This window comes from Diorhabda sublineata, chromosome 3, assembly GCF_026230105.1.
Source record: "Diorhabda sublineata isolate icDioSubl1.1 chromosome 3, icDioSubl1.1, whole genome shotgun sequence".
Taxonomy (NCBI): Eukaryota; Metazoa; Arthropoda; class Insecta; order Coleoptera; family Chrysomelidae; genus Diorhabda; species Diorhabda sublineata.
Window position 1 is genome coordinate 2,858,733 of NC_079476.1, and position 114,110 is coordinate 2,972,842.

At 32.9% G+C, this 114,110-nt stretch overlaps 1 protein-coding gene across 3 annotated transcripts; it reads right to left on the reverse strand.

Moving 5' to 3' along the window:
- Window positions 1-773: 773 nt before the first annotated feature.
- LOC130441231 (guanine nucleotide-binding protein G(o) subunit alpha) lies at window positions 774-113,767 on the reverse strand. Of its 3 annotated transcripts, none has more exons than XM_056774812.1 (9): window positions 98,863-99,175; window positions 73,543-73,750; window positions 22,929-22,971; window positions 12,054-12,195; window positions 6,545-6,705; window positions 6,227-6,355; window positions 5,169-5,298; window positions 3,065-3,218; window positions 774-2,301 (listed from the first exon to the last, which is right to left on the reverse strand). In XM_056774812.1, exons 2-9 carry the CDS (start codon window positions 73,658-73,660, stop codon window positions 2,114-2,116), a joined length of 1,065 nt encoding a protein of 354 aa, XP_056630790.1. In that variant the 5' UTR covers window positions 73,661-73,750; window positions 98,863-99,175; the 3' UTR covers window positions 774-2,113. The 3 variants fall into 3 exon arrangements, with proteins under 3 accessions (XP_056630790.1, XP_056630791.1, XP_056630792.1); XM_056774813.1 differs by having other exon boundaries at window positions 98,622-99,175; XM_056774814.1 differs by lacking the exons at window positions 73,543-73,750; window positions 98,863-99,175 and adding an exon at window positions 113,327-113,767.
- Between the last annotated feature and the right edge of the window lie 343 nt (window positions 113,768-114,110).

The window sequence follows — 114,110 nt, forward strand, 5'->3', positions numbered from 1 at the left end:
TTAATTTTGACTGCATAAACCAAACTTTTACTTTCGTATATTAAAATTAATATATATTTAATTTTGGGTAAAATGCAAAATCATCATTAACTTAACCCCCAGAACTCGTAATATATATTATTTGTATGTTTCAAAAAAATAATTGTTAATATTACAACTGGAAATACATTGTTTGATAAATATTTGGTAACAGTCAAACTTTTCCAATTGTGAATTTTCCTAAAAATTTTGTAATTTGGAGAAGAAAATATTTTTAATGGAAAGAGGTTTTATGTAGTCCAAAGTTGTCGCGAAATTATAAAACATCGCCAACACGCCTTTGGCTTTTACAGACTACAAATCCTAGAAGTTTGAAAGTGATATTGTTTATAGTCTGTATAATATCCAGGCACCTGTAATAATATTGTTCCAATGTTTCTAAAATACTTTGTACAACAATAATTTGGTTATAATCATACTAAATGAATAAAAATGATTTCCTACTTCAGTCATGTAATAAACCTAATTCCAATAAGTAAATAAAATTATTCTTTCGCTTCTGTATATTGAACATTTTCACTTACAATCTAATAATTCTTCAACTGATGTCACATAACAAAAAGAACACATTTTCAACATCTCACTCAACTTTTAGTACAATTCTACGGCTACCCCACTATATCCACCCTTCAATAAAATTATACTAGATTTATCAAAAGCTGGAGATTATGAGGTGATCGAGAAAAGGGGGACATTGTGTATCAGATCGGATAGATCCTTCAAACTAACTTCAAAATAATTTCTTCACTTATAAATACTTACTTTTGTTGATTGAAAAAAAAATATTTCAGTTTGTCATACTAAAAAAATGATTAAAAAATTCAAACTTCATGAGTAAGCAAATAACTGAAAAAGCAATACTATACATCTATGTTTTATAGATTTTGAAAAAGCATTCAACAGAGTGGGGGGGACATGAAGGTATAGAAGAAAAACGAATAAAAGAAGTAGAGGCTTTATTTGAACAGACGAAAAACTATGTCAGAGTTAGGCAAGAGGTATCAAATAGGTTCAAAACACCAAATGGACTAATCTCATTATTATTTACCATAGTGTTAGATAAAAGAACGAAAAGACATTAAAATATAGGATATTCATAAAGAAACAGATAATGAATATGAAAATAACCGAACAAAATAAAGTCGATGATTATAATGCGGTTAAGTTTTTAGCCAATTAGGAAATATCAAATCAAATAAAAACAAATACGAAATGTGAAAAGTAGCTACACTCATATTGACATACGGTTCAGATACATGGACATTTACAAAGAAACAAAAAAGGCAGAAATAAGATTTCTAAGAAAAATAAATCAAGATAAGACAAAATAAGGAATAACTATAAGAGAAAATTCCAATCTACAATCAAATCGAAGGAAGATAATTAAAATGATTTTTCATGTTATGAAAATGGAAAAAGAACAATTAATTCAGTAGATATATGAAGAACGAACAAAAAAAAGACTGAGGAGAAACTAGTCAGAAGAAATTAAGATGGAAGGGAAAAACGAAGAATAATATTGCAGGAAATAAAAGAAAGAACACAGGATAGGAAACTGCTGATGACAAGGGAGATTCACACCTGAAAAGGTAGAAAAGCCTCAGGATTAAATAAGTATATGGGTAATAGACCGAGGATAATTTACAATAAATAAACCAGTACAATTTTTTTCTTTCAAAAGGAAGGAATTAAAAATTGACTATATATCAAATAAGTGCATGCAGTATCTTATTCTCAGTTATATAATTTATCCTCTGAAATGTTTTCAAATCTTAAACATAGTGGTCAAAAAACATATTATAAAGCTTATCAATAACATTAGTTTTTGCAATATAAAGGATAATAATCAACAGTTACTATTAATTTCGTTTGTATTTTCTACTCTAACTATATCCAGTATAAATAAAATGTTTCTTTGTTAACTGACTTGTTACTTTCAAGGAGTGATATTTTTTTTAGTTTATATATATATATCTGATACACAATGTCCCAGAAATAAAAATATATGTGTGTATATATATTGGGTGTATCACCTTGTCAATGTGAGAGGAGGAATAATATTACAAAATGTGGTTTAGTAGAGGCCGCAGTTGCGCAGGTTATTCGCGATGATAACGTCGGTAACTGCGTCAAAGACGAATTGAATGTTATGCGTATCGGTGGCGCATGTCATATGGCAGTAGATTTCTTTGGTAGTCGATTTGTTTTTCGCTTCGAATTGTGCTTGAATGTATGCGGCAGCTTCACCGTATTCTTGCGCACCTAAAAAAAAAACAATTACACTGATCACAAGTCCAATTCAAAATTCTTATCAAACGATATGCCCACTAGATATAACAAAATTTTATTCAAATATTCTATCACATACTAGTTGAATGATCCTAAAAGGATTTTTGGCGTCTCGCAAGGAATGGGGATGCAAAAAATGTTTTCTAACCTAACCTACCCTAACCATTTTAAGATACTCACAAAACTGAGTGTTTCAGTTTACTTGAATATAAATGGAAAGCAAATAATGATCAATTTTATTTGAAATTTAGTTTCGCAATGGATATAATTTATTTACGTTAGGAGCGAGACTTCACAAAACTTTTAATTACAATCATCCAGTGTGTGATAGAGTATATGGTAAAAATTTGAATCCCGTTGTCGAAGTTCCAACCAAAGCTTTTTTTATACCTAAACCTAGTTTATTGAACATATACCTAGAAATAAGCATACTAATTTGGGGGTGTTCCATTATTAAGTAGAAATATTGTATCTGTTGAATTCTGAATACAAAATATTTAGATTTGACCTGAATTATTTTGATTAAATGTAACTCGTTACAGAGACACCGAGTGGTTTATAATAGTTAAGTGAAAGAAAAATAATTCAATTAACTGGATAATCTATCTAACTTCTTTTCAATATATTTAGCTCAAGATTGTACAGTTAAAACCTTCCTAATAATAAATGTAGCACCCTGTAAACGTGTGAGGTAGTTTTTTTGTTAATATTATTATAGAATTGACTCAAGTTTTACCTGCATATTCAGGAAAGCATATTGTTAAAGGCGATTTCCTAATTTTTTCTTCAAAAAGATCTTTTTTGTTGAGGAAGAGGATAATGGAGGTATCTGTGAACCATTTATTGTTACAGATAGAGTCAAATAGTTTTAAGCTTTCTTGCATACGGTTCTGAAAGAGAAAAGAAATTAATAAATTATTACATATTTTCAATCACAAGTAAAAAAACTACAGAAAACAAATTGTTGCATTGGCGGAGAACAACAAGTAAAAGAAACATGAGAAAAAAATAGAATATAGAAGAAAATATACTAGCAGGAAGAAAAATATAGTAATAAACGCTCAAACGCAGCAATGTCAATGTTTTTGTGGATGTGTTTTCTCGATTTAACTTTCACAATAGTAATAAAACGTGTAGTGCAAAATGAACAGAAGATATAACCTCAAACTTAGCTCAAATATTCTAATCTAACCAAAGGATAACCCAAGCTCTTTCCCCCGATATACAGTCAGCATTTTGGAAAAGATGATTATAATCAAATACAAATTTTCAAACCAAAGACGTCCAACGCTCGATCTGCTCGACAAAACTCGTTATATGACTTCGTCGATGAGAGCGCTGGTGTCGTCGTTCAAATCATTCACCCCAATAAACTTGGCTTACACCCAGCAACAGATCATCATCATCAATACCGATCTTGAAAACATTCTGGAGTAGGGTGAGAACAATCTAATTGAGTTTAATAAAGCACAGATCTAAGCTGCTGTTTTCACATACTGCAGCTCAGAATTTGGTCCTGTTTAGACATATCACCATCATCCATTACCGCAAATTAACTTGCTGGGTGTTCAGATTGGTAGCAATACGCCCTGGTATAATTACTGAGTGACCGAATTAGCTAAGGCAGCTTAACAGAAGTTTTGAGCCCTCTTTAAGACCAAAATGTACTCCGCAACAGCTTCTAATACTCTATAAGATTCGTCAATCTTGGGAGTATTGAGAGTACATAGAAGTTCAAGATCAGCATCGACACGGTAGGCGCCACTCGAACTACATAAAAAAATTCAGATCTGTTATGAAATTGGCAACAATGTTACACTATAGCCTTGATTTGATATCTTTGTCTTTGATTTAAATTAATCAGTTGTCAGTTGCGTTTCATAAAACTTGAGAATTCTCGTCTTGAACTCGAATGTCTTCACTTGGCAAAGACTCTTTCAATAATTAATGAATCTAGCGTATATGTTCTTTACTTGGAACACGCAACGTTGCATGAGTTAAGCTACGCGCTCACTGAGTCGGTACGGACGTCACGACTGGGTCGATAGTTCCGTCATTCAGGCGTTCCACACAGTCCTTCATCCGCCTTCTGTCAGAACAAAAGTCAGTTTGCGACAGGATTTGTTCAAAGGTGGATGTGGAAGAGGAAATCGCGTTAGTGCGTAGCGCGTTAGCGCGTGAGTGCGTTATTAATAGAAGAAGAGGAGAATGTTAAAAAAAGAAGGTTTTGGATTCATCATATTAACAGAAAAATATTGATTTGTGGTATTCCTGGACCTTGTGGAAGATGACCTAAAGTATTTTGAGTACCTCAAGATGACTCGCGACAAGTTTGAAACTCTATGAATTCTTCTAGTCCTTAGTTCCATTTAAATGTTCAATGTTACTGTTTGATATCCTTCCAATAACATACCAACAACTCGAAGATAAATATCGAGGATTGAGCATCTTTTAAAGGGTCGAATTATTAGCCAAACCAAGCAGGTTTTTGCTTAAGGGACGTTTGAATAGGAACATCGCATATAGTTTGAATAAAACCTGTCAACATTGTAGAAGACGCTCTCGCGAAACTAGAAGAACAGAGCATGAGGATGAATCTAATTAAAAAACTCTAGGCTATAGCCTGCTGATGAATTTTACCAATGTCAAAACGATTGAAATACAAAAGTGTCATGTCATGTATCACAAATTAAGCAAATTGGAACGAGATAATGAACTTGATGTGGAAATAAACTTGATAATATTCTAGATGTTTGTTAGAAAGAAACAAAAAGGTCACTCAATATTTTAAATAGTCATTAGTCGTGTATTACTTCGGGAATCAAAATGGAAGTACTTACTGTCGTTTCATCTTCATGTAACACTTGGTCATATTCACTCATAGCTACACAGAAAATAATCGCGGTTACATCTTCAAAACAATGTATCCACTTTTTCCTTTCCGACCTCTGACCACCCACATCAAATAATCTGAAAATTGAATGATATAATTTATCTCTCAATGCAAACATTCAATTAATAAAATATCGAAATTTTATCATAGAGAAATTGTTGCAACTATCATAATTCACACATAATTTGTTTTCAGTGCTATACTTTATCAGATTATTTCAAGCAAAGCAACAAGTGCCTTTGAAGTCTTACTGGGTCTTCTAACCTTGGATCTAGTACCACCTGGTACTCCAGAATGAATGGCTTGGCTGCGGAGGAAAGCCAAAAGCCGAGGTATTCGCTGTGAATAAATGTAGATACGCGATATTCTATAGGAATCTCAATCTGCTCAACTAGCAGAGCTGCCATACAAGGCATAATAGCCGAATAGGTGTCCTCTAGGTAGTGCAAGGAAGTCCTACAATGCATCTATCATAATTCTCTTTTGAGTGCTCGGCCACTCGGACAACAAAGGCAACGATAACTCGGACTCAAACGTCAGACTGCGAATCCATTCTTGGTGTAGCCAAAAGCTATCACGTCTCTCAACACTTTTATGACCTTCTGCTTCTTTTACTAAACAACTGATCTACTTAATAGGCGCGAAATTCGACTGGTGACTGGATTTTTAACCGAACACGGTCATCCAAGACGACATCTCCACGCCATTACCATCACGGACGATCTGAGATGCTGCTGGTGCATGAAGGTGGAAGAACTTGTAGATCACTTCATTTATAAGTGCTGGGCACCCACATGAGCGCGGTTCATCATCAAAAAGTCCAAGGCAAAGCGCTTGATCGGCTTCTCAAAGGACGTCGACCTTTGATAATAATTTGATGCACCTCGTTGGTTTATAAAATTATTAATGAAGGGAGAATGACATAATTAAAATGATTATTACTGAGTTAATAAAACGCAGATGATTATAATGTAAAGTTGAGGTACTAAAATAAAAATTACTTACTTGAAATTAAGGTTTTTAAATGAAAAGTGTACTTCAACTATACCCGTAGTTTTCACTCTTGTTCTTAATATGTCTTGTTCTGTAGGTTGGTAGTCCTTAGCTCCTAGTCGATCTAAATCATCTAAGAAACTGAAAAAAATAACATCAGTTGTTTATCTATACCTCGAATTTACTTATGATATATCACTGGACATTGATTTTTTTTTCAACAAAAAAATAAAGAGGTTTTTTTATTTTTGTAAAAAATTATGATATTTCTTAAACGCATGAAAATTCAGACGATAAAACACAAAGAAAAATAATTCAAAAGACACCTACTATTTGGCGGAATCGTTGAGCTGATACTCGTTGGAACGACCAAAACATTCTTGAACTCCTGAATCAGTCCATAATCGTTTCATTGCAGCTAAAAGTTCTTCTGAGAATGGTTCTGTGTCTTCCATCCTTTGGATAACATCGAACACCATTTTGCCGTCTATCTGGATATCAAATTTAATTTTTAGTATGTTTCGAAATAAGGCTGTGAAGCGTAGACTTTAAAATAATATGAAATGAATGAATGAACGTACGAGAAACGGATGAAGAACATCATACTATGAAGACATGATGGTTGCAACGAACACCAACTCATATAAAAGAAGTTTATTGTAAAACTGTTTGTTGCATATCAAAATAGATTGCTTGGGAATTTATTTCTTAAAAATAACATCGTTCAAATTTAAACCGTTGCAATCACGGCTTTAATCGAGCACTAAAATTGCCTATGACGGCTCAGCAGGTATTCTCCGTGATGGCTACCATTTCATGACGTATATTTTTCGGTTTGTTAGTGTAAACTTCAGATTTTACATAATCTCTACTTGAAAAAGTGTTTAATCTAGACTGTGTGGGCCAATTTATGTCCCTTCTCTTGAAGATCAATTTACCAGGAAAAAATTCACGAACTCGTGGCAGAGATCTATTGGACATGAATGAAGTTGCTCCGTCCTGCTGAAATGATTGGTTATAACCCTTGAAGTTTTGCAGCTCAGGTATGAAGAAGTCATCTTACATCTGCACATAACGCTCTGAATTGTGGATCCCCTTTCATCTTGAAAAAAATAAGGGCTCATAATTCCTCGTGTTGACATCGCCCCCGTAAGGTAACTTTAGACAAATGTAGGGAGTTCCGATGTTTGTGTTTTGGATAGGTTGCACTCCAGTAGAGGCAAGTTAACAAACAAGATGTTAGTAAATGTTGGAAAGCGTTCAATTATCTGGTTTTCGAAGTCAAACCTCTGACTAATACCTTGAGGATTCAATTTTTGCTCCAAACAGCACTAATTTTTGAGTGAATTGCTAAATAATGATGATCTATGCACGACTAAAGCCTTCCAAATAGACAAGTCGGGCTCGTCACGAACATGTCTACGTGTTCGACCATTCTAGAAGAACATCGACGCCCGTATTTTAAATTATTCACTGTTGATCCAGACTTTTTAATCTTCATGATTCGTTTTCCAATTAGTCGAGCGTCTGGCGCATCATTTAAGTGACGAAAATTATGAATACTTCAGGATTTTCTACAGTCGCCGAATTACCGTTTTTGTAAAACTCACGCACGCACAACGCACGGTTCGCTCCCGAGGAACGCTCCATAGCGACTAAATACCTAAAAGCTAAGCTACCGATTCACATAACTCCCGCGCACCTGCGAATAACTGCTTATAAGGAATGAGCAATAAAAAGATGAATTTCCTTTTGAGACACCTCGTATATGTCAATGATCTAGTGCAAACAACAGAACAAATTGTATTGGCGAGTGGCTTTTTTTAATATAAATGATATTGAAATCGAAGTATAGTTTCTTTTTTATATATGTAAAGAATATTCAAACAATAATCAAACACATTGTCAGAATCCCAAAAATCAAAACTTCTTTTGTATTATGATAGTGGAAACTCGTTTGAACAACTGTATACAGAGAATAAGATAAAGAAAACTTAGCCACGTATAGAATTATTCAAAATAACGAAGAAATTCGGTCTCAGTGTATTGTTGGGAAAAGAATATTAGAAACAGGGTAGTATCTTGGACTTAAAAAATTCTCGACATGGATCAAACAGGTATGGAATTATAATATTCCAGTAATCGTACCAATGATCAAAGAGAGAGATCCAGAATGTGCAAGCAAACTCCATATTCATAGTTTTTCTGGCAGTAATGGATGGCCAGCAAGTTTTAAGAAAAGAAACTATATAGATTTGAAAATATTTGTAGCGAGAGAAATTCTGTGGTAAACAAGGAATGTAATGAGTTGTAGTGTATGGTTACGTTGAGGGATAACGCTGACGTCTTATGCCGTCTCACCCCAATCGGAATACAAGTTGAAAAATGAATAACATCTTCTGGATCACTTGGGTTTATGAATACAATTTTTATCTACATTACTTCTATGTATAATTAAACACAATTATATACACCACTGTATATCTATATACAACTATTTTATATGATTAATAACTATATGTATATATTTTCTTTTATAGCCCCTGCTTATGATTCTAATTCAATACACGCTTTGTTTAATTACACACATTGTATGTTTACATCAATTCCTGAACTAATTTTAAAAGTTTTAACAATATGATGAACGTAATTTTGGTTTCTATCAACCTTGTCCACGCATCGGTTCAACTTAGTTCATAATGGCTTTTTATGATCTTCGGGGTTAATAACCACCACTAAGTGGATCAGGATATTATCAGCAGTTTTAAAGTTCACCACAGAAAGGAAATTTTAAATTTATAGAAGACTATAAAAGCCCTGAAATCACCATCAGACCGTGAGCAAAGTTAGGAAAATCACAATTAGTAATTGCTACGAAAAAACTGGACTTCAAGTGACGAATATATCTGAGAGCTGATAAGAGGATGTAGAGATATGTGCAGTGTTATTATATTATTAATTACCAATAGCGGATTTTTCACGATTTAAAAAGAACTCAATGATAATAATGTTGTTTTAATCTATTCTTTTTTCGAAATAGAATCGAGAAACAGGTATCTAGCAATTAAATATAATCAAGCATAACGGATTAGTCATAAATTTTATTGAATTGTGTGTAAGTTATATTTTCGATGTCCGAAAATTTATTTTTAAAAAATTTATTAATCAAAATTACAATATTGTTCTGGATTTATCTTCACATAACTCCTCCATCCCTAAGAATGAAAAATAACGGAGGTATTATTCATATTATCTTATGTGGTTCCTCTTCTTGTTTCAAGTTCATAATCTTCTTCTTCTTTCTTCTCCTCGATTTTTATTTCCTTTGAATTACTTCTTTTAAATTTTCGAATTATCCAGAACATTAAAAAGTATTCTAAAGTCCTGTCCCTCGATGAACGTAGATTTCGTGCTGTGGTATTAAAATATTTAGTCGGTTTTTCTTTTCGCACTATGCAGAAAAAATCGCAACCGCAGAAATCCGAATGACTGCGCCAGTTATATTTTCCAAATTACAATATTTTTACAAAGTTGAATAAACAGAATTAATTTCACAAGCGAATTAACTACAATTCTTTATCTTGATGTTTACAATATTCATATTTATACTAATAAAATGCTGACAGTTGTTTACGTAATTTAATCTTTATGCGTTTTACTTTTTTAGAATGTTCTGGATTTTTCTTCACATAACTCCTCCATCCCTAAGAATGAAAAATAACGGAGGTATTATTCATATTATCTTATGTGGTTCCTCTTCTTCTTTCAAGTTCATAATCTTCTTCTTCTTTATTCTCTTCGATTTTTATTTCCTTTGAATTTCTTCTTTTAAATTTTCGAATTATCCAGAACATTAAAAAGTGTTCTAAAGTCCTGTCCCTCGATGAACGTAGATTTCGTGCTGTGGTATTAAAATATTTAGTCGGTTTTTCTTTTTGCACTATGCAGAAAAAATCGCAACCGCAGAAATCCGAATGACTGCGCCAGTTATATTTTCCAAATTACAATATTTTTACAAAGTTGAATAAACAGAATTAATTTCACAAGCGAATTAACTACAATTCTTTATCTTGATGTTTACAATATTCATATTTATACTAATAAAATGCTGACAGTTGTTTACGTAATTTAATCTTTATGCGTTTTACTTTTTTATAATGTTCTGGATTTTTCTTCACATAACTCCTCCATCCCTAAGAATGAAAAATAACGGATGTATTATTCATATTATCTTATGTGGTTCCTCTTCTTGTTCCAAGTTCATAATCTTCTTCTTTCTTCTCCTCGATTTTTATTTCCTTTGAATTACTTCTTTTAAATTTTCGAATTATCCAGAACATTAAAAAGTGTTCTAAAGTCCTGTCCCTCGATGAACGTAGATTTCGTGCTGTGGTATTAAAATATTTAGTCGGTTTTTCTTTTCGCACTATGCAGAAAAAATCGCAACCGCAGAAATCCGAATGACTGCGCCAGTTATATTTTCCAAATTACAATATTTTTACAAAGTTGAATAAACAGAATTAATTTCACAAGCGAATTAACTACAATTCTTTATCTTGATGTTTACAATATTCATATTTATACTAATAAAATGCTGACAGTTGTTTACGTAATTTAATCTTTATGCGTTTTACTTTTTTAGAATGTTCTGGATTTTTCTTCACATAACTCCTCCATCCCTAAGAATGAAAAATAACGGAGGTATTATTCATATTATCTTATGTGGTTCCTCTTCTTCTTTCAAGTTCATAATCTTCTTCTTCTTTATTCTCTTCGATTTTTATTTCCTTTGAATTTCTTCTTTTAAATTTTCGAATTATCCAGAACATTAAAAAGTGTTCTAAAGTCCTGTCCCTCGATGAACGTAGATTTCGTGCTGTGGTATTAAAATATTTAGTCGGTTTTTCTTTTCGCACTATGCAGAAAAAATCGCAACCGCAGAAATCCGAATGACTGCGCCAGTTATATTTTCCAAATTACAATATTTTTACAAAGTTGAATAAACAGAATTAATTTCACAAGCGAATTAACTACAATTCTTTATCTTGATGTTTACAATATTCATATTTATACTAATAAAATGCTGACAGTTGTTTACGTAATTTAATCTTTATGCGTTTTACTTTTTTAGAATGTTCTGGATTTTTCTTCACATAACTCCTCCATCCCTAAGAATGAAAAATAACGGAGGTATTATTCATATTATCTTATGTGGTTCCTCTTCTTCTTTCAAGTTCATAATCTTCTTCTTCTTTATTCTCTTCGATTTTTATTTCCTTTGAATTTCTTCTTTTAAATTTTCGAATTATCCAGAACATTAAAAAGTGTTCTAAAGTCCTGTCCCTCGATGAACGTAGATTTCGTGCTGTGGTATTAAAATATTTAGTCGGTTTTTCTTTTCGCACTATGCAGAAAAAATCGCAACCGCAGAAATCCGAATGACTGCGCCAGTTATATTTTCCAAATTACAATATTTTTACAAAGTTGAATAAACACAATTAATTTCACAAGCGAATCAACTACAATTCTTTATCTTGATGTTTACTTTATTCATATTTATACCAATAAAATGCTGACAGTTGTTTACGTAATTTAATCTTTATGCGTTTTACTTTTCTTGAATGTTCTGGATTTTTCTTCACATAACTTGTATTAGTTTTTTATGCATCTAAATAAACCTGAATTTCGAACTGTACAACGTGGGCCTTTGTAAATGAAACAAATACAATTTTAAATAAAAACTTGTTTGTATGGTAGAGAATCCTTGGACCCTTAAGATCCCAAGTAACCAGGTTTTACTGATAATAGTGTAAGAATCTGTAAAAAATTTGATACCAACCTCCCTCTCATTGTTTCCATAACTTATTCCGAGATTCGGCATTGATCGTAAAATAGCTACCAAGGACTGTATTGTATTGCTGTAGACCACCGGTCTATACTGTTTATGGTCCTCTGGAGTGAATCCACTTTCGTGTATTATTCTGAAAATAGAAAAGAAAACCACATAAATCAATATCGATTCTAATATGTCCAATAAACTTTGAAATCCAGGTTGAGATTGAAAATTGAAACTCAATTCAACCTTTAATTGGTATCGTCGGGTTATATTTGACCCAGCGCCTCAAATATTCATCATACAATTCGTATTTTTACGTTTACCGAGAGGTGGTTTCGTCAACATCCTAGTGAGTATCTCTAGACATGCCACGTGTAAATTCAAAAGAATCACTGCACGATACCAGTTAAGTAAGTGCGCTTCTTGTAATTTTTTAGTGCGAAATGGATTATGTTGTTATCTATGGTAAACAGTTTACATCTAAAATAGTACAAAACTTGTTTCTGAATGATGATTATGGTGATATCAGCTATGCGTCTACCATGAAAAGGAAACTCGATACGGACCATGAAATTAGCGATGATAATGAAGATTATGAAAATGAAAGTATTGTAACCGGTGAGTCATCAAGTGAGTAGAAGGATAGTCACTTATGCTTGTCTAGTCTAACAATATATATATATATATATATAAGTATATAAATATGTTAACACAATCGCCAGCAACAGGTCATACTAGAAGTTATTCTGTACTTCCCAGACCGAAAGGTCCAGCAAGAAGTGTGGTTGAAAATAAACCAATATGCTATTGGTCACTTCTAATAACCAATGACATTATTGGTCATATTGTGGAGTGCAAAACTGTACTAGAGCAATAGCTAAGAACACTAGTTGAGGTAAACGAGACACAGTCCAAACAACTTCAAAACAAAAAGAGAAACCTAGTAGAATTGTCTGAATGGGCCTTTGAAGATGACCTCATATGTGCATCTACTGAAAGGGATTGAAAAATAACTCCAAGATATGAGAAAGCGAAATCTGGATATTATTGTTGGGAGTAAAAAGTAATTTTTTTAGTAAGAAAATAAACAGAATTAAATATTTAGGCGTGCCAATAAAATGAGATGGAACAGACGACGTCGAAGGAATTTCTAGTAAAACAAAACTGTATCGGTCACTTTCAAGATCATTCATAAGCGAAAAAACTGGAAAATCAAAATAATGGTATATATAACAGTATACAAGCCAATATGTGGACTAGAAATCTGGATAGTGTAAATTAATAATTGAGTTTGAATCAATAGTTGAAGTGATAAAAGACTAAACTAAATAAAGCTAAAATCGTTTTGACATATAGCTAGATTGGCAAATTAGAAACCTATTAAAACTATAAGAAATACTTTTAAAAAAAGAGGGACCGCATATACAGAATGTTTCTAAATTTATACAAAAAAATTCAGAAGGTGATTGCTTGTATGAAATTAAGATTGGACTTTCCTTCGCCCACCTCCTTAAAAGAAAAGAAAAAACCCATCCCTTAAAAGATAGTGACTAAAATTTTATTTAATGCTAGAAACTTTAAATTCTATAGGGAATTACTAGCTACGGGTATTTTTGGATTTTACTCCTTAAGAATCGATTTGCTTATATAAGGGGCCCGGTATGAGAAAAATGTGAGGAGTAAAATCTATCGATGAATGACCTCGTTACGATTTTGGTGCACACCCTATGATGCGCAACTTTTTAATTTGTCAGTGTCGACATACTTATATTGCTGTTTTTATTATAAATATCAATAATTAATACTGTTATTGTGATGTTTTAATTTTTATCATTGTGTTCCGCTAAAGTGAACTGAAAGTATTTTCAAATAACTATGACAGAAAGAGGTGTAGATGATATTGCCGGAACATCTAACAAACACGTGGTTGCAAGGTACGTTATAATTCATGTATTAAATGTATGAGCATGTGCAATTTGTATTTATTAAATATTTTAATGATTATCGATGTAGTTCATATGAATATATATTTGAAAACAACACATAAAATTAGGTAATCAACCCAATATGAATTATCGAGCGCATCCACATAAAATAGAAAATTTCTAATCTAACCAAAAATTAATTTTTTTGTCGATGTCTATAAATTCTTCCACGTTATTATGATTTATCTTATAAATAATTTTTAAATATTGACAACTGTAGTCAATAATTCGATAAAATTATCAGAAAAATCGACAATATTTTTTCATTATAATAATGTTTTTATATAATTTTCTTTCGAAAAGTTATTTTTTAGCTTATTTAAATAATTTTCATGTACTATTTACTATTGTATGTAAAATATTTAGACATAATCATCTTTTTATAACCACTTTTGTTAATTATTAAAATAATATTATATTTTAAATAAAAAATTAATTATAATAATTTAAAAAAATGTTTATAAAAATCTTTTTTTATCAATTTTCTTAAAGTCGGTTAAAATTTTTATAATTTTCTAATTTTTTTCTATATTTTTTGACTAGGAAAAAATCTAAACCTCCAAAAACTCCCGCCGAGAGACAGCGAGCTTACAGATTGAAAAAAAAATTAATAAAGGAAGCCCAAAATATTCTGGCAATCAACCAATCTTTTTTAAGTTAAATAAACTCTTTTTGCGTCTGGTTAGACTATCGAACTTAAGGAGTAAACTCCAGTCGTGCGTCGGAGCTGACAATCACAATTTTTTTTTAAATATTTCTGTGACATTTTCAGTTTTTATTATTAATCGTATCACATTTTACATATTTAATGTTTTCCAATCTATTTAATAAAAAAATCATAAATTATGGTGTTTATTTTTTTTCTCCGTGGCTGGTTTTGAGAAAAAATTCGACAATAAAAAAAAAATTTCAAATTAAACAAGGATTATAAGTTTTCATTTCCCTTCCTAAAATTTCATATCTCAAAAAATGTTTTGATGTGAAATAAAGTGAGGATTGCTAATTTCACTCTCGTATAATGTAACAGGAATATTGGAAAAACACTAAAATTTTAGAAAAAAAAATTTTAGTCACCACGGCTGACGAAATTTTGTTTTAGGGAAAATCCATCCTCCTGAATTTGTCGCAGGAGTTTAGAAAAACCCTGTATTTAAATTTCTACACGTTCTTGCTTCTTAGACCTTTTTTATTTGATTTACTGATAAATTATATTGAAACTATAGTTAAAAATAGATTAAACCTTGAATGTTTTTATAAAAAAATTAATTTTTATAATAAAAAATAGTGAAAAGCAAATCAAAAAGTGTATTTAAATAAATTAGAGTATTATGAATTAGATAAGTGTTTAGTAATAAGTGTTGATGAATACCTAAGTGTATTTAGTGTTATAGTACAAATAAATTACATAAGTGAGATTCACCGTGTATATAAATTGACTTCGTCGTTTAAGAATCGTTTTAATAAATAAGAATATTACTCCAATGTGTCATCAAAACCTGTCGATCTGCTGTACTTCAAACTATACTTTTTATCACACTTGACTTAGTGAGTTTAAAACAAAATTCAAGATTTGCTGTCGTTTTATATTTATTAGGTTATAATAAAATCTTGTATAATAAGAAAATTACTCTCTAATTTTAATCATACTGTAGATACAATCGACCAATTGCAAAAGCATTTTTCCCATTCTGATTGAGGAACGCATCAACCACTTCTTCAGGTGTAGAAACACGTTGACCTCGCAATTTATTTTTTATCTGCGGAATAAAAATTCGATGTTTTGACTGTTCAAAAACGTTTTTTTTTTAACTAATTTGAGGTGGAGAATGAGTCGTTTTCTGTGATTGGTTTCCGTTCAGAATTGACTGTTCCACGTTGCTCGTACGAGAGCAAATTTGGTTTGATTTTGCTCGTCTTGAAACACCCATACAGTCGATTTTTATGTAGTTCCGGGTTCATATCCTACAGACGTCTTTTGATTTTTTTCATCACTTCTTTGCACCAATCGATAACAGCTTTTTTTGAGCGATTTCAAATTATTTTGACAACCAAATGAGGATCTTGCAATATCAGCATCGATCTTTCTGGCGCAACAACCGATTTTGGAGGTCATTCACAAAAAGTTTTTCCATTATTGAAATTTGTTTTATTATCATCTTAAATTTTCTATATGTAAGTTTTTCCGCTATTTTCGATTAGTTGGTAAGCAATTTTCTGAATAGACGAACGGCTTTTATCATGAGCGATTCGAGCAAATAACCTAATTTTTCTAAAGAAAGAATGGCTCTTAGTAAGAACCACAGCAAATAAGCACTTCATATCCTCTTTGCCCGTTCCGAGGTAAAATTGAATTTTACAAGCATCCGGTGAATGAGCGAAGAGAGAATTTCGAAGAGATTTAAGTATTGATTAAAAAGCAGCAAGCTCCTGTTCTATTTAATATCTTGTTGACGTCACCGATTATTAAGGATCAGAAAACGATGTCGTTCTTTGTCAAGCGTCTCGTAACGAAATCTTATAACGATAGTGAAGTTTTCATATGAATTTTCTCAGTTTCTCACTTCGAAGATCTTTTCCATATTCACTTAAAGTTTACTTAAATTGAAAATACGTTTTTGATACATACATATCAATTAATAGATCATTTACGGTATGAATATAAAAGTATTTATAACATTCCAACTATGAATTTAATTTTTAGTACAAAAAACTGAAAACAAACTTGATATGTATGTGTATAATCCAAATTGTACACCCACTCAAGCTTAAAATCGACCGAAACCTCGCAATTTTTAAGACGATCTTCTTGAAAATTTGGAATTAAGTTCATCTTACCCTCCTCTTGAAACCTGACTTGGGCGCAAAGTATTCTTTTTACTTTAAAGGGGTGCAAATCATCCCTTACTTCAATAAATTGAAAACTAATGAATTAAAGCGGTAATGGACTATAGTTATGTTCAAATATAATAAATGTTGATTGTTTTGTATCATGACTTTAATATTTTGATATTTTACAGCTCACCTACCCTTAAAAACAACCCCTTATACAAAGATTATTTAAGAAATGTGGTAAAAAAAATGAAATGTTTTTATTTTGGATTGTAATAGGAGAATTTTTTTCTTCAAGTATTTTTAATAATGCAACCACCAAATACCACCCTTCGGAATGGAAAAAATTTGCAAATTACTAAATGGGAGCTGTTTTTTTGTGCTTACAATGTAAGTAATATTTCTATTTTTTATATGTAACCACCCTTAAAAACTAAACTGATACAGTTATTTAAAAAAAGGGCCGAAAGTATGAAATCATTTTATTTTCGATTTTGAGTAGAAAAAATATATATAATTTAAATATAATAAGCCCTACACTGGGCCAAAAGTATGTGTGAAGACAAAATATGATAAAGACTTAAAGAAAAGTCAAAATTTATCTTTCTTTTAAAAACCATCAAAAAAAAACTAATTTTTAAACAGAAGAGACCTAAAATCAAGAACATTTAGTTGCATGATGCATGAATAAAAGAATAAATACTCCAAAAAGATCAAAACTTAGACGTTTCATGATTTTCCAGCATTGTCTCTTGAAAAATGTATTCGGTTTTTTAATAATAACTCGGCTTCCCTTTAAGCTTTTTGCATTCATCCATACATCATTTTGTAGGTAATTTCATGAGCTACAAACCCATGAGAGTTGCAACCCTTCTAGGGCCTTTTCTTCAGAGAATTTTGATATTAAAGTGTAAAAAAAACTTTCCCTTAGCATTGAAATCAATACTTTAAACGCTTATATCTCGTTTAATTTTCAAGCTATGTGAGTTTAAAAGAAAGCAAAATGTTCAATAAAATAAAAGCTAAATTTTAGTTATAGAAAAATTCTTTCATTGATCCAATAGTTTTTGAGGTATTTTGAAAAAATAACGTTTTTTTTAAATATTTTTTAAAAATATACGTGTTCCAAACCATTCAAAGTTTCGTAATGTGTTGTTAGGGCTTAAACATAGATAATTTTACATGGGCTACGATTAATTTCAATTTTGCCTCACACGGTGTCAAATTTATCGACATTTTTTAGTTCAAATTCGAGTTATTTAACTTATTTTCGTCATAATTCCCTTAATTTTCATGCTAGACGGATTTATAAAAGCTCATTTTAAAGGTCTGAAAAAGTACTTTAAAAATGTTTATAACAATTTTTTATGAAAAATTTATCGTTTTTCCCTTATTTGAGCTCAAACCTCTGCATAAATGTACGAAAAAGAAAAAATTGGCTGTCAGGGACTCATAAGTTGCTGAATAATATTTAAAAAAATTAATTTAACTAATTTCTTTGTTTTTTTATAAGCTTCAATTTTTATAAGAATAATTTTTTCCAGAAAAATGCGTAATTTTCGAGTTTTTCGTGGAAAAATGTTGATTGAAAAACGTGTTTTATTTTTAATTTTCAATCGCGAATAACTCAGAAATTATTGAGTTAAATAAAACACTTAATTCTACATTTTCTTCATAAAATTTAATTCTCTATCGATTCCCGGTTTTATTTTGAAATTTTAAATTTCCACCCCCGAATAAGGGTGGCATTCACCGCTGGATAGAAGCATACATTGGCACCATATCAGGTTTGTTATTTGCATCAATTTTGAGCTTCTGTCAAAATTTCAAACTAATCTATGAAGGTCTTTAAAATTGCGAGGTGATTTGCTTGGTTCACTGTACTAAAAATTAGACTTGAAATTTTAGGTTAGGAAGTTGGAATATTCCAAATTGGGAAGGAAATTTCCGCTGCTATTGTCACCGTTAAAAAGAAGAAAATGAGCTAAACAGTTCAACGTTCACAGGTCAACACTTTTTCGATTTTTAAAAGACTCTCAGAATGAATCAATAACAAATAAAGTTATTAATTGAAAGCCAATTTTTGGTTAAGATATTAAAAATTTGCTGATGGAGTATGTATTAACTAAGTTTTATGAGTTGATCAGAATGGATCTGCACTGTACCAAAGTATCATTATCTTAGCACTAGGGATTTTATGTTTCCAGCTGCTCTAACAATTCTAGTCCATTCAGAAATTTCAGGATATGGGATAGTTGTAGCTGCCAAAGATCTCACACATTGAGAAAATGTGGATAAACCTTTCGTTCTATAGATAACAGAATATACACATTGCATTCCTCCTCGTGGATAGTTCTTACTTAAGCTTATGCATCGAATAGAGTATAGTTTACCAGAAATATCTGTTTTTCCATATCGAGAAACAATCAGAATCAGAAAGGTCCAAGAAAAGAAGCCAAGAACATCGAAATATATATGACTTAGAGTGTTCAAAAAACAACTACGAGATGTTGTTGTGTAGAAAACAACATTATATAAAGACACAACCACTAACAAAGACAACAACATTTGAAAAAACAACTTTAAGAAAAGTAAGAAGTTAAATTAAATACATTGGATGGGAATTTATCTCTTAGTCGTTTAAGATTTGTACACAACGCTCTGAATTTTGCTTGTTGACTTGTCCATTAAGATGGAAATGAGCTTCATTCGAAAATAAGATGGTGAACTTTAAAAACCAACCAATCAACTAGTTTATAAAGACAAGTATCTAACCAGCATCCTGAGACTTTAATTTTTGCACCAACTGAATTTTGTGAGAGTGCAGTCTGAAATCTTTGAGTAAAACAATGATATCTTTGTATTGGAAAAGAGACTGTAGATTTAATTTTGGAGTGAACAATTGATAACTATCTAAATTTAAAGTATTTAGTTTTGACGATACACCAAGACGGTACATATGCGAGATATAAAAAGAGACCAAAATTAGCACGGAAAAATAAGGAAAAATAAATTAAGGATTTCTATAAAGCAACACTTTGACGAATGAGAACAAAAAACCTTTCAGCATCATCAATTTATATAGGGCAGAAGTTTGAACAATAAAACAATAAGAAACAAAATAAGCACAGCAACAGAGACCAGCGAGTAGGAAACTGGATTGAAAGGGAACTATGGGGGAGAAGAACGGCGAATTCGTAAACGAAAAATGTCAAAGAAGAAGGTTGGATAATGGTGCATTTGAAATATAGATTAGTTGTGTAGTAGCCTTCTATAGAACCAAACAAAATTTCAATGTCAAAATATTTTAGCACTCAATATTCTCCTCTCCCCCAGCGAACCTGGAACGTCTCTAGACCTTTCGAAAAAAATGTTTCTTCTTCGTCTGCAAACTAGACCTCCACAGCTTTTATTACCTCCTCGTTGGAAGAAAATTTACTTTTAAAAGATATTATAGTCGGACGGAGCCACATCTGGTGAATAAGGGGTGTAATACAAACCCTAAATCACGAATTTTTTGCATGGCAACATGAGATTTGTGTGCAGGGGAGTTGTCCTGCAAAAACAAAACACCTTTGGATAGGTTTCCGCGTCTCTTCTCTTTAATTTTTTCCCGTAGAGAGGTCAATAATGTCGAATAGTAATCTCAAGGTCTTGGAAGTCTTGGAGAACCAGAATGTCGCCATTCCATCGATTGTTGCTTTGTTTCTGGATCGTAGAAATGTACCCAAGTCTCATCCATAGCAACAATTCGGTTTAAGAAGTCTAAATCGTTTCTCATGTCCAAATTGACGTGACTAATATGATGAACGCCTTCGTATGAAATCCATTTTAGCCAATTCGACGGTCCGATAAAATCATGTCATGAACTGCATCGATATTTTCGGAAACTGACACAGAAACTGGCCTTCCCGATCGGTCATCAACTTCAATGGAAAATTTACCTCTTTTGAAGCTTGCAGTCCAATTTTTCACGGTCGCATACGAAGGACATTGATCACCAAGGGTATCAAGCATATCTTCTTGAATCTGCTTACCTCTTAACCCTTTTAAATACAGGTACTTGATGATGACTAATTCTGGTTTACTTTTTTGACGTCAAACTTTACACTTACACTTCACTAAGTTATTGTTCTTTGCTATGGTAACGCAATATTTTGTTTATGCCTGGAACTGGTCTGGGTTAACTAGATATCAATACATCCTCGTGTACCCAAATAAACTAGGGACAATAAAATATACCGTGCACGATAAAATCTAAATGAATCAAAGGGAATTATAATACTGATGGATCTTAACAAAGAAATATATTGATTTTACGTTTCGTGACTTATAAAACACTAAACTTTTTCATTGTTTGGGCACGATGCAATGAGCTTTACAATGTATCGTTTCGTAGGTTGCTCCAATGTGTAAAGCAGGTCTGTCACTATTGAAAAAAAAATCTCATTTTAATTTTCAAATGTTACTATTCCATACATTAATGATTTCAAGTTGACAGAAAAATGTTATAACCTTGAGTGCGAAGAGGCACATGATAAAAGTTGGAACAAAGGTAAAAAACGTGTATTTATATTCACCTGTAATATTAATGTAGTCGTTAATAATTACGAAATAATTATTGAGTAGTTTAAAAGACTTTATGTGTTAAAAATGTTCAATTAAATGTACTTATTATTATTTATTATCATCTAACGACTAACATTTTTTATACAATAATGTACGACTAAACTTTTATGAAATATGAATAATAATTTAAAGTCATAAAAGCTCAAATTTATAATAAATTATATATAATAATGAATTGTATAACAATAATTTAATTTAACGGATCGTAATTAAATAGCTTTCCACCAATTAATGAAAAAACTAATAAACACGACAACTTTCAACATTGTGAAAAGGTAGAACCCGAAATACGAAAATACTCGGAATATAACTTAAATAAAATATTTAATTGTCTACTAAAACAAAATTTTTTTACTCTCTCATATAATTTCGAATTGTGTTGTGGGTTAAGGACCCAAAATAAAACTATCCAAGAGCTTTTTGAAATTTCACGGTTTCGATCTTTCATTTGATCTTTATCAAAGCTAAAAATCCGAAAATCTTCATCAAAAATTAAGTTATTATATATTTTTTATATTAATAAAGATCAAATAAAAAATCGAAACGTTGGTTTTTTAAAAAATTATTGGACAGTTTTATTTTGAGTTTTATACGTTTCAGAAGCTGAAACCATCCCTTGAATTATTTTATAGTAGACGGGCTATTAGTATGGAACATAACTTTTCCAAGGTTAGTGTTAGTATAACTTTTCCAAGGTTAGTGTTAGTATAACTTTTCCAAGGTTAGTGTTAGTATAACTTTTCCAAGGTTAGTGTTAGTATAACTTTTCCAAGGTTAGTATTAGTATAACTTTTTAAAGGTTGGAATCATTGAGGATTTCTTTCATTCATTTATTCAATTTAGCACGGATGAAACAATTTGGTTAGTTAGGTTAGGTTAGGTTGCTGATGAAACAGTTTGGTACATGATCAACACTTTTTGCCTGAACTGTTTTTATCACAAAACCTTTTCTCTTAGAAATGCTAAGACTTATTTTTGCAAACCCTGATCTTTAACTATTTTTTTACACACATGAGATCCATGGGGATTTTTCACAATTTCATTATAATATTATCCATAGAATCCATGCTAAATTCATCTTCTTTGGAAATAAATCAAGGGTGAATGTCTGTTTTGACTCCTCAATAACATTACGCAAAATTGGAAGCAAATATATGCTTGAACTTATTTTGTATGACTCAGGATTTAAAGGGGGCTTCAAAATCCATCAACCAACAACCATAGGTGCATTAAATTAGAATTTAATTTTTCAAAAATAATCTTTTGTTAAGAGGTTACTAAACAAGAAATTTTAGAAATTATTATGCATGAAACATCATCCAGTGTATTAAAATATTGAGTAAATATAAGTAAATTGAGAACTATATTGAATTTAAGTATATTGCTTATTATATAGGACCTACAATAGTTAATTTTCAATTCAAAAAATGCTTACTTCATTTGTTTTACTATTGTACTCTTCCCCGATTCTCCAGCACCTGTAACAAAAAATTGGATTAAAGCATAATTTGCAAATTAACGTATGGGAAATTCTTATGAAATCTTGAAACTCCTGTCCTAGCAGATTTTATAATGAACCTAACCGACTTGAGACGTTTATTTTTTCCGAAAGAGCTAAAGGCTAAATATGTTGGTAATAACTTTGAGATTGTACGGGCATTTTTGAGGAATAAAAAATACATAGTACTCTGAAAGTCCCAGTATCCAGATTAGAACATTGTTTACAGTTTTTATTAACAAGTTTTCAAAAAATCTGTTCGGAACTATGATTGTCTATTGTTAAAACAAGAAACATTCAAAATTTCTCTGAATTTAGGATCATACGTCACTAAATAGTTCTCTAATGTAACCTCAATATTTGTCTCATGGAAAAAAAATCATTTCCTCACAGTATTGCCAACAGTCGTTAAGTCGGTTTATATTTGAACATTAGTTTTTGACAGTTGGTAGTACGGTTTCTTGTTCGGAATGGCGAGTTGAGTTCAGGTTTGTTAGAGTAATTGTTTTAAGAAAATATCATTGTAATTTTTCAAAAATTAAAATTTATTCAACCATATTATCACAGTGATGTAATTAAGTATGTTTTTAGAGGTAGGAAGCTTAGCGTAAAGCTAGCTAATAACGAAAGGTTATGTTACGAGATATTTTCAGGTTATGATTTGTTTTGTCATTCCCTCACCCTCATTTCTTCATTTTGAATAAAAGTGAGAGGATGATCAGTTGTGAGGTATTGACTTTCAGACTAGATCGACTACGTTTTCGTACACTTTTGCTTATTGAAAATGAAAAAGACAAAAGCTTGTAGAAACTAAAAATCAAACATGTAAATAAATAAATAAATATGCAAATAAAATAAAATTTCAATATACAGAATAAAACCACAATTAGTAACCAAATTATGGGTAATAATTAGTATATACAGAGAGTAGAAGGCACTTTCCAGTAAATATGCCTTCAAATTATTGTGCAATGCGGGTAAAGATGATGTCGCTTTGATTTCAATTGGCAAGTGATTGTGCATTTTTTGCATTGTAAAATATTGAGCCCGCAACTATTTCTAAACACGGAGTAGGTATGTAAAGGTCGTGGATAGCCATGCTATCAAAGTATAAGCATGTTTATGTTCTTAATTTACATAAATGTTAATATGTCATTCTCAAGTTATGTAATCAAAACTGATAATATTCCAGAATGATAATATGCGTTATAAAGGATGAGTCATTTGACCAAGATAAATGTTTCAGCACTCGTATAAGGATAGGTTCTAAGTAAAAATGTCAAACTTTATACTGGCAATGTCAAATTTGATATTCACATCAGTGTTGCCATATCTCAAAGCTTAAGTAGCAACCTATGAAGCATTTTCTGGCTGTTCGTCATGTTCTCATTTCAGACACTCTCAAACATATTTAAAATACTGATTTCTGTACTCTGTACTCTCTATTAGACCTTGTATCTACGTCAAATTGTCACAAAATCTAAAATTACATAGAAAAATAGCAAGAGTCAGAATTTTTAATCTTTTAAAGAAGTCCCTGCAGTGAGCCCTGCTGCTTAGTCCGACTAGATATCTCTTTAGTAGACTGTTGAGGATGTGGTTAAGTTCAGATTTTTGGAAACTGGAAATTTTTCAGTCAGCAATATGTAACTTCCCTTTCAATGAATTATTCAAAACAAGCCCTTAGAATTTTACAGATTCAACGACGTCAATGATGATGTTATTTAAGGCCGCTTGACATCATGCATGATGAAGTTCATCTGATTGTTCCATGCAAGATCTTGACATTATCGGTTTTGTGCCGTTTCTATTGCATGCAAGTTGCAATCTAGTTACTTTTGACATAACAGATCAGCTATGTAGAAAATGTTAGTAAAAATTTGAGGTTAGGAATTTATTTACTTTTAATGTTTTCAGAGACTTGCAAGCAATTTCTTGTACGTTATTATTGCATTGTGTCAAGCGGTCGTTAATAAAAAAGGCTGCTATGTATTTTTTAATGATAAAACTTTGCTTTTAGAATAATATATCCTAATCGAATTTCAAGACAATTCTCATAATAGTTGGTTTATGAAATGAAAAACGATCCCAAATGACAAGAATTGATGTCAATTGAAGCCAATTGACATCTATTGTCATTTAATATCGATCACCTTGTATATATACCAAAAAATAAATGAAAAGCGATCTCAAATGACAAGAATTAATGGCCATTGAAGCCAATTGACGTCTATTGTCATTTAATGTTGATCACCTTGTATATATACCAAAAAATAAATGAAAAGCGATCTCAAATGACGAGAATTGATGTCGATTGAAGCCAATTGACGTCTATTGTCATTTAATGTTGATCACCTTGTATATATACCAAAAAATAAATGAAAAACGATCTCAAATGACGAGAATTGATGTTGATTGAAGCCAATTGACGTCTATTGTCATTTAATGTTGATCACCTTGTATATATACCAAAAAACGGATGAAAAGCGATCTCAAATGACAAGAATTGATGTCTATTGAAGCTAATTGACGTCTATTGTCATTTAATGTTGATCACCTTGTATATATAACAAAAAATGGATGAAAAGCGATCTCAAATGACGAGAATTGATGTCGATTGAAGCCAATTGACGTCTATTGTCATTTAATGTTGATCACCTTGTATATATAACAAAAAATGAATGAAAAGCGATCTCAAATGACGAGAATTGATGTCGATTGAAGCCAATTGACGTCTATTGTCATTTAATGTTGATCACCTTGTATATATACCAAAAAACGGATGAAAAGCGATCTCAAATGACAAGAATTGATGTCGATTGAAGCCAATTGACATCTATTGTCATTTAATGTTGATCACCTTGTATATATACCAAAAAATAAATGAAAAGCGATCTCAAATGACAAGAATTGATGTCGATTGAAGCTAATTGACGTCTATTGTCATTGAATGTTGATCACCTTGTATATATACCAAAAAATAAATGAAAAGCGATCTCAAATGACAAGAATTGATGTCGATTGAAGCTAATTGACGTCTATTGTCATTTAATGTTGATCACCTTGTATATATAACAAAAAATGGATGAAAAGCGATCTCAAATGACGAGAATTGATGTCGATTGAAGCCAATTAACGTCTATTGTCATTTAATGTTGATCACCTTGTATATATACCAAAAAATAAATGAAAAGCGATCTCAAATGACAAGAATTGATGTCGATTGAGGCCAATTGACGTCTATTGTCATTGAATGTTGATCACCTTGTATATATACCAAAAAATAAATGAAAAGCGATCTCAAATGACAAGAATTGATGTCGATTGAAGCTAATTGACGTCTATTGTCATTTAATGTTGATCACCTTGTAGATATATACCAAAAAATAAATGAAAAGCGATCTCAAATGACAAGAATTGATGTCGATTGAGGCCAATTGACGTCTATTGTCATTGAATGTTGATCACCTTGTATATATACCAAAAAATAAATGAAAAGCGATCTCAAATGACAAGAATTGATGTCGATTGAAGCCAATTGACGTCTATTGTCATTTAATGTTGATCACCTTGTATATATGACAAAAAATGGATGAAAAGCGATCTCAAATGACTAGAATTGATGTCGATTGAAGCCAATTGACGTCTATTGTCATTGAATGTTGATCACCTTGTATATATGACAAAAAATGGATGAAAAGCGATCTCAAATGACGAGAATTGATGTCGATTGAAGCCAATTGACGTCTATTGTCATTTAATGTTGATCACCTTGTATATATACCAAAAAATAAATGAAAAGCGATCTCAAATGACGAGAATTGATGTCGATTGAAGCCAATTGACGTCTATTGTCATTTAATGTTGATCACCTTGTATATATGACAAAAAATGGATGAAAAGCGATCTCAAATGACGAGAATTGATGTCGATTGAAGCCAATTGACGTCTATTGTCATTTAATGTTGATCACCTTGTATATATACCAAAAAATAAATGAAAAGCGATCTCAAATGACGAGAATTGATGTCGATTGAAGCCAATTGACGTCTATTGTCATTGAATGTTGATCACCTTGTATATATGACAAAAAATGGATGAAAAGCGATCTCAAATGACGAGAATTGATGTCGATTGAAGCCAATTGACGTCTATTGTCATTTAATGTTGATCACCTTGTATATATACCAAAAAATAAATGAAAAGCGATCTCAAATGACGAGAATTGATGTCGATTGAAGCCAATTGACGTCTATTGTCATTTAATGTTGATCACCTTGTATATATGACAAAAAATGGATGAAAAGCGATCTCAAATGACGAGAATTGATGTCGATTGAAGCCAATTGACGTCTATTGTCATTTAATGTTGATCACCTTGTATATATGACAAAAAATGGATGAAAAGCGATCTCAAATGACGAGAATTGATGTCGATTGAAGCCAATTGACGTCTATTGTCATTTAATGTTGATCACCTTGTATATATACCAAAAAACGGATGAAAAGCGATCTCAAATGACAAGAATTGATGTCGATTGAAGCCAATTAACGTCTATTGTCATTTAATGTTGATCACCTTGTATATATACCAAAAAATAAATGAAAAGCGATCTCAAATGACAAGAATTGATTTCGATTGAAGCCAATTGACGTCTATTGTCATTGAATGTTGATCACCTTGTATATATACCAAAAAATAAATGAAAAGCGATCTCAAATGACAAGAATTGATGTCGATTGAAGCTAATTGACGTCTATTGTCATTTAATGTTGATCACCTTGTATATATAACAAAAAATGGATGAAAAGCGTTCTCAAATGACGAGAATTGATGTCGATTGAAGCCAATTGACGTCTATTGTCATTTAATGTTGATCACCTTGTATATATACCAAAAAACGGATGAAAAGCGATCTCAAATGACAAGAATTGATGTCGATTGAAGCCAATTAACGTCTATTGTCATTTAATGTTGATCACCTTGTATATATACCAAAAAATAAATGAAAAGCGATCTCAAATGACAAGAATTGATTTCGATTGAAGACAATTGACGTCTATTGTCATTTAATGTTGATCACCTTGTAGATATATACCAAAAAATAAATGAAAAGCGATCTCAAATGACAAGAATTGATGTCGATTGAGGCCAATTGACGTCTATTGTCATTTAATGTTGATCACCTTGTATATATACCAAAAAATAAATGAAAAGCGATCTCAAATGACAAGAATTGATGTCGATTGAGGCCAATTGACGTCTATTGTCATTGAATGTTGATCACCTTGTATATATACCAAAAAATAAATGAAAAGCGATCTCAAATGACAAGAATTGATTTCGATTGAAGCCAATTGACGTCTATTGTCATTTAATGTTGATCACCTTGTATATATACCAAAAAACGGATGAAAAGCGATCTCAAATGACAAGAATTGATGTCGATTGAAGCCAATTAACGTCTATTGTCATTTAATGTTGATCACCTTGTATATATACCAAAAAATAAATGAAAAGCGATCTCAAATGACAAGAATTGATGTCGATTGAGGCCAATTGACGTCTATTGTCATTTAATGTTGATCACCTTGTATATATAACAAAAAATAAATGAAAAGCGATCTCAAATGACAAGAATTGATTTCGATTGAAGCCAATTGACGTCTATTGTCATTGAATGTTGATCACCTTGTATATATACCAAAAAATAAATGAAAAGCGATCTCAAATGACAAGAATTGATTTCGATTGAAGCCAATTGACGTCTATTGTCATTTAATGTTGATCACCTTGTATATATACCAAAAAACGGATGAAAAGCGATCTCAAATGACAAGAATTGATGTCGATTGAAGCCAATTGACGTCTATTGTCATTTAATGTTGATCACCTTGTATATATAACAAAAAATGAATGAAAAGCGATCTCAAATGACGAGAATTGATGTCGATTGAAGCCAATTGACGTCTATTGTCATTTAATGTTGATCACCTTGTATATATAACAAAAAATGAATGAAAAGCGATCTCAAATGACGAGAATTGATGTCGATTGAAGCCAATTGACGTCTATTGTCATTTAATGTTGATCACCTTGTATATATACCAAAAAACGGATGAAAAGCGATCTCAAATGACAAGAATTGATGTCGATTGAAGCCAATTGACGTCTATTGTCATTTAATGTTGATCACCTTTTATATATAACAAAAAATGAATGAAAAGCGATCTCAAATGACAAGAATTGATGTCGATTGAGGCCAATTGACGTCTATTGTCATTTAATGTTGATCACCTTGTATATATACCAAAAAAACGGATGAAAAGCGATCTCAAATGACAAGAATTGATGTCGATTGAAGCCAATTGACGTCTATTGTCATTTAATGTTGATCACCTTGTATATATACCAAAAAATAAATGAAAAGCGATCTCAAATGACAAGAATTAATGGCCATTGAAGCCAATTGACGTCTATTGTCATTTAATGTTGATCACCTTGTATATATATCAAAAAATAAATGAAAAGCGATCTCAAATGACGAGAATTGATGTCGATTGAAGCCAATTGACGTCTATTGTCATTTAATGTTGATCACCTTGTATATATACCAAAAAATAAATGAAAAACGATCTCAAATGACGAGAATTGATGTCGATTGAAGCCAATTGACGTCTATTGTCATTTAATGTTGATCACCTTGTATATATACCAAAAAACGGATGAAAAGCGATCTCAAATGACGAGAATTGATGTCGATTGAAGCTAATTGACGTCTATTGTCATTTAATGTTGATCACCTTGTATATATAACAAAAAATGGATGAAAAGCGATCTCAAATGACGAGAATTGATGTCGATTGAAGCCAATTAACGTCTATTGTCATTTAATGTTGATCACCTTGTATATATACCAAAAAATAAATGAAAAGCGATCTCAAATGACAAGAATTGATGTCGATTGAGGCCAATTGACGTCTATTGTCATTTAATGTTGATCACCTTGTATATATAACAAAAAATAAATGAAAAACTATCTCAAATGACAAGAATTAATGGCCATTGAAGCCAATTAACGTCTATTGTCATTTAATGTTGATCACCTTGTATATATACCAAAAAATAAATGAAAAGCGATCTCAAATGACAAGAATTGATTTCGATTGAAGCCAATTGACGTCTATTGTCATTGAATGTTGATCACCTTGTATATATACCAAAAAATAAATGAAAAGCGATCTCAAATGACAAGAATTGATGTCGATTGAAGCTAATTGACGTCTATTGTCATTTAATGTTGATCACCTTGTATATATAACAAAAAATGGATGAAAAGCGTTCTCAAATGACGAGAATTGATGTCGATTGAAGCCAATTGACGTCTATTGTCATTTAATGTTGATCACCTTGTATATATACCAAAAAACGGATGAAAAGCGATCTCAAATGACAAGAATTGATGTCGATTGAAGCCAATTAACGTCTATTGTCATTTAATGTTGATCACCTTGTATATATACCAAAAAATAAATGAAAAGCGATCTCAAATGACAAGAATTGATTTCGATTGAAGCCAATTGACGTCTATTGTCATTTAATGTTGATCACCTTGTAGATATACCAAAAAACGGATGAAAAGCGATCTCAAATGACAAGAATTGATGTCGATTGAAGCTAATTGACGTCTATTGTCATTTAATGTTGATCACCTTGTATATATACCAAAAAAACGGATGAAAAGCGATCTCAAATGACAAGAATTGATGTCGATTGAAGCCAATTAACGTCTATTGTCATTTAATGTTGATCACCTTGTATATATACCAAAAAATAAATGAAAAGCGATCTCAAATGACAAGAATTGATTTCGATTGAAGCCAATTGACGTCTATTGTCATTGAATGTTGATCACCTTGTATATATACCAAAAAATAAATGAAAAGCGATCTCAAATGACAAGAATTGATGTCGATTGAAGCTAATTGACGTCTATTGTCATTTAATGTTGATCACCTTGTATATATAACAAAAAATGGATGAAAAGCGTTCTCAAATGACGAGAATTGATGTCGATTGAAGCCAATTGACGTCTATTGTCATTTAATGTTGATCACCTTGTATATATACCAAAAAACGGATGAAAAGCGATCTCAAATGACAAGAATTGATGTCGATTGAAGCCAATTAACGTCTATTGTCATTTAATGTTGATCACCTTGTATATATACCAAAAAATAAATGAAAAGCGATCTCAAATGACAAGAATTGATTTCGATTGAAGCCAATTGACGTCTATTGTCATTTAATGTTGATCACCTTGTAGATATACCAAAAAACGGATGAAAAGCGATCTCAAATGACAAGAATTGATGTCGATTGAAGCCAATTAACGTCTATTGTCATTTAATGTTGATCACCTTGTATATATACCAAAAAACGGATGAAAAGCGATCTCAAATGACAAGAATTGATGTCGATTGAAGCCAATTAACGTCTATTGTCATTTAATGTTGATCACCTTGTATATATACCAAAAAACGGATGAAAAGCGATCTCAAATGACAAGAATTGATGTCGATTGAAGCCAATTAACGTCTATTGTCATTTAATGTTGATCACCTTGTATATATACCAAAAAATAAATGAAAAGCGATCTCAAATGACAAGAATTGATGTCGATTGAGGCCAATTGACGTCTATTGTCATTTAATGTTGATCACCTTGTATATATACCAAAAAATAAATGAAAAGCGATCTCAAATGACAAGAATTGATGTCGATTGAGGCCAATTGACGTCTATTGTCATTTAATGTTGATCACCTTGTATATATACCAAAAAATAAATGAAAAGCGATCTCAAATGACAAGAATTGATGTCGATTGAGGCCAATTGACGTCTATTGTCATTGAATGTTGATCACCTTGTATATATACCAAAAAATAAATGAAAAGCGATCTCAAATGACAAGAATTGATTTCGATTGAAGCCAATTGACGTCTATTGTCATTTAATGTTGATCACCTTGTATATATACCAAAAAACGGATGAAAAGCGATCTCAAATGACAAGAATTGATGTCGATTGAAGCCAATTAACGTCTATTGTCATTTAATGTTGATCACCTTGTATATATACCAAAAAATAAATGAAAAGCGATCTCAAATGACAAGAATTGATGTCGATTGAGGCCAATTGACGTCTATTGTCATTTAATGTTGATCACCTTGTATATATACCAAAAAATAAATGAAAAGCGATCTCAAATGACAAGAATTGATGTCGATTGAGGCCAATTGACGTCTATTGTCATTGAATGTTGATCACCTTGTATATATACCAAAAAATAAATGAAAAGCGATCTCAAATGACAAGAATTGAATTCGATTGAAGCCAATTGACGTCTATTGTCATTTAATGTTGATCACCTTGTATATATACCAAAAAACGGATGAAAAGCGATCTCAAATGACAAGAATTGATGTCGATTGAAGCCAATTAACGTCTATTGTCATTTAATGTTGATCACCTTGTATATATACCAAAAAATAAATGAAAAGCGATCTCAAATGACAAGAATTGATGTCGATTGAGGCCAATTGACGTCTATTGTCATTTAATGTTGATCACCTTGTATATATAACAAAAAATAAATGAAAAGCGATCTCAAATGACAAGAATTGATTTCGATTGAAGCCAATTGACGTCTATTGTCATTGAATGTTGATCACCTTGTATATATACCAAAAAATAAATGAAAAGCGATCTCAAATGACAAGAATTGATTTCGATTGAAGCCAATTGACGTCTATTGTCATTTAATGTTGATCACCTTGTATATATACCAAAAAACGGATGAAAAGCGATCTCAAATGACAAGAATTGATGTCGATTGAAGCCAATTGACGTCTATTGTCATTTAATGTTGATCACCTTGTATATATAACAAAAAATGAATGAAAAGCGATCTCAAATGACGAGAATTGATGTCGATTGAAGCCAATTGACGTCTATTGTCATTTAATGTTGATCACCTTGTATATATAACAAAAAATGAATGAAAAGCGATCTCAAATGACGAGAATTGATGTCGATTGAAGCCAATTGACGTCTATTGTCATTTAATGTTGATCACCTTGTATATATACCAAAAAACGGATGAAAAGCGATCTCAAATGACAAGAATTGATGTCGATTGAAGCCAATTGACGTCTATTGTCATTTAATGTTGATCACCTTTTATATATAACAAAAAATGAATGAAAAGCGATCTCAAATGACAAGAATTGATGTCGATTGAGGCCAATTGACGTCTATTGTCATTTAATGTTGATCACCTTGTATATATACCAAAAAACGGATGAAAAGCGATCTCAAATGACAAGAATTGATGTCGATTGAAGCCAATTGACGTCTATTGTCATTTAATGTTGATCACCTTGTATATATACCAAAAAATAAATGAAAAGCGATCTCAAATGAAAAGAATTAATGGCCATTGAAGCCAATTGACGTCTATTGTCATTTAATGTTGATCACCTTGTATATATATCAAAAAATAAATGAAAAGCGATCTCAAATGACGAGAATTGATGTCGATTGAAGCCAATTGACGTCTATTGTCATTTAATGTTGATCACCTTGTATATATACCAAAAAATAAATGAAAAACGATCTCAAATGACGAGAATTGATGTCGATTGAAGCCAATTGACGTCTATTGTCATTTAATGTTGATCACCTTGTATATATACCAAAAAACGGATGAAAAAGCGATCTCAAATGACGAGAATTGATGTCGATTGAAGCTAATTGACGTCTATTGTCATTTAATGTTGATCACCTTGTATATATAACAAAAAATGGATGAAAAGCGATCTCAAATGACGAGAATTGATGTCGATTGAAGCCAATTAACGTCTATTGTCATTTAATGTTGATCACCTTGTATATATACCAAAAAATAAATGAAAAGCGATCTCAAATGACAAGAATTGATGTCGATTGAGGCCAATTGACGTCTATTGTCATTTAATGTTGATCACCTTGTATATATAACAAAAAATAAATGAAAAACTATCTCAAATGACAAGAATTAATGGCCATTGAAGCCAATTAACGTCTATTGTCATTTAATGTTGATCACCTTGTATATATACCAAAAAATAAATGAAAAGCGATCTCAAATGACAAGAATTGATTTCGATTGAAGCCAATTGACGTCTATTGTCATTGAATGTTGATCACCTTGTATATATACCAAAAAATAAATGAAAAGCGATCTCAAATGACAAGAATTGATGTCGATTGAAGCTAATTGACGTCTATTGTCATTTAATGTTGATCACCTTGTATATATAACAAAAAATGGATGAAAAGCGATCTCAAATGACGAGAATTGATGTCGATTGAAGCCAATTGACGTCTATTGTCATTTAATGTTGATCACCTTGTATATATACCAAAAAACGGATGAAAAGCGATCTCAAATGACAAGAATTGATGTCGATTGAAGCCAATTAACGTCTATTGTCATTTAATGTTGATCACCTTGTATATATACCAAAAAATAAATGAAAAGCGATCTCAAATGACAAGAATTGATTTCGATTGAAGCCAATTGACGTCTATTGTCATTGAATGTTGATCACCTTGTATATATACCAATAAATAAATGAAAAGCGATCTCAAATGACAAGAATTGATGTCGATTGAAGCTAATTGACGTCTATTGTCATTTAATGTTGATCACCTTGTATATATAACAAAAAATGGATGAAAAGCGATCTCAAATGACGAGAATTGATGTCGATTGAAGCCAATTGACGTCTATTGTCATTTAATGTTGATCACCTTGTATATATACCAAAAAATAAATGAAAAGCGATCTCAAATGACAAGAATTGATTTCGATTGAAGCCAATTGACGTCTATTGTCATTTAATGTTGATCACCTTGTAGATATATACCAAAAAATAAATGAAAAGCGATCTCAAATGACAAGAATTGATGTCGATTGAGGCCAATTGACGTCTATTGTCATTTAATGTTGATCACCTTGTATATATAACAAAAAATAAATGAAAAGAGATCTCAAATGACAAGAATTGATTTCGATTGAAGCCAATTGACGTCTATTGTCATTGAATGTTGATCACCTTGTATATATACCAAAAAATAAATGAAAAGCGATCTCAAATGACAAGAATTGATTTCGATTGAAGCCAATTGACGTCTATTGTCATTTAATGTTGATCACCTTGTATATATACCAAAAAATAAATGAAAAGCGATCTCAAATGACAAGAATTGATTTCGATTGAAGCCAATTGACGTCTATTGTCATTTAATGTTGATCACCTTGTATATATAACAAAAAATGGATGAAAAGCGATCTCAAATGACGAGAATTGATGTCGATTGAAGCCAATTGACGTCTATTGTCATTTAATGTTGATCACCTTGTATATTTAAAAAAATAAAATAAAATGAACTATAAAAACATATCAAGTAACAGTCAATCATAACGAATAAATTGTCGATCAGTTTATTATTCTTTGTTTTGCGTATCAATGATGTATACATAATATATTTTATTTTTATACCCAAAAATCAATACATCCGATAATTTGCCTCATTCGAGTGTCGTATTATCGAGCCTTATCACCACTCCAAACATAAAGTGTATGCTGCTTTTATATTTAGGATGCTTCGGAAAGAGGAACTAACCACTTTATCAAGTATTTTTATCTACGAGGTAATTAAACTTAAACGATGCAAATATAAACTCAAACGAAAAACTTGAAATCTAGAAATGATTATTATCTTGAAAGTACGAAATTTATTACTGGTGCATTTTAAATTAAAGCTAATTCTATGGCTTCGTTCGCAGTAGATAACTTGGACACATTCCTAATTTATTCTGAATATTTTTTGGACGTTTCAAATGTGCACGCTTTGTTCAGAATATGTTCAAAATTAGCTAGGAGAATAAAATGTTTGTAATTAACTGGGTTTATTATTCATATTTGTGAGTATAAAGTCAACTACCACATTTTTTAAATACAATTATTTAGAAAACCACATACGAGGGGGTACCCAAAAGTAACCGGAATATCATTGCCATGGGAGGAGCTTTTGTAGTACTGATTTCTGCCGCTAGGGCTTGCCTAATGCAACTCATCGCCAGTTCAGTGCTGCGCAGGCCGTTGACCTGTCACGTTCTGTTCGTCACTAGTGATCGTTTTTGCTAGTGCTGTTTCACTACTGCTTCGTTTTTTTACGAGGCAAATTTAAGTAAACAACGTGCGGTGAAATTTTGTTTTCTACTCAGTAAAAACGCTGCTGAAACTGTTTTAATGTTGAAAACTGCATACAAAGATGATGCTATGCGGAAAACTCAAGTGTATGAGTGGTTTTCTCGATTTAAAAATGGCGATATGTCGATTGATGACAAACCTCGCTCTGGACGTCCATCAACTACCCGAATCGACGAAAATGTTGAAAGAATTTAAGAACTTCCACCATGACAAAGCACCTGCACACTCAGCCATCACTGTTAGTCAGTTTTTGGTTAAAAATAACATGGTTCCGGTGCACCACGCACCTTACTCGCCTGACCTGGCTCCCTGCGACTTTTTCTTGTTTCCACGCATAAAAATGGGCATGAAAGGACGGCAATTTGAAAACATTGAAGACATGAAGAAAAGAAAGAGACAGGAGCTTGCAGCCATCTTTAAAGATGAGTTCAAACAATGTTTCGAACAGTGGAAGCACCGCTGGGACAAATGTATTACTTGTAATGGAGAGTATTTTGAAGGGGATAAAGTTGTTTTGTAAATAGATTAGAGGTTATTTTGTGGTAAATATCACAAAAAGGATGAATTGCACATGCGCCAGATTAAAAATTCTTCCATTGAACGTATTCAGAATACGTTCGGAATTAGAAAACTGTACCCCACGAACACAGTATTTTGAATCCTGAAGATGTTTTATTAGCACAGCGAACGCACAAACTACGCATGAATCTGGTGACAGAATATGTTCCGGATATCTACATCGTATTTTAGAACCGATTGTACTCGTAATATGTCAATAAGAATTTTTAGAATGTTCTATCGAAAACAGATTCGTACTCGTGAAAACATAAAATCATAACAATACTAATAGATTTATGGTAAATAAAAATTATATTAATCAACTTTCTTTCCACGCTATGCCTAATAAATCTCCTATTATTAAAAATGTTCTGATCAATACTACTAACCGTATAACTAGCGCCCTCTATGAGAGTCAGAAATAAGAACGAATTCATTGGATATTTCAATTCAATGTTGCCAGTAGTTGCGACAAAACCGCCAATAATTTATTTTTGTTGCGAAAATTTTTTTACTGAGCAAACACAATTTTCTGTCTATTCTAGAGACGGGATCATCTTTTTTTGAAGCACCCTTTATAAGGCGTAATTAGATTTTTAAACTTTAATGTTATAGAAATTATTTCTGACGTTTAAACGTATGTAGAGTTGTGTAGCCTAACGATACAACCTCATTGTATACATTTACTGTAATATAAAAAGGGTTTTAAAAATGTTTGTTTGCATCAAAGGAAATACGTAACAGAGAAACTTCCTTTAGAGGGAAATATTCACGTTTCCCCTTTTACTACTCTGATAAATCAAATTAACGTTGTTCAGTAAACCTATTTCAAAGTATCTCACTTGCAATTTCTATTTTCCTATTTTTTTTTATCAAAATTTAGATATTTATTTAAGAAAAACGTGTACGGTATTATTCAAAGTTTTGCCCATCCGAAGCTATGACCTTTTCCCATCTTTCTCGTAATTTGTGGACCCCATCCTCCCAGTGAGGGCGTTCTGCACCGACCGGAACAAATGGTGGTCAGAAGGGGCAAGGTCTGGACTATAAGGCGGGTGATGGAAAACTTCCCATCCACTGTTTTCCAAATAATTCTTAGCCGGAGTAGCAACGTGCGGCCGAGCGTTGTCATGATGGAAAATTATTGTCTCTCGTGTCTGGTTGCATACTCCGGGCGTTTTTCGGCTACTGCTCTCTTCAAACGGATTAATTGTGTCCGATAGCGTTCTCCATTGATAGTTTCACCCGGATTTAGCAGGTCATAATACAGCCCACCTTTCTGATCCCACCATTACCTTCGCGCCATGGATATTCGGCTTTGCCGTTGAATTGGCTGGTTGGCCGGATTTCACATATGATTTTTTGCGCTGGTGGTTGTCGTAATGGATCCATTTTTCATCACCAGTAACCATCCGATGCAAAAATGATTTCCTTCTGTCGCCTTTCGACGTCTCTCGTCTTGAGTTCATGTGGAACCCAATTTCCTTGCTTTTGAATATATCCAGCTGCCTTTAAACATTTTGAAATGGCTGCCTGGGTGGCACCCAAAGATTCTGCGAGTTCTTTTTGTGTTTGGCAACAATCTTCATCGAGTGATGCTTCCAGTTCTTCATCTTCAAACTTTTTTGGCTTTCCAGGACGTTCATCGTCTTCCAAGCCAAAATCACCACTTTTAAATCGTACAAACCACTTTTGGCACGTTTGCTCAGCTAGAGCATATTCACCATAAGCTTTCACCAAAATACTATGACTTTCCGCAACATTTTTCTTCATATTAAAGTGATGAAGCAAAAACACTTCAAAACACAACAAAGTTTTTGAGTGAAAAAAAATGATACAATTTAAAAATTTTGGATCGAGGGCTATCCTTATAAGGTTTGACAAAAATCCACTCTAACCTTTAGATCGTCTGGCAAGAGCTCTTAGACTGTAATATATGAAATGAAAATTAACATCAGATAACTATTTTCTACTACTACATTTTTTTAATCAATAACACACGAAGTAAAAATATCATCAAGTGGGCGAGGTCCACTAATTACATTAATGGATTAGGGACAAGTTTGACTTGTTATTGGTAGGAGGAAATATCTATTGTGTAAATTGGGAGCATACAACTGATGACTGTTAAGCAGTAAAAAATGTTTTCTCGCCGTTTATACGAGATACCCAGAGATAATGTTTTAATTATCTCTTAAATTTTATAGTTTGAAATGGATCCAATTATTTTTACACAATACTGAAGGCGGAACAGAGTCAATTCTGTACATCACCAACACATAACAAAAAATAAGCGGAAAACTAAATACTAATTAATAGTTAATTAAGTGCCATATCACGAAATTTTCCGCAGACCAAATTTTTTTCTATAGTTAGCAGAACAGCCAATTTCAGAAAAATTTACCGAAGCTCCTCCTCTTGTAGTACCCTTGGACTTTTTAGAAGCAGTTTCAGGGTTTCGTACCCATTGAGATTTTAATCAGCTTGCTTCAGACTATCATTGTGCAAAGTTTCAGAAAAACTAACCGAAGCCCTTCCTCTTATGGTACCCTTGGACTTTTCAGAAGTAGTTTCATGATTTGGGGAATTTTGAGGTTTCGTATCCCATGAGATTTTTATCGTTTTGCTTCACAGTATCATTTTGCCAAATTTCAAAAAAACTGACTGTAGCTTCTCCTCTTATGGTACCATTGGATTTTTCAGAAGTAGTTTCAGGGTTTGAGGAGTTTTAGGGTTTCGTATTCATTGAGATTTTAATCAGATGGCTTCAAACTATCATTGAACCAAGTTTCAGGAAAACTGGCAGAAGCCCATCTCTTGTGGTACCCTTGGAATTATCAGGGGTAACTACCCTGATGGTTTGGGGGTTTTGGGATTCACAGTATCATTGTGTCGAATTTCAAAAAAACTGACTGAAACTCCTCCTCTCTTGGTATACTTGGACTTTTCGGGAATGCTTTGAACTACAATTGTGCCAAGTCTCAGAATATTTGACCACAACCAATTCTTTTCCCCACGGGGTACCTTCGGATACTTCATGGGTAGATTTTACGGGCTTGGGGATGTTCTAAGGTTTCGTGGACTTTGAGACTTTTAATCAGCTTGCTTTGAACTGAAATTGACTAAAACCCAATTCCAATAAGCGACGTCCTTTCTGTGTCTAAAGATTTTGAATGACTATTTGTACATAACGTCTTTTTTGAAATCATGATCAGATTTATAGTGATGCATGAAGGCTTTCCACAGAAAATGCAATGCAAACTTTGTGTCGCAATTTTTCATAAAATAATGTTACAGATCTCATTGGTGCATATGAAAATTCTAGCATTTTCTTTTATGATAATCTATATTTGATTTTGCAAAAAAAGCATAAAAAATTTGATGAAATTGATAAAGTCTTTATTGGAATCGATAGAACGAACAGTATAATTAAATGTTTGAAGATGATTTCATGCAAATATTGGCCGCGGCTCCGATTTAGATAGCCTTTGCGCAAGGTCAAATTTTGGCACACTCTCTCCAACATATCGGCCGGTATTTCTCGAATAAATGCTTCAATATTGGCTTCCAGTACGTCAATCTTTGCTGGTGTATACCTGTAGATAATAACCTTAACACAAGAAATAGTCCAAACGCATTAAAACACACGATCCAGGCGGTCAATTGACGGGCCCCAAACGTGAGATGAACTGTTCACCGAAGGCGGCTCTCAATTTGGCCATTGTTTCGCATGCCGTGTTGGATGTGGCACCGTCTTGTTGATACCACATCTCAGGCATGTCCAATTCTTCCATTTTGAGCGAAAAAAATCGTCAATCATCACAAGGTAGCGCTTACCATTTACAGTAACGTTCCGGCCATCGTCGCTTTTGAAGATGATGTCACAGGCCCATAATCCACATCAAACAGAGACTTTTTCAGGATGAATTGGTAGCTCTTGCAATGCTTCTGGCTGGTTTTCACTCCATATGCGGCAATTTTGCTTGTTGATGTATCCATTCAACCAGAAATGAGCTTCGTCGCTGAACACAATTTCTCGATAAAATAATGGATCTCCCTCCAACTTTTCCAGCGCCCTTACACCCAACATTAGATGTTGTGGGAGATCGTGTGGTTTCAATTCCTACACCAGCCGTATCTCACAAGGTTTTACACCCAAATTCTTTCGCAAAATTTTCCACGTCATGGACTAACAGAGGCCCAATTACTGCGAACGGCGGCGAATCGACATTTCACTGTACGTTTGCGTGTTAGTGGTTTAATGTCCAATAGTGTAAACTGGGTTCGAAATTTAATTACAAGCTTCCGAATAGTTCCATCAGTAGGCCCATAAATTGGAAGAAGTGCGCGATGCATTCTCTTAACCGAGCATGAATTTTGATAGTAAAATTCATGATTACATTTTAGACCAAACTAAACAATTTTGACAATGTCACAAGACACGATTCGCGCATTATGTGTCAAAAATAGTGTTGCCAAAAAGATACTCTTAATACGATCGCACAATCCAGTTAATGCCATGCCTTGAAAATGCTCCAAAGCTTGGCGTACTATGATAATAAAATGGGGATGAAAAACGTTGTTTCAGCGGATTATAACCCTAATATTTTCAGGCACTAAACGTCGTTTTAGTGTTAAAAAACGACTGTAATAAAAAAATACCATCGATATATTCCATATAAAACAATATTTCAACATAATACAAATTCTAAGCATTCAGGTAAATAGAAATTTGTAAATAAGGTAATTAAAAAACAGTATCGGTACATGATATTTATTTAAATTAGTATTATTCTAACATGTAATTATTACTAGATATCGAATTGTGCAGTATTTCTTCTATTTTTGTTAGCGCAACAAATTCTGAGAAGTTTATTTTTAAAAATATTGTAAAAAATTCTAGACATTGTTTCAATTGGTTATGGAATACTACTTACTTTCAAGCTTCCTTTATACTTCCAAACTGAAAGTGTGGGAGCAGATTATAGATTAAGAAAAATAAATAATTGTTGGATTGAACTTAGGGGGCGTTTTTTTATATTGTTCAGTGCATATGATCAGTAAATGAAGATTATAGTGACTGATTATAGTTTAAGATCTAAACTAAGATCGCGTCCTACACCGACGTGTCAACCTAAACTTCTAAACATAATTTAAGTAGGCAATTCTCTCAAAAATTGTAAAGGTTGAGTTTATAATTACATATATAATAACTTTTTTCTTTAATTTTGCCAGAACAAACTTTTCGGAAACTTTAACCGTATCAGCTGATTGCAAATCCTAAACTAGAACGAGATTCAGATCACAGTTTCCAACCGTTGCCTTCAATTTTCGATTAAAGTTACAAATGTAAAACATTATCTTACTACTAATAAGTTGAAATACTGAAAAGTATGAAAACATTAATCTTCAGTAAACTCTCAATGAAGCTCCTCATGAGAATAAAAAATTCAAAAAACCATGGACACATAAAACAATCCGTCAGCTGATCCCATTTACCCGCCAGTCTACGACGATCAACTTGATCCGAGTTTCCAAACTGATCCGGATGAGTTTCCAAACATTCAGTTCATGTTCAAGTTAACCCGATCATACTTTCCGAAAAGACCTGATTTGTAAAATATGCAACACTACAATTGCCTACTTTACTTGTCATTATTACCTAACAACTACGTTCAAACAGGTAAATTAATTAGTGATTGCACTCATCTGTAAGAAGTACCTTGCTCAACAAAATGTTGCTTGTATGCTCCACACCCTATTCCTAGCGATATTCAATCGTCAAGCTCCTCAAAATAGCTTCTTCATTATTGGAAAATCTTTTACCATCGTGCCAGTTTTTGGGTGAGCTGGTACATTGCACGAAACAACATGCAGCACCCATCTTGCGCACAGCTTTCTCATGTCCAAATTTGTAATTAATATGCGATGTACTGCACTTTTTGAAATGCCTATTATGTCTTCTAGCTCACGCACTTCCAATCGACGATCATCCAGTATCGCTTCGTGGATTTTCTTCAACAATTCTGGAGTCTTCATATTATTTTGTCGACCACTGCAATGCAGGTCTTCACATGGTGTACAGCCTCGTTTAAATTCTCCTATCCAATATTTTTCTTTAAATACCGAAGGAGCAGTCTCATCCAGAATAAAAGAACCTCAGGGTTCTGCCTGGGGCCACTCTTGTGGAACGTGATATACGACGGTCTTCTCCACCTAGAATTACCAGAGAACACAACACTCGTTGCTTTCGCCGACGACATGGCGGTCGTACTCGTGGCGAAACATCTGGAGGAGCTACAAGCAGCATTCTCTAAAACCATCAAGAGGATAAGACAGTGGATACGTTCAGCTGACCTGTCTTTGGCGGAGCACAAGACGGAGGCACTTCTCGTGAGCAGCCGGAAGAAAATGGAGATCATCAACATTAGAGTAGGCGACCTCGACATCCAGTCGGAACCCAATATTAGGTATCTTGGAGTAGTCTTGGATGCCCGACTAAAATGCATATAGCTAGCGTCAGCAATCCAGGGCGCGCTATCACGGATTATGCTCAACATCGGAGGCCCCAGGCAAACCCGGAGATGACTACTGGCAACTGTAGTCAGCTCCGTCCTGCTGTATGGAGCACCAGTGTGGGCAAAAAAGACAATGTCATCAGTCCAGCGGCTCTCAGCGATCAGAGTGGCGTCAGCATACCGAACGGTATCACACGACGCGGTCAATGTCGTTGAATCATACCCGCCTATTGACATCTTGGCAGGAGAACGACAACGGCAACATAGGAAGAAGAAGGAAGAGGAAGGTCCTCTGCGACGAGGAGAGGCCTGAGAGTTTTCGTCTCTGGCAAGAGAGATGGGACTGCTCAACGAAAGGTCGGTGGACACATCGACTTATCCCAGATATCATCAAATGGGTCAATCGGCAGCACGGGGAAGTCGGGTACTACATCACCCAGCTCTTGACTGGACATGGGTGCCTCCGGGCATACCTACACAGATTCAAGAGAAGTGACTCCCCAAACTGTCATCATTGCGGCGATGCGACCGAGGATGCGGAGCACGTGTTCTACCAGAGCCCCTCTTATGAAGAGACACGGGAGGAACTAGAGAGGAACCTGGACCACACCATCAGTCCAGAAAATATAGTGCAGCACATGCTGAAGAGCCAAGCAGCATGGAACAAGGTAGCGGAGTATACGGAGACCATCATCAAGGACCTCTGCACCACGTACGAAGAGTAACAGTAACATCATATAAGAACGCCCCGGCGAAGTAGTATTTACAAAGAGTGTCGCCGGGGAACCACAGTTCCAGCAGCAGGGTCAGAGGTGTTAGGGAAGGTTTAGTGCGGTAAGAATCCCACATAACTCGCCTGGCAGGTAGGAGGTTCATCCAAGGGAGTACCTTTTGAAGGATCCCTCCTGCACCTCATTAATCTAAACATAAAAAAACAAACAGGTGTGTACTAATATAAGAGCATCAATATTTGGTTATAGATAGGGATAGTAAGTTTGAAATATCGGAACCAACTTGTCAGATAAAGACAATCTGTCCAATTCCCGCTACATACGAGCCGTAAACTATAATGGAGTGCTCAGGTTTTATTCTTATGGTAAAGACAAGGATGTCTGAACTATTTCCAAGTTATATTTTGTAAATGAGATGATTCTTTGATTAACTTTGATAAAATATAATTTTCCATTATTTTGGAATTCGTCTTATTCTCATCTTCTTAGTTTCCTCAAGTTATTTCCATGCCTGTTTGTTCAAAGCTTTCTGATTTCAGATGATACTTGTACATGAAAATGCTAATTACGCATTCCTCGAAGATTTTCTTGGTCTTCGATGTATTTGTATTTGTTGTGGTGGTGTTTCTCGCCACATATCCATCTGACCTCAACTTTATTCTGTCGATTGCCTGTCATTGTAATTTTTTTTTCCGGATATTGACGTAATTGGTGGCCATCGGTATACTCTCTGTCGAACATTGCGTGTCTTGTAGTCATCAGTATTTTTTTTTTGGCCAGAGTTCATATTTATAGAAAGGTTTTATCAAATATGAATTTCAGTTTTTCGAAAACGGATTTTTTTAAATCAATATCTTGGTTATGTTTTCTACTATTTCTATACCTCAAGGTATAATCACAGACTTTTAATTAATACACATTCAAAACTATGAAAAAAAACCTATGAAATATACTGCATTCCGCCCGTATTAATTTAAATCGTCTCGCAGGGCTAATTTCTACACCCCTTGATAAATAAATCCATTAGAGAAATTCTGACAGGACATCACCATTTATTCTAATTCCCTACAATCGTTTGCCATCAATTATTCTAGACTTGTTGAGCCCGTGAAACCCAAAAACCAACGCTTATTATTCCGCACAGCGCGATTTTAGCGAGTTATAAACGTAGATATAGCTTTGATGAAAAAAAAACGGCATTTGCGAAAAAAGCCAACGATATAGATATAATCATAATAATTCAAATATAAACATTCAATTCCGTAATTTCACTGATCTTAAAAAGTTATTGTCAACTAGATTATGTAAAAATAATAGCCCAGGAACTGTCAATGGATTTAAGCTGATTTACTGGATATTTCCGGCCATTTCTGAGCCCTCAAAGAAAGATAGTCTTAAAGTAGACATTAAAACGAACAAAAAAATCATGTTTCTCCCTCATCACACACTTTATAAAAGGCTTTACTTACTCTCCTAGTCAAAAATTTGGTTTGCGTAAATATTTTCTGCAAAAGAATGAAATTTCTATCGAATTCACTTTAGTCAGGTCATTTCATATCATGAGATAGAAACATTTATCGATTTTTTTAATAATTTTTCCGATTGGACTGGATACTGGACTTTGAACAACGTATTTCACATTTTTGCGACACGTGTCCGTTCATGCATTCGTGAAGTCTATACTTTTAACCACTGCAGCACGCGTTTTTACAGTGTATGTTTATTTTCTCCTAAATTGGCAATGATGTCGTGACTAAAACCGGTATCCCGTTCTGTATAATCAGAGAAACGAGCAGTACCAAAACTTAGATTACAAAGATATGATCAGGAAAAAAGTTCGGAACGAATTAAATGTCTAACGTATATTACACTTTTATTGTTAGTTTAATTTCTCGGTTTTGGAACCAACAACGAAATAGTTACAAGGTAAATCACGTAGTTAGGCTACCCGCTACACAGGTGAACTGATCCCTTTACCACTGACGGAGAGCGTGCCGAGACGCACTCGCTTAATTATCGGTAATAGGACCTTGGGATTTTTTTAATCATTTTGTAAATTCAAATTAATGTTAGATCAAATAATGTGGACCAAAAAACGTTTCCGTCTGAGTCAAATGTTTATCTCAAATAGCTCCGTACTCAATGATAATCTATCAAAATGGCTGCCGTATTAATAAAATATTATCCTCACTTATCACTTATCACAATGTAAAAGCATAAATAAAATTCATTAAAAAGGGAATAAACAATTTTATTGAATAGGAAGTACATCGTATATCTGTAATAAATCAGGGCGACAGTATAGCCTTTAGACTTAGCTTTGAGGGATCCATGAAGAGTCTACATTCGTTTGACCTATGCTCATAACTCAGTTTCAACATCAAGCAGCGTTTTCTTTAGGAAAATCCAAATCTCTTAAGAGATAATTCAGCTTCAATTGGTTAATCAAATCCGATGGTAGCTATTAGCTATTCCACCAATAGCTAATAGCAGTTCGAACCTTACTAAGGCCCATTTCGTACCAAGCTAGTCTAGTCCTCAAGTCGGACGCTTTTTAATTGGAAATATTAACTTACCATAAAAACAAAGAGAATGCGTGAATCTGGTTTCATACTAAGCGCGTCCCGTCAAGTCCCAATGCGTCTAGACTTGCCAAGACTTATTGCGACTCAGCCGGTTGAAAATTTTAAGAATCAATCAGTCGGGACAGTTGCAAGGAGAAAATGGATATAGAAGCACCAATTGCATTAGTGCAAGCGAAAAAATTGGTAAGTAACTAGGTTTTTATTAAGGATATTTTCGTGAAAAAGAGGTACAGATGTGTCTACAAAACATTTATCGTTTTGCCATGGTACAGAACCTTCTGGTGACATGAAATACTCTGTTAATTGTACTTGTAGGTCTCAAGGATTGAAGTTGAAGATCGATTGAATTTGGTTTCAAAAACTCGGTTACCAGAATCTTGTCACTTGTCCTCTTGAACTTTTCGGACAAAATTGTGTAATACACAAGCACTTTTAATTGAGTTTTTCGTTAATTGTACATCAGTTTCTATAGCTTTTCAAATGTACGGGATGAACCCAACAGAAATTTCGTATTTTCTTCATCTCCCTTCTTCTGTATAATCGGAGTGAAATTATGGCTTACAGAAGAGCATCCATCTTGTCACAAATTCTTCACAACACTGACTGACCCAGACGTGACGTGACTTGACTGAATAAAACTTGACTAGACGCAATTGGACTGGACTAGCTTGGAGCGAAATGGACCTTAGTATGAAAGCAGATTTACACATTCTCTTTGTTCTAATGGTAAGTTAATATTTCCAATTCAAAAGCTCCGACTTGACTGGACGCGAACGGACTAGACTGGCTTGGTGCGAAATGGGCCTAAGTCTAAGGTTAGTCTTAATACAGGACTTCATAAATAATTAAAAGCTACAAAGAGATCATTTCTGATGCTCAATTAACTCAGTATTAACACCTGATTAGTCGTTCGTAGATTCAACAATTTAGAAGAACAGTGGGCTTGAAGGTGAAAATTATCCGATATGAATTACTACTATTTTGAAAACTAATAAACGGAAAACGATTTTGATTATATCAGCTTCCAAAATAACCTAATTTTACATAAATCAGTCAAATTTCCTCATATTCCGGGTGTTACTTTATATATCTCGTTGCCATAGCAACGATCTTTCCGAGGGTGGGCGAATTTGAATGCCTCGATAATAAGTTACGGCTGAATCCGTCTCTGTTCTTCCGATCAATACAAACTTTTCCGCGGCATAATAAAGTGAGTAGAGACGATGTGGATTTCTCTTTTGCTCCATTTTGGAGGCGATTGATTATTAATGTTTTCCTTCCCTCTTGCACAACGACCTCGGGGCTAAATACAATTTACGTAAATAAAGACAAGCCAGCAATTTTATACTAATACAGATTATTTGTTTTCTTCAAACAATTCAGTATATTTCAAATGATTTTCATGGGTTCGTAGGTTCATTTTAATTTAGTTTAAATTTATTTAATCCTGACGTTGCGCTCTTTTCGTCAACGCGAAGAAGGAAATTTGAAACCAGTTCCAACTTTGTCGATTGCTTTTGCGAAATGTTTGATTAGCCTTAATTTGATGTATAAAAGTTACAGTAACAGCTTCGTTCGCTGTTTAATTCTATTTTGGCCATTCGCATCAGTGTTGCCATATTTTCGGAAGCTAAAGTTAGTAATTGAAATTTATACCCGTTGTGGAGCAGAACAGCCTTTAGACTTAGCTTTGAGGGATCCATGAAGAGTCTACATTCGTTTGACCTATGTTTATAACCCAGTTTCAACATCAAACAGCGTTTTCTTTGGGAAAATCCAAATTTCTTATGAGATAATTCAGCTTCGATTATTTAATCAAATGCGGTGCTTGGGGATTGACAGGTGCTGTAAGTTCTTTTCCAATTTCTTCTTTTACAGAACTAACTGCTAAAACTTTCCGCAACGTCATAAAGTGGAGAACTTTCTCTGAATGAAGAATTGTTTTTGTTACATTCATATTTTTCGATTTCCTCGAAAAGCCTGATATTGGTCAAGCAAAAACAACATTCGCTTATGTGATTGGTAGCCCAGTTTCAACATTAAGCTCTCAATCAACATATAAACTGTGACGTTTATGATACACGATATATTTAAACTCCCGTTTTAAGCAGATACCACTGATTCTATATCTGGAACTTAACACCTCAGCGTTTTCTTTGGGTAAATCCAATCTCTTATGAGAACATTCAGCTTCAATTAGTTAATCAAATTCGGTGCTAGAGGAGTGACAGTTCTTTTCCAATTTCTTCTTTTTCAGAGAACTGCTCGAACTTTCTTCAACGTCATAAACTGGAGAAAGGAACTTTCTCTGAATGAAGAATTGTTTTTATTGCAGAAGACACCGTATATTACTTCATATTTTTCGATTTCTTCGAAAAGCCTTTGATATTGGTCAAGCAAAAACAACATTGAATCTCACTAAACGACGCCCCTGCTTATCGCAGACTGTCTGGCAGGAATATTTCGAAGAAATAAAACTTTTGTCAATAGAAATGCATTAATGTTTACGATTCGATGTTTTAATTGGTAAACAGTGGAAATAATGAGTCCACGTGGACTGAGGGTTTGTTATTTTATATGGGGAGTGAACATTATTTTTCGTTTCTTAATTTGGTATGAGTATTTATGAAATATTGATAACTGTCTTTTGCAAGAACTATAATCAATTAAATTAATTCTCACTTCTTAAGTTTTCTTATAAATAATGTGGGCTTTTATCTCGGTTAATTGAAACGAAATTTTGTTGTAGAATAGTAATGGAATTCATAATTAACAGTTGAAAGCGCGGTTCTACATACAAAGCTACTATTATTGAGTTAGTGTTGTGCTGGGAGCCAACCACTTATCACGGTATTATGTTGGTAAACATCAAACTGTAATGTAATTCTAAATAGTCGACTAAATAATACGTTCATTAAGTAGATCTGGGGTGATGACCGCGTTATATGACAAACATCAAATAATTCTTGAAAAAACATTCACTACTAGTAGATTGAATTAGAGAGAAATTCCAAACATCAATGTTTCTTTCAATCTATATCATAAAATATTACTTTCAGAGGATTACTACAGAATTTTAGACATAACGTAGATAATTTTTATTTATCTTAATTCAATATTTCAAGATGACGTCGTAGATAAGCGGTCATATTGCATGTAAGGCAAATAGTTGTAATACATTATTTATTATAACGAAAAAAAACTGATTTTAATATTTGTAATTAATAAAAAATGCTTCTCTTTGGTATACTAATGTTCTAAAAGGTTCAAGCTAAAAAAAAAACAAGATTAACGTGGGGTTAATAAGTATTTAAAACAAGGATGATCAAGTGTAATTTGTTAAATATGACTGCGGGTTTTGACATCTCCAAAAGCGCGTCAATCGTTGTTTTTAATCAGCAGAGAATGTCATGTTTGTAAACCAAACTATTGAGAGAATCTTCTTCAATAGATCTATCGACTATTCCTTCTTCGATATCTTTCATCATCCTGGTTCTAGATTGTCTCACCCATTCGTTAATGTTATCTACGTCACATGATCTTTCTGAAGTTTCAACTCTGTGGTGTCTTCGAAAGTTGTTTCGTTTTTTGTTATTTCTCGCCTTGTTTCTGATGTTTTACGTTCGTTGCTTTGTAAATTCGTGCTTTTGTTTCTTTTCTTAGGTAGTTTTTTCACCCAAACTACGTTCTGAAGACATCCCACGACTTTATTTGTTCTGACTTCTTGTCTTCTACGTCTCCACAACTGGTTATGTCAATTCCAAGGTACCTGAAGTTCTTTCTGCTTTGTTTTATTTGACCTTCTAGTTCTAATTTGCATTATTATACTGTTTTCCTGTGAGATGTTCAGTAATATTTGAAGATCTTCTTCATTTTCGGCACATATCATGGCGTACAGGATTTTATAAACAGATAATTAGCTCAAAGTTCCAATAGAAATCCTGATAGATTCTTGACTTATCAAATTCACTTCTAACTTGATGAACACGTGAATAAGCAAAGTTTCTACGAGGAATTTCATTATATACGAGTGACGATGTCGATAAAGCGTTATGGGGAAAGGATACTTAATGTATTGGGTGTCATAAGGACAAAACTTCTTTGGTTATAACCAAAAGCAAGAAGATTCAACCCCACGTCATTATTAGGAGTACATGATATCTATTTTTCTAAAAGAAGTAATATAAATTGGTCTCTTTGCAGTCCTGATTTAACTGCTTTGGATTTTTATTTGGGGGTTATCAAAAATTTGAAATTGATTATAACAAACCGACCTCCCAAGACAATTTTGCAGAAATATTCGCTAGTAAATTGAAATTATTAAAAAAAATAATTTAACAATGAATAAACATATAGTATAAACCAGGAAAACAGTATAATATGACTGTTTACACTGAGAAAACCATATGCATGACAATGTCAAAAGAACTTGTTTGATGGAAATTAGGATTACAAGGTCAAATACTACAACAGAGAATGAAATACAACACGAGGTAAGAAGACAATTAGCAGTGGCGTATTTTAAAATTTGAAGAATAAATTAACAATAAAAAAAGACCATACAAATATAAATAGATTCTACATTGCAATTTGATACTGCAGTGCACAAAAAAATGCTATTTCTATATACAGAAATTCTTTTCCTTAATAATTAGGTCAAGTTTTCTTAAGCTCAATTTGCTTCTACGCGTCAAGCATTATTGTAAAAGAACACATTCTTCTTGTAGATCATCCGGAAGATCAAGAGGGTACAATTTTTGGTGTTTTATGGCGTTATCTCCCACTTTTGGTTCATACTTTGTATCCAATTTGCATGAAAATGCAAAATTGAATACTGCCTCATCTCAAATTGCTCAACAATTGGTCTCATATTGGGAACAAGGTATTAACTTTTTTTAACTTTCATCGTCTAAGTACTTTCTCTTAATTATTATCTTTTAGCAGCTTCTTCAAAAGCATCAAAAATATCCCCTTTTATTTTCCATGAAAGTGATAAGTAATTCGTAGTTCCTAAAAACTATCTGCGTCGACTATATTAAATTGTTTTAACACAGGTCCCCAAAATTCCGATAGTATGGCCATTTCTAGACAATTTAGTTTAGCCCATAACCCTATAGCTTTATTTTTAACCAATACGTTTTGTGTGGACACTTTTAAAAGCTCCAAGACGCGATAATAACTAATTCCAATCTTCATTAAAGCTATAAACCCGATCGCCTTGCAGACTCTTATTCTGTTTAGGAGACGTATCCCGCAGCCCCGTGTCAAGGCTCCAATGAAAAAGGTCGCAAGATGTTTTCAGAACGAAATATGACGGAAGCGACATCTGAGACAAGAAACAAAACCACGAATTAACAAAGCAGCAATCAGACAAAACAAATCTTGGAGAACACGGAGATGAAAATTCTCAGGCGCATGTTGGGAAAACACACTACTAGACTGAGAAGGACGCGAGAGCATCATATGACTTACCTCCTGTAAGTATTTCCAATAGATAATTTCAATTTATAATAATTTTTTTCAGAATGTCTCTTTATGGCTAACGATCTAGAAATCTACATGTCTCCTAAACCATAAATTATATCGAGTTGAACAAAGAGTATGGTTTTGTTGAAAAATCGATTGAAAAAATAAATTTTTGCTATCTTTCGATTATACAGGTTGTCCCTGTGAAAGTTACTGATTGTTAACTATTGGGCATGAGCCCCACTGACTTAAAAATTCAAAATAAAACGGGGGATTGTATGAGAAAACTTTCTTATGTCACAGCATTATTTTCACGTCATCTTCTCACTCCCGAATTTATTGCAGCAATTCCCTCAGCATCCTGTATACTAAATATGAGCAAAATTAGAGAAGGTACCTTAAACTGAATATATTTCACAATTTACTACAGTAGAACTATCCAGAATCAGCACGCGTGGAGGAAATGATAATCCCGCTTCTCTACAAAGATTCCTAAAAGCAGCTGATTATTTTGACACTATACTGAGGCCTATTGTGGCTCTGTATACCGCAGAAATCGAGCTTCAATTTCTATTATTACAAGACAATGCCAACGATCCAAATTTCAGCAAGGTGGAGCCCTTTCGCGCTGTGGAGTTGACGTTCGGCAATTTTTAAATGACTACTTTCCGGGAAGGTAAACAAGGTTATATAGAGTATCCAGAAAGGTCGTCAGACTCATCAATTTATTAAATAATTTTGAAATTCACTGTACATAGATGAATTTCAATAAAAAATACTGTAGCATCCGTTAATATTTTTTTACATACTGAAAACGCAAATTAAATTGTACTGGTATATAAAAGTTTATTATAGGGAATGTGATTCATTTCCTGCATTTTATACACTTTTGTAACCGACTGTAGCGAACCAATTGTTAATTAACAATGTGACAATTAGTACGATGACTGAAACTAGTTCTAGAATGTTAAACCAATGATTCATTCGATATCAGTATAAATCATCGTGGATTCTCTTTTTTTTTTAGTAACAATTTTTTTTATTTCAATCCATTTTACAAAAATTTATTATAAAAAAAGACAATATAAAAAGAATAATTCAATTTCAAAATCCAACTAAAGTACGAGGGTTATCCATAAAATAAAGTTACCTAGGAGCTCTAGACGCTAGGAACGCTGTTAGATGGGATTAGGTCGTGTAGCTTGGCTCCGTTTCACCCTGGTGAATTATTTACAACGTTCATTTTGATCGTGGAAGCGTGACTTTTGATTCTCACGCCAGGTGGGCAAAAAACGTTCCTCCTGTGGACGTACAAACGTCCTTGTCAAACAACGTTGTGACCGGCCATTATTTTCTGACAAAGTAATTGCGAAAGTGAAAGAAGAAATACTGAAAAATTGAGGTATGTAGAGTCCTCAGCGAGAGGATTCCTGATGTCAGTGAATCCGCCATTTTGAGCAGTCGCGTAGGATATGCCAAAGTTTGTGCAAGGTGCTGACAGATGACAACAAACGGCACTCAGTGATTACCATCTTTTCCTTGAACACTTGGGAGGAATGCATTTTACAACCGACGAAGAGCTGAAAGAAGAGGTTTTGAGCTATCTTCGCGGCGCAGCGATGGTACACCGCACGCAAAAATGCGTTGATCTAAACGGCGATTATGTCAAAAAATAGAGGGAAGTCTAAGATTTCGAAACATGTATAATTCAATGTCAATAAACATTTTTTTCGTTAAGAAAATGCGTTGAGTGAAGGCAGACTTCTATGACTCAGCCATAAAGAAGATGGTACACCGCACGCAAAAATGCGTAGATCTAAACGGCGATTATGTCAAAAAATAGAGGGAAGTCTAAGATTTCGAAACATGTATAATTCAATGTCAATAAACATTTTTTTCGTTAAGAAAATGCGTTGAGTGAAGGCAGACTTCTATGACTCAGCCATAAAGAAGATGGTACACCGCACGCAAAAATGCGTAGATCTAAACGGCGGTTATGTCAAAAAATAGAGGGAAGTCTAAGATTTCGAAACATGTATAATTCAATGTCAATAAACATTTTTTTCGTTAAGAAAATGCGTTGAGTGAAGGCAGACTTCTATGACTCAGCCATAAAGAAGATGGTACACCGCACGGAAAAATGCGTAGATCTAAACGGCGGTTATGTCAAAAAATAGAGGGAAGTCTAAGATTTCGAAACATGTATAATTCAATGTCAATAAACATTTTTTTCGTTAAGAAAATGCGTTGAGTGAAGGCAGACTTCTATGACTCAGCCATAAAGAAGATGGTACACCGCACGCAAAAATGCGTTGATCTAAACGGCGATTATGTCAAAAAATAGAGGGAAGTCCAAGCTTTCGAAACATGTATGATTAAATGCCAATAAACATGTTTCATGTCAAAAAATGCTAGACCAAGACCAAGACCGGACTAACCAACACAAGACCACATATGAGGCGGCAAGACCAAGACCAAGACAACAGATGCAAGACCAAGACCAAGACAACGGATGCAAGACCAAGTCCAAAACAAAGCCGATCATAGATTTGATCATCAATAATTTCCTCTTCTAAACTACTCATATCACTTGGAAACAGTTGCAATTGTACTAAACAAACTTGAGTCAGTTCAAAATTCAAGTTTCACGACAGACGCTGCCACGATTTCGCTTAGATGCAACATAAATAATCGTTGTATCAAAAATCATTTGTCCCCGTTATTATTAAGGAGTAGATTTTGACTGGGACGATACAAAGTTTTTAACACACCAACAGATAATACACATACCAAAATAATTAGGTCAAATATATTAAATTCGTTCAATTAAAGGTAGCGTTGGTTAATTGATCCCCAGCTTGACCTTTCTACAATATTCAGTATGAATTTTATTATTTATTCATTCACTGATCTTGTGAGATAAGAGGAATGTTGCTGGACATTGAAGAGATTCATTTTATGTTAAAACTAATATACCAGGATTTGAAAATCGCTTATAATACCATGCTAGTATTTTATTTTTAACACCTGTAAGAAATCGAAGTATCGCTAAAGAGCACGTGCATTTAGATCTAAAAAACCAGCTAATTATTTCAAAAAAGTCATCCCTTTATTAAGTTTAAACCATTATACCCCTTATACAATCAGTATGACACAATTTTCTTAATACCTTGTCGAAAAATGATAATTTTTAATAGCTGTTTAGAAGTTATAAGCAGATTCATGCAAAATAAAAAAGTTTTTCACAAAAAAAGTTGCATTAAATTATAAAAATGATCATACCTTATTGAACCTACAGAAAGCAAATCTTAAAATCGTTGACCTACTTCTATGTGTGATTAAAATATGTCAGAGATTGACAAGGATGTATTGAAAAATTGTGTTGAACGTAAACTATGAAAAAATTAATTTTAACGTATCCATTCTTGGAGAGTCTTGCGAGGTGGTTTTGGAATTCTTTATTTATTGGACTTAATGTGAATGTAAAACATTCAAATTCTAGATTTTATTTCTAACAAAGGTTGTTGATGGCGAAACAAAAACATTTAAATCAAAATCCGAGCCAGTTATTCTATAAATCATTCCAATTCTTCATGACCAAAGCGAGTTGCGGGCAACTTTTTAAATAATTTTTGAAAATTACCCCCATAATTCAATAATATATTGGCTGGTCCGAGTCAAAAGACAATTTATCGTGAATAAGAGGCTTTTTAGATGCTATTTATATGCGGAAATCAAATATTAAGTACTTTTATAGTTATATACATAAAATTTCAAAAAAAAGGTCTGCTAGGTTTTTAAAACTTAAAAACTTAGCAATTCCTATTTAAATGATTATAATGTTATGCCTAAATAAGAATCAAGTGTTTATTAAGTGATTTTGCTTAGAAAGTAGTCCATATTCAACATTCAACAATCGAAAATTCCTTGAATGACTTTTGTTTCCATGACCTTACTAAAAGTGGTGGATCTTGATGAGACGGTTGCTTGTTCCAAAATCAATGATCGTATTTAAAATCGACTCCAATTTTATTATATTCATTAACTGACAATTTGGTTAGGTTAGGTTAGGTTGGACTGCCAGCTTTTGATATTTCATCGATGGTCTTAGGAATAATCCATTCAAATAGGATCTAAGTGCTGATTAAGTGCAAGAGATTCCTGCCAAGAAGAATTTTATTATCAACTTTTAACCTTAAATATTCGTTGAATGACTTTTGTTTCCATGACCTCACTAAAAGTGGTGGATCTTGATGAGACATGTTTCAAGGTCAAATCTAATTTAAAATCGATTTGATATTGGAGCAACAAGCTTCCGTCTGATCAGGATCCACCACTTGTAGTGTGGTCATAGGAAAAAAAGTAATTCAACGAATATTTAAGGTTAAAAGTTGATAATAAAATTCTTGTTGGCATGAATCTCTTGCACTTAATGAGCACTTAAATCTAACCTAATCTAATCAAATGAGTTATGGAACAAAATAGAAATGAAATCAATTTTAAATACGATCATTGATTTTGGAGCAAGCACCCGTCTGATCAGGATCCACCACTTGTAGTGTGGTCATAGGAAAAAAAGTAATTCAACGAATATTTAAGGTTAAAAGTTGATAATAAAATTCTTGTTGGCATGAATCTCTTGCACTTAATGAGCACTTAAATCTAACCTAATCTAATCAAATGAGTTATGGAACAAAATAGAAATGAAATCAATTTTAAATACGATCATTGATTTTGGAGCAAGCACCCGTCTGATCAAGATCCACCACTTGTAGTGTGGTCATAGGAAAAAAAGTAATTCAACGAATATTTAAGGTTAAAAGTTGATAATAAAATTCTTGTTGGCATGAATCTCTTGCACTTAATGAGCACTTAAATCTAACCTAATCTAATCAAATGAATTAAGGAACAAAATAGAAATGAAATCAATTTTAAATACGATCATTGATTTTGGAGCAAGCACCCGTCTGATCAAGATCCACCACTTGTAGTGTGGTCATAGGAAAAAAAGTAATTCAACGAATATTTAAGGTTAAAATTTGATAATAAAATTCTTGTTGGCATGAATCTCTTGCACTTAATGAGCACTTAAATCTAACCTAATCTAATCAAATGAATTAAGGAACAAAATAGAAATGAAATCAATTTTAAATACGATCATTGATTTTGGAGCAAGCACCCGTCTGATCAGGATCCACCACTTGTAGTGTGGTCATAGGAAAAAAAGTAATTCAACGAATATTTAAGGTTAAAAGTTGATAATAAAATTCTTGTTGGCATGAATCTCTTGCACTTAATGAGCACTTAAATCTAACCTAATCTAATCAAATGAATTAAGGAACAAAATAGAAATGAAATCAATTTTAAATACGATCATTGATTTTGGAGCAAGCACCCGTCTGATCAGGATCCACCACTTGTAGTGTGGTCATAGGAAAAAAAGTAATTCAACGAATATTTAAGGTTAAAAGTTGATAATAAAATTCTTGTTGGCATGAATCTCTTGCACTTAATGAGCACTTAAATCTAACCTAATCTAATCAAATGAATTAAGGAACAAAATAGAAATGAAATCAATTTTAAATACGATCATTGATTTTGGAGCAAGCACCCGTCTGATCAGGATCCACCACTTGTAGTGTGGTCATAGGAAAAAAAGTAATTCAACGAATATTTAAGGTTAAAAGTTGATAATAAAATTCTTGTTGGCATGAATCTCTTGCACTTAATGAGCACTTAAATCTAACCTAATCTAATCAAATGAATTAAGGAACAAAATAGAAATGAAATCAATTTTAAATACGATCATTGATTTTGGAGCAAGCACCCGTCTGATCAGGATCCACCACTTGTAGTGTGGTCATAGGAAAAAAAGTAATTCAACGAATATTTAAGGTTAAAAGTTGATAATAAAATTCTTGTTGGCATGAATCTCTTGCACTTAATGAGCACTTAAATCTAACCTAATCTAATCAAATGAGTTATGGAACAAAATAGAAATGAAATCAATTTTAAATACGATCATTGATTTTGGAGCAAGCACCCGTCTGATCAAGATCCACCACTTGTAGTGTGGTCATAGGAAAAAAAGTAATTCAACGAATATTTAAGGTTAAAAGTTGATAATAAAATTCTTGTTGGCATGAATCTCTTGCACTTAATGAGCACTTAAATCTAACCTAATCTAATCAAATGAATTAAGGAACAAAATAGAAATGAAATCAATTTTAAATACGATCATTGATTTTGGAGCAAGCACCCGTCTGATCAGGATCCACCACTTGTAGTGTGGTCATAGGAAAAAAAGTAATTCAACGAATATTTAAGGTTAAAAGTTGATAATAAAATTCTTGTTGGCATGAATCTCTTGCACTTAATGAGCACTTAAATCTAACCTAATCTAATCAAATGAATTAAGGAACAAAATAGAAATGAAATCAATTTTAAATACGATCATTGATTTTGGAGCAAGCACCCGTCTGATCAGGATCCACCACTTGTAGTGTGGTCATAGGAAAAAAAGTAATTCAACGAATATTTAAGGTTAAAAGTTGATAATAAAATTCTTGTTGGCATGAATCTCTTGCACTTAATGAGCACTTAAATCTAACCTAATCTAATCAAATGAATTAAGGAACAAAATAGAAATGAAATCAATTTTAAATACGATCATTGATTTTGGAGCAAGCACCCGTCTGATCAGGATCCACCACTTGTAGTGTGGTCATAGGAAAAAAAGTAATTCAACGAATATTTAAGGTTAAAAGTTGATAATAAAATTCTTGTTGGCATGAATCTCTTGCACTTAATGAGCACTTAAATCTAACCTAATCTAATCAAATGAATTAAGGAACAAAATAGAAATGAAATCAATTTTAAATACGATCATTGATTTTGGAGCAAGCACCCGTCTGATCAGGATCCACCACTTGTAGTGTGGTCATAGGAAAAAAAGTAATTCAACGAATATTTAAGGTTAAAAGTTGATAATAAAATTCTTGTTGGCATGAATCTCTTGCACTTAATGAGCACTTAAATCTAACCTAATCTAATCAAATGAGTTATGGAACAAAATAGAAATGAAATCAATTTTAAATACGATCATTGATTTTGGAGCAAGCACCCGTCTGATCAGGATCCACCACTTGTAGTGTGGTCATAGGAAAAAAAGTAATTCAACGAATATTTAAGGTTAAAAGTTGATAATAAAATTCTTGTTGGCATGAATCTCTTGCACTTAATGAGCACTTAAATCTAACCTAATCTAATCAAATGAGTTATGGAACAAAATAGAAATGAAATCAATTTTAAATACGATCATTGATTTTGGAGCAAGCACCCGTCTGATCAGGATCCACCACTTGTAGTGTGGTCATAGGAAAAAAAGTAATTCAACGAATATTTAAGGTTAAAAGTTGATAATAAAATTCTTGTTGGCATGAATCTCTTGCACTTAATGAGCACTTAAATCTAACCTAATCTAATCAAATGAGTTATGGAACAAAATAGAAATGAAATCAATTTTAAATACGATCATTGATTTTGGAGCAAGCACCCGTCTGATCAAGATCCACCACTTGTAGTGTGGTCATAGGAAAAAAAGTAATTCAACGAATATTTAAGGTTAAAAGTTGATAATAAAATTCTTGTTGGCATGAATCTCTTGCACTTAATGAGCACTTAAATCTAACCTAATCTAATCAAATGAATTAAGGAACAAAATAGAAATGAAATCAATTTTAAATACGATCATTGATTTTGGAGCAAGCACCCGTCTGATCAGGATCCACCACTTGTAGTGTGGTCATAGGAAAAAAAGTAATTCAACGAATATTTAAGGTTAAAAGTTGATAATAAAATTCTTGTTGGCATGAATCTCTTGCACTTAATGAGCACTTAAATCTAACCTAATCTAATCAAATGAATTAAGGAACAAAATAGAAATGAAATCAATTTTAAATACGATCATTGATTTTGGAGCAAGCACCCGTCTGATCAAGATCCACCACTTGTAGTGTGGTCATAGGAAAAAAAGTAATTCAACGAATATTTAAGGTTAAAAGTTGATAATAAAATTCTTGTTGGCATGAATCTCTTGCACTTAATGAGCACTTAAATCTAACCTAATCTAATCAAATGAGTTATGGAACAAAATAGAAATGAAATCAATTTTAAATACGATCATTGATTTTGGAGCAAGCACCCGTCTGATCAAGATCCACCACTTGTAGTGTGGTCATAGGAAAAAAAGTAATTCAACGAATATTTAAGGTTAAAAGTTGATAATAAAATTCTTGTTGGCATGAATCTCTTGCACTTAATGAGCACTTAAATCTAACCTAATCTAATCAAATGAATTAAGGAACAAAATAGAAATGAAATCAATTTTAAATACGATCATTGATTTTGGAGCAAGCACCCGTCTGATCAGGATCCACCACTTGTAGTGTGGTCATAGGAAAAAAAGTAATTCAACGAATATTTAAGGTTAAAAGTTGATAATAAAATTCTTGTTGGCATGAATCTCTTGCACTTAATGAGCACTTAAATCTAACCTAATCTAATCAAATGAGTTATGGAACAAAATAGAAATGAAATCAATTTTAAATACGATCATTGATTTTGGAGCAAGCACCCGTCTGATCAGGATCCACCACTTGTAGTGTGGTCATAGGAAAAAAAGTAATTCAACGAATATTTAAGGTTAAAAGTTGATAATAAAATTCTTGTTGGCATGAATCTCTTGCACTTAATGAGCACTTAAATCTAACCTAATCTAATCAAATGAGTTATGGAACAAAATAGAAATGAAATCAATTTTAAATACGATCATTGATTTTGGAGCAAGCACCCGTCTGATCAAGATCCACCACTTGTAGTGTGGTCATAGGAAAAAAAGTAATTCAACGAATATTTAAGGTTAAAAGTTGATAATAAAATTCTTGTTGGCATGAATCTCTTGCACTTAATGAGCACTTAAATCTAACCTAATCTAATCAAATGAGTTATGGAACAAAATAGAAATGAAATCAATTTTAAATACGATCATTGATTTTGGAGCAAGCACCCGTCTGATCAAGATCCACCACTTGTAGTGAGGTCATGGAAACCAAAGTCATTCAAGGAATTTTTGATGGTTAAATGTTGAAAATGGACTACTTCTTAAAAAGAATCTGTTGCATATGATAAGCATTTAATTTATGTGAAACTGAAGGCAAAAAATAGTTTTTATTTAAATAGGGAGTGCAAAGTGTAGACCTTATTTTTTGAATTTTCCAGAAACTATAAGTGCACCTAATATTTGATTTGAGCACCTAAAAAGCCGTTTATTTACTATAAATTTTGAGTCCCCCTTTTTTACTTGGATCAGGGGTATAAAATTTTTATTATGAAATTTTGCATTATAATACAAATCATATATTTGATCAATATGATGCCGTTGAAAGCGGCAGAATCGTTTGTTATTTCTACCGTATTTTTTGCTTCTTCAAGTGAAAATATAATAACCATAAGACAAAAGAGAAAAAGATTTTTGAAGCATTCTGTCTATTTTTTATTTTGTAGTATTAACTTTTAATCAGTTCATTACAACCACAATAATTTTTTAAATAAAACCAGCATGATAATTCTAACTGTGTAACTTTTTTTCAACTGATGTGCTTCAGGATTAAATATTGATTACGATAATTAAAAAAGGATAACAATTAATATTTGACAATTGTTTTATAAAACATATACTGTAGAACAAATTAGTAAAGTATTCAAAACCAACACACGTTATAATTTAGACTTAATGAATTATTAATAAACAAGTTTTTGTAGATAAATATAATAATTTAGTTTACGATGCAACCATTTTTTCTTTATCTCCATCGTATTAAAAAATTTGACGTTCTGTTTGAAAATATACATGAAGTATATTGTAGTATATTTATCCCTCTGTTTTTTGTTATCCGATTCCACGCAATTTTCTCCAACTAAAATTGTCGAGTGTTTCATTTTATTCATACTCATATTTAAACTTTGATTCACAAGTTGAATATCGCAATCGCACAAAGGAAGCGATCTAAGACTAGCCGAATACGGTAAATTTTTACAAGAATATTCATCCAGTACCGCCATTCTACCGCATTTCGCCGGCCTACTGGCTCTAAGAATATTGTTGATACCGAGATTGTTCAATTTGCTCTGAATATCCATATTCTGATGTTGCAAGCCGATTGTGTGGAGTCTTGATCTTACAACATCTACGTCAATTTCCATAGATGAACAAATCTTGGTTCGGAAAATAGGAATAACCTTTTCGTTATTAACCGGGTGTTCTACTGACGTTCTAGATTTATTTATAGTTGCTTGAGACTCGTTAAATATATCATCCATGTTTAAAACATGTTTCGACTTTTGACCTTTTGGTTTAACACATAAAGATATCACCAAATCTTGATTACACTCATTGGTTAAAAGATTCAGATTTATTGTATCGTTTAGACGAATATTAGGCCCTTCGACAACAGAATGAGATGGATTATCAGGATCAAAAATAACATTTATATTTTGATTCTTATCAATCGAAAGTCTTTTTGCCTCGTGTTGACCCCCATCCGATCTAATAGATCCCTTTAATGAAGATCTATTGCGTTCGACAGATTGTCTACTCGGATCTCTGAGATCTGTAGAAAATCTGCTATTTTCCTTAACGGGACGATCTATATCGTGTACAGGTTCGGTTTCATCAGTAGGGTATTCTGCGGAAGATCGACGCGTTTGTACTTCCTTTGGACCGTATCCTTTGGAGTTGAGGCATTCCGGACATTGGCGGATCACAACGTGTATATCATCGTCTTCTTCTGTTTTACCTTTGATACAAATAACTAATTTACTACCAGTTTCTCCATTTTCTTTCCATGTGAATTCTAATGGTTGTTCTGTTGGGCAGGTATCCGCGCAACAGCACGAGTCTTGTGGAGGTTCAGTATTTTCGGTTGAAAGTAAATTTACGCTTCGTCTAGAAGCTTGATCGGTAGTAAGATGTTGAGATTTCGATTTCTCCACGTTCATGGAATGCATGGACGCTTCCCTTTCGAGGAAATCGCGTACTTTGTCTAAATCGGCCATACATTTGATAATTATTTTTCTAGCACCAGCCTTGTTAAGAGGACTGTCCCTCGAGGATCGTCTAGCTTCTTGGGAATTAGATCTTGACCTGTAACTAACTTCATCGGGTGAAGTTGTTAATTCATGTCTAGAATTGGTATTGGTTGATGTCATCACAGTAAAATCAGTATTTAGAGGTAGAGTTAGACAAGTTAAAATTTCTCTGGTGATTTTTTCAACTCGTACTTGTTGGGTTTCGTTTAAACTTTCCGAAGATTTAGTCTCTAATTTGTACGATGTCATTTCTTCGTTGCTGTCTAAAAATTGGTGTCGTTCCTGGAGTAATTCTTTCATGTAATCAATTATATCTCCTAGAAGATTATGTAGATCTATTAGTTGATTCAATACTGACGTGTCTATGTATATTTTTCCGTTTCTGCTAACTTTAATTTTGGTATCAAAAGTTAAATTGGGGTGCTTGAATATTTCATTGAATTGGGTCTTACTTGAATTTTTCCTCAAAGCTGCGTCTACTTCTTTCAGTAGTTGTACTGCTCCCATGATATCATTGTACTGATCTAATGTGATACAATAACCGGTTTCTGGGTGATTTGACGATTTTAGCGAATTTGCAGAGACGGATTTTAGTATATCATTGATTATAGGTAGAATTTTACTTCTAGCTAGTTGTAAACTGCTGGTTATATTCCTATAATAATGTGGTTTTGGAATTTTCAAAATACTGTTTAGGGAATCCAGCGATTTTTTATTCGATTCATTACTCATTTTTTATCAACTCTTTTTACTACAATTTTGATAACCTCATTTTCTGCCGCGGAAATATATGATTAATTTGGTCTATATTTAAAATTGTCAAATTCAAACTGTCTTAAATGTAAACAATTGAGCAATCTAATGAATTGTCAAAATCAGCTGATGCCCATTTGAAAATACGAGCCGTGGGGTAAACAAATACGTTTTCATGAACTTATTTGCAAGAATACTGACGCTCTTTTCATCGAATGAAAAGTGTTTAGCTCTACCTAAAGCTTTTAGTTCGTCCTTGTATATTTCAGCTGCCACTGGGTTATCCCTTTGCATTCTACACATGCTTAATAAACTTGAAAGCAACAGTGGAAATTAATGTCTAAAGAACTCCCGTAATTGCTTGAAAGCTTACATGCAGACTCATTAGAAAAACTACAAAAATACTCAGCTTTAGTCGTATTAGTTTCACTGAAACAGATCTAGAAAGTAACTACGAAGTCCTCGTAGCACTACAAAACAAAAAAACAATATAAAACAAATCTAACAAACTGGAAAAACCAAGAAAAGCTAACACGGGTACATACGATAGAAATAATTGTTTACCCCACGGCCGTCAGTTTGACGTAGATCAGCTGTTTGACTTATTAGTGTTCCGACATGAAACTGTCAGTTTAGATAAATCAGTCACGTTCCCAGATGCAAATACTTGTATAACATTTTGTTAGAAAAGTGCGCGCAAGTCACTGAAGGCAAAAAAGATACTTTCTGCATGTATTAGGTACAAAATTTTCTGTTCGATCAATATAGTTTCCGAAATAACGTCAATTATGTTGGAGTTAAATAAAAGTAAACGAGTTGTATTTCATAATATAAGAAATTATTTTAAATTAAATGAAAAACGGTGTAACAGGAAAAAAATTATTATTTACAACAGTCTCTTCCGAAAATTATTATCTTAGGTTTGACGAAAGCTTTCGGGAAAACATCGAAATAAATTCCAATTTCGCTCTTTACCTAAATAATTTCTAACAATCCCAGGTTAACTGAGTTAACTAAATTCAACTTTTTGTTTGTTGCTGCGAATTTTGGGGATGATAAAGTTCACTTACTTTATGACTTGTTTTTGTTAAATCTCGACTTTGTTTTTGATTCTTATCATTAAAACGTATATATTAATCGATAACAAGCGTATTTTACTGTTTTAACATCAGTATCTAATGTTATGGTGTTAATAGTAGTTCAAAGAGACGTTGTTTAAACAACCCAGATAATTTCTGCTTTGTATACGGAGAATGTGTATGTAAATATTGTGAAAAATTAGTCAGAAATGGTAAAATATATCCACTTGGAGTAATTTGGGATGCTTTTGGATGAAAATGAGAAGTTCTGGGCCCCCAATAAAGTGATAAAAGGAGCGCATTTAAATTTGGAACGCTGACTATTTGAGGAAAACCACGAAACCATTTCGAAGACAATTCCTGAGTCCAAAAAATCTCAAAAAATATATCTGAACTGTTTTAAACAGTTTTAAACTGTTTTTCACTAGATTATACTTTTTAATGCAAGCCCATTATTATTATGTGTTAGACACACATTTGTTTTTATTTCGTCAGAGGGCGCTCACTGCTCAGTGCAGCCACAAACAAATCACATTGAGTTTCTGAACGAATCTGTCAATGTCAAATATTCAAGACTGTCACTCTCTGACAGAAATGCGAGTGTGTGCGTTTTAATGACCTTTTTTCGCGTAGACCTTTTTTTTGTTATACCACTTAATAAAATGTTTAATTGATGTTGCAATAATGCAATTTATTAATATTGGATAAGAATGTAGAAAATATCGTCGTTTATAGTTACCTTCTTAATGTTAGTCATATATTAAATGTTTTCAATAAAACAATCAAAAGATTAGAAGGAAATAATGACTGATTTAAAGACTGAGCTAATTAAAAGAAAAAAATGATAAGTAATTTGGTCTTGAAATAAAAAAAAAGGATTAAATACTATTGTAAAGTCTTCCCAAGAAGTTTTTAATAGAACTATTAATAACTTTGTATTTATAAGGGTAGTTTGTATTTAGAGGACTTGCTTTCTTTAATTAGCTATTTGTCATTGAAGTCACATTTGATCATTTTGAGAAAATTATAGATAATCTAAATTTATATAGACTCAATATTGGTATGGATTATTTGTATTCAGAATTAACAAATTTCAAAGTAATTTATGAAGAAATATCAGAAGACAAAGACTTTCTCGAAATGAGTACTGGCCAAAAATGAAGCCATTTATTAGTAAACATTTCATTAGAAGTTGAAAACGTAACTAAAATTGTCTCATATCTACCCTCTGTTCCCACCACTTCAGCATTTACTGAAAGACTTTTTTCAGTTATTAAGTTTTCAAAATAGATCGTGAATTAATAATTTGTGCGAGAAGCTCTAAAAAAATACTTTTTCTAAAATACTGTTTAATGTTCTTCATAGAAGTAAATTTACTTTATTTCTTCTAAAAAGGTGTTGGCAACCCTAATCTGAACACTTAGAATAAGACATTAAAGAACCAAGATCATCACGAAATGATGTTGATTTTGAGGGTGTGTCACATAAATCGAAAAGCTTCCCCCAAAATGAGTTAGATGGTTTGTAAGAGATTTAAATCTTTTTAATCAAACTTCAGAGCTGTAAGCATCAAAACCGAAAGAGCAAAATTACGGCTTTAGTTGAGAAAAATGTTCAAATATCAAAAAATTGTTGATATAAATGAGCTGAAGCAATACAAACTCGATTTTATTCATTTACAGCTCAAAATGTAACATAAAATGTTGAGGTGTCTTGAAAAAATAGGATACAATGACCAACATTCTTTTCGGTCAACAAAATGATTGCATCAAATTTCCCGAGTCTTATATGTATTTGGGACAGTAGAGCTAAACAAGAGCATGGGGTAAAAAGAAGTTTGCCCATGAGGGTAAATATGTAGCATGGAATAAAAAATTTAATCTAGAATTCATTAGTGGCTCGTAACTAAATGTTCCTTCTCTATTACAAATAAAACTGACCAACGTTGGAAATCGTATCGTATCGTAGGTCCCTTTTTCATTAATAGAGGCTTGAAACGAATATTTAGAACTGCTCAAAAATCGGGTCAATTTTGACTTATATCCTGATTTAGCAAACCCAGAAGTTCCTGCGAATACAGTATGGTTTCAGCAAGATGGAGCACCGCCCCATCACCATATCAATGTTCGGTAAAACCTGAACCAAATCGGTGGATAGGTAGGCGCGGATCGCTAGAATGGCCAGCACGATCTCCTGATCTCATATGTCAAAAATATTGAATACAAAACTTTGATAACTATAAAAGATATTCTTATTAGATCAATCACACTTGCAATTAGATCAGTAACGCCTGAGATGTTGAGTAACGTTAGAAGACAGTTTACCATTTTGCCTGGACGTTCGCGGCGAGCATTTTGAACATGTCACACATTGAAATTAATGTATTGTTTGTGATATAAAATAATTTTCTTTTTATAATGTTAATATAACGAAAACAACAACAACAACAACAGTTGTATAGGTATAGCACCTATAAGATTTTTTTCAAATGCGCAATTAAAAAATACAAATCGTCCAAGGGTTCTTTTCAACATACCCCGTATAATTTATTAATGAATTGGTTCTATTTGGCTGTTTCACACCGTATATACATTCGCGAGGAAATGTATGTGAGAAAATAAGTGTAAACTAAGCTTTACATTCGAATATTCTCGGACGAATTCCATTTTGAATTTTCACTGGATTGAAAATCATCTTTCCCCATTATTTTATTTTAGAAAAATCTGGCTTTTTCATTGAGAACCTCTCCTGAGATCAGTGTATGTCTGCTTCGGTATTGGAGGAACTAAGCATACCTGTGTTCAACCTGAGGAATCTAACCAGTTTTCAATGTTTTTCTTTTGGTTTTTAAATCATCAATGTTTTTGCGAAATGATTTTATTTTATCACTCCGTATTGATATGTAAGGTTAGATAGTTTCTCACTTTTCTCACCTGTCAGAATCTCGTTTTTTTAAACAGCGTTTTCGTTTATACTGTGAACACATTTTTCCCACGAATCAACTGATTCACTTCTAAACAGCAACGTTGAGAATAATACTAAACAGGATTGGGCAAGTACTTCTGAACGCGGGCCATAATGAGATTTTCAAAATGTCCCTAGGGCCGGAGAACGTATGCTATTGACACACGGATGTTTTCAATGAAGTGAAGAACTTGTGAAAAATTTGTCAATAGCCAATAGACTAAAAATTCACTTTTTCAATTTATCATTATATTTGTCAAAAACAAATATTGAGTTTAAAAAAAATGGATGCGTCATTTCTAAACGGGCCGGATAAAGTAAGCAAAAGGACCGGCTCGCGGACCGGGTTTTGCACACCCCTGCTTTAAAAGATACACATAAGAATACAGGGTGTCCCACGACGAGTTAAATCTACCTGTATATTGCGAAATACTTCCGAAAATTTCCAAGTTTGGGTTTTCGAATACAATCTTTTCGAATGTAACTTTGTTATTTCAAATAGAAAACTCTATATATTAGTACATTTTTGAAATCTACGTGAAATTTTAGTACACTTTTGTGCTAAAACTTTTTTGACCGTTGCAAAATATGAAAATAGTTTCTGTTCTTATTTTTTTTTCAAATAGAATCACCCGGTTTTTTAATAAATTCAGGGGTAAAAAATAAGTAAACTTTCCTAGACCTTCCAGATATTAAATGTTTTCTGTAAATCTTTAGAGATACAGGTGTGGTCTAAATTTTTTTATGAAGTTAAATTTTGAACACTTCTTATACCCACCCTGTATAAAAAGAAACATTTTCGATAATAGATTCAAATACGTCTTGCCTTGCTAAAAGGAACCAAACAGAAACCATTTTCATATCTTTAATGGTATCCTAGTAAAAAAATAATTTATAAGGATCTGCGACGGTCAAATTTTTTACAAAAAAATTAATAACTTAAAAAGTATGCATTTTTAGAAAAAAGTTTTAAGATAAAGGTATACTAAAATTTCACGTATATTCCAAAAATGTATTAATATACAGCGTGTTCCATTTAAAATAAGAATATTACAGTCAAAAAGATTGTATCCGAAAACCCAAACTTGAAAACTTTTATGATTTTACTATACAAATAGTTTTAACTCGTCCTGGGACAACCTGTATAGTAGCAATAATCAAAACAACAATAATTTTTCTTAAATTATTCGAATTCTAATTTATTTAACCTTATTTTGTGTGACTTCCAAACTCGTTTTCAGCATATCCGTTGTCTCAAAAGTATCAAATAACAAATAAAATGACAAAAAAATATTTTTACACTGAAGATGCTTGACTATTTAAACCTTGCAGATATTTGCTTATCTAAAAAAAATAAATTCCTGGTAACATATGTGGGCAACAAGTTAATGTAGTCGCGGTATTTCCTCTGAATTATTTATGTCTCTTTATGTTTTATGGAGTCATTAGTTTCACATCCGATACAAATTTACTATTTTTTCGTTTTTATCCATTAAATGATTTTATTTGTCGTTTGTATCATATACCACAAGGTCAAATTGTTCAGTATATCAATTACGTTTATTATATAATGTGCTAAAAAGGTATGCCAAATATATAAAAAGTATTATAGTTGATTTAACAATTAACTGCTGTTTTCTAATTATTTAGAAAATAGTAGACGTATCGTTCTTAATAAGAGCTATTAGAATGAAGAGAGACGCTTCTATGAAAGTTACTTTATAGTTGAAAAATAGTTTATTTTTCAAAATAATCCAAAATCATCCAAAATAATAAGTCCGCAAAATTTGACATCATCTTCTCATTTCCTTGAAACAACTTTATACCGAGTAATTTTTCGTCAGTAAATCAAATAATTTATTAATCATTAATCAGTTTTATGTTTTTATATACAGGGTGTCCCACGACGAGTTAAAACTATCTGTATATGGCAAAACACTTAAAGTAAAATCATGAAAGTTTCGGTTTTCGGAAAAGATCTTTTTAATTAAAATATTTTGGCCGAATTTTTTGCATAACGTGACCCTATTCAAGCTTTCATGTTAAAAAAAGACAAATCATTTGATTATGACAATGACTGTTGGATTGATTGTGCCTTTTTGGTAGATATGAATAAACACTTGACTGATCTGAATATAAAGTTACGGGCGGATGTAATTTGGGCGCTAAAGGATTAATGTACTTTTTACAACATGTAAACTAGGCGCCAAGACCGAAGGGCCATTTTAATCCTATGCGTATTTTGGGCGCTAAACGACTGAAGTACATGATTTATGAAATACAGTTATTTATTAAATCACCGACATTTATAATAAGATATATTTTTGTATTTTTAGATTTTCCTATAAGAGAAATGACCTATTATCTATCAACTTTCCCTTTATTGGGTTATTTTATGACTCGACCTACCTGCACTTCTTAGCGCCGAAAATACATGTCGGATTATCTACCCTTCTTGGTCAGACAGGTAAAGAAGGATGGTTAGCGCCCAAATTACACCCGCCGAAAGTTACGGGGTAAAAATCCGATTGTCGCTCAAATGTATTAATATATTCAAGCCTTTGAAACAAAGTTTAGGCTGTGGGAGAATCAGGTAAAAAATCAAACTTTGGAGCATTTCCCTCATTTAAAATCATTTGGTACAGTGAAAAAAATTGGATGAATATTCTCAACTTCTGCAAAATTTGATTACGCAATTCAACAATAGATATTCAATCGGACAGTATTTTGGAAGAAAAATTTATAATGAGATTAACGCTATTACATTTTTACATTAGAAACATCGCACAAGACTTACGAATGAACATCTCCAATCAATTTTTAAACTAACTACAATGAGCTTGTCAAAAACAAGAGAAATCTGGTATCTGGATCCTCGAGCTCGGCATAATTACCTACCATCTTTTATCACTTTTTTATTTTCAACCTGGCCCACCTACGAATTCAAAATTTAATATATAGCCCTTTGCAAAATTAAGTTTAACACCTCTGGTTTACAGTGATTTTTTCTCTTCTAGTGTAAAAAATTATGGAAAAATTATACCAAAGAATTTATATCCAGTTCTGGTTTGATCATTCAGAAATAAAGCGACAATATTTACAATGGAACCTCGTATATTAATGATATTAATTTACAATAGAAACGATAATATTAATCACATTTTCTTGTTTGCTTTCAATCGAATAGCAACCAAGTTTCTTGTTACCTGTATAAAATAACGAAGAAATACGAAACTATAGCGTACATAATATGAGACTTTAGCTGAGGGTCAATTAGAATCAGTCATATATTCCATTTATAGACAAAGTCAAGTTTAATGTGAAGGAAAAAATCGTCCGATATTCCAAAAAGAAAAACAAATGATATCGCTGCTTTTTTGGTTCCATCTTTGAGGTAATTCGCCTTCACCGACCTCTGGTAAACAAAATGTGTGGCGAATGGTGTGACAAAAAGTTGGGTGGAAACAACATCTACGAATACAGAAGCTAATCTCAACTATACGATGGATGGGCACCCGGGCCGTGGCTGCACCACGCTACAGAAGTGCACTCTCTAATATTTGGTGATATGGGAACGTACCCGGCGACGTGGCTAGTCTCGTGGCTTGCCAGCGTAATGTAAAAAGGCCCTAAAGCGAGTGTTTCAATGCTGCCACATATTATACGTTCCGTTCTTTGGTAAGAGCTGCTTGAAATGTTTTATTGATTCAGCTTTCCATTCGTTACTTTTTATCACTAATGTATAATAAAAAACTGAAAACGTGAAAGAATTATTGAAATTATTAAAGTGAAAATATAAATTTTTGATACTTTACGCATTGGAGAGTCGTTTGCATTCATATCACGCTCATTCAATGTCCAACGGTAAGATCGATAAAAACGTTCTAAAATAAAATAAAGTCGCCTGTAGCTCCAACTTCACTGAAATTTAAACCACCAGTGGAATAAATGTAAATGGCGAAAAAATGGATCGAATACCGCAAACAAAAAAGGATGACACTGAGTTGACATTGGTTTGTCAGAAGGCAAAGCGTAGTGCTTTAAAATTTTGACCTTAAAAATGATGTCCTACAATATTTTGACTTTAAAAATCATAAGCCAGCAATGGAAAAAATGAAAATGTCGAAAAAATGGATCGAATACCCCAAACAGAAAAGGGTGGCACAGAATTGTCAGTAAGAAGACAAAGCGCTGTGCCCTTATAGACCAGCATTCTACTTGAACCAGAAGGCAGAAGGACTAGGGTTAAAAACCTAGGAATTGACGTGTAAAGTGTTCTGTTGTGCTGTTGTTCTGATGTGTTACAAAGTGCTGCCATCGAATGCCACTAGTCTTAGTCCAAATGCATCGCCCAATCTAACCTAAAGTCGAGGAATATACTTGCTTATTGCGTTCGAGAATTCTAAGGGCTAGGAAATTGTTGTTAATTCGACGAAACTCTGACAGCAAAATTAATCATTCTGCACGTCAATGCCCAGGTCTTCTAGCCTTCTGAGGCTTTGAAAATTAGCCTTTATAAAGCAGCAGCCTACTTGAACCAGTAGGCAGAAGGACTAGGGTCAAAACTAACGTGTAAAGTGAACAATTCTGATGTGATGTGTGTTCCATCGAATGCCACCAGTCTCACTCCAAAATTTCATCGACCAGCCAAACCTAAAGTCGAGGAATAGCGAGTTTTGAGTACGAGAATTCTAAGGGCTAGGAAATTGTTGTTAATTCGACGAAACTCTGACAGCAAAATTGATCATTCTGTACGTCAATGCCCCAGGTCTTCTAGCCTTCTGAGGCTTTTAAAATTAGCCTTTATAAAGCAACAGCCTACTTGAACCAGTAGGCAGAAGGACTAGGGTCAAAACTAACGTGTAAAGTGAACAATTCTGATGTGATGTGTGTGCCATCGAATGCCACCAGTCTCACTCCAAAATTTCATCGACCAGCCTAACCTAAAGTTGAGGAATAGCGAGTTTTGAGTACGAGAATTCTAAGGGCTAGGAAATTGTTGTTAATTCGACGAAACTTTTGCAGCACTTTATATCATTCCAAAATTTATCACTCTGCACGTCAATTCCTAGGTCTTCTAGCCTTCTGAAGCTTTATAGAGCCTTTTATAGAGCCTTTATAGAGCAGCAGTCTACATGAAAAGAACAGATCACTTCTTTTGAAGGTCAAAACATTACTGCACAGTGATGGAGATTATTTCTATTTAATTGAATTATCATGGTTCTCTATCTCTTGATTTATTCAGAAGAACTACTATCATTGCAATTTTTTAATATAAATAATTAGTATTTCAACTGGGGATGTTTCAACGTTGGTAAAAGTGCGTAAAACAGTTGGTAATAAGTAATAATTCATTACAAATATAATTTCAACAACAAACCTGTGAAAATATGTTAAAATAATAATAAAAAAAAACATAAATCATACCCAATAACAGTAGCTTTACATCCCGCCGGGATCGTTGCTTTTCTTCCTTAAGGGACTCATCTATCTGTTTCGTTCTGGCAATCGCCGCCCTTTCCTCTGCCGAAACTGTGCACCCCATGGCACAAACCTCGATGCACGACGTCTTGAAGCTTTTTTTATACACTTTCTCAAAGAATATATATGTTTTATAAAAAGTTTTTACCTATTTCTACAAACCAAACAGTTTTATTTATACAGAGCATCTTGAAGAATTATATTAACAATAATTTTAAATAAAGTTAATACGAAATAAAATCCTATGACCGATTATAAAGAATTTTAATCTAGCACTATGAATTATTGAGCCAATTACTATGGTGATTATAGGAATTGAAAGTGATCTACAAGTCACTAAAATCTACAAACTAAAAATAAAAGTAACAGCGACAAAAATCGTAAAAGTGTAAACCACAAAGAACTTAATAGCAAGAAACAACTATCAGTAACATGGTATCTTCCAGACCCCAAAAATTCAAGATCATTCTGTGCGACTTCTTTGAGGTTGGAATCAGAATTTTTGAATAATTCATCTTCATCTAAGATCACATCATCGAACCGGAAAAGAAAACTTCTGGGTTTGAAGTTCTTCCTCTGTTGAAGTTGAAATATCTGGGAATAAACCTCGACAGTAACCTTCTGTAGAATAAATATGTTGAAGTGGTGCTAGTACGATGAGAAACAAACTGAGGTTACAGTCTTAAAATATTCTGAGAGCATTATTACAAATTTTTTTCTCATACGTCTAAATCTGGCGATAGATTCCATTCTGAATTTATTTCAGGAAAGTCAAGAAAACGAAGAAATTCTGAGCAGTTTTATCTCATCATCGGATGATTAATAAAATAGGCATTGGAAAGGCTTTCAATTCCGATGGTAAACACAAATGAAAATTGGGAAATGGATCCACGTCTCAAATTTCAAAGAGATGTGCAAAAACCCTATTGAGATCTGGCGGAGGTTTTTAATACAATATTGGGCAAAATTAAGTTAAGGAAAGGAAATCTACCAATTGAAAATCCAAAGAAAATACCATAGAATGGTATACAGATGTGCAAACACCAAGACGGGAGCTGTCGTTGGTTTCCACCAATAGGTTAAGTAAAAATGAAGTTAGATGAAAGGGCTCTAACACTCCTAACTTTCAAGGAGGATCCATACCATCAAATGGTATGGAAATGTGCAGAAAACGGAAGCTAGCAAGTATTCGAAGCTTCTACCATATATTCACTACCGCTAGATTTCTGTAAAAATACTTTTAGGCACAAATACTGGAATGTGTGTTTGAAAAACCTTAAAATAAACTATTAGAAAAGTGATATTGCAATCTTTTTTGATAGTCAGAGGGTAGTTCACGCAAACCAAGCGATAAATTTAGTCCACGTTCAATCATCGATAGGGCCAGTGGACTAGAACGTTCGTTGTGTTTCCTCTACGACGGTAAATCTTTAATCTCAATCATTAAAGTTTCGTTTTTATTTGATTGATCCTCGTATATTAGTATTCGTGAGATGTCTCGTCAAAGGTGATAAATTATTGCAAACAAACTTCTTCTTAAATCTTTGCAACGAGTTTGAAGCAATCGAGGAATTTGATCATCATACAGCAACTTCGGAACCCAACCGCTTCGAATTTATGGCACCCAACTTCAATTATTTATCTTCGAAGGGTAGTTCACCCAAACCAAGCGATAAATTTAGTCCACTTTCAATCATCGATAGGGCCAGTGGACTAGAACTTTCGTTGTGGTTCCTCTACGACTGTAAATCTTTAATCTCAATCATTAAAGTTTCGTTTTTATTTGATTGATCCTCGTATATTAGTAATCGCGAGCCGTATTCGTGAGATGTCTCATCAAGGGTGATAAATTATTGCAAAAAAGCTTCTTCTTAAATCTTTGCAACGAGTTTGAAGCAATCGAGGAATTTGATCATCATACAGCAACTTCGGAACCCAACCGCTTCGAATTTATGGCACCCAACTTCAATTCTTTATCTTCAAAGGGTAGTTCACCCAAACCAAGCGATAAATTTTGTCCACTTTCAATCATCGATAGGGCCAGTGGACTAGAACTTTCGTTGTGGTTCCTCTACGACTGTAAATCTTTAATCTCAATCATTAAAGTTTCGTTTTTATTTGATTGATCCTCGTATATTAGTAATCGCGAGCCGTATTCGTGAGATGTCTCATCAAGGGTGATAAATTATTGCAAAAAAGCTTCTTCTTAAATCTTTGCAACGAGTTTGAAGCAATCGAGGAATTTGATCATCATACAGCAACTTCGGAACCCAACCGCTTCGAATTTATGGCACCCAACTTCAATTATTTATCTTCGAAGGGTAGTTCACCCAAACCAAGCGATAAATTTAGTCCACTTTCAATCATCGATAGGGCCAGTGGACTAGAACTTTCGTTGTGGTTCCTCTACGACTGTAAATCTTTAATCTCAATCATTAAAGTTTCGTTTTTATTTGATTGATCCTCGTATATTAGTAATCGCGAGCCGTATTCGTGAGATGTCTCATCAAGGGTGATAAATTATTGCAAAAAAGCTTCTTCTTAAATCTTTGCAACGAGTTTGAAGCAATCGAGGAATTTGATCATCATACAGCAACTTCGGAACCCAACCGCTTCGAATTTATGGCACCCAACTTCAATTATTTATCTTCGAAGGGTAGTTCACCCAAACCAAGCGATAAATTTAGTCCACTTTCAATCATCGATAGGGCCAGTGGACTAGAACTTTCGTTGTGGTTCCTCTACGACTGTAAATCTTTAATCTCAATCATTAAAGTTTCGTTTTTATTTGATTGATCCTCGTATATTAGTAATCGCGAGCCGTATTCGTGAGATGTCTCATCAAGGGTGATAAATTATTGCAAAAAAGCTTCTTCTTAAATCTTTGCAACGAGTTTGAAGCAATCGAGGAATTTGATCATCATACAGCAACTTCGGAACCCAACCGCTTCGAATTTATGGCACCCAACTTCAATTATTTATCTTCGAAGGGTAGTTCACCCAAACCAAGCGATAAATTTAGTCCACTTTCAATCATCGATAGGGCCAGTGGACTAGAACGTTCGTTGTGGTTCCTCTACGACTGTAAATCTTTAATCTCAATCATTAAAGTTTCGTTTTTATTTGATTGATCCTCGTATATTAGTAATCGCGAGCCGTATTCGTGAGATGTCTCATCAAGGGTGATAAATTATTGCAAAAAAGCTTCTTCTTAAATCTTTGCAACGAGTTTGAAGCAATCGAGGAATTTGATCATCATACAGCAACTTCGGAACCCAACCGCTTCGAATTTATGGCACCCAACTTCAATTCTTTATCTTCAAAGGGTAGTTCACCCAAACCAAGCGATAAATTTTGTCCACTTTCAATCATCGATAGGGCCAATGGACTAGAACTTTCGTTGTGGTTCCTCTACGACGGTAAATCTTTAATCTCAATCATTAAAGTTTTGTTCTTATTTGATTGATCCTCGTATATTAGTTAGAGAGGTATGAAAATGATCGATAATTTCCTCATTATTAAAATTATAAGAAAAATTTTATACAGCATTCTGTTAATATCTACAGAATGGGCTATAACTTATCGATCGTTGTAGTACTAAAATCTGGCGCTATATATTATCGAATCCTATAAAATTGTCTCAAATTTCATCAATAATAATCATATTTAACAAAATTGCCTTATTTAAACCCTTAATTTTAAGCCATTTAAAAAAAATCGAAGTTTTTAATCATCATTTTGTATTTTTTATATTTTGACATATTTTTGGCAGGTACTTTATGAAAAAATGTCACTTTCTACTTTGGATCGTTTGAAATATCTACAAACGATCGTTTCATCGAATTTTTTATATAGGTTGATTCAATAAAGTATAAAAGTATTTTAATGTATTAATTAATCACTCTGTATATGATTTATACCGTTTAAATATCACATTTAGTAATTTTTTTTTACTTACAGAACTTCTCTGTGGTATAGGGAAGGGCATCTACAACAACAAGTACAAGGAGAAAGAAAAATCTGACAGAAAATTACTCTATCAATTACTTGCAAGACAAGACAATTCCAAAAAGTTTCTTAGGAAATTGAATGATCTCAACTATATCTGGATGACATTGCCTTGAAATTACGTTAACTTACACATAGACTCTACAAGAACTTAAGACATATTTTCCTCAGGATTTGGAGACAAAACGGTCAGGACTACTTTAACGATTTCATTTTTTTTTATATTTTTGGAAATAACGAAAGTAAATCTATCTAGTTTTTTTATAACGCTCTTATGAATTTCGATAGGGTGTGACGGCAACGGCTATTTATAGAAACAAAAAAAATCTATTTTTAATGTATACATACAGTTTTGAATCTGTTTATAATCGTTCCGGTTTGTTTAAAACCTAACAGTTTTTTAAACCCAAAAATGCGTTGAATCGACGAGACGAAGTAAAAATAAAATATACAGTATAGTTCAATAAACTCAAAATTTTAACCGAATGAAAATGAAATATACGGAAAAAAGGAGCAAATTGGAAATAAAGGTCGATTTCCGACAATTAAAACAGTAGTTGATGATAATGAATCACTTTTGAGTTAAATCCATATTATAAATGCCGAAATTTTATATATTTGTATACAGAAACAACTCTAACTTGAGAATTTAGCCCCTAGATGACACTAGTTACATTAAAGAATTACCCTAAAAAAGAAAAGCATGGAAGTTCTACACCGTAACAACTAGAGTTGTGACAGTATTGAACTTCGCAATAGTATATAAAGCAAGTAAAAATCACAGTGAGACCCGATAAAGTTTTATGTTGCGACTAGCTAAAGCTAAATTATTTTATTAGAGACAATTGGCAACTTACAACTTTACCATTGGTTCTTGTTTCTTCTGGCATGAAGGGTTTGCAAAAAGAGGGACAAATGTTGCCTGTAACACTATTTAGTGAGTCATGAATGTAGGAGTAAAGAGATAATTTTTTCACTCTGACAACTGTACTGGAAAAAAAAACAAAAACAAATTTATATTTACTTTCTATTTGTTTTGTGTACGGAATATTGATAAAATCAAGACTACTAACCACAATTTTCTGAAAAAGGGGCATACTAAAAATGAGGGAGACATGAAAAAGAGAAAAAGCGCATGCTCAAAAGTGATCCTGTAAGCAATTTGAGATTGGTACTCCTTATAAACTTACAGGGATTAGTACAAATGATATTTTTGATTTAAAGGCATTATGTACCCAAATGTGACAGAATTTTGTAAAGAAGAAATACAAATAATGAAAAAATTGTGTAAACGGATGTTAAGATTGTGATGGTAGAAAAATCGAAGCTCAACATACCGTTTTATAGAACTTCTTATAAACAAGGTGATTTCAAGTCAGTTGGCGTAAGACAGAATGCCAAGAATCTCAAGAACCAAGATCAGAAATCATTATTTAAACCAGTTCTTGCTTATGAAAAGGCCCCGCTTATAGATACAAACAAAAAAAAGATTTATTGGATCTTTGTAAAGAAAATGCTATCAAACCTGTATATTTTTCGATTTATGAAAGTTTGTCAAAAAATTCAAAACACAGAGAACAGGAAACGTATGTCTCAGGGCCGGATTAAGCTAGGGGCTTGGGGGGGCTACTGCCCCGGGCCCCAAGTCCAAGAGGGCCCCATCATTTGGAAATCATTCTGTATTTTTTGATTTGTTGATGCCACAAATCTAAAGTATTGATACTATTTTGTGAATTTTTCCGGGTTTCCGAATTCTTTAAGGGGGCCCCGTCATTATTTTAGCCCCGGGCCTTATAAATCTTAATCCAGCCCTGAACAGCCTTATTCGATTTTTTAGTTTTAAAAAATGAAATTCAAAAGCAACTCGTTCAAATTTCAAATATCTAACAAAATTTCAATACAAAATTACTGTCTCAACATGTATTAAGAAATTATGTTCAGAGAATATCAAAATTAATTCAATAGTTTGTAAGTGTTAAATTAGGTTGCTATTATACAGGGTGAGTCATGAACAACTACCATATATACAGGGTGTTAAAACTGTCAGTATATGGCAAAATACTTATAGTAAAATCATGAAAATTTCTACGTTTGGGTTTTCAGATACGATCTTTTTAACTAAAATATTTTCAAAGATGGCCAACTTCCGGTTCTACAGGAGGTCGACTGTAACTTTGTTATTTTAAATGGAACACCTTTTATATTAATACATTTTTGAAATCTACGTAAAATTTTGGTATAATTTTGTCTAAGAACTTTTTCTAAAAATGCATACTTTTTAAGTTATCAATTTTTTTGTAAAAAATTTGACCGTTGCGGATCCTTATAAATTATTTTTTTACGAGGATACCCTTAAATATATGAAAATGGTTTCGTATTTGAATCCCTATTGAAAAATTTTCAAAGTGTTCAAAACTTAACTTCATAAATATCAAATTTCTTCATTTTTTTAAATAGAACCACCCGGTTTTTTCTATTTTATTGCATTCAGGGGTAGAAAATAAGGTAAATTAATCGTTGTAACTCGTCGTTGGACACCATGTAGAGTCCGTCAAAGAGGATATCATGAGGGTACTAAAAAATGTCAATTCCTCTTTATTAATTTATTGATATGTGGAATTGACCAAAAATTTTAATCTTCATAAATCGTTTTTTTAATGATTTCTTCCAGTATCAAGCATTCGACTGATATTAGGTAAATTCTGGGATCGGCTTTGGAAAAATCAATTTATGGAAAGCTGTGTGCAGAATAGGTGTAGCGTTTACTCACAATGGAACTAAAACTGCATCGTGAAGATGTTTCCAACGAGTGTTTCGTAATGTTTAATAGAATTAAAGAAGTTTCATAACCATGGATGAAACATGGATTCATTACTTCACACCCGAAAGAACAATAAAAACAATGGACCAGCTTCAAAGAAGGCCAAGACCGTTCCATCTGCAGACAAGGTCATGGCGTCGGTTTTTTGGGATGCGCGTGGAGTAATTTTCATTGACTATCGTGAAAAAGAAAAAATTATCAACGACGAGTATTATGCGAACTTATTGCAACGTTTGAGAAAAGAAATAAAGCAAAAACAGCCACATTTGGTCAAGAAGAAAGAGTTGTTTAATCAAAACAATGCACCAGCTCATACATCCGTTATTACAATGGCAAAAATTAATGAATTAAAGTTTGAATTGCTACCTCATGCATCCTATTCGCCAGATTTAACACCCTCGGATTATTTTCTATTCCCAGACTTGAAAAAATAACTCAAAGGTCAAAGTTTTGTGTTTTCTTTGTTGAGCCAGGTACTTTCGGGACAATCCTCGTATTCTGCTAAGATTTTTCAAATATGGCTTGGAAAATGTTAGATTTGGAACAGTTGGATGTATAAATATACACTATCTAAACGTTTATTATAAGTATTAATTGTTTATTATAAATTTATTTCAAGTGAATAGAGTTCAAAAGTTTCAGTATTTCGTAATCTCAGAGCCTGCTTGCTTTCATTCTATACTAAACAGATGAGACCGAATGTATACAGATCACCCTATTATTTGAAAGCGACAAGATGCATCATATATGAAACTTTTACACGAATGAATGATCACTTTGTAAATAACTAGACATATGGTGCATGAATGCGTGGTAAGAATGATTCCAAGTATACCAAGTGTAGAAGATTTTTTCCTTCAACAAATAAAATGATTTTTTCAACTAACTATTAAATTAACCAGATATGTCAAGAATTTTATTTTAAAACAAAATGTTTTTAATAGTTAGAAAACATTAGTATTGATTGTTATTAGAGTGTGAGCTGTTAAATATGTTCATTAGTTAAGTTTAGTGATGTTACTTCACGAAAATTTCCAAAATCGTTAGCGAACGTTCGGAAATCGATATTTTCTTTCGTTAGTATTTAGTAGATATTCAAATTGGCTTTCAATATACAGTATATTTTATTATTTTGAAGAAATTTCACACGATTCATCTATAGACGGCGTTCCAATGAAAACATTACCACCTCTAAAGCTCAAACACCAAGACTTTTTTCGAAATTTTCATACAAGTTTGATACTCAATAAAAATAATTAATTTTTTAATCGATTACTTCGTTATTATTATTGAAAAAAGTTAACAAATTGTGTATAGAACAGACGACAACCTTTCATGGAATGGAAAATGAAGAAATAATTCATGAAACATGCAAATGTTAAATTGCCAGCTAATTTTCACTGGTACGACCACATTTAATTCAGTGGAAAGTATATGGTCACGGGTACACAGCTGCACACCATCTATCGGTCAAGGTCATAATTTAAAGTAGTAGAAACTTTAAAAGATGGCGGGTGGCTCCATCTATCATTGGGTAACCATGTAACTGGACAGAAGTAGTAGACACTTGATGAAGTTTCCAGAATAATCTAGAATTATTGCAAAATCATACATCACTCTAAATATTCGTTGTCCTTTCATTATTAAATCTTCCCTATTAGACCAGGGTAGAAGTCTAAAAGTGAAAAAAAATAATAGCTGAAACCTATTTTTATCTTTTACCAAAAATATTGTGTGTGTCCCATATATATTTATTTTCTCGCGTTATTTTGAGATAATATCGAAAAAGCACCCTAATTTTGTAAGTAAAATTCTCCCGACAAAATATGAGGTTTTTTAAAAAGTCGGTGACATTTTTATTCGTTGAAATCTCTACTTCTGGATGGTGTAAAAAAATATTACCATCATCATAATAAACTTTCTCAGAAAAGGCAAAAAATAAGACGAAAAAAAACTAGCTACCAAAAATTTTTTTTAATCATTACGTACAATTTTTAGTTGTACAATGTTTTTTGTAAAATATAAAAATAAAAAACAAAAAACTTGTTTCTTTAATTTTTCACATACATTTTGAGGTTATGGGAAAAAAGTGTAGTTACAAAAGTTATAGGTAATAAGACTATCTACAATTTGGTTATTTATTTCTTTCCATAGGACTTGTAGTTTCGACAGAAATCGAGATAAACCGTTTTTTACCCTTAAAAACTCATCCCCTTTTTCCTCCCGACCTCAGATCGCCCGTAAACTATTTTTCCTTTTATTTTTATCATATTTTTCTCCTTTTTCAATGGGTTTCATCGTACCATTATTTTTTTTTTTTTGGTTTAAAAAATTATCGACCCTGGTCTATATGTCCTATTTTTTGATTTACTGCATTTCCTGATATTTACTTCCATTCCATTCGAAAAGAATTGGTCAGATATCTTCTGATGGTTTTAATATTGTTATGAACTCGTCCTTGACATGAGCCGTGAGGCAAATTCGCGGCGCGAAAGTCTTTTTATTTATTTGTTTTGTTAGTTTATTTTCTAGAATTTTTGAGAAATTCGTTTTGGGTATATAAACGAGTTTGTCTAGCAGCGAGAATTCGTTTATAATTAAAAGTTATAATGAACGAAATGACATATAAAAGTAACCGGTGAATCTAAATAAATTATTTAAATTAGTTAAGTCTAGTGTAAAATGAATTAATTAAATAGGTAAAAGACAGCGTGATGTTTTTGGCAATATTTTCACTTGTTCGATCTACAACTAGAATCGTCAATTTTTATGATTATGAACTACCAGCAAAATATTAAAGACATACGATTATGTTTTACATTTGACAAAAGAAAGTGAATTTCAAAATCCATAGTTTTGGAAGCTAATATTCTTAAAAATAAAAGAACGATAGAAAAGTGTATTAATGTCTGGGATGCGTTAAAAACCTTTTTCTGTGAATAATGAAGAACAGTAGATTAGGACAAATATATTTTAAATGATGCTTTAACAGAGTAATTAATGACTAATCAAAATTGTTGTTAATTGGATATAAATGAAGGAATGATATTCCAAAAAGAAATTTAATAAAACGACCGAAATTATCCATTAAAAGTTAATCTAATCTAATCTAATATAATAAAACCAAAAATTTTTAAAACAAACAGAAATACTATTAACATTGAAAAATAAATGTTGTCATAATGATCTAGCAAATGTTTTTTTAACGATGTCACTGAACGAGATTCTCGTAAAAAATATAGAAAGTAAATCACCATTTATTATGTAATATATACGAGGAGTGGTTATTAAATAATGAAGAAGTGCACACGGGCCAAAAACCAGCAGCTGACATCTGTTACCGCGAAATTTTTTATTGCGAATGCAGTACCTTTTGCTATGACAAACAAATCAGTTTACACTTAAACGAAAGGCCAATTCATATAATAGAAAATACTATCTATACCGAGTTGAAAAAAGTTTCGAATAAACAAATCAAATTTCTAAGAAATACGACTTCAAACTGTGATAAGTCATGGGTTTTCCATCAGAACAATGGGTTTTCCATCAGAACAATGCGATTTCTATCTATTTCCTAAGATGAAATCCACTTTAAAAGAAACAACTTTTCGAGATACGACAATGATGATGTAAATATGCCAAATCTGATATTGTCTTCATAAAGTTTAACATTTATGGTAAACGTACTCAAAACGTGTTGTCATACGAGTGCTATTTGAGTTGTTTACAGATAGTTGAAATATTCATCTTTGTTAAAAAAATGGAATTTAATCGTGAAAATGTTCTAGATGAAACCTTTGGCTTTTGAAGATGAAGTATTAACTCGAGCTACCATTTTCTGAATTCAATCGTGGTCGTGCTTCGCTACAGAATAAATTTCGCGAAAGTCGTCCAAAATTGAGGCATATTTTAGCATACATTCAATATTATATGAACATTTGGCTGTCAAAAATATTTGTTGGATGCTGTATCATTTGAAAATCGCTCAAGAAAAGCTGGTGTGTCAGAAGACGTCTATAAGATCGTGATAGGCGACGAATCATGTATGGGGAGCCAAATGCAACAATAGTTAGTGCACGAAACACTTCGAAGCAAATGGTAGCATGTTTTTTCGAAATAACTCCACATACCGCCAACGTTCCGTTAGAACAACGTAGAATGGTCAATTCGGAATAGTTCACCAGCATTAATGTGCCAGAAGTGTTCAAAAGAATCAGGGAAACCAATCGCTAACAAACAAAAATGTTCTTGAACAGTCAAAACATTTGATTAATGGATCCCCATCGTAAAATTATTGTTTGGCTCTCAGATCAATTAAATTGCGATTTCAACGTTTTTCTATACCTGAAGAAGCGGTTGATTCGTTAAGTCACATGGAAGATTTATCGAAAGAAATGAAAACAAAATGAAACGGATACAAATATTCTACAGAAACATGGAAATAGTTGGAATTGGAACATTAATAGGGAAACAAGAAGATCTAGAAATTGAAATAGATGAAATACAACTGGAACAAGTAAATAGTTTCAAATATGTAGACGTGGACATAGAGAACGATGGAAATCAAGAAGCAGCGGTCAATGCGAGAATCAGCGCCGCAATCAAACTCTATTATGCGTTGTACAGAAAAAACAAAAAACACCAAAATGAACGTGCATAAATCAATATTCCGACTTGTCCTTATACGCTCATCCCAGCGTAAGCTGGGTACTTATTAACTCACTCAAAAGCAAAATTCAAGCAGTTGAAATGAAGTATTTGCGCAGAGTCAAAGATGTCACTAGAAAAGATGGAATAATAAACGAAACGATAAAAGAGGAGTTGAATGTAGAAGTTGTGATTGATTGACATACAATGACATCAATTTTACTACCAAAAATTGAAGTTTAAAGTGGATGCAACTTTTAACACGCGTTTTCGTACATTTTTCTTGATTATTACGAATTCCACCTAATAAGTAATCTATTAAAAAAGAAATATGATGTAATTATTATTTATAACGCCAAAAACAAAATCATAATGTTTACGTTTGATCGTAGACGTTTATAGTACTTTTTGAAGTCGAAGCCCCAAAATTTTGTGAAATTTTCTTTGACTATTACAAATATGACCTAATAAGTAATCTATTAAAAAAGAAATATGATGTAATTATTATTTATAACGCCAAAAACAAAATCATAATGTTTACGTTTGATCGCAGACGTTTATCGTACTTTTTGAAGTCGAAGCCCCAAAATTTTGTCAAATTTTCTTTAACTATTACAAATATCACCTAATAAGTAATCTATTAAAAAAGAAATATGATGTAATTATTATTTATAACGCCAAAAACAAAATCATAATGTTTACGTTTGATCGCAGACGTTTATCGTACTTTTTGAAGTCGAAGCCCCAAAATTTTGTCAAATTTTCTTTGACTATTACAAATATGACCTAATAAGTAATCTATTAAAAAAGAAATATGATGTAATTATTATTTATAACGCTAAAAACAAAATCATAATGTTTACGTTTGATCGCAGACGTTTATCGTACTTTTTGAAGTCGAAGCCCCAAAATTTTGTCAAATTTTCTTTGACTATTACAAATATGACCTAATAAGTAATCTATTAAAAAAGAAATATGATGTAATTATTATTTATAACGCTAAAAACAAAATCATAATGTTTACGTTTGATCGCAGACGTTTATAGTACTTTTTGAAGTCGAAGCCCCAAAATTTTGTCAAATTTTCTTTAACTATTACAAATATGACCTAATAAGTAATCTATTAAAAAAGAAATATGATGTAATTATTATTTATAACGCCAAAAACAAAATCATAATGTTTACGTTTGATCGCAGACGTTTATCGTACTTTTTGAAGTCGAAGCCCCAAAATTTTGTCAAATTTTCTTTAACTATTACAAATATCACCTAATAAGTAATCTATTAAAAAAGAAATATGATGTAATTATTATTTATAACGCCAAAAACAAAATCATAATGTTTCCGTTTGATCGCAGACGTTTATCGTACTTTTTGAAGTCGAAGCCCCAAAATTTTGTCAAATTTTCTTTGACTATTACAAATATGACCTAATAAGTAATCTATTAAAAAAGAAATATGATGTAATTATTATTTATAACGCTAAAAACAAAATCATAATGTTTACGTTTGATCGCAGACGTTTATAGTACTTTTTGAAGTCGAAGCCCCAAAATTTTGTGAAATTTTCTTTGACTATTACAAATATGACCTAATAAGTAATCTATTAAAAAAGAAATATGATGTAATTATTATTTATAACGCCAAAAACAAAATCATAATGTTTCCGTTTGATCGCAGACGTTTATCGTACTTTTTGAAGTCGAAGCCCCAAAATTTTGTGAAATTTTCTTTGACTATTACAAATATGACCTAATAAGTAATCTATTAAAAAAGAAATATGATGTAATTATTATTTATAACGCCAAAAACAAAATCATAATGTTTACGTTTGATCGCAGACGTTTATAGTACTTTTTGAAGTCGAAGCCCCAAAATTTTGTGAAATTTTCTTTGACTATTACAAATATGACCTAATAAGTAATCTATTAAAAAAGAAATATGATGTAATTATTATTTATAACGCCAAAAACAAAATCATAATGTTTACGTTTGATCGCAGACGTTTATAGTACTTTTTGAAGTCGAAGCCCCAAAATTTTGTGAAATTTTCTTTGACTATTACAAATATGACCTAATAAGTAATCTATTAAAAAAGAAATATGATGTAATTATTATTTATAACGCCAAAAACAAAATCATAATGTTTCCGTTTGATCGCAGACGTTTATCGTACTTTTTGAAGTCGAAGCCCCAAAATTTTGTGAAATTTTCTTTGACTATTACAAATATGACCTAATAAGTAATCTATTAAAAAAGAAATATGATGTAATTATTATTTATAACGCCAAAAACAAAATCATAATGTTTACGTTTGATCGCAGACGTTTATAGTACTTTTTGAAGTCGAAGTCCCAAAATTTTGTCAAATTTTCTTTGACTATTACAAATATCACCTAATAAGTAATCTATTAAAAAAGAAATATGATGTAATTATTATTTATAACGCCAAAAACAAAATCATAATGTTTCCGTTTGATCGCAGACGTTTATCGTACTTTTTGAAGTCGAAGCCCCAAAATTTTGTCAATTTTTTCTTGATTATTACAAATATCACCTAAAATCACCCAAAATATTTTCTCATTTTTTTCAACTATTGGTTATATAATCTTCACGATTGTTTTGTACGTCATAAAAAATACTTGCAACACAATTTCTTTAGTTGAAGAAAATTTGAAAAAACTTTGGGGCTTCGATTTCAAAACGAACCTGCATCGAGCGCACTCTGGTTCGAGCGCACAGATTATATAGGAGGGTGCATCGAGCGCACATTTGCAGGTATAAAGACAGTACCTTTAATCCCTGTATTTAGCTTTACCGTAAATAAAAGAATAGCCTAACCTAACCAAAAATGGACTCATTCTAATTTTTTCAATCAATTTTTCTTCAATATTTTATATAATATTAAACATTTTGCTGATTTTCGAAAATCTTAGATATTACTGATGGTTTTTCGTTTTGTCTTAATTATAATAATTAATCGAAAGTTCGTATGTTTGCCCATTTCTAGGACTCACTTCGGCAGATCAATTTTCTTGTGCGCTCGTTGAACTCCACCACATAACATGTTCAATATTCAATTTTTGGTTGTAAGACATTTTTTAGCAAAAGTTTAGTTCATTGTGGAAAAAACGATTCGTGGTAGAAATCCGTGAATAACTTCACACGGGTCAAATATCAATAGTTAAGTTTTTCGCTAAATTGTTAATTCATCCAATTTATTGAAAGTGCTTGCAGTTAAAGAAGAGGTCAAGTACTTTAATATATTTACAAGGATTGAGATAAATAACTCTAATAATATATGCCATTTGACCTTAACAATGATTCAAAATATAATTTAATACGGGCAGCTTAACTTGTCGTCGAATGATTAAAAACAATTTTCCACTATGGAATGGAAACAGCCGTAAAAAGTAGATAATCGTGAATTAGAATGAGAATAAGATGAAACTAGGCAAAGTGACAAAAAATGTTTTGGATAAAAATAACTGGGCGCCTCAATTTTTTAGTTCATATATCTCGCACAACTAAATAAACAATTTAAAAAAATTAAACTGATTCACGAGAAGAACAAAAACAATAATTATTTTCCTAATTCTTCTTCTTCTTCATAAAGTTAATGGTCACAGGTCAAAAAACCATTCTAAAGATCAGTAAATTGAAGTATGAACTGTTGTAACATCCTCCCTATTCGCCAGACATCGACCCTTCTCACTTCTGGCCGTTCTACCTCTACTCTAACATATCTAATTCCTTTTCCTATCTATTCGCTCTTTGTGCTTTAGTTAATTTACCATGTTGTAATTGAGAGACTTATTTTAGAACTCGGAGAACCCAATAGTTGTATACCTAAGTTTCTATGTAATGGGGGTGTCCTATATCTTTTAGGATGATCCCAGCGTACCAAATGTTAACCTCGTCGATCTACTAAGTTGGAATTTCTGGTGATATTCATACTGTTACGATATTACATTGTTTGACGCGCGTTTAGATAACCAAGTTATCGTCTTCAGAGACTGTTGACAAACAGTGTTGATGTAGTGGTGATGTAAACAGTGTATTCAGTTGATTTACCAGGTTTTATATAGCTACTCACCTCTAACTTTTTTTGTCGATGTCTTCTTCTGTGATTGTTATAACTTTAGTTCATAATGTGGACCATTATTTTATCAATAGTGTCCAATTCTTCCAGAATATCATGCTATTATTTTTTTTACAAATCTTAAGTTGCCCACTTATTTTTATTCCTCTCTAATATTGAAAGACACCCTCTAGAGTTTTCTTGAAAATTTTTTAATGATATTGTCTTTTAATCCAGTTCGGTTTATGTTTGCATCTTTTAGTGCACATGAATAACCAAACAGACCTTTTAGATCTAACAGAAATCTAAAAAACTGATATAACTGATTTGGAATCAATAATAAACTGAATCAATTTGAAACGCGAACACGGAACTAATAATTTTGAACAGTTTGGTTTTTATATGCATTTAATTAAAGTTCTTTAAAAATAGTAAGTGCTCTATATTCCAAGTTTGAAATTTATATATATTTTCAAGATATCTCCATACCGGGAAAATATATCGAAATGCGATCTTCGCCGTTGTGTTGTGGTTTCCGCTTTTCGATCTACTTCAATAATCCCTGATTAAAACTTCATCAGTTTAGTTAATATTTTATAAAAATAACTTGATATTTAAATCAAAAGTAGTTCCCTCTAGCGTTTATGTGTTTTATAAGATAACTACTTTTAATACTTTTAACCAGCCCCAAGACATCTCTATAAAATTGGCTGGTCCAAACCAAAAAATATACTAGGCTTCTGAGGTGCTATTTAGATGTCAAAATCAAATATTATGTGCGTTTATAGTTTTCGAAAGATTTCAAAAAAAGGTCTGCCAGAATCGGCGATCAAGTTGGAATTTCTGGAACCGTTGGCGATATTTATACTGTTTACACTGTTCACACCACTGCTACACCAACACTCACGATTACAATGTCTGAAGCGCGTTTCGATAACAAAGTTATCGTCTTCAGAGACTGAAACTGTTTACCCAATTATGAGTGTTGGTGTACTGATAGTGTAAACACTATATTCAGTTTGGCGATCCCTATGTAAATGAAAATAATTTCGCGCCTTTTGTTCCACAAACAAATTAAGAGGTTATGAGGTGCAACTGATTGTTAGTAGTCCATATTGAACATTTAACCATCAAAAATTCGTTAAATGACTTTTGCTTCGATGACTTCACTCAAATTAGTGACGGGTGCTTGCGATGCAAAGAGTTTATCACTGACGAAAACGAAAACATTAAAAAAGTCATCAAAATAATATCGGATTCAGATGGATGAGACCCTACAGATATGAAAGGAACGTGTTGGACTCCTCGGGATTAATATTTGGCTATGCGTAAGCTTTGTTCAAAGTGGGTGCCACGCGAAGTCACAATCGATCAAAAACAACAACTAATTGATTCCGAGGAGTTGTTGGAGCTTTTAATCGTAATAAACCCGAATTTTTGGGTCGATATGTGACAATGGATGAAAGATGTGTAAGCGACAGTCAACCGTATGGACTCCACGTGATGAATCGACAAGAAAGCATGGAAAGACGCAAAAAAATATTGAGATTCGAGCTGCTTCCGCATCCACCGTAATCTCCAGATTAGCGACCTTCCTCCAAAGAATGCTCGCAGGACACAAATTTTGCACCATGATGAGATTATCGCCTATTTTTAACCTATCGATAAATGGCCGCTAATTGTTGTATTGCCATCGAAAGCATTTTCTACACATACTGCAAGCTCGAACATTTACGATCCATACGGATCACAAACCTTCAACTTTCGCCTTTCAACAGAAACTTGAAAAGGTTTCTCCTCGGCAAACGCGCCACCTTATCGGCCAATTAATTACGAACAACTTAGTTGCCAAAACAGTCGCGTATCGAAGAAATCGAAGGACCGATCGACTACGGCGAGCTAGCAGCTTCTTTCTTCTTCTTTGAAACTGAAACAAATACAGATGCCGAGAACGAAAATACTGATTTACTGCGACACGTCAACAGCAAAATCTCGCTCGTACCTCACACGAGCTTTCACCTTTTGCAGCTACTCCGAAGCACGTCTCCCAGAGGTGCGTCTGATAAAGAAAGTTTGCCGCGAGTGGGCACAAGCTTGCGACGAGTGCCAGCGATCAAAAGATACTAGAAACGTGCATCCACCTTCGGCAAGACTCGAGCACGCTGTCAGAGAGAAAAATTTACTGTTTGACCTGTGTAGCTGACCAGTAGGTATCTCAATGATGAATCAAAAAGACGAGACGGTTGCTCACGCCTTCTGAGAAATCTGGAGGTTCAAACCATACGAAATGTTATTAGGACACCCACGCGGCTATCCGGGGAATTCTAGGAGACCGGGTAGTGAACTAGCGGAGTTTATCAAGGAACTACGCCGGTATTTCAACCTCCTACGACCAACACCTATCAAGCGACATGGCACACGGATACCGTTCGTCTGTCAAGATCTGGCCACAGCAGAACACGTTTTTCTTGTCGCGCAAGCCTTACGACAGACATAATGATTAAACGAGAGTAAAAAATTCGGCCCCCATCCTTGCAAACAGTGGTGAACCCATAAGGTTTGGTTATGAAGTATGGTGCCTAAATACCTCCTTCAGGTACTTATAAATTTTGAAGTTTATTAGTCAGTACCGAACCTTCAAAATGAAAAGATTTTGGCAAAAGCTACAACCTCTTGATTTCATTTTTAGATGAATTGCCTGGTCATATAAATAAATTACCTTATCACGTAGTGAAAGGGGGTATTTGGGTACTGGAACCATTCGGAAAAGACTTTAAGTTGCCATCAAATGAATAAGATGGGTCGCGGAAATGTTCGAGGTTATTGAACGAAAAGAGAAAACTTCCTTTATCAAAATACGCGGAAAAGTATTTAGGGCAATATATTGCCTCTAGTTTCTTTACTCTATCTTTATAAAACTTGCCCAAGCTACAGATTTATTGTGAAAAATTTCACTTAATTTTAATTATTTCTCGATACTTTTACAAAAGTAGACGACTAGTCAACGAATGCAATAAATTTCAGACGATTCAGAACTTGTAGGAGCTGTAATGTTTACATTAAACGTATAGATATGTATGTAGACACATATTACCAGATAGCGATACATAAATTTTTCGACTGTTTACATTAGCAAAACTTACTCTCTAACACAAATATCGAGCAATAAATGTCAGATGTAAACGTATCTTTAGAGTGGACATTGATGCGCTTGAATAAAAAAAATGTCTTTATACAAATTTTAACAAATGGTTTTAAGGAAAACATGTAATAAGTTTTGTTTTTGGAATGATTCTGCCTCTCAAATTCTTATGTGTTAAATTGGAACACGGATAACTGATCATTCTGATTAAGTGTCTTGATAATTTGTAATATAATCTAGTATAGTTCTTCCAATATCAATTGCAGAAGACAATTATGCGAGAAACAAGCAATATTTCATAAAAATGCACTCATTTTTTATTTCTTTATTTATTTAATATCGCATCAACTGCAAGGTTATTAGCGATATGTTAGTTATTGTTCAATCAGAGCGACTATGGTGTTTGGGAAGTTGTTAGGCTAGACTTTCGTTTTTGTACTTCTGACAGTTCAACACTAAGTGTTGATTTTTGAAGCTGTTTTTCCATGGTTGGACAGATGGTTTTACAGATTTTAATATCGACTGCGATCTGTTCCACTCGCTTTTCCACCGGCACTGTACTTTTGTTTTGATTGTCCCTTTATAATCGTTTGTTATCACTTCGCTTACAATTGTTGCTTCTTTGTTATCTGCTACTTCTTTGACACATTTGTCTGCTTTTTCCTTTCCTGGGATGTCTGTAGGGTGTTCGGGAAAGAGTTGTTGAATGGTTTGTATCGAGCTCATGGAGTCTGTAATTATGGCTATTCTATTGTATTGATTTCTTCTAGCCTATAATATGGCATAGAGTTCTCCAGTGTGGACGCTGTTAGGTGAAGATAGTTCTACAGTTCTACAGCCAGAAAACTATTATACTTATGGCAATAACCGAATTGTCAAGGATAGTTCGATGAAGACAAGATTATTTGCGTCAAATAAAGGACTGCCCAGGTTCTAATAGACACATAATTCATCTAGATGAAACATGGTTGGACAGTCACGATGTAGTATTGGGTTGACAATAGTAAAAATTGCTGTTTGAATGGGCCATGTTCTAAAGGGAAACGCATTATAATAGTACACGCTGGAAACAAAGTCGGTTTCGTGCCTTATACTTTATAAATATCTGCTAAAAAAAATTAAAAACTGTGCAGCTAATTATCCTGAAGCTCAAATAATAGCATTTAATTCTAAAAAAATATTCCTAATCTTGTCAGCGATCGTAAAAAAGGTTTTTGCTTTGAAATTTCGTACAAAAAGAGCTCAGTTCACGACTGGTACCCTGTTTAAACCAAACTCCCTTATAGGCAGATATATTTTACTCGTCTATTTACGTTTTATAATTTAATATCCAGTCAATAAGGTATAATAATGATTCGATTGCCTTTTAACAAATACTTTCTCGTCTAAGATATATTTTTAAAAGTATTTATAATAATAATAAATTTATGAAATGAGGTATCTACGCCTATGGTAGATCAAACAAGATTGAAGGCAAAGTTTTTTATAATCTGCAGATGATATTGGAAGAACTGTATGTAATAAACATAATTGGAATTAATAAAAATTAATGCAATTGTTGAAAACGTAAAAAAGAAAATGGTCTAAATATTTGACGTCGATTTTAATGTTTATGTTTGTCACTATTACAAATCGATATAGCAGATAAGTGTAGTAAAATTTTTATGTCATTACATCAATAAAGAACTTGTTTTTCCAATTAATAGAGTTTAATAAATTTTTTTCAAGAGATTAATTCAAAAATCGGGACGTCCGAAACTTTTTAAAATAAACGGGACTTGATCATCGTACTTTAAAGATATCCCCTCAATGTTTTGTATTTCTCTATGGAAACAAAGATGAATACAATCCTAAGCCGATTCCAAGGAACGCTTACGTCGGACGGAATACATTCAAGATATACAGGGTGTTTCCTCGACTCACCCCTTTCCATGATATCGCCCTTAAAAGTTGGGATATTTTTGTCTAATTTCAATAATTTTAGAAACTTGAAATTATGTAATTTTCGTGCGCTCGCAAAGGACAAACTACGGGGATTTTTTTCAATATTCCTGTTACATTATACGGGGGTGTAATTATCAACCGTTACTTGATTTCATGTCAATATTTTAATATTTTTATACTTTCGCGGTTCCCTCGTTTTTTGGTTCTAGAAAATCGAAAAATCATCCAATTTCGATGATTTTTTTTAAATCTTCGTTTTTTCGATTTGCGAAAAAACTTATGGGAATAAAAAAAATTAAAACTTATATTGGTTAGGATAGGTTAGGATAGGTTAGGTTAGGTTAGGTTAGGTTAGATTAGATTAGGTTAGGTTAGGTTAGGTTAGGTTAGGTTAGGTTAAGTTAGGTTACGATATGTTTCGTAAGGTTACGTTAGGTTAGGTTAGATTAGGTCAAGTTACGTTAGGTTAGGTTAGATTAGGTTAGGTTAGGTTGGGGGGGTGTGCTAAAAAATCAGAACGAATCTTCACATTTGGTCTGCTTTTCAAACACACACACATACATTCCGCCACTCGTCCTACTCCCAATAATCTTTAACAGTCAACCTTAGTAAGATACCATTTTTTTAATGGTGAAAATTTTCAATTTTACAAAGTTAACTTTTAATTTTGTGCACTTGATCACAATAAGTGATTTTAAGAATGTTTTTGTTCATATAACTTTAATGATTACTTGATAAAGACGATTATATGTGAGAAAAGGTCAATTTTGTTACAATTTTTAATTGTAAAAACATGATAAATCAACATTTTGGTATATATTTTTTTTAATTTGTTCGTTTTTTTGTGTAGATTATGAAAAAAAATATAACAAGTTCATTAGATTATTTGGAAAAAAGTTATCAACAATTATACGTGAATGAGTGCATTTTCATGAACATTTTAAGCCCTGAAGCCAATATAAGTTTCAATTTTTTCTTATTCCCATCATTTTTTTCGTAAATCCGCCGTAAAAACGAAGATTAAATGAAATCGGAGGATTTTTCGATTTTCTAGAGCCAAAAAACGCGAAAATATAAAATTACTAAAATTGTTTTTTCACTATGAAGTTTCACAATTTATAATAAAATTATAACTTGAAATCCTTGTTTTTTTTTAATATCATGTATTCCAACTTGTTTTCCCAAAAACAATAGCTGCAGAGAAAAAAATAAACACCATAATTTATAATAAAAAATAATGAATATTATTCAAACTTCGCCCACTCATAAATCTTCTCAAGAAACTTTATTGATAACTTTCCTGTATTTTAATTTCTTAACTACGATGAATCTTTGATGAAAATTTATTCACCAACTTGAACCTTGAAAGCATTTGAAAGAAAGGGGACATTTGGGTACTGGAGCTTCGAAAAGATAGAATTCCAAAAGGTTTCAAATTACCATCACATGAATAAATGAAGAAAAAGGAACATTTCGAAGCAAAATAGAAAGAAAAACCGGAGTTGGATAGACAACAGTGTGGTTGCAGTTGCAACAAATTCTTTGGGAGAATCTCCAATCAAGCTTGTGAAGAGATATTCCCACAGCTATCAAATATCTCCATCTACAATAAAAATATGATAGGTTGGATCAAGATATAAATCAGTACCGTATATCGATCAGAAATAAGAAATAATGTCAGGGCCGGATTAAGATTTATAAGGCCCGGGGTTAAAATAATGACGGGTCCCCTTAAGGAATTCGAAAACCCGGAAAAATTCACAAAATAATATCATTACGTTAGATTTGTGGTATCAACACATCAAAAAATACAAAATGATTTCAAAATGATGAGGCCCTCTTGGACCTGGGGCCCGGGGCTATAGCCCCCCCAAGCCCCTAGCTTAATCCAGCCCTGAATAATGTAGATCAATACAAACAAAATCACAGGGAGAAAAATCACTAAATTGGAATTCAAAAAAAGAATCGTCAAACATATCTGACGGGATACAAAACAGTGAAATCTGAAAGTCCAACAGCTCCGTCATCGAATAGGTCATCCCGAGTTTTGGAAGGCATTTGATACCACAGAACTGATTTATTTGAGGAAGTGGACGAAGGTGAGTGAATGGTTGATGTAAAAGTGTTTCATACAAAAAAAAATGATTACGTACCATATGAGATAAAGAAAATGATCATTATAATAAATACGATCAAATGTTTTACAATTAAAATAAAAAACTGCTTAATTCTTGCTGATTTTAACCCTGTATATAAACATCACCCCCAAAGAAATAGTGTAACATATATGTCACACCCCCCTTATCACTAAAGCGTAGTAACATTTTTTTAAGATTATTCTGGCTTATTGAATCAAGAAATTTTGAGAAATCTCAAATTTTTGATGAAAAATCATTTTCGTCTGGTGGGTTATCCCTGTATATCCATGAGTAAACGAAGCTATTAAATATTAAATACGCTATAGAAATTTATTTAATACCGAGAATCTAAATCTTTTCTCTGATAAGTTGAATTTTCAGTTGTTAGAAACTAAAAATTTATTTTTAGATAAACAAAGGTTCGAAGATAATTTTAAAGTGCTTTCTATTCGTTTAGAAATATTAATATCTAAATAGATATTCACACAATTCGCACCTTCAACCCCCTAATTTTTAAATTGGAATTATATTCTGGTGTAAGTTTTGCATTTTTATCACAATAAATAAAAAAGATAGGGGAGAGTACGATTTCCGTGGCGCCGCGATTTAAAATCGAAAACGAAGAATGGAACTTTTTGATATCTCGCCTCGTTTTCGAGATATCGATACTTAAAGTTATAATCAAACGTTAGTTCCAAATTCGCTTTATTGAACAGATGGCGTTCAATACTTCGTTTCAAATGAATATTGTATCACTTCAAATTAAATATGATTCTTGTAATTCAATAAACAAAATATTTTTTTATTTAATTTCTATATTATTTACCCTGATACTCCAAAATTATATTGAAAAAAAAAGATTTTTATACCAAAATTAGCCAGTTTTGAAAATTTTCATCACTTTGTTTTTCATAAAGAATTGTCGGTTATTTTTCATTATTTATGAAATAAAAAAAATATTTAATGATAGTTTGAAGATTTAATTAGTAATTTAATGTAAAAAGTGCTTTAAAAAGTTATTTATTTTCGTTTGTTTTATAATTGAAAAGCCAGACTACTGTATTATTTCACAATTATCTTGGAAAAGTTCTCTAGCAATCATTTTTGCATCTTTTATCATATTTTTAACTACAAAATCAACCGAATAAGAAAAATAACTGTAAAAAATCGTTCCAAATCTATCCATTTCGAATTTATCTACCCCCAATCTCCCCTTTCCAAACTCACCCGTTCCTCGTGGCCAGTGGCTTTTGGGCAGACCAGGGTCCGCGGTCATGGGGCGAGGGGGCGAAGCCCCCCATAAAAATAATAATAAAATAAAACTAAAATAATCCTCACACAAAGAAAAATTTTTTTAGGCAATTTCGGCTGTAGAAAATTCACGATTTTTGAACTTTTTACACTCAAAGTGCACCACGAGAAGGTTAGGTTAGGTTAGGTTATGTTAGGTTAGGTTAGGTTGATATATACAAATATTGAATAAAAATAAATTTTTCCAGCTTCAAGTATCGATATCTCTAAAACGAAGCGTTATATCAAAAAATTGTATTCTTCATTTTCGGCTTATTTTGGATCGATTTACAAAATGGCATAGTCTAATCCAGACGCTACGGAAATCGTAGTCGTGTCGGACTATTTAAAATCATTAAAAAGAACGTTTAAATTTAAAAAAATAAATTTAAAAACATTCAATGCAAAAATTTTTGTTAAATATTAAAATATATTCTCCGTGATGGCTACCATTTCGTGACGGATATTTTTTAATTGTGCCAGGTAAGTCTGTTAACGTAAACCTTAGATTTGATATAACACTCCCATAAAAAAGTCCATATATGTTAATTCGGGACTACGTAGAGGCCAACAACTTATGTTGCCTCTTATATATAGGGTCAATTTAATACGAGCAATCGAATTTTGTCGCATAAATTTAGAAACACCCTGCATATCCATGAGTAAACGAAGCTATTAAATATTAAATGATTTGCGCATGTTTATACTATATGTATATTTATAATTCGCGCTGTTAACACCAATAAAATCAGTTTCTTATCTATGACGCTATAGAAATTCATTTAATAACGAGAATCTAAATCTTTTCTCTGATAAGTTAAATTTTCAGTTGTTAAAAACTACGAAAATTATTTTCAGATAAACAAAGGTTGGAAGATAATTTTAAAGTGCTTCCTATTCGTTTTGAAATATTAATATATAAATAGATATTCGCACAAATCGATCTTGACCTACCTAAAAGTAACAATAAAATTCCAACGGTGCGAAATTGAATAATGAAATATTAAAAAAAAATCAGAATATTATTTCAAGTAACAAAAAATTCCGCCGGAGATAAAGTGCGGTAGGTTAGCGAAACATCGAACTGGGCGTCACCCCGTGAGAGTTTCTCAAATTAAATGTATTTTGAAATTAATAGAAAGGGCGTTGAATAAATTTATATCGCATTAAAATGTTTGGTAAGAGAAATAGGTACCTATTTAAAATAGAATAATCACAGTTTCATGGGAAAATATCACTGAACAATAACACCGGGAATTGATAACACAATTTATATTCGAGTTCACATAGAACACTAATTTTAATTTTTAGACGACGTCCGATACTCGATTATCAACGTTTACCCGATATAAAGTCACTAAAGGCGTTAGCGTTAAATATAATCGAATTAGTGGTTAGATATCGAAATCGTTTGTCGATCCGAGTCTCTCATATCGGGTGTAACAGACCCTCCGAATGCGATAAAACCATACGTTACAATCGGTCCGCGTGTGTTTGCTTTTGGAATAGAAATAATGATGAAACTGGTGGGGTATGCACTGCCGGTGTTAACCATGTTGCCGAGAGTAGTTACATTTCCGTACAAGCAAATCGATATTCAGCCCGATACCAATCATTTCATTAATACGTCAAAATTAAATAATTTACTGACATTATTTGAAGTTAACCTCGTAGTTTTTGGTTATTATTTAGTTTAGGTTGCATACGCCCGATTTTCTTCAAATTTTAGTATTTTATACAGTTTTTCATATTTAAAAAAATATACGACGATATATTGGACAATTCTTAGGTCTCTAGACCTTTAAAAAATGTTTCTTCTTGCTCTGCAAACACAGCTTTCATTACCTCATCGTTACCGAAGAAAATTTACGACCTTTTAAACTTTTTTTCAGTTGAGGAAAGATATGATAATCGGACGGAGCCAAATCTGGTGAATAAGGGGGGTGTTCTAGTAATTCAAACCCTAAATCACGAATTTTCAGTGTGCAGGAGCGTTGTCCTGCAAAAAAACACTTTCAAATAGCTTTCCGCGTCTTTTCTCTTTAATTTTTTACCCGTAGAGTGGTCAGTAATGTCGAATAGTAATCTCCAATTATTTTTCTATCTTTATCCAAAAAATCAATCATGATTACTCCATGGCGATCCCAACAAACTGAAGCAAGAACTTTTCCAGCAGTTTTTTGGACACGAGGTCTTGTAGAACCAGAGTGTCGACATTCCATCGATTGTTGCTTTGTTTCTGGATCATAGAAATGTGTCCAAGTCTCATCTATAGTAACAAATCGGTTTAAGACGTCTACATCGTTTTCAAATCGGGTAAAGATCGAACGCGATGCTTCTACCCATGCAACATTCATTTGGGGATTCATTTTGCAGCAATTTTCTACCTTCATCCAAAAAATTAAACATGATTACTCCATGGCGATCCCAAAAAACTGAAGCAAGAACTTTTCCAGCAGTTTTTTGAACACGAAACTTCTTAGGTTTTGGAGAACCAGAGTGTCGCCATTCCATCGATTGTTGTTTTATTTCTGGATCGTAGAAATGAACCCAAGTCTCATCCATAGTAACAAATCGGTTTAAGACGTCTACATCGTTTTCAAATCGAGTAAAGATCGAACGCGATGCTTCTACCCATGCAACATTCATTTGGGGATTCATTTTGCAGCAATTTTCTACCTTTATCCAAAAAATTAAACATGATTACTCCATGGCGATCCCAAAAAACTGAAGCAAGAACTTTTCCAGCAGTTTTTTGAACACGAAACTTCTTAGGTTTTGGAGAACCAGAGTGTCGCCATTCCATCGATTGTTGTTTTATTTCTGGATCGTAGAAATGAACCCAAGTCTCATCCATAGTAACAAATCGGTTTAAGACGTCTACATCGTTTTCAAATCGAGTAAAGATCGAACGCGATGCTTCTACCCATGCAACATTCATTTGGGGATTTATTTTGCAGCAATTTTTTACCTTTATTCAAAAAATTTAACATGATTACTCCATGGCGATCCCAAAAAACTGAAGCAAGAACTTTTCCAGCAGTTTTTTGAACACGAAACTTCTTAGGTTTTGGAGAACCAGAGTGTCGCCATTCCATCGATTGTTGTTTTATTTCTGGATCGTAGAAATGAACCCAAGTCTCATCCATAGTAACAAATCGGTTTAAGACGTCTACATCGTTTTCAAATCGAACGAGATGCTTCTACCCTTGCAACATTCATTTGGGGATTCATTTTGCAGCAATTTTTCTCATATCCAAATTGACGTGAACTATATAATGAACGCATTCGTATGAAATATTCAGTGCTTCAGATCAGATCCGTTTTAGCCCAATTCGACGGTCTGATAAAATCATTTCATGAGCTGCATCGATATTTTCAGGTTCTTGATGATGGCTCGATACTCCAATTTTTCGATTTTCACAATTTCGGTGGACATCTTTCTTCTTTTAATTTATTTTGTAACTCTGGTTCACTTTTTTCGGGCGCGGAAAACATTCCTTCACATAGTTTTAAAGATTTGAACAATTGAAAATGTACACCAACTAGATTAGTTGATATTTTGCAAATACTTGATATTCGCAAGGACTAGAATATCTTTTAAAGAAACCTAAGCCCCTCCCACCGCCCCCAATCCTCTCCAACATTAAATATAATTAGTTACGACTAATGTAATGACCCAAATCAATTTCTAACAATAATAATTTATTTACACGTACAAATAATCATCAATTTCTATTGGATACATTCGTTACATTTCTTCAATAAATACTTCAATTCAATTTGAATATAAATAATGTATTTTAAATAGAAATAGAAAGTCGCTCAATATTTTGAGTATGAGCCTAACCTAACCTAACCTAACCTATCTAAATTTTCAACCTCAAAAAAGGATGTGAAGGAATTAATTTCGTGCCCTACTTATATATTAAATGAATCGGCATAATCTTCTCCACAACATACTAAAATTTCAAGGAAACTAAGTAATTACCTAATTATAAAATGGGAATTATTTTTTTTATGTAAAAAGCCAGCACACTCGTTCACACGAGTAACTCGAGCGGTGCCTACTGTTTGGATATTGATCTTGAACTTCCGTAGGTTGCAGTATTCGAAAAAGACGTGTCTTGGTAGCTGATCCAACAAGCACTTCTCCAAAGAAATGAGTCGCTGTAAACTGACGTTCTTGGCCACGCCATGGAAACTTAATATGTTGACCTACGCAATTTCTCCTACCACATTGACCCCAATCAGTTAATAAAGAGAGATGACAGTTTATCTCAATCCCAAAGTCTTTCAATCACTTGCATCAGGATGATCGTTGATTGTGACAAGTGACAAATAATCTTAGATGACAATTATTCTCATTTCAAGTTTTTCTTTTGTATCTCTTGGGTGTTTGTTGAGGCTTTGTTTTTAATAATGGGTCATGTGACAGTTGCTATTACCAACTTTCTTATTTAAAACCAAATTATTTATTTTTGAGATTCTCCAGAAAATTCTGGGTATAATTTATGTACAATGTCCTATACCATCTTCGGAAATATCAAATGTTTCCAGATGTATTACAAAAGTTAAAACGTTAAAAAAAGAAAATTATTTTATATCAAAAATTCGCTACATTATGCATTATTTCCTATTCATTTCTTGATATTGAGAAAGTAAGCAAAGACTATTTCAGAATTTCTTTTTACTGATTCGAATTTAGAAAAAAAACAGAAAGAGTTTTGTTTAATGGAAGGTTTAATGGAAATGGAAGTTTCGCGAAGCAACCACTGGTTAACGTTGGCCAAACACATCAATTTTTCGAATATTAAAGGAAAATAATGATGACAATGTGATCCAATTAGATGTTTTAGTTTTTGGCGAGAGCCATTTGTACTTTACGGTCAAAATTGCTGCTATTGGTCCAATGAAAATCCTCACTGGTTGAGAAAAGAACATAGATAATATTCTGAATTGTTGGAAATCATATCGTAGGTTCCTTTTTCCTTTAAATTTTTAGATCTGCTTCGAAATAATGTCGTACCAACTTTGACAAACTTACATTCTGATCCAGCAAACCTACAAGTTCTTGTGAGTATAATATAGTTTCAGCAAGATGAACTACCGCCTCATTGCCATCTAACATCACAGGTTCAGTCAAAAGTATGTTGCCCAAACATTTATGGGAGCTGTGTATGTGTTTCACGAAACTTGTGAGGATTTACGTCACTCCGAAACCTCACATTTTGAGTATGAACATTTCCATTGAGAAATAAACTACTTTCGTCGCTGAAACAAATTGGTCTGGGATAGTCTGGCTGTTGGGGAATTTTAGTGGCATCAGACTGAAACATCGCATCAAATTTCATCACCCACTGCATTGGTAGCAGCTTTTTCTTTCTTTCCTCTTCCTTATATGACTAAACTGGTGAATGTTGTCATGAAATAGGCCAATTACTTCCTGATGTTTTAAGATTTTATCTGCTAATCTATAAATTTTTCAGAATCTATATTAACGAATTTACTGAGCCATTTCAAATAAACAATATTCGTGTATTTTAATGCATTCGAAGCCAAGCCACGTCAAAAAAAAAAACATAAAAACCCATCGAGATTCTCTCGCATCAAAGTTCAGAAAACTGCATCATGTAAATTATATTGCAGATAATCCTTTCAAGTAAATGGACAAAGTAAAAACAAAAACTTCATCGTCATAAAACCCGGTTATTTTCAAAGTGCGGCGCCATTGTGTCTTCATATCAGTTCGAAAGATTACATACAACTTCCAAGTTTATTACGAACATAACTGAATGTCTGATGGAGAACGATATTCGATTCCATTCCTGGATTATTATTATCCCGAAGGAATTCGCACTTACTGTAGAGTGATGATGATACGGGAAAATATTCTAGAAAACATCGGACTTTGATCTTCTGGTTTTCAAGGTTTTAATTGATATCATCGTTGTTACATAAACAAATAACTGCTTATAAAATAATCTAATGTTTAAATGCTTTGATTGATATCAATGTATATGAAAAAAATACTAATATTCCGATGTACAAGGGTTGTGTGCAAAGTTTCCGACCTAATCTTTAAGAAGTTATCAATATAAATTTCTGTTTGGCAATTATATAAGTGAGTTGTTAAGAAGATTCTTCTGAAAACATTGTGTACATAAATTCAAACGTAGTCGTATCAGCTTGACTAACAACGAGCGGTTTTCTTTGAACGAAGACTCGAAAAGAGTCCCTCCATTATCCTGATATGAATCTAAAGACCTATCCTTAACATGGTTCGAACCTAATAATAATTCACGCAACATGACCTCTGGAATGGGGTGCTTTCGTTTCATATTTCCATTTGTCATTGGAGCAGGCTTTACGAAAAGTGTCGTTTCATACAATTGATTTGTTTTCCTTCATCGGGGTCATTCCGAATTTTTGTTACATATTCGTTTCTCCACTTTATCAAACAACTACATTCCATCCATCCATTTCCATTGTTTGTTCCTTTTCAGTTCTTTTTTCTTTAATTCACTGAAACATTCCTTTTTCGTCTCTTTCTCACACAATTTTGTAGAGCGTAGTCTGAGAAGTATTTGTCAAAAACATTGTTTCCTGGATAGCATCTGGACATTCGTTTACTACAAAGTCGATTAAAAGCTGTTGAAATTACTTTGTGAGCATCTGTTTGGCCTCTATCTTTGCTAGGCTCTTGTAGATCGTTTACCGAATCTGCAAATCGATTTGTTGATGGTTGATCTTGAAGCTACGACTGCCACAATAATTTGACCTTCAATACACCGCATATTTGCACAAATCAAAACTTAACTGCTGACTGTAAACCGGAAACCTTACTAAGAGTACCTACTTGATGACTGTAGTAAAAATATTTCGAATTATGTATGAAGCCCTATTTACTTTTTTTCTTGGTATCATTAGATTTAGTAATTCTAATTTTTTGTGTAATGTTGTTCTTTATCTATATTTTTGATTGATTCACTGATTCTGAAAATAAAATATTGTAATGCGCACCTGGATAAGTTGTTTACTATTCAGTTCGCAGTGGGGCATCTCTTTTTGTAAACATGATGACCAGCATTATGAAATATTTCGATTCGACCAATAAATTTTATTCATTCGATTATCGTTAATTCTATATAGAGTGGCTAATGGAAGGATGGTAGCATTTAATAATACATGTTAGCCCTATCTGAGTACTGAGGCTGATTAGAAAAGATTTTCCAGTCGGGTTCTCTAAATTTCTTTCTGACTTTCTTTAATTTTTTATTTTTCATACCTTTTAATACGTGTATGTTTCTAATTGTTCTTGATTTTAGGAGTTTTCTGTTTCAAAATTAATTTTTTTAATAATTCTTAAAAGATAGATAAAATTTGACGTATCCACTTTTATTTAAGTCTTCATCAATAGGTCAAAATCAAAATAGAACTTTGTTCTAATAAGAAAAATTAATTTTTCCTTAGTCAAATATCTCAAATATTAAATTATTTGTAGTTTTATTAGAATTTACAAAATAGAGCCTCAAATTTTACTTAAATTATTTTGGACTTTTTTATCATTTAAAACTTTCTCGTTCTACTCCAATAAAACTACAAATAATTTAATATTTGAGATATAAGGACTAAGAAAAAATTAATTTTTCTTATTATAACAAAGTTCTATTTGGATTTTATTCTTATTTTGATATTCTGATATTCATAATGAAGAAATGAAAATGAAAATGAAGAACATTTAGAAACATGAATTTCACTCTAATTTTATATTCCTTTTTTCGTTTCTATGAACCATTTAATGACTGTTTATATTAGTTATTTCCCTGTTAGGACATAGATAATTTTAAAACACACAGAAAATTCTATATAGTTTATTATTATACCCGAAACAAGGGTGTCTAAATCGGTATTAATTATCCGTATAGTTAGTATGTAAATGTACATCCGAAAACCTTGAATTTAATGTTAATATAAATACATTTACATCTGCTCTATTTGTATCTAATTAGAACTTATTAAATTATATGTTTTGTAACTAATAATTCAGAAACGACCATAATGTAATTATCGTTTTGTTTTTAAATACACTTGTAATAATGAATAATAACACTGGAATTCATTTCCACAATGCTAATACATTTCTAATAATAGAAAGCATATTTAAGCACTGATACCAGTCCAGTCGACTCATGATAATATCAGGAGAAGTCATATACAAAAAATGCTTGTGAAATCATAACCTAAAACTGTTTGTTTTATCTTCAAGTTTATCAATCAATAATCAACAAAATAATTAATTTAATATTAAATAATAATTTCTGTCTTCGTTATTTTGTTATTTACTAAGAATTTCTTCAACTTCTAACGATGCAGTAGTGAGCAAGTAGCTTTAGTAGCATTTTGTCATATTGTATTTACGACTCTAGTTCGTGAAATTTTTTCTCTAAGGTTTCCAGGCCTGGAGAAATATAACTGGAATTGAAATACCTCTGTAAAATACTTCTTTGCGGGTTCTACTTGTTCAGAAATATCTCAAACCTTGTAGCATTAACAGCATTACGAGGATGGTTCCAGAAGTACCTGATCCCACAAAGAAAACACCAAAATTTGGGAAAAAATGTTTATTTTCAATGCAGCTCCATACACTTTTCCCAACGATGAATAAATTCGATACCCTTTTTAAAAGGAATCATCAAGCTTCTTTAAATAGCCAATAACTGCCGACATCACCTCTTCATTGTTGGAATGTCATCGACCACCGAGCCCTTTTGTCACTTCTGGGAACAGGAAATAATCCAAGGAGGCTAAATCTGACGAATAAGGTGCATTAGGTAGTAATTTAAACTTTAATTCAATAATTTTGGCCATTGTAATAACCTACTAGCTTTTACCCGCGGCTTCGCTCGCATCGAATCCATTAAATAAGTATCAGAAATCATTATAATAGAAAAGAACGAACTCTGTAGCTACATTAGAACCTGAGATATAGATCTTTGAATGTAGAAAAATTGCCAAAAACCTACAAAAATCCATAACTCTACATTGAATGTCCGCGCCTAGCTCCTCTCCAACTCAACCGATTTAAGTGTTCAAAAACTCAAAAGAAAGAAGGTGTTTCAGCGAGTGTTCTTAAACTAAAACGATCTCTGTAGCTATATTAGAACCTGAGATATAGATCTTTAAATGTAGAAAAATTGCCAAAAACCTACAAAAATCCATAACTCCACATTGAATGTCCGCGCCTAGCTCCTCTCCAACTCAACCCATTTAAGTGTTCAAAAACTCAAAAAAAAAGAAGGTGTTTCAGCGAGTGTTCTTAAACTGAAACGATCTCTGTAGCTATATTAGAACCTGAGATATAGATCTTTAAATGTAGAAAAATTGCCAAAAACCTACAAAAATCCATAACTCCACATTGAATGTCCGCCCCTAGCTCCTCTCCAACTCAACCCATTTAAGTGTTCAAAAACTCAAAAGAAAGAAGGTGTTTCAGCGAGTGTTCTTAAACTAAAACGATCTCTGTAGCTATATTAGAACCTGAGATATAGATCTTTAAATGTAGAAAAATTGCCAAAAACCTACAAAAATCCATAACTCCACATTGAATGTCCGCGCCTAGCTCCTCTCCAACTCAACCCATTTAAGTGTTCAAAAACTCAAAAAAAAAGAAGGTGTTTCAGCGAGTGTTCTTAAACTGAAACGATCTCTGTAGCTATATTAGAACCTGAGATATAGATCTTTAAATGTAGAAAAATTGCCAAAAACCTACAAAAATCCATAACTCCACATTGAATGTCCGCCCCTAGCTCCTCTCCAACTCAACCCATTTAAGTGTTCAAAAACTCAAAAGAAAGAAGGTGTTTCAGCGAGTGTTCTTAAACCAAAACGAAGTCTCTATCTTGAATAGAACCTGAGATATTGAGGATAGAACGTGTGTATGTGAAAAACTCCCATAAGTAATGTACAGGGGAAAATCGCATTTGAGTATAACTTGAGAATGGTGAAAATTAGATGGAATCCGATGGTTGATGGCTGATCTGTGCATCAATACCTTTCATTGAAAAAAAAATTAAGCAAATCGGTTGGGTAGAACGCCTGAACGGACTCGGAATGGAAATCATCAATTTTTTTTATATATAAGATGTGTGAGCTGGTGCGACACTTTCCTCTCAGTCAAATGCGGGCATTTCTGCTTGGGACGTTCCAATAAGTTCGTGTAATACTCGTTGTTGATAGTTTCTTCTTTTTCAATGAAAATTATCCCAGGCGCATCTCAAAAAAACGGTGCCTTGACCTTGTCTGCAGATGGAACGGTCTTTGCCTTCTTTGGGCCCGGTTCTTCCTTTTAAATCCATTGTTTCGATTATACTTGTGTTTCAGGTGTGATTGGATGGACCTACTTATTATCACTTAAGAATACTGGAAGTTCTACTGCCACATTTTTACCACTAGGACCTTTTCATTTTGCTCAATTTGTAATTACTCCTCTTTTGAGTGCGCCTTTGACCATCCTGATCATAGCTGCTCACGCATGTCTTTCTACGACAAAGTGCCATAGTTTGTTTAGTAGATCATTCACTAGTGCAATGGTGATGTACCTCTTTTGGTGATTACTTCTGTTTTCATTCCCAATCTGAGTCTCTGCTTTTTTCGTAGATAGCCTCAATCAGAACCAACGTAGTCGCGCTTCTCAGCGTGATTTCGCATTTCACAATATCTTGAGGTAAATTATCAAATACTTCCGAAATATTTAAGAAAGTGCAATACCGTGAAATCTACAATATGTACTGCAAAAGAAGAATTCATGCATCGATTTGCTATTATCAAGCATTGAATTGAATTGAATTGAATTGAAATACTTTTTAGTTTCCGTGAAAAAGCATTAGTCAGTTAAGTATCGAAATTTTCATCCAAAATCTATTGTCGGCAAAATAATGAATATATTCCATAACTTAGCCGCGCTCTGTATATTAACAAGATATTTGAAAGTTATGTACGTGTTCTATCATTTAGTTTGTTAACAGAAATGCCTCTTATTAATAAAATATATTAAATTTTGTATTCCAAATTAAAGTTCGTGGGCTAGTGGTACTGTGCAATTAAATGTAGCAGTACTGAGCATATTCCCCACTGTCCAACTTCAGATTCTGCAGAGGGTAAATTAGTTATTAGAAGCGCACGTAAAATAATGTAGTGTTAGTGTAGTGTTAGTGAAAAGTGTGTTCAGTATGAATATCATCAACTGTTCCAGCACAACTTACGCAACCCTGGCTAACTAGCAATTGAAGCAACTGAAAATTGTTCAAATATCAGACAAGCAGTCGATGAAATTTATATACACCAAGAATATTTTTAAGGGAAGGTGTAAATTGAGACACGTATAGCGAGTGTGATACGACAGGTACGTGTCATACGCTCAGCACCGTGATCCGCATATTGAGCTCAAAATTATTTGAATCCCAGGACCACCAGGAGTCAAACGATAGCTTAAATACTGGAAAGTTCAAAATATTTTGCTTGATTTCTATGATGTTTATTAACAATACAAAATAATAATTTGAAAACGTGTAAAAATTTACTTAAATTGTGGGTAAATAGTCTCTTAGCTACCCAATTTTTTTTAATGTTGTGTACAGAGTGGTTGAAAAACTGGTGAATGCTAAAATCATATCATACCTGGGTGATTAAATGAATTTTTACAAATCTGTGGTTAGCTTAGTCTGTATTGTGCAAATCTTTGTGTGTAATATATTTCGTCTTCTATTAGAAAAAAGGAAAAATACTAATAACACATGTGGCCCAAAAAACTTTCTTTGAACTATAGTGCCGCGCGACTATCGGTCGACGGTACCGCGTCGCGTTTTTAGTCCCTTAGCAGAACAAAGCAAATGTGCAAAATCAATAGATAATGAAAATAGAATGCTACGTTGCCAAATTTTTTATTCCTGCAAGGAATTGGCGACAATCACGTTTGTTTTCGAAGAGTAAAATAGCTTCAAAAAAAGACGAATAAAAAAATTTTATGTCGCAGATTTATGAAAAAATGAATTTTTTCAAGTTTTCACTGTAGAACACTATCATTATTGAAAAATTATAGGCAAGTATTACGTTGCTAGATATATTTGTAAATAGATACTAATTTCATGCAAAAATAGTAAATTTTTTTTGACAAAAAATTTTTTCTGTCATTGAAAAACGGAGCATTGCTCTAATGTTCAGCTTAACTAAACCTAACCTAACCTAAACTTTTTTCAATCTGCTCATTTTGCTCTGCTAACTTCAGTTATTTGCACCTTCTCTAGGAGGTTAAGCAGGAAGTCATTGGCCGATCAGACCAGGTACTTCTGGGACCATCATCGTACTACAAAATCGTGAAAAGGTCGTTGGAAACATGTGAGATTAAGAAATTTGATTTTTTATTTATAAAACATCAGAAGAACAATTTTGATGTGCTGTCGGAATCGAAAATGTTGACAAAGGCAAGTCTAATCAAAGTGAAAGTGATTAGAGTTGTCATTTAGGAAACATCGTTCAAAAATAATGAAAAAAAAAACAGTGAATTTCTTCGTTCTGACATTCTGATAAAAAATTTAACAAACCATATCGATCAATCATTGCCTTTTTCTAATATAACTTCGATTGACTCCAAAACTTAAATTACAACATCAGGTACGTGTTTCTATTGGATAGAAGATATAAAAAAATTAACGACGACCACAATGAATTTCCGGAAAAGCGTATCTGCACGATTTTGCTGCTATTTTCTTCGTTTACTGGAAAGTTTGATTAAAATTTTAAATGTTATTCGTAATTATTGAATAAGCACCCCAAAATGGTTCAATTTGCGTTTTTTAACAAATTGATTATGGCTATTTAAAAAAAGAGACTGATTTTTTTGCCACGCTTGTGGTAACCGTGTAAAAATGAAACTTATATGGTAAATACAGTGCGATCGCAAAAATCTTTAATCACGCTTCAGTGACAAATCTCAACAAGCTTTACACAACGTTTCAACTTGCTGCTTCCATCTATTTTATTAAAGTTGAGCTCGAACGACCACCTAGTCAAATTGTTTTGAAAAATGTTTCAAATTCAGTTTCAACAATTAAAAGTTGTTTCGCTGGGGACGAGAATCACGTGGAAGTCCCGCGACTCCAGAAGACATTAAATTAGTAGAAGAAAGTTACTGGCGCTTAAAAACAGAAGAAATTTCTGCACAGACCGACGCACGAAGGGCGAAAACTCCAAAAATCTGGCCAAAATTCGAAAAATTAATGCATTGGTTTAGAACCTTTTGTCCTGCAATGTAAGCATGATAAAAACCAGTTCCAGGAGGTCTTTGACCCCCTAAAACTTTACATGATATGGAGCAAAATACTTCTCCTCCAAGAATGTTTTACAAGCAATGACAAAACTTGGAGAAACTTTACATCCAATGTAGTGAATGCTTCAAAGTTCGTGATTTTCTTGCACAAATGCAAGAAAGTATTGGAGGGTGAAGAATGATGTACGTTGAAAAAAAATTACGTTTTCTCTTTAGTTGAGATTAAAACAAAATTGATGTATGACTAGTTTGAAACAAAAAAAATTACAGTTGTTCTGAGTAGAATCAAGTCTGTAGGTCTAATAGTTGAGATACAGCCTTTCAAAGTTTATTAATTTTTTCCCAAAAAAGTAAAACTTTTGGTCAACTTTGGACCTAAAAATCAGGGAAAATACGTATTCTATAAAGGAAGTTATACGGATAGAAGTTACAGCAAATTTAATTAGCTTTCATTTAAGCTCAACCGTACGAGTTTAGGCCTTATGGTTGACACAGGCCAACAGCTTCTCCTTAGTCATTGATAAGGTGGTCGACTCTTCAAACATGACCTCGTTATATTGAAGGGAATTGTAGCGACTCACACGCTCTGCAGTTTTGGTGCTCTTCTCTGCCACATCTTGTGGGTAACCATCAAAAACTACAGCAACATTTCGCCCATAATGGTTCAGGGTGTAGCTGACATTCCTTGCAATAATGGCCATGATAAAGTCATTCCGATGCCATGTCACCTTATGTAATAGGTAACCTCCGTCGTGTTGGCTCCTAGAGAGATGTTCTGGGGCAGCGGTGTGAAAGCCGAGAAAAAATTAGATTTCATCCCTTTCCGCATTCCTCCTTCGCTGAAAAGAGACATGGGATACGGAGGTAACTCATATGTGAAATGTTCTTTCAGTTCTTTGTCGGACTGCTTCACTATACACATTCGCTGGAAGAAGTGAGTGACTCAACATCCACTCGATTATCCCTCACTTTTATGGAGGTGCTCAATTATTTCATTATCTATTTTATTACCTATTTTATTAAGAATCTGAGGGTACATAATTTTTTCACGTTTCTCAACTTTTATGTTCACGCAATATACCTTTCAGAATTAAATTATGGTGGTTAATAAAGAGTACCTAGTATTTTTTGTGTGTAAATTACCCATTACCATAATTAGAGCTCGTAAGGTCGAATTTACGAAAAAAAAAACGATTTTTCCATTTTTGGTTATTTGAGGATTGTGAGAGAACCATAAGGTCTAAAGACGTACGCTTGAGCTTAAATGAAAGCTAATTAAATTTGCTATAACTTCTATTTATATAACTTCCTTTGTAGAATACGTATATTTCCGGTTTTTTAGGTCCAAACATGACCAAAAGTTAAAATTTCACATTTTTAGAAAAAATTAGGAAATTTTGAAAGGCTGTATCTCAGTAACTATTAGACCTACAGAACTACACTAGATCTCGTTTTGTAGCAAATTTTATCTACTTTGAATAAGTGTGGATTAATTATTCCCGACAAACGCATCGTTTCAAAGTTATTTCAAGAAAACCAGCATAACGGCAAAAGTTCCCAAACAACATACCAAAAAATCAGAACTAGCTGTTCACTTGGCGATTTTAAGACTTTTTTGTGTACGATTTGACTGGCCTATATATTTATAAGTTCTGAACAAAGCTCATAATCGAACTCTCTATGTAAAAATATACAAAATCAAATCTATAGCTCTCAACATTAATCGAAAACTGCTCAAATTTGTTTTTGCAATAAAAATATGAAATTATAATGATATACATATCCTACCAATTATCATTTAAAAATTTATGTATTACTTATAAATATGAGTTTGGATGTTCCACGATGTATAAAAAATCAATCAAACTAAACATAAAAACATTTTATGGCGACTAAACCTTTTCATGTCACCGTATATTATGTATTCAATAGAATGAATCAACTTAGTATGCAATACGATAATTAAGGAGTCCTTTGAATAATCATTCATGAGCAGCACGCGTATTGTGAATAAATTTATAGAATAATAAAATTTGTTTAAAAAATAACCTTCCCAGGAGAATATCGCCGTTCCACGCCCCCTCATCTTTATAAGTAATTTATTTATTTCGTATAAGTAAGAGGGAAAAGTTCGCTAGTCATAGATAATCGATTTATCAAATATAATCGATTAGGGTGAGATTGATTATGCGAATTATTCTAAATAAATATTATTTTATTTAAGGGTGTACATAAAATAGCCAAAGGGTTGCCAGGACGTCGTATCCTGCGCATGACCTTAGCGTCCGCACCCAGACGACTTATTGAAATATCGAACCCCCGCCCTACTCACCCAACAGCAGCAGCTTGATGTCCTTGGCTGCCTGAATCCCATCTTCTTTGAGATTTTTCTCGATCTGTTTGCTTCTAGCCAGGGCTGCCCGCTCTTCTGCTGAAGAAGTGCACCCCATCCTGCACGTTCCCTCCTTACAAAACGTCGCGCCGGTTTATTTCCACCCTTTCGAACACTGAAACCACCACACACCCTGTCTCACTTTTCACCTGCCACTGACTAAAACTAACACTGGTCGGCACTCATAATTCTTTTATATTGTTCTGCAACAAGCGTCGACTTGATTTTTCCAATCTATTGATACTGTTTTGTTTTATGGATATTTGACAGACCGGCCGTGATGTTTCTACGAAGAGCGCGTCCGCCACCGTTCGTCAGAAACGCACATTCGCTCGATTCTGTGCAACACTTGGTGCGCCTGCGTTGCACCACTCTCTACTCATACTCACACCACGCATCGCCACAGTGATGGCGAAAACGAGGAACCCCTACTCTAACTACTATTTTCCGCTCCGATTTGATTTTCATATAGTCCAGGACGATATCCAAAAATATATTGTTATATTATCTAGAGAAAAACAAACTCATACATAAACTTCAAGTTTTCTAGAAAACATTTCATTTGAATTCGATGAAAGGTAATTATACACTTTCACGGTCACCTGGTATTTTGGCTCTAGAAAATCGAAAAATGGATGGATTTTAATGATCTTGCTCTCAAAATGTTCCATTTTACGGCGTATTTATAAAAAAAAATTAATAGAAATAGCTGAATGAAAATTTC

What these genes read in the sequence shown, in the direction of transcription:
- LOC130441231 (XM_056774814.1), bottom strand. Translation starts at nt 113,444, where the DNA reads ATGGGGTGCACTTCTTCAGCAGAAGAGCGGGCAGCCCTGGCTAGAAGC. An exon ending in ATGGAAACAATGAGAGGGAG is followed by an intron (nt 6,706 to 12,053) that starts GTTGGTATCAAA and finishes TTTGATATCCAG; the next exon opens with ATAGACGGCAAAATGGTGTT. An exon ending in ATGCTTTCCTGAATATGCAG is followed by an intron (nt 2,302 to 3,064) that starts GTAAAACTTGAG and finishes TTTTTTTTTTAG; the next exon opens with GTGCGCAAGAATACGGTGAA.